At 37.9% G+C, this 144,179-nt stretch overlaps 4 protein-coding genes, 1 long non-coding RNA gene and 1 other non-coding gene across 9 annotated transcripts; 2 read left to right on the top strand and 4 right to left on the bottom strand.

The window, feature by feature from the left end:
* Positions 1-14,048: 14,048 nt before the first annotated feature.
* TTC33 (tetratricopeptide repeat domain 33) lies at positions 14,049-59,617 on the bottom strand. 2 transcript variants are annotated; one of them, XM_037798897.1, is made up of 5 exons: positions 59,484-59,617; positions 55,338-55,559; positions 21,562-21,643; positions 20,016-20,147; positions 14,049-16,088 (listed from the first exon to the last, which is right to left on the bottom strand). In XM_037798897.1, the coding sequence occupies exons 2-5, from the start codon at positions 55,556-55,558 to the stop codon at positions 15,735-15,737; spliced, it is 789 nt and encodes a 262-aa protein (XP_037654825.1). In that variant the 5' UTR covers position 55,559; positions 59,484-59,617; the 3' UTR covers positions 14,049-15,734. The 2 variants fall into 2 exon arrangements, with proteins under 2 accessions (XP_037654825.1, XP_037654824.1); XM_037798896.1 differs by lacking the exon at positions 59,484-59,617 and adding an exon at positions 59,253-59,436.
* LOC119505956 lies at positions 59,500-74,108 on the top strand. The gene is made up of 3 exons (XR_005210913.1): positions 59,500-59,825; positions 65,685-65,734; positions 73,773-74,108. It is a non-coding gene; the product is annotated as an uncharacterized LOC119505956 (long non-coding RNA).
* PRKAA1 (protein kinase AMP-activated catalytic subunit alpha 1) lies at positions 62,424-97,057 on the bottom strand. Of its 3 annotated transcripts, XM_037798895.1 has the most exons (10): positions 96,916-97,014; positions 95,565-95,688; positions 81,996-82,137; positions 80,153-80,246; positions 76,490-76,634; positions 75,173-75,260; positions 73,201-73,425; positions 66,672-67,158; positions 66,436-66,562; positions 62,424-65,864 (listed from the first exon to the last, which is right to left on the bottom strand). In XM_037798895.1, the coding sequence occupies exons 4-10, from the start codon at positions 80,210-80,212 to the stop codon at positions 65,620-65,622; spliced, it is 1,377 nt and encodes a 458-aa protein (XP_037654823.1). In that variant the 5' UTR covers positions 80,213-80,246; positions 81,996-82,137; positions 95,565-95,688; positions 96,916-97,014; the 3' UTR covers positions 62,424-65,619. The 3 variants fall into 3 exon arrangements, with proteins under 3 accessions (XP_037654823.1, XP_037654822.1, XP_037654821.1); XM_037798894.1 differs by lacking the exon at positions 95,565-95,688 and having other exon boundaries at positions 96,916-97,057; XM_037798893.1 differs by lacking the exon at positions 95,565-95,688 and having other exon boundaries at positions 96,901-97,057.
* Positions 97,058-101,568: 4,511 nt separating this feature from the next.
* RPL37 (ribosomal protein L37) lies at positions 101,569-103,852 on the bottom strand. The gene is made up of 4 exons (XM_037799021.1): positions 103,716-103,852; positions 102,952-103,087; positions 102,664-102,748; positions 101,569-101,685 (listed from the first exon to the last, which is right to left on the bottom strand). Exons 1-4 carry the CDS (start codon positions 103,716-103,718, stop codon positions 101,616-101,618), a joined length of 294 nt encoding a protein of 97 aa, XP_037654949.1. The 5' UTR covers positions 103,719-103,852; the 3' UTR covers positions 101,569-101,615.
* On the bottom strand, positions 101,762-101,841 carry LOC119506625. The gene has a single exon (XR_005211037.1). It is a non-coding gene; the product is annotated as a small nucleolar RNA SNORD72 (small nucleolar RNA).
* A 15,060-nt stretch (positions 103,853-118,912) lies between the features above and the next one.
* Positions 118,913-140,152, top strand: CARD6 (caspase recruitment domain family member 6). Its single transcript, XM_037799457.1, has 3 exons — positions 118,913-119,399; positions 120,587-121,147; positions 137,113-140,152. Exons 1-3 carry the CDS (start codon positions 119,114-119,116, stop codon positions 139,434-139,436), a joined length of 3,171 nt encoding a protein of 1,056 aa, XP_037655385.1. The 5' UTR covers positions 118,913-119,113; the 3' UTR covers positions 139,437-140,152.
* The last annotated feature ends 4,027 nt before the right edge of the window (positions 140,153-144,179 follow it).

The following is a 144,179-nucleotide window of genomic DNA, read 5'->3' on the forward strand; positions in this document are numbered from 1 at the left end:
TCTAAATTCTGAGAGGCTGGGCTCTGATACACCTGGTCATCCCCTGGAACTTCAGGTGTATGTGTGACACCTGAGACTCAGAGCCAGAGTTCTGCAGCTATGAAAGTCAGTATTACCCCTACAACAACTGTTAAAAAGCTGAAAAAGAGGTCAGACATTAATTAAAGATATCAGTGAATCTGATCTGGTTAGAAATAAGGCAAATCAGACTAAAGGGTAAAGGACAATATTGACAGTGTTTGAAAACTTCAACTTGTGTGTGAGACCAAAGGAAGAGATGTTTATTTGGTGCAAAATTTATATTTTCTGTAGCACATTGTATAATTTAACTTGTATGGTCAGTTTATTTGAATACCATAACTACACGGAACCTTGAATATAGAGAGATATCTTGGTTTGTACAAGTTAATGTGGATGCCCTGATTTATCCCAGAGTTATTTGGGCAGAGAATTAAAAAATATATATATTTGCAACCCCTCCTTGATGGAGTGGGGGAAAATGTGGAAATATTAAACTTCTCCACCTGGGGAATTCTGGATATTCTCTCAAGCATTGGGGACTACAAATTTAACAGGCTAAGCCCTTGATCTTGGGGCTTGCCCTTATGAAACATATTCCTGTGAAGGAGAAGCTAAGCCTACCTATAATTTTGCCAAATATTCACCCCCAGGGAACCTCTTTTTTGCTTAGATATGGCCTCTCTTGCTAAGCCAACTTTTCTGGTTAACTCACTGCCTTTCCCCCTATGTGGGATATGACTTCCAAGTGCATAAGTCTCCCTGGCAACATGGGACATAACTTCCAGGGATGAGCCTGGCCCTGGTATCATGGGATTGAGGAAGTCTTCATGGACCAAAAGGGGGAAGAGAAATGAAACAAAATAGAGTTTCAGTGGCTGAGAGATTTCAAGTAGAATGGCCACTGTTAAACACACAGGCAGCTACAATGTTGGACAAAATGTGGAGAAAACGGAACTTTACTGCTGGTGATAATGTAAAACGGGCAGCCACTGTGGAAAACAGTTTGGCAATTCCTCAGGAAGATAAGTATAGAGTTGCCTTACAACCTGGCAATACTGCTACTGGGGATATACCCAGAAGATCTGAAAGCAGGGATGCAAATAGACATTTGCACATTGATGTTCATAGCAGTATTATTCACAATTGCCAAAAGATGAAAATAACCCAAAATCCATCAACAGATGAATGGATAAATAAAATGTGGCATATACATATGATGGAATATTATTCAGCAATAAGAAGGAATAAAGTCCTAAATCACACAACAACATGGATGAAGCTTGAGGACATTATGTTAAGTGAAATAAGTCAGAAACAAAAGGACAAATATTGTATGACCTCACTGATATGAACTAATTATAATATGTAAACTCATAGACATAAAATATAGAATATAGGTTACCAGGATGTGCTGGTTTGTATAGATTATGTCCCACAGAAAAAAACATGTCCTTTGATGCAATCTTTGGGGGGCAGTAAATTAATTTTTTGATTAGGGTGTGACCTTTTGATTGGATGTTTTCATGGTGATGTGACTCAGTCAACTATGGACAAGACCTTTGATTGGATAATTTCCATGGAGGTGTTACCGCACCCATTCAAGGTGGGTCTTAATTGTATCACTGGAGTCCTATAAAAGTGTTCACAGACAGAAGGAGCTGCTGCAGCCTACAGAAACATTTTGAAGACAGCCATTGAAAGCTGACACTGACATTTTGGAGAATGCCATTTTGAAACGCAACCTGGGAGCAAGCAGATGCCAGCCATGTGCCCTCCCAACTAACAGAGGTTTTCCAGACACTGTTGGCCTTCCTTTGGTGAAGGTACCCAATGCCTTACACTGGACACTTCATGGTCTTAAGACTATGAATTTGTAACCAAATAAACTCCCTTTATAAAAGCCAATCCATTTCTGGTATTTTGCGTAATGGCAGCATTAGCAAACCGGAACACAGGATGTAGAATGAGGCTAAAGAATGGGAAGCAGTTGCTTAATATGTGCAGAATGTTTAACTAGGTTGAACTTGCATTTGAAAATGGATGGAGGTTGGAGGTGACAGTAGGACATTATTGTGAGAATAATTAACAGTACGGAATGGTGTGTGAATGTGGTAGAAAGGGGAAGTTTAGACTTATCTATGTCACCTGAAGGAAAGTTAGAGGTTAAAACGTGGGAATGTAAAACAAAGTGAATCTTGTGGTGGACAATGGCTCTGATTAACCGTACGAATATGAAAACCTTATTTCATGAAACATAGAAAAATATATGACACTATTACAAGGAGTTAATAATAGAGGGATTTTGGGGGGAAATGTACCTATTGCAAACTATGTACTATAGTTAACAGTAATATCTTAATATTCTTTCATCAACAGTAACAAATGTACAACATCAATACTATGGGTCAATAATATGGGAGACATAAGGTGTATGGGAGATTTGGGTTTTCTGTCTTATATTTTTTTTTATCTTCTGGAGTAATGAAAATGGTCTAAAATTGATGCACAACTATGTGATGATACTGTGAGCCACTGATTGTATACTTCATATGGTTTGGTGTGTGAATACATATCAATAAAACTGCATTAAAAATAGTGCCGAGACAACCAGTATCTATATCCTAATAATGAAATTTAGCAATTGTTTCTTAGATATGACACAAAAAGCACAGGCAACAAACCTGCACCAATGACCAATTGATTTTTGACAAGGCTGTCAAGCCTACTCAATTGGGAAAGAATAGTCTCTTCAAAAAATGGTGCTTGTGGAACTGTAATACATAACACTCTTTGAAATCTGCTAACTACTTGCTAAATTGTACTTTGAAAGTTATCACTGTTCTGTTTATATGTTATATTTCACAATAAAAAATGTAAAAAGAAATGGTGCTGGGAGAACTGGATATCCATATCAAAAGAATGAAAGAGGATCCCTATTCACATCATATACAAAAATTAACTCAAAATTGGTCAAAAACCTAAATATAAGACCCAGGCCTATAAAACTCCTAGAAGAAAATATAGAGAAGCATATTCAGGATCTTGTATTAGGCAATGGTTTCTTAGACTTTACTCCCAAAACATAAAAAATGAGAGGAAAAAACAGATAAATGGGGCCTCCCCAAATTAAAAACATCTGTGCTTCAAAGGACTTTGTCACAAAGGTGAAATGACAACCTACTCCATGGGAGAAAATATTTGGAAACCATGTATCTGATAAAGGCTTAATACCAGAATATATAAAGAAATTCTACAACTCAACAATAAAAACACAAACAACCCAATTGAAAAATGGGCAAAAGACTTGAATGGACATTTTTCCAAAGAGGACATACAAATGGCTAAAAAGCACATGAATGAATGCACAACTATATGACGATACTGTGAACAATTCATTGTACATTGTGGATGATTGTGTGGTATGTGAATATATCTCAGTAAAATTGCAGGGAAAAAATAACAAAGGATACAAGTGCTGGAGAATATGTGGAGAGAGGGATGTACCTATTCACTGTTGGTGGGAAGCAGAATGATGCAGCCCATCTGGAGGGCAGTATGGTGGTTCCACAAGAAGCTAAAATATGTGGTTGCCATAAGGTCCTGCAACCCCATTATGGAAGAACTGAGAGCAGGGATATGAATGGACATTTGCCCACTAGTGTTTATGGTAGCAGTATTCACAATTTGCAAAGGATGGAGGTGGCCATCCATCATCAGTGTTACATCCACTGATGAACAGAATGGTGAGCTATGGTATTTGCATACAATGGAATACTGAACGACTGCAAGAAGGAATGAACTTGTGAGGCATGCAGCTAGGTGAATGGACCTTGAAGGCAGTGTTTTGGGTGAAGTAAGTCAGAAATGAAAAGACAAGCATAATGCCTCACTAATATGGGCTAACTATAACATGCAAACACTGGGAATTCAATCTAAGAGCATAGGTTACCTGGGGAGGGCTTATAGTAAAAGTTAGGGACTGTAAGCTCTTAAAGCAGTCACATCTATTCCTGAGTTGTAATGGTTATCTCTAAATTCTGATATGCTGAGCTCTTTCTGTATAACCTGGTCAGTCTCTGGAACTTTGGGTATCTTTGTGACACCTGAGATTCAGAGCTACGCTTTGGCAGCTATGAATGTCAGTATTACCATAACTACATGGAACTTTGAATAGGGAGTGATCTGGTTGGTTTGTATAGGTTAGTGTGAAGCCCTGACATATCTCAAAGTAATCTGGGCAAAGAATAAAGATGTTTTTGCAAAGCCCCCTTGAGGGACTGGGGGAAAATGTGGAAATATTAAACTTCTCCACCTGGGGAAATCCTGATACTCTCACAAGAATTGGGGACTACCAGTTTAATTGGCCAAGCCCTTGATCTTGGGCCTTACCCTTATGAAGCTTGTTCCTATAAAGGAGAAGCTAAGCCTACTTACAATTGTTCCTAAGGGTCACCACCAGAGAACTACTTTTGTTGTTCAGATGTGGCCTCTCTATCTAAGCCAACTCTGCAGGCAAACTCAGTGCTGTCCCCACTACATGGGGTATGACTCCCAGGCATGGAAATCTCCCTGGCTACTTGGGACATGATGCTTGAGGATGAGCCTGGACACAGCATTCTGGGATTGAGAAGACCTTCTTGACCAAAAAGGGGAAGAGAGCTGAAACAAACTAAAGTTTCAGTGGCTAAGAGATCTCAAATGGAGTCAAGAGGTTATTCTGGAGATCGTTCTTATATGTTACATAGATACGCCTTTTTGGTTTTTAGTTATTAGAATAGCTAGATGGGAATACCTGAACTGCTGTTAACTGCAATCCAGGATGGTTGGTTCAGAGTCAACTTAGAAAGACTTCTGATTCAAGGAAATGAAAAGAAATTATTGATCATTTTCTCACTGCTGAAAAAGGCTGTAGAACAAACTTTTGACATCATTATGTAATACTTAGCTTTCAAACTGAAAAGGCTATATTGTTCAGTTATAATCGTGAAAACTCTAGCTTTCTCAGACAAAGATTTAAAAAATTTTCATTATTGCTTTGCCATACATCAATTTTAAAGCTCTTCATATTTATACCATTGCCATAAGGTTTTGTGCATAGGCCCCAACTGCAGTAGATCTGGGTTCTGTGATCTATACCTCACATGACTTCTTGATGTTTATGTAGCATTTGTTAGCATGTTTAAGAGAAGTACTCTATAATCTAAAGAGCCTATTTCCTAGAAACTAATACATGATAAATTCTCAAATTACCAGACATGGTCTGGATGTGCCATGTTCCGGCTAATGAGTGTGTATGCCATACAATTTTCAAGCAAGAATAATACATTCAGTGATGTTTCTGCAAGGAAGATATATAAATGACCAAAAACACTTGAAAAGATGCTCAACATCATTAGCCATCAGGGAAATGCAAATCAAAATCATGAGATACCATCTCACACCCACTAGAATAGTTACTATTAAAAGAAAAACAGAAAATTACAAATGTTGACATGTGTTCTTGTTTGCTAATGCTGCTGGAATGCAAAACACCAGAAATGGATTGGCTTTTATAAAAGGGGGTTTATTTGGTTACACAGTTACAGTCTTAAGGCCATAAAGTGTCCAAGGTAACATAACAATCGGGTACCTTCACTGGAGGATGGCCAATGTCATCTGGAAAACCTCTGTTAAGGCATGTGGCTGGCATCTGCTCCAAGTTCTGGTTTCAAAATGGCTTTCTCCCAGCTTGTTCCTCTCTAGGCTAAAGCTCCTCTTCAAAATGTCACTCTCAGCTGCTCTTGGGGCATTTGTCGTCTCTTAGCTTCTCCGGAGCAAGGGTCAGCTTTCAACAGCCATCTTCAAACTGTCTCTCATCTGTAGCTCCTCTCACAGCTCCTGTGCATTCTTCAAAGTGTCCCTCTTGGCTGTAGCAAGCATGCCCCTTCTGTCTGAGCTTATATAGTGCTCCAGAAAACTAAACAAGGCCCATGCTGAATGGGTGGGGCCACACCTCCATGGAAATTATCCAATCAGAGTTATCACCTACAGTTGGGTGGGTCACATCTCCATGGGCACTGAACCAATAGGTTCCAACCCAATCCACACTAATCCATCTGTCCCCACAAGAATGCATTAAAGAATATGGCTTTTTCTGGGGGACATAAATATACAAACCAGCACAACAAGGGTATGGAGAAATAGGAACACTCATTCATTGCTGTTGGGAATATATGTCAAAGCCATACAGCTTGGCAGTTCCTCAGAAAATTAAGTATAGAATTATCATATGATTCTGACAATCCCACTGCTAGGTATATACCCAGAAGAATTGAAAACAGGGACTCAAACATATGTGCGCACCAATGTTCATAGCGCCATTATTCAGAATTGCCAAAAGATGAAAGCAACCCAAGTGTCCATCAACCAATGCATGGATAAATAAAATGTGGTATATAAATAAAATGGAATATCATTCAGCTGTAAAAAGGAATAAAGTCCTAATTCATGCAAAAACATGGATGAACCTTGAAGACATCATGTTGAACGAAATGTGCCAGACACAAACTAACAAATATATGATCTCACTGCTCCACCTCAACTCAACCCAAAGACAAAAGAACACACAAGGCAAAAAGTTACCCATGAGTTTTAATTAGGGACTTATGTAGAGGAGGATTTTTCCCAATAGCAACTGGTTGGGAAATGAAGTCAATGACCCACACAAACAAAAGGAAAAGGAGTGCTTTATACAGCTCAGCAGAGCCTCATAAGACTGGTTACAAAGAAGCCTCAGCTGAGTCTCCTGAAATTTGATTACCACAATGATTAGGCTCAATGGCCTTCAATGGCTGTGCTCTGGTCATGTGGTCCACTGCCTGCTCAAGGCTCCACCCTTTACCCTAAAGGAGGGGGTTTCCAACACCTGGGCTGCTACAGTCCACCTCACACAGCAGTTTGCATTGTTAACCTAGGACAAAGATTGTATCTATATTCCACAATAACAGTATAAGAGATAACAGAACATTAGGAGCCCTCACACACAGAGATAACAGCTTCACAAAGTGATGCCACCGTGGCCAAGAAAGGGAAATAAACCATTCTATTGATAATTGATAAGAGCTATGATTTCATGCTTAAATGAGAAGATTCTCTTCCAGATTTTCCAATATGTTGAATTCTGTCAGGCCAGCAGGGTATTTCACACAGTCCAATTCACAGGGGTCACAGTCCAAGGCAGGCCAGTGGCACCCAATAATGGCAGTTCAGCATTGAGATTTATTGTGCACGTAGATTACTGCATAGGCATATTGCAGAAAGGTATTTGCTATGATGGTAAGAGCAAAAAGAAAGATGTTTATGGGGAACTATCAGAAGCAAATCCGGTTTTTCTAATAGAATAGAAGCTAAATTTCCATTAGTAGACAGAAGAGTTCCTGAAAAGGGGGTATTATGAAGGGGTTTCAAATACCATATTTTTCCTCCCTGAATTTGCAGGGAACTTTCTGGGGTTACATCCATTGTTAACCTAGGCATAATGAGTGTGCACAAAGTCATACATATAGTTCCCTGGGGTATCGGTGGTCCTGGTTTATGACATAAATAACCTTTGGCATTTTTGTATAAACTATGGTTTAATACTCAAATTTTGAACAACTCCAATTACCCCATGGGCTTAGGATACCCAATTAACATGGCTCCACTGGCCAGAACCAAGGCCATTCAACCTTGTTTTCCCAAATTTCTAGGATTTGTGGCATAGGCAATAGCAAGTTATTTTCATTATCTCATCGTAGTTGTAGTGTGGCTGGTCCCTTTACCTGTATTTGCATGGCTTGCATAGGTTCAATCATTGCTAATTCAACAGGAGCAAAAGCAGCTGCTTGGGGCTGCAGAGATTGCTTATCTTTTAACTTCTCTTTTAACTGCTCTTTTAAAAGCCCATTAATCCTTTCAATTAACCCACTGCTGTGGGGTTGTAAGATAAATGAAATGTCCATAAGATCTCATGTTCAGTAGCCCAGTCTTGGGTTAGTTGTCTAGTAAAGGGGATCCCTCTATCACTGTCCACATGTGTGGGAACCCTGAGAAGGGCACTTAGCTATTCTAGGCTATGTATTGTAGTTCTTTGGTTAGCTTTCCCTACTAGAAGGCCAGCAACAGTTCAGTGGCTGTATCTACAGATGTAAAAGAATACTTTGCACCTTCAGATAAGGGAAGGGGCCCAATATAATCTACCTGCCACCCAGTGACTGGAATCTGCTTGCAGCTGATATGTCTGAATTAATGAGATGCATCCTTGGGCATTGTGGTGAACAGGAGGGGCAGGCATCTATGACTTCTTTCCATTGTTGTCTGTTGGTGGGCAGCTGGAGTTGCTGTGCCCATCTCCATAGAGCCTGGTACTCTCAGTGTCCTGTCTTTCTATGCAACCATTCATCAGCCTCATGTGATGTTGGCTCTAGGCTATGAATTTTGCTAAAACTTCTGCTTCAATATTGCCAGGTAAAAAAATCAGTGTTAAGGGCAGAGACATGAAACATGGTTACCTTTTGCTTGTGACAGTCAGTCCAGATGTCCTCCCACATTTCTTTTCCCCATAAGGAACTAACAACAGTCCATTGCTTTTCTTCCATGTGGCCATCTATACCGTCAGGCCCCACTACACTTCCCAATTGTCAATACAAATAGTTAACATATCTCCAGGTGCATGAAAATAACCATCCATACAGCCCTTAATTCAGCCCATTGGCTGCTTTTCATTGTCCCAATTTCACACCATATATTGTCAATACTAGGTTGCACAGCTACTGCTATCGGGGTGACAGGCTGCCCGTGTGCTGATCCATCAGTATAGCAAGCAGAATCAGGTATTCCGCCACATCCATCAATGTGGCCACAGAAATAGCCACCTCAGGAGGATCAGCAGGGAGGGGCAAAAGTTTTTCCACATAAGAAACTGGTCTTAGATATCATGCATCTCTGTGCTTTAAGGACTGTTGTTGAAAATGCTTTACTGTAGCAGATAAGTGTTCCATTTCTTTAATGTGTTCATTTGTGCACTGCCAGAATGAGGCTTGATGTCAGTGTTCCATATCCACCCCTGTATGGGGATGGCTTTTCTTAATTTCACAGGGCATTTGTGAGTTAGTCCTTCAACTTGCAGTAATGCACTGTAGGCAGCACACAGTTGTTTTTCTAAGGGACTGTACCACAGTTCGGCTCCTTTCCAGAGCTGAGACCAAAAACCAATGGGAACTCATTTTGCCTGCTGCCTTTGCCAAAACCCCCACCCAAAGCCAGTATCAGTACTGACCATGTCTAATTCTTAAGGCACATGTTGGTCCACCCCCCATAAAGACTGAACCTGTACAATGGTCCATTTGGCTTTTTCAAAAGCAGCCTGCTGTGGTACATTCCATTCCCATGCTTTTCCTTTTCTAACCAGGAAATACAAAGGTTTTATAATCTGCACTAAATGGGGGTATAAATGGTTTCCAGTAACCCCAACAAGCCAAGGAAAGCCATGAGCTGTGTAGGATTATGTGGAATGCAGTAATTTTGCACTTTATCAATGACAGCAGAAAGAATAGTCTTAATCTTATGTTCCAGTTTGAATATATTGTGTCCCCCAAAGGCCATTATCTTTGATGTAATCTTGTGTGGGCAGACGTTATCAGTGTTGATTAGAGTGTAATTCTTTGAGTGTTTCTTTGGAATGCGTCCCACCCAGCTGTGGGTGATGACTCTGATTGGCTAATTTCCATGGAAGTGTTGCTCCACCCATTTGGGGTGGGTCTAAGTTGATCAGTGGAGCCATATAAATGAGCTGACATAATAGAAGAAACTCAGTGCAGCTGTGAGTGATGTTTTGAAGAGGAGCAAGCTTGCTAAAGAGGAACGTCCTGGGAGAAAGCCATTTTGAAACCAGAACTTTGGAGCAGACGCCAGCCACATGCCTTCCCAGCTAACAGAGGTTTTCCAGATACCATTGGCCATCCTCCAGTGAAGGTACCCAATTACTGATGCATTACCTTGGACACTTTATGGCCTTAAGATAGTAACTGTGTAGCCAAATAAATCCCCTTTTTATAAAAGCCAATCCATCTCTGGTGTTTTGCATTCTGCAGCATTAGCAAACTAGAACATCTTACCTGACCAAACAACACCCAAGAAATTGACAGAGCATCCGGACCCTTATAATTTGTCCCAGTTTACAGCCCATCCTCAGCTCTCAAGGTGGGCCACTATGGTCTTAGTGGCAGTTTCCAATTCTGCAAGAGTTACTTGTTAACATAACATCATCAATATATAATGAAAGAAAGTGACCTCTGCCAGAGGTCTCCACATTTTTAAAATTTTGAGCTACCAGACCATGGCAAATAGTGGGACTATGAAGATATCCTTGTTGTAGCATGATAAATGTCCACTGTTGTCCTTCCTATGTGAAGGTGAACACAGGCTGGCTGGAGGGATCTAAAGAAATGCTAAAAAAAGGCATTAGCAAGATCCAACACAAAATGAAATTGGCCTAATTGAGCACTTGTGTCCTGTAACAAAGTAGCTATGTACAGCTGCATACAAAGGAAGAGTTACTTTATTAAGTTCTCTATAATTAGTAGTCATCCACCAGGCACCATCAGGCTTTTTGACTGGCCAAACTGGGCTATTAAATGGGCTGTGAGTGGGGATTATAATGCCCACTCTTTCCAATTCTTTAATGGTGGCAGTGATCTCTTGATGTCCCCCTCTAACTTATATTGACACACTGCCACCATGCATCTGGGGGAGGGTATCTTTACTGGTGACCACTTAGCATGTCCTCTTTGTTCAGTTTTGACCACCTGGCACTGAAATGTAATTCACTAGTTTGCAAAATGATATTTTGCAAAATATCAATTCCCAATATATATTCTGAAATAGATATGAACAGTGTATACCTTTGAGGTGGTAATCAGCCAATCTGCATTAGTATTTGTTGTTGTGTTGCTTTAATACTTTGGCATCCATATCTGGCAATGGTTAGCCTAGGGCCCCCAATTTTCATCTGTTTCCCATGTATTATGGTGCATTCTGCTCTGGTATACTAAATTAAGGCAAAAACTCCATGTTCATTAGTGGGGGACCAAAAGATAGTAAATTCTACATGTGGCCTCCAATCCCAGTGTCCCCATATACTGTTCTTATTTGAGGACCTTGACCTACCCCCTATGCTTGGGGGAAGAAGGCCTACCAAACCTCCCTGGCTAGGGGGTTATCGGCCCTAGCCAAGGTATCGGCCAGGTCTTTCAGCCAGAATCCATGTCCTTTAGTGACCTGACTTCAAGCTTAATAAACTTCTGCTCCTTGGGCAACTTGCTCTACTGTTTAACTAATACTGCATTTGGCTACCCATCAATATCCTCAACATTAGCTCCAGCAGCTATTAGATCTCTCCACATTTGTTTATGTGACACCCAGTTTGGACCATCATGTCCCCTCAGGACATGATTTATAGCTCTGACTCCAACTCCCCTTTGCCTTAGGCAATCTGTCTCTCCCAGGTGTGCAATCATTTGGGCAGCCTGTGAGATAAGCTGTCCTATAAATGGGTTGAGAATGGGCACCAAAGTCCCATACCGCTGATTGGGAGCAGTATGTAGAATTATCTCATTAATTCCTGTGGTGTAAGTTACATTATCCAGTCCAATGGCACCTGGTGTATAAAACACATGCTTCATCCCTAGCCCCCTCAATACATCTTGGAGTTCATCAATGGTATTCCAATAGGGTGTTTGATGGTTGCAAATCCCCTTTATTGGGCCATGCCTCCCTACACTGGAATATGTCAATTAAGTAGTGAATTTGTTTCCATTTTAGGGGCTAACAAATATATGCATTGATGCAGAGAAGGATGGGTGGTGAAAGAGGACAGTCTACTCATCTCATGCCCTAAGAGCAGTACACTGTCTGCACCAGTATCCCACAATCACAGTAGCCAATTTGATAAAAGTTCTTTAGGTTTTTGCCTATACTGAGTCTCAATTTCTTGAAATTCATAAGTGGTAAAACCTCACATTGTAACATGTATTCCCTGCTCAATGGGTGCAGCTGGGGCTGCAGCCACATCAATGGCATCATCCCCATCAAACTCGGGGCCCAATTGGGTGGGGACATGCTCTGACTTCATCTTACATTGGACCAGAGACCAAACAAATTTACACCCTTCATCCTCCTTCTCCCTGTCAGACTGGGAATCCTCATTTGAAAAATCCACTGGGCCCCAAATTTCAGGATCCCAATCAGGGAAGTTAGAGTATGTCTTATTGAACCTTAGGTAACTTCCTCCCCCTTACCCTAGCTTGATGACATGCTAATGAGTCAAAATTTTCATCTACTCAGCATAGTCTCTCATTTAAAGCATCTTTCAACTCTGCTTGGGCATCCAACAACTTAAGTTCCTCTTCCAGGCAGCGAACTGCTGCTTTAGCCATCAAGGTCTCTTCCATAGCTAATCGCACAGCCTCCAAAAGCGGCCAGGTACAGCTGTTGTCAGAATCTAGAATATAGGTTACCAGAGGATGGGATGAATGTAGGAAATGGGGAGTTAAGGCTTAGAATGTATGGAGCTTCTATTTGGGACAATGGGAAAGTTTTGGTAATGGATGGTGGTAATGGTAGCACAACACTGTGAATTTAATTAATGGCATGGAATGATATATTTGAATGTGGTTAAAAGCAGAAATTGTAGGTTGTATATGTTACTAGAATAACTTTTTTTTAAAAAAATCCATGGAACTGCACAACACCAATAGTGAACCCTAAATTAAACCATGGAGTAAAGTTAATAGTACAATTATTAAAATGTGCTTTCATCAATTTAACAAATGTACCATACCAATGCAAGGTGAATGTATAATAAACATCTTTAATTATATGACTACTGTGAACATCAATTATCTTTCAGATTCATTAGTATTTGTTATTAGTTAATAAGCTCACTAAAATTTGTGTATCAGTATTTGCATCTTTGTAAGGTAATGGATGTATTTCTTCATGCATAGAAGTGTTAGCTAAGCATCTTTTGGGATGTGGATATGAGCTGCTTTCTCCCTCCATAATTTATTCTTCTTACTCCTACATTCTATGTCTAAACCACCTTATGCCTACATTATATCTGGATACTGAAGATGGCTTAATAATGTCATGGTGGTTTGAAACTGTATGGACCCCAGGAAAACATGTTCTTAAATTTAATCCATTCTTAATTTAATCAATGGGTTCCTGTAAAGCCATTGTAAGTAGGACCTTTTGGTGAAGTTACTTCTGTTAAAGTGTGTCCCACCTCAATCAGGATAGGTCCTAGTCCTTTATAAGAGAATGAAATTCAGACACAGAGAGAAAGTCACAGGAAGAAGCTGAAATCCACAAAACGTGGAAGAGAAGGAAGAGACTGGGAGATGCTGCCATGTGCTTTGCCATGTGCTAGAGGAACCAAGGCCCACTGGCAGTCAGCCCGCATAGTACCACAGTCTTTGGGGAGAAAGCATCACCTTGATGCTGATGTGATTTGGACACTTTCCTGGCCTCAAAACCTTGAGCAAATAAATTCCCATTGTTTAAGCAGAACAATTTCATAGTATATACTTGAGCAGCCTAGGAAATAAGAACAAATAGTAATAAAGACGAAATCCTAGGTTTTTTAACAGACTCTAGTGGCTACATGGTACTTCATTCTGGGTCTTGCTTCTTTTGTGGTTGAGGAATAGCACCTAGGACAAAAATGATCCCCAAATGACAACTATCTGTCCTGAAATATCAAGAGTACTGCTTTTTTACTTTCAGACAAGGAAAAGATTATGAAGCAATTCTCACTCTCTCTTAAAATCTGAAGAAATAGAGGTTGATATCTGCAAACTAATTCACATTCTTCATATAAATGAGGACTTAATGTGCTAGGCTCCATGCAATGTACTTTACATACATTATTTTCATATAAGAAAGAAATTAAGTTAATCAATCTACTTTTTCAAAAACTTTACACAAAAATAATAGAAAAATCTTCAAAATGGAGGAAGAAAACATTTATTCACAAATTACACAATAAACACACATCCATTACTCAAAACAACATTATCAAATGTTGGAAGCTCACTTTTCTAGAAACTCAACTATCTTCTTTGAGAATATTCCTTATTAAGCTAAATAAAATAGATGTAGTGTTTACTTTTTTGGTCTGAAACTCTAAAACTGATCTCTCTAACCAGAGTTAACATTCTAATTAACGTCAGAGAAAAATACAACACTTTTCAAGGCAAGTGCTGTCTTTTCCAACTCTGAAAAAAAAGAGAAAAGCATTTCATTAAAACAAAATTTAAAATAGTCTTCTCATAAAAATGCAGACCACCACTGACACACTCCAACAGGGCTAGGTAAAATCCTTAACATAAATTAGCTTACTTTTATCTCTAGCAAGAATAAAATTAATTTTATACCATTAATATCTTCCTGAGTCAGAAGGGTGTCTAATAGTTCTATATAATTATACTGCAATATATATAATGCAAAAATAATAATTCATAGTAGTAACGACAACATTGATTTGTGAATGTGATTGTGGTTGTTTGATTTCCTTATCTTTCTCTACTCATGGGATTGTACTATAAATCACATTTTAGTTTTTATGTATTTCGTGCCTAAGTTATTCATCCATAAGCAAGCTAATAATAACATCCCTACTTGTTATATTTTTAGAAAGATATAATTTACCTACTTAAAATTGTAAATATTTCTCATTTCATTAAGAAGTTCCAAAAGGTAGCTAGAAAAGGAATTCCAAACCATCAGTTGTCAAGTTACAGAAGATAAATTATTTTCAGGGATTTTAAGCTTTTAAAAAGTAAGGAAAAGAAAATATTCCTTTGACTAGGAAAATGTAGCAGTACAATTTATTATGATGTATCTGTAAAAGCCATTCATTAAAATGCACATTTAAAAAATGATTCACTTGTGGTTAAGGACTAACCTACCTACGGTAATAATTTTAAAAATAAAACCATCATTGTGACATTTATCAGTACTTCACACATCTAACAAATACTGAAGGAGGGAACTACCATTGTTACAATAACTTTTTGAAAGCCAAAAACACAAGCATAGATCAGAATTAAGAGAAATTTCACAAAATGTTCAGAATGTTCACATTTGCATGCATTTTTGGCTGAACTTTCAGAGATTTCACATATAACAAAATGAAAACTTTGAATCAAAATGAATATTAAAAACATTCAAGCCTCATGACAGACTTACTCTAATGAAGCAAGAAAAATAGAATGAATAGTAACAGCAGTACATTTCTAGGAGAGAAAGCAATCACATATTTCCTTTATCATAAAACAGAAGTCAATGAGTCAACATTTTAATAACAATGGCCATGACAGTATTTACTATCCAAGAATTCGCTTTTCAAGTTGTGTCTTTAAAATGTATCCATTCATATATTTGGATTAAATTAAATTGATAAATCAAAAACATTTTGCTGAGACTTCTAATCTTAAGTATAAACCATAACTTATCAAAGCATAGCCCAAACATTACAATACTGCTACCATTTAGTTTTTCTATGCCTCATCCAAGAACTTATCTTACAAACAGGATTTTTGCCGTTTCTCCAGAATAAATGTCCCTATGTCTAAAACTTTAAATGATGATAATCAAAAAGACAGAGTCAAATAATTCATGCTACGTATACTCCTTCATCGGGCTTTGATAAAGACAGAGCAATCAGGTGTTGCAGCACCATCTTCCTTCTCAGTTACAGTCTCTACAGTCCCAGAAGCAGACACAATGACCATTGTTTTATTTGCTGAAGCTGTCTTCTGTTTTTCAGCAATAGCTGCACAAACAGCAACAATTTCATCACTTTCAAAGTCATAGTCAGGAATGGACTTTGGTGAGAAATCTGTTACTTCTGCTGATGCTTCACTCTTTTTAATCTGCTGTGCTACTTTCTGCTGCTCCTGGAGCGTTCTTGCCCAAGAAAGGTCTTCTTTCCATATTTCAGGGTTCATTGGATAGATGTGAAGGGCTACTTGGAAACTTCGAATTGCCTGAGAAAAAGGTCAAAAATTTTGTTGTTTTTTTTTTAAATCAGCATATTTAATAGAATCCATAATATCTATATTTTTTTATTGTATTAGAATGTAAGGACAGAAGCAAGGGCTTTGTCCTAACTACTGGATGATGATTATGGAGAAAATAAAAAAACACATACATATAGAAGTATGTGTGAAAGAATGAGACTAACAAACTGCTCATGGATTGAAAGTCCTTAAAACAGAAGGACTGGTATTAGGGTTTGAGACAGCAAATACATTGTTAGCAAATATATAAATCTGGGTATTTCCTAGGCTAAACAATGATCAGAAGGGTACCAAGAATGAATATATTTGAATCCCAGAGTGTAGATAAAAGTAATGCTAACATTTATTGAGTGCTTTGTTCCAAGCGCTGTTCTATAAGATTTATGTATATTAACTCATCAACCTCACAAAAGTCCTATGAAAAAGGTAATGTTAATAGTATTATTCTTATTTTACAGAAACACAGAGAGGTTACTTGCCTAAAGTAATATAGCTAGGGTCCTAAAACAGATGAGAAATCTGGTAGATTATGTAGAATCCTAGAAGTAATATTTACCTGATGATCTTATGTTCAGGAAGTAAGTAGACTCAGAGAGAACAACACACAGATCTAGTTTATTGGTTATCCCCTGGGGGCAGTTTTGTCCCCAAAGGACAGAGCTGGGATTCAAATTTAAGCAGTCTGGCTACAGAGTCCATGCTCTTATCCACTAGGTTATGCAGCGTCAAGCTTGGGACTATCAACATCTTGGGTCCAATAATTTTTTATTTTGGGGGGCGGTCATGTTCATTATAGAATGTTCAGCAACATCCCTGGCCTATAACCACTAGATGTCAATAATGGCACCCCGGTAGTGAAGACCAAAAATGTCTCCAGATATTACCAAATGTCCTTTAGACACAGGGTATTGTGTCTAAAATTTTCTTAATATTCCAAAGAAAAATGGTTCTAGGAATATGAAAAAATGTGAAGAAGCCCCCAAACCTTACAAAACATTAAAAGGGAATTTTATTTATATTTACTAAAATTTTTAAACTGTTTTATTGAGATATAATTTACAAACCACAATCTCCTTTCCCCAATCTCCTTTCCTTTCTACTTTCTTCTCCAGGATAAACCTTACATATTCCTTTTTCAGCTTAACTATTTCCTCCTACAGAATCATTAACTCTCAGATGCTTTCTTCTATAGCTTTACTTATTTTGCCATGCTTCCTTTCTCTGAAATCACATTTCCATGAAGTCTTCAGTATATACATATATATCCTATAATTATTTTCCAACATACCTGCCCAAACTCTGCATAAAATCTAAAGAATTATTAATAAAGATATACCCAACTACTATCTTAATTTATAGCCCATTCTATGAATCTACCAATTTTCTTATATTTTGGCCATATGCACACATAGTAAGAACTGTTCAATGTTAGAAGTTTTAGCCTACTTTCAATATATTTTTCATAGTGTCTCTTCATTATGCCATTTGAGTCAAGTAATTCTTTCTGACCATTCACATCTCTCAAGATAACTTAACTCCACATAAAACTGACCAAATTTAGATTTTTTTCAAGTACAGCTCTAAAAATTAACTTAAAGCTGGTAAAAATAACACTTTTAATTCCTCCAGTAATTTCATAATATAAATAGGCAGAATTATATTAGAAGAAAATAAAACAATAATTTAACAATTGGTACTCTTATTCAAAAACTTAAAAGATTTAATAACTTTACTTTTATTGGTTGTTTCAAAGTATCTCTGTTGGCTCATCTGCAGAATTTTCTTTACTAAGAGGATAAGCTTGCTAAACATTACATCCTAAAGATTTTTTTTTTTCCATTACCATAGATATCATAAGCAAGAGAGACAACAATTTGTAAGTTTTTCATAATAAAACAGACATAGAAAAAAAGTATTAAATGGCAGTTCTTTTTTCTGTTAATTTGTTAGAAAATGAAATTCTTTGAATTCCTTTTTTCCAACTCAGGTAAGAGTTAAGTCTTCAGGTAAAAAAAGAAGAGAAGAGAGATGACCATGCTAAATGTGAAAGAAAAGAACATGGTCTTTGGTTAAACACGGTTCTGTCACTGTGAATTTCATTTCAGATTATCACTTATAAGTTATTCTACTCCAAATATTTTACCACCAAAATTGCCGATTTATTATTTCTAAGAATTTGACAACTTCTTTGTAAAAAGAAATAATGATGTATTTACAAGAGCACTGTGCCAGTTTGAAACTGTTATGGATCCCAGAAAAGCCATGATCTTTTTAATCCAATCTTGTTGGGTGGAAACTTCTGATTGAGTGTTTCCATGGAGATATGACTCACCCAACTGTGGGTGAGACCTCTGATGAAATTATTTCCATGGAGATGTGACCCCACACTTTCAGTGTGGGTCTTAATTAGATCACTAGAGTCCTTTAAGAGAGCTCACAGAAACAAGGAGCTCAGAGAAGCTGAGAGAGACATTTTGGAGAGAAGCTAAGATATGTAATCCAGAGTTTGTCCCTGGGAGAAGCTAAAAGCTGACACAGACCCAGATGCTTGGAGACAGTGGGAGATGCTGACAGAAGGATGTTTGGAGATGATATGCTAAGAGATGAAGCTCAGAGTTTGCCCCAGACAAGCTGAGAGAGGACTCCCAGATGCTTAGAAAGAAAATTCCCAGGATAACCAAACAGAGAGTTGAGAGAAGCTAAAAGAGACAGACCCAGAGACATTCTGTAGAAAGCCATTTTGAAACGCAACCCAGAAGCAAAGGACCAGCAGACACCAACCATGTGCCTTCCCAACTGACAGAGGTGTTCTGGATGCCATCAGCCTTTCTTCAGTGAAGATATCTTCTTGTTGATGCCTTAGTTTGGACACTTTTATGGCCTTAGAACTGTAAATTTGTAACCTAATAAATTCCCTTTATAAAAGCAATCCATTTCTGGTATTTTACATAATGGCAGCATTAGCAAACCTAAGCAAGTACCAAAAAAATAAGTCATCCACAAATTATTAAAGCCATTGTTAGTAGAGCTGAATTAAGGTTTCCTAGCAGTTTTAGCCTTTAAGGAAACATTCTTGTTTCTTTTGTTTTTAACTGTAAAAGGCCAATAAAATCACGAAAATTTTTAGTTTATTTACTGACAAAGACGGAATTTCGCACTACTGTATGAGATTTGCAAACCCTTTTAAGAAAGCTAAATTTTGTTAGCTGTTGGGTACATGTTGCTCTGACAAAACAAACAAACACAAAAACAAAGATAAGACAATTCTCAACAGTTAATTCTCACCTTATTTAGCCCTTCCTACTCACAAGGTATATTACAGATAAGTTAAAAGGAACAATAAATGCCAGTTTAGTCAGCTTTACACAATGAGTATTTCATTTTCATAAACTTCTATCCTTTCTCCTTTTTGTCCCCACACTAAGCCTACCAACTTTTCAGTCTAAATATTTATCACCATTACCCTCCTATATTCTACTTTCTACCCTCCCCTACATAATCTATTAGTGGTCTTGTCTCCACAGTGATACTAATATATTCACTTTATAATACAATGTATTTCACGTTCCAACGAACTAGCCTGAAAGTTACATAGTTTCTATTTAAATAAGATGCACCAAATACCAATGTTTTATATTAAGTGAAACTTTTAAAAAAATGTCTGTGATGCTAAATACCTGAAAAATCTTCTGACTCTGATACAATTAGTGTTTAAAATGGAAAAAGATGTTCAGTGACATCTTTGAACCATGTTACGGATTAATACCTTTAGGAAGTAATTTATTACTTATTTTTGGCATATATTTGATAAACAGATATTTAATTTTTAATTCATTTGGTCACAAATAAATCAAAATAAGCTTAAAATTTCAGCATCATAATAACCTATTTTACCAAGACTATTTCTCCTAGTCCAAGCTGAGCACGTCCCAAAGTTTGCCAAGATTCCCATGAATGTGGATTTCTCTGGACAGCCATTTCCGCTGCATGCACCGCTGGGAACATTTCATGAAGAGACATTAGGACCTGCAGCCAAAGTGAAGAAAAAAATCTGTCAGCATTATTCATAAACTAGTAAACTACTGATAGATAACTATACATTAAAAAAAAACACTTTAATTTTTTAAGATATATTTTAAATCTAGTTAAACCTAGCATTTCAGTGGTTTTTACACATCTTCCATTGAAGGTCAGGAATTATATTCTTCTTTTATTCCTGAAATAACTATGAAAATATAAACTTATTTCCTCTCCACTGACTAAACCGTATGTCCAGCTGGCTAAAACTAGTTCACCATATTTTAGCCATGGTGGCTCAAAGCTATCTGAACTCCCAATTTCACTTGCAGTTCTTCTACTTGCAATGTGGTTTTCAGGGAATCCTAGGTCCTGCTGTTAAACTAGGTAAGTTGAAATTCGTTCAATCAGCCATCCTGTCCCTAGTGCACATCTTCCTGCTATAGAGATCATTTACACACTCCATAGGCTTCCCCACCACAGTCAGGTTCTTCAAACCCATGCAAACCAGAAAATCAGGGATCTCCAGAGCACTCTATGGAAAAGGGCTGGATTTTATTGGGATCATTTGTTCTCCAGATTTGTGACACAACCATCATCAGAGTCCAAATTAAACAATTCATTTCATATAGAATGCACAAATTCTGCCTTTAACATATACATACTCAAGATTGAAAATTAACAATTTATTCAAATGAAGGTCCTCATAGCACTTCATTAGTGGACATGATTTATTTGGGTTTTCCCTGGATAAACTAAGATCAAAGCTGATAAAGGGTGTGGTCCATATTTGAGATCACCATCTGAAAGGTTTTTGTTAGCAGTCCTGATCAAGGCTGAAATGCAACTATTTTATGTCAAAATATGCTCTGTTTGAGATTTTAAAAATCTTTTAGATAACCTAATCTAAGTGCTCAGAGATTTTCTTTACGGCCTTTCCCACAAAATATTAGAAATACAGTTTTAAAGTATGAAGGTTATTTTTTAGACTATTTAATAAATTGAGTCTATTCTGACCTTTGTTAAGGACTAGGCCATTTTTAGAGAGATGTGATCAACAGGAACCCAATACATCCTCATCTTAAAGAAAACAGAGTTATTGCCAAGTCCATCACAATTAATTTCAAAGAAAAGCAGATTCTTTTCATTTATTTAAGAGATGACCCAGTGACTTTTTAAAAGATATCCATCTGCTCATATCTTACCAGAGGTAGGCTGAAATAAGATAACTTAATTGTGAAAGCAAATGAATTTCTACTTTTATGCATAAGGCAGAGACATAAATAACATGCTGAAATGTTTTCCCCAAATAAATTGTATTTGAAAAAGAAAATGGGAGGAAATGTTATTTTGGTTCATCATTGCTTATCAAACAAACACAGTATAATTTCATAAAGAAAGTGAAATTCTTCATAACCATTACCTGTGATTTCATCTCATACAATGTAGCATCATTTGGGGTTAACTGAAGCGCTTCATCCCACTTCTGAATTGCCTCCCGATATCTGTGGTTGTTAAAGTTACATTAATAACATATTTTCAATAAGTCCTTGAGAGGACACAATCAAATTTAAAAATCAGGTACTGGGAATAATTGTTTATTAATAAATATCTCTACTCAGGAACTGATTATAATGATGTTACAAAATATGAAAAATTAAGAGATGAAGGAAAAGGATGGCAAAAGAGAAAACATCAAAAAAATAAACAAAAGAGGTCCTGCAAATCCCTCCCCATGAATGCTTTTTCTAGATTGAGACATCACCACGAGAATTTCTTTCTTTTTTCCAAAACCCCTCCCCATGAATACTTTTTCTAGACTGAGACATCACTGCAAGAATTTCTTTTTTTTTTTTTCCATCAACCTCAATGCATGCACGTTATCATTTATCTTAGGTTTACTATAAAGGGTTTGAAAAGGAATTCACAATCCAGTTGCAAGCAAGTGCTCTTCTGTGACAATCCAGCTGAAACGGACGACAATTTAAGAAGTTGCCAGCTAATTTTCTAAAGATTCTTCAATTTTAAGTTTCTGGGTTTTTTTGTTCTTTGTTTTTTTTTAACTATTATCACTATTAATACTAGGTAAGTTTATAAGAAACAGGTCATGTGAAGGATAAAACAGTATGAATATGGTGATTTCCACTATTACCTTTTCATTGATGTTCTTCTAGACAGGCATTTCTTTTAAGTGCCCAAGACATACAATGAACTAACCTCTCCACCTGGATATCCCACAGATGCCTCAAACTCAATATGCTCAAAACTGAACTCAGCATGTTCCATGCCAAATTTGCAGAAGCACAGCAAGTACTCTTTCTTTTAAAAAAGTAAAATAAAATTAAGGAATGTCTAAGTCCTATGTATTATCCAAAGCAGAAATCTCTACAACATCCTTCACAAGTGGTTGACCCATGCATACTTGAATATTTCTAGGAGGAGAAAGTTCTAATTATTAGAACATTCTTCATTATACAGAACTAAAACTTTCCATCTTGTACCTTTCTCCCAGCGCTACCAGTTCTGCTTCTAGGGCTAAACAAAAGATATCGGGAGCTTACAAAGAGGAAAATACACATGTGCAAATGCTTGAGCCTTGCCTCAGTCCCATTAAAACAGAATCTCCTGGGGTAGGGACCAAGCATTTCTATTTTTAGAAAGCTACCCAGATAATGCTGAGAAACCAGGGCTATGAACCGCTGATAATATCTTTCATAGTATATTAAGCCCCTGCATATGCTATCTTCTCTTGAATCACTCTGGTAACCTGTTTTCCAGACCCTACATTTCTTCTGAATATGTTCTTGTGCATAATTCCTACTTAATATGTGAGGATCTAAATCAAACATAACCAAAATGTGGGCTGATTGATATACACAGAATATTATCTAACTGGGGAGGACAGAATTAAAGAAATAACAGCAGATTTAGTGGAAACAACAAATTTAAAGAACATAAAAAAGTACTTTCTCTCCCTGTTTTCACCTTCCTACTGAGTTCTAATACTAGTAACTAATACAAATAGTCCCATTTCCAGGGTCTCATGCTATCTTGGCAAAGGGTAAATGGGGTATAGCCACTTTAGAGTATGTATGCCACAGCGCCAACTGCATGGCTAAAGTGAGGTTAAGGGCTTAAAAAGATGGAAGTGTGCTACAAAGCCTGCCTTAACTGCCAGTACAGGCTGTGGGTGGTTGGGTTATGTTTGTAGTAACAGACCATGCATAGCTATAAGGTGAAGATTCACACTACAAAGTCTGGCAGACTTTGTTTCCAGGCAAACCACACTTGTGTATGTTAATATCATCTTCCCTAACAGAAGCCCCAGCTATAACTCGGAAGATGATTGAAGATAACTGCTTCAACACTGTGTTTAACTCAGGGTGAAAAACTACTCAAACTTTAGAAACTACCTTCCAACGGTGTGTAAACAGAGTGATCATCTTACTCATCATTACTCATGCTATTGCATTATTCACCTCATTTTTATGGTGTGTTACCACGATGCAGTGCATTTGCCCTGGCCCTGCCTGTGTCAGCACTGTTCTTATAAAGTCACAGATCAAATCTCTTAGAGCCTCACTAACTGATAACTATTCCTCTATCAAGGGTTTTGCGAAATCCAAACGTGTGTCCAGAGTTATAATCCCCAAAGGGGCGGACATGTAGTCATTTAAGTGTTGATTTCTCTCACTGACTGCTGTCTGTCAGGGCTCTTCCTTCCATTTGAGTCAGAACTCCTTTTGGAATATTCATGTATTATTCCGCTTTCCAAGCACCTGGGCTCTTCTAAAAGGTGTCAGGCTATGTCCATTATCCTGGCCTGCAGGCCTGAGTGGGTGGCATGCAATACTCCATTGGAACTCCATGCTGAGGAGGTGGGAGAACAGGCTGGCTAAATGACTGTGTCTAACTGTTAGCTGCTAGAATCTGAGGCTCCTTCAAAGTTACAGTAATCTTTGGATAATACATATGTTAATGTTTGTTTAGAACCTAACCCACTTCAAAATAAGCCATATGAAGTATCTTCTCAGGCACCATTAACATTCTCTATTTATGAATTTGAATTACTTTATTGAAATATTAACTATACAGAATTAATTAAGCAGCTGCCACCTTAGGGTCACCATTTATCAGATCTTACTACTTGGGTTCTTATGTCCACCCTTCAAGGGTCTCATTTTTACAGTCCTTCCTTTCCTAGTTCCCCCAGATAAAGTAGTCTTGCTTAAGCAAAAGTTACTTTTTACAAAGAGGAATGATAAAAGATGCAAGGACCCACCTGGTACTCGTTAGCAAAGGAGAAAGAAGATGAAAAGAAACCTACAGAGAAGAAATGAGAAACACTGAACTCTGTTGGTGGACTCAAGATATAAAAACCATAGCCTGGGGGGAGGAGAGTAAGGGAAGGAGAAGGAGGACAGGATCTGCAGATTCTAGTGGACCTCTTAATTCTTTCTTTGATCTATACTTGTATCCCTATTAAGGCAGCCTGAGACTGCAAATCTATTTTGGCAATTAAAATGGTGTTGACTTATACTGGGTACTAAATTCCTTTTTTTCCAACATTAAATATCCTTAAATTAGTTCTTCTTTGGATTTTGTATCTGAATCATATTTATAATATAAAACTCATTTTCTGAGTTTATAAATAGAAAGGCACACCACACAATACACATGCACACACAAATTGAAGCCACTTATAATATTACCACCCAAAGATGAAATCCGTAATTAACATACTTAAAAATTATTGTATAGGGAGAACCTAAGATGGCGGCTAGGTGAGACAGGGCAAAAAAACACCTCCATGAAAAATACTAGATAAAAACCAGAAGGTGACCCAGAGTACTAGTTTCAGCGATGTGCCAGCTAGACGAGGTCTGCTAGAACTACAGGGGCTGTACACTTGGTGAAACCAGGAGTTTGCATTCTGAAACGAGTGAGTAGGCCGGCTGGAAGACCCGCAGCCGTGCTGCGGTGTGGGGAAGCCGGGGATTGGCATTTGGAGACAGACTGGTTGTTTTTTTAAAAAAAAAAAAGAAGGGAAAAACCCAGGAGCGGCTGCAGTTGCAACGGTGGGAACCACGCAGTGAAACACGGCAGGAGCAGGCTGAGCCGGCCTCTTGGTGTCTGCCGTGGAGGACAGACCGCTGCTGATTCCCTTAGGGCCAGGGGAGCAGAGGGGAGAGCTGGAGGAGAAAGACACCCCGTGGCTTGCAGCTGGCTCCCCGGAAGGCTGGATAAACTCCTGTCCGGGGCTGTGCCCACAGCCCAGAGCCACACCAGTTGTCCCGGAGCTGGGAAGGAGGAACTGTGCAAGGAGTTCTGCACAGCCAGGTGGCCCGGGGCTTCCCTTGAGGGACGGTGCACACTTGTGACACAGCACAGCCTTCCCTCAGCAGAGGTCCTGGAAGATCACAGCTGAGAAAGGGGGCCCGCTCGGAAAACCCAGGGACGCTACGCTAAGTCTGGTGCTTTGTGGGTCAGCGAGACAGAGGGTCTGGGGCGGAACTGAAATGAAGGCTTAGACTCTTGCAGTGGCCTTGAATCTCCAGGAACACCTGGGGGGTTTGAATATCAAAGCTGCCCTGACTCCCTGGCCACCCAGACACATGCCCCACATTCAGGGCGGACGGCTCCAGCAACACACCGAAACTGAGTTCACCAACTGAACCCCACAAGAATCATTTCCCCACACACCACAAGGACAAAGTTGAGGAGAACTGACTTGAGGGGTACAGAGACTCGCAGACGCCATCTGCTGGTTAGTTAGAGAAAGTGTATGCCACCAACTTGTATTTCTGAAAAATTAAACTGGTATTTTTTTTTACAACTTGAAAGAACCCTATCAAGCAAAGCAAATACCAAGAGGCCAAAAACAGCAGAAAACCTTACAGCATATGATAAAACCAGATGATATGGAGAACCCAATTCCAAACACCCAAATCAAAATATCAGAAGAGACACAGTACGTGGCACAATTAATCAAAAGAACTACAATCGAGGAATGAAAACATGGCAAAGGATATAAAGGACATGAAGAAGACCATGGCACAGGATATAAGGGACATAAAGACCCTAGAGACTAGCTGCCCAGAAGTTCTGGACCATGAAGTGCTTATGCCGGAGTAGTCAGGAGGGGGCAGGGGTCTTGTTTTGAAAGCATGTGGCAGGGAAAGCTACTGACGACAGTTCATGAGAAGACAGGCTGCGCACTGAATGAGCGAGTCATACAGCTAGTTTTCTGAAACTACCTTAATCACTTTTCAAACCCTGGCATTCAATCATCTCTGAGCCCGCAAAGAAGCACTCAAGGACTCCTGCAAATGAACTTCATTTTGAAATGTGAACAAGATTGTAAGAATTTTAAAATTACTTAATAAGCTCTACTACTGCTAACTATTTTGGAAGCAGAAGCTTTTGTTTACTTCCCTGTTTCTATGAATAACAGAAGAGGGAAAAATATAGCACTATGATATCCATTTTCATAATGACAGTGTTCTATCATCACACACACAAAAAAAGAAGACCCTAGAAGAGCATAAAGAAGACACTGCAAGAGTAAATGAAAAAATAGAAGATTTTATGGATATTAAAGAAACTGTTGGCCAAGTTAAAAAGACTCTGGATACTCATAATATAAGATTAGAGGAAACTGAACAACGACTCAGTGTCCTAGAAGTCCACAGAACAGAAAATGAAAGAACAAAAGAAAGAATGGAGAAAAAAATCGAAAAAATCAGAATGGATCTCAGGGACACGATAGATAAAATAAAACGTCCAAACTTAAGACTCACTGGTGTCCCAGAAGGGGAAGAGAAAGGGAAAGGTCTAGAAAGAATATTCAAAGAAATTGTTGGGGAAAACTTCCCAAACCTTCTACACAATATAAATACACAAAGCATAAATGCCCAGCAAACTCCAAATAGAATAAATCCAAATAAACCCACTCCGAGACATATTCTGATCAGACTCTCAAATACTGAAGAGAAGGAGCAAGTTCTGAAAGCAGCAAGAGAAATGCAATTCACCACATACAAAGGAAACAACATAAAACTAAGTTGTGACTACTCAGCGGCCACCATGGAGGCAAAAAGGCAGTGGCATGACATATTTAAAATTCTGAGAGAGAAAAATTTCCAACCAAGAATACTTTATGCAGCAAAACTCTCCTTCAAATTTGAGGGAGAGCTTAAATTTTTCACAAAGAAATGCTGAGAGATTTTGCCAATAAAAGACCAGCCCTACTTCAGATACTAAAGGGAGCTCTACTGACAGAGAAACAAAGAAAGGAGAAAGAGATACAGAGAATTTTAACAGACATATATAGAACCTTACACCCCAAATCACCAGGACACTCATCTTTCTCTACTGATCATGGATCTTTCTCCAGAAGGGACCATAAGCTGGGACATAAAGCAAGCCTCAATAAAAAAAAAAAAAAGAATATATTCAAAGCACATTCTCTGACCACAATGAAATACAAATAGAAGTCAATAATTTTTGAATTGTAACTCCACTATTTACTTCCTACATGATAAAAAATACACAAACTCTAATGACAAATCAGTGGTTTTGAACTCAATGTAAAATATGTAATTTTTGACAAGAACTATATAAAGGTGGGGGAATGGAGGAGTATAGGAACATAGTTTATGTGTCCTATTGAAGTTAAGTTGGTATCAAAGAAAAACAAGATTGTTATGGATTTAAGAGGTTTATTTTAAGCCCCACAGTAAACACAAAGAAATTATCAGAGAATATGACCATAGAGATGAAAAGTAGAGTGTGGGTTAAGAGAAATGGGGAAAGGGGCAATGGGGAGTTAAGAAATGAGTGTAGGGTTGCTGTTTGAAGTGAAGGGAAAATTCTAGTAATGGATGGTGGGAAAGACATAGCATTACAACATTCTAAATGTGATTAATCCCACTAATGGAATGCTAGGGAGGGGGTGGAATGGGAAGATTTAGGCTGTATATATGTTTCCACAACTGAGAAGAAAAAAAACAAACGACAGTCTAAATAGATGACAACTGAATGCCAAGGATGACCCTGGATGGGATCTGAGGATGGAGGACAGGAGGCTCAAAGGGACGCAGTTGAGACATAAGGGAAAGAAAAAAAAAAAAAGGAAATATAGAATGTAAGCTTTGTTTCAATGTTGAATCTCTTAGCTGCGTTTAATGGGAGTGCATAAAAGAATGTTTTTGTTCATGGGAATTGTGTATGTGCATTATAGTGTTTGTTCAAGGATGTGTGCAGCTAGTGCTCATATGTTCAGAAGACAGCGCAATAGATGATGGATGATAGATAGGGAGGGAGGGAGGGAGGGAAAGAAATGGTGTGACAGCATGTTAAAGTTGGTGGATTGGGGTATCGGGGGAGGGGCATCAGGGTATGCTGGAGTTCTGTGTATGGGGTTTGTATTGTTTTTGCAACTGTTCCTATAACTTCAAATTTATTTCAAAATAAAATAAAATAAAATAAAAAAATTATTGTATATTCTTCCAAGTATTTTTATGTACTGTACATCACACATACAAACATGCACAAACACATGCACGAAACATTTTTCCATGTCATTAAATATTTCTTTCTATGATGTAATGCTTAAAGGCTAAATACTACTATTCCAATGCATGGTCATAGCAAAACTTACTCAATGGATCCACTATTAAACAGTAAAAATTACCCTTGGGTTGCAAACTGTTAATCATGGTGGTGAGAGGATAGTATATGGGAACTGTGTATTTTCTGCATGATTTTTTATGTAAGCAGAGGTGATACAAGTATGCATTTTCTAAGTATCTTTTGTTAAAATTCATATGAAATATTGTGGGTATTTTTGGAATAGCCAAACCTCTTCTCCTGAGTAGTACACATTTTGGGGAGGAGGGAGAACTTCTCTATGCCAGTATGTTTATAATGAGGAAAAATTAACCACTGTCCTTGTGTTCATCATTTGGTTTTACTTTGCTGTGTACATAGTGTATATAATGGACAAACATGTCCTAATTCACATCTAGTCTTCTAGATGTTAAAGAGGTTATCAGTGTGGGACAAAAATGGAGTTAGTAAACAAATACACTGTACATTTTGTGTTAAAATTCCTAGGAAAGATTGTCTTCTGAAATTTTGAGCATTGTAGCCCACAAGTTTGGTGGCGAAGGGATAAAAGGGAAATGTCTAAACCAGAATGTTCCTATTTGGAAGACACTTTCAGATTGTATCCTTTCTTATGTGTTTGTTTTATTCAATGTTACTGCGTGTATCATGAACAAATGTAAATCCTCATTTGAAATATCTAGTCTTTCGAGATGCTTAGAAGCATACAACATATGTTAAAAATAGAGGATGTAAAATAACACTTTTTTTTTTCTGTTAATACACAGTAATTTCTTGGAGCAATATGCCGACAAGGCTGTGGTGGGGGCAGGGAAGGAACTGCAGAGGGAAGGGTTCTTTGTCCATGAGTTGTTAGACAAGTTCAGATTGTTTGACCATTGTTCTATATAGGCATTTTATTTATTGCTGTGTATTAAAGGACAAGTGCTAATGTCCAAAGTATATTAAAAATAGAGGCAGTAAAATAATCTCTATATAATTGTCTTTGTGTTAGTTTAAAGGAAGGACTGTCTTCTGGGACTGATCTTTGTTAATACACCTCTTGGAGCCAGACGTATTTCTATACTTAGTCATTCAAATGGTGGAAGAGGAAGAAGAGGAAGGGCAAAGGGAAAGGCTCTTTGCTAGTATCACTATATCCAGAAGACAGTTTTAGTTTATAACCATAGTTCTATGTGCACTTTTTGTAAAATATGTGTTTATTGCAGAGACGTTTCATTCTTTATTTCACAACATCTAAGCTTTTCATATATCTTGAGGTGACAATGTAAGATAAAAAGTAGAGCTAGTGAATTAACAAATTTATAAATATCTTTTTGTTAGATTAATAGAAAAGAAGTATCTTGGACATGGAATTGCTAAACCACCACTGAGCAGTAGGCATCAGAACTTCCTCCTTAAGCTGGCTGCAGAGGTACTGTATGTGTACATCTCTTAGCTGTACCATAGAAAAACACTGTTAAGTAATTCAATGGAAACATACCTTCTTTCTAATATTTCAATATAGTACTGATAATGAGTTCTCTTAGATGCGTTATACTTATTGGACTTTTGCTTTGTTTCATTTTAAATTTATCATTAAGGGAATGCAGTATTTGTAACTCTTCCAATATCTACAGAGGCCTGTTGCCATTTTGTTTTTTATGAAAGTTTTGTCCCCAAAAAAGGCAGGAATACATTTTTTTTCCTGATTGAGTTGGTGTCATGCATTGTTGGTTATCACAATACTCATGGCTCCAAAGCTTTTAATTGGTAAATATTCATGAAAAAGCGTGATATATTCTGTGTGATCTCTATCACATAAAAATGTTACATTCAATTGTGTGTATACACGTAAAGGACCTAGAAGGATATATCAAACTGTAAACTAGGCTGGTGTTTCTGGATGATGACTTCTGGGTTCTTTGCTTCTTGTGTTTTTCAGCTTTCTATATTGCACAATTAACTTAAAAGTCTGAAAAAAAATGTCATTTTAAAAACAAACAAAAAAGGAATGAGGTACTGATACATATTACAACACCGATGAACCCTGAAAACATCGTAAGTGGAAAAAGCTAGCTACAAATAATCACATATAGTCTATTTCATTTATATGAAAATGTACAGAATAGGCAAATCTATAGAGCAGAAAACAGATTAGAGAATACCTAAGGCAGGGGTATTTTGGGGGAGTGAGGAAAAGGAAGTGACTGCAAATAAGTACAGGGTTTCTTTTGGGGGGAGATGAAAGAGTTCTGGAAATAGATAGCGGGGATGGTTGTACAACTCTGTAAATATACTAAAAATCAGTGAATGTATACTTTAAAAATGGGTAATATGGTACGTAAATTATAGCTCAATAGAACTGTGCTATATATATTTATACACACACACATACATATATCTACACACACACACACATATTTACATGTTTGCTGGTTTGTATATATTATGTCCCCCAGAAAAAGCCATATTCTTTAATGCAATCTGTGGGGGCAGACGTATTAGTGTGGATTAGGTTGGAACCTACTGGTTCAGCATTTCCATGGAGGTGTGGCCACGCCCATTCAGCGTGGGCCTTAATTAGTTTACCAGAGCTTTATATAAGCTCAGACATAAGGAGCTCACTGCTGCAGAGCTGAGAGACACATTTTGAAGACGGCTGTTGGAAGCTGACACTGACATTTTGGAGAACGCCATTTTGAAATGCAAACTGGGAGCAAGCAGACGCCAGCCACGCGCCTTCCCAGCTAACAGAGGTTTTTGGACGCCACTGGCCACCCTTCAGTGAAGTTACCCTGTGTTGATGCCTTACCTTGGACACTTTATGGCCTCAAGACTGTAACTTTGTAACCAAATAAACCCTCTTTATAAAAGCAAATCCATTTCTGGTATTTTGCATAACTGGCAGCATTAGCAAACCAGAACAGATTTTGGTACCAAAGAAGTGGGGTGCTGCTGAGCTTGCAAATACCAAACATGTTGGAACATGTTTTAAATGGATAAGGGGAAGATTCTGGAAGAATTGTGAGGAGTTTGATAAAAAAGGCCTAGACTGCTTTGAAGAGACTGTTGGTGGAAATACGGCCTCTAAGATACTTCCGATGAGGCCTTAGGCAGAAATGATGAATGCTTTGTTGCGAACTGGAAGAAAGGGGATCCTTGTTTTAAAGTGGCAGAGAATTTGGTAAAATTGAGTCCTGGTGTCAGATGGAAGGAAGAATTTGAGAGCAATGAGCTAGGATACTTGGCTGATGAGATTTCAAAACTAAAAGTTGTGGACATAGCATGGCTTCTCCTTGCAGCTTATAGTAAAATGCGAGCAGAGAGAGATACACTTAGAACTGAACTCTTGGGTTCAAAGAAACCAGAAACTGATGGTTTGGAAAATTCCGGTCTTCCAGGGGGTGGAAACTCAGAAGTAACACCCCACATGAGGATTTAACCAAACATGGAACCTGACCGCCATTTCAGTACATGCCAGGATTAGAGATGGAGTTATCCAGAAAGGATTTGTGGAAAGTCATATTGTCTGACGGCTTTGACCCCTATGTGCTTCATGCGAAGCCAACAGAATTTGTGCGAGATTTTTATAGACAGAGCTGCTGCTGATCTGGACTGGAGGAGACAGACAAGGAACAAATTGAAGGAAAACTTTTTTCAAAGACAGAGCCATGGAGATTGAGGTCTGGAGTCAAGAAGTCTTGGGCAGGGAGAACGGAGCAGTCCACAAACATGGAAAGGGTGAGTCTGCCCCGGATGTTGAGGGCAGGCATTCCGCCTCGATGTTCAGGAAGAGTGTTGCCACCCCAGGCCTCAGAGAGGACGGAGCACATTTCCCGGGGATTGCGGAGAGCCTGGCCACCACCCCACTGTTCAGAGAGGGGAGAGCCTTTGCCCCAGAGAGGCAGAGTCCAGGTGGCACCCTGATGTTTGAGAAAGGTGGAGCTGAGAAGAAGGTGTTCTCCCCAGTGTGTGAATATTTTGGAGCACTCACCCCAGCATTTGGAGAGAAAAGGGCTGCCACGAAAGGGTTCGACTCCCTCTCTCTCAAGCCCCAGGGATACAACGCCATTCTGTGAATGACTCTCAGACTTTAAAATCTAATGGTGTTTGCCCTGTGGGTTTTAGGAACTGTTTTGGTCCCTTAAGCCCTGTTTTCCTTTCAGTTTCTCCATATGGCAGTGGAATGTTTATCCTATGACTGTCCCTCCTTTGTATGTTGGAAGCAGATAACTTTTTCTAAGTTTCACAGGTCCACAGTCAGAGGGGAATTTTGCTTTTGGACAGACCATGCTTATAACTGATTGTGATGGGATCTTGTACTTACCTATAGTTACTGAAATGATTTAAGTTTTTGTGATACTGTGATGGGATGAATCTATTTTGTATTTGGAAAGAATATGTTTTTCTGGGGTCTAGGGGATGGAACGTGCTGGTTTATATATATTATGTCACCCAGAAAAAGCCATATTCTTTAATGCAATCTGTGGGGGCAGACGTATTAGTGTGGATTAGGTTGGAACCTATTGGTTCAGCATTTCCATGGAGGTGTGGCCACGCCCATTCAGCATGGGCCTTGATTAGTTTACTAGAGCCTTATATAAGGTCAGACATAAGGAGCTCACTGCTGTAGCTGAGAGACACATTTTGAAGACGGCTGTTGGAAACTGACACTGACATTTTGGAGAATGCCATTTTGAAAAGCAAACTGGGAGCAAGCAGACGCCAGCCATGTGCCTTCCCAGCTAACAGAGGTTTTTGGATGCCATCAGCCACCCTTCAGTGAAGTTACCCTGTGTTGATACTTTCCTTTGGACACTTCATGGCCTTAAGGCTGTAACATTGTAACCAAATAAACCCCCTTTATAAAAGCAAATCCATTTCTGGTATTTTGCATAACCAGCAGCATTAGGAAACCGTAACAACATGCCAAATAAATTATTCCCACTGGAGGCTGATAGCCCATCAATTAATTATGCTAGAAAATTATACATAAAAAGAAAAAAATCATGCATTATTACGCCTCTCCTACATGAATGAATTTCAGAGCAAAGAGCTGATGAGGGAAATTTCTTCTTTATAGGGGAAAAAAAAAGCAGCTAATAAATGCAGAATTTTTTAAAAATCACCATTTCGTAACCCCTTATGAAATAATGGATCTAGGCAATGATCATCAGTGAAAGCTAAAACCATTAGGGAAAAGGTTAATGGGAAACTTTATAATGGAAAGATAAGCCTGATACTACCTGAACCCTATGACTAATCTTAACCTCACTAAAAGGGGCAAACAGATATTATATGCATCATGATGTTACGCAACAGGAAGCAAGCAGCATTATCTATAAATATTCTAGCAAAAAAAAATTTGAACATGAATATAATCAAGCCTCTAGACCTAACTTCCAGACTATAGAAAATACAAGAAAGAGGAGTAAGCTAAATGGCCCAGAAGAAAACAATCAGGCAAATTCAGAGTGTGGGACATACTACAAAACAACTTGCCTGGTCAACTCTTTAACTCTATGCCATAGAAAGACTTTTAAATGGTGAGAAGAATATTTTAGTGTTCTAAATTAAAGGTCTACAAACATTTTCTATAAAGGGTCAGATAGTAAACACTTTAGGCTTTCCCTGCCCTAAGTCACAATAGTCATCAATTATATCAATTGTCTTTTATAGCCCTCTAATTTAACCTTTTAACCCATTGTCACTACTACTACTTAGTATAGGTCTTCAGTCTTCCTTGCCTGGACTATCGAAGAATCAATTAATCAGTCTTCCTAAGACCAGTCTTGCCCCACTCCAATTCTTTTTCTGCTCTATCGCAGTTAAGATTTCTTTAAAACTCAATTTTAATAAGTTCATCTTACTGATTACATTATTTCAAAAGCCTCTGGTTACCTTCAGGACATTGAAGTTCAGGCTCTTTAAATTTAGTAAGGCATTCAATGGACTGGCCATGGACTCTGCTACAAGTTTTTATTCTGGTTAGATATTTCTTTTACCTGATATTGTACCCTATGGTCCTTCCAGTTCTACTGAACCATTTTCAGTTCTCCAAGGGGACAAATTTTCTCTGACCTCCTCTTAGCTAGGTACATGCAGGTCTCTCTGGCTGGAACCATCCTCCAAGTGTTCCACCCATTCTCCAAGTGTTTCTCAAAAGTCTTTCAAGTCTTTCCAGACTACTCTGATGCCATCTCCTACCCCAAATCTTCTCAAACTCTTTAATTCTTCCACTCCCCATTTAGTTAAGTGACCTCCTTTTATATCATCTAATGTACTCTTTATCATAGCACTCTTCATGTCAACAGCTTGCCTAGGTGCCTCATTCCACCAAAGCTGCTTAGCTAGTATCAACCTTTGTGGCATCAATTTTTAACATAGGCACTCAATAAATGTTCAGTGTGTAAGAAAAAAAGTAAGAAATTATTATACTAAGCTAATTTGGGGAAGGAGGACAATATAAAACCGCAAATGTCAAATTAAGTTGAATATAATTTTATCTTTGCTGAATTGAGGGACTTTTAGATTTTAAACAGCTTTAGGTTAAATTTTAATTAAATGACTTGATTATTTAATTTTTGATAAAAAGAGAAGTTTTACACATTGAACTAAACTCAAGAACTTCATTCTAGATACTTAAGAAGGAGAAATTTCATAGTATTTTTCTCCAAGATAAATAAAATGTAGCTTACCACAAATGATTATCACCTTTCACTCATCTCATGATGAATTTCTATTTCAGTCCTTTTATTTATTTGTAACATGTAATTTTGTGTGCTTATATGGAAATATAAAAAAAAAATTTTTAAGCTATTCCCATACCATTACATTTATAGGAAATCTGTAGCTAATACTAAGATTCATCATTTGATTTCCTTATTAAAAACTATCAAGAATTTTAAGATAAAATAGCTTATATTGTGTTTTCTAATATCTGTAATAATTGCACGTAAAATAATGATAGAAATCACTTTTCTGGTTGGCTTAGTTTAGATTGTTACTAGAAGTGACTTTCCTTTGTTCAACATATAATATTTGAAATTTAATTTCTTGATCTTGTGGAGTTTTTAAATAGACATTCTTATTATACTGAAAGTAGTCTGAGATAGATCTAATTTAACTGACACTAATTTAATTTACAATGTAGTTATAGCAATTTCTAACTTTTAGACATTGACCAATTTCCTAAATTAAACAAAAAAAATCTGTAAATTATTTTGAGTTTCTCTGTAGGATGTGAAGCTGTAATCTGAAGAAAGCAAAGTAAATAATATACAATTAAAATGAGTACTCATTATAAGAAACCTAATTTTCTGGAGCTTAAGAATAAGCTCAGAAAGATAGGAAAAAGAAGCAAAAACAATGAAACAGAAAAAAAATATGTTTCCTAACTGCATATTTTCTCAAGACAGTAATATTTAGGGAAGGGGAACCGGATCAGTATCTTTTTAGTAGATGGAGAAAAAGATATAAATATAATTTAAAAGTAAATCCTAAATGGCTCAGTTTGTTTAAGGAGGTATCACTTACTGAAATTATGTAAACACAGGATTAGGTTAAGTCATAAAGTCCACTTTCAATAATAATTTAAACTATTTACTTCCACAAAAGAACAAACATGTTTAAAATTTACTAATTTATTATAGGTAAGAACAATTTGGGACAGACAAATTCACTCTGAAAGCAGTAAGAAGGAGCTCTGGATGTTGCAGAAGGTGTACACATACTAAGTAAAGATCATTTTCCAAAATATAAATTAAAACAATGTTGCCAACTTACAGCTAGTGAAGGAAATTTCTTAATTCTTCATGTGCTAAAAGCAATTACCCTGTTCTACTCCTTTTTATATTAGACAATGAATTTTCTGAAACAAGTTAAAAGTTACAATTCTAATATCCGAATTTCTACTTCAGATACAGGGATAATTTAAAATATTTGGCTACCTATATTATTGATTCATATAGCATGCATAAACATGTAAGAAAATCTAACTCACAGGAAATTAATTTCAATATCATGGAATAATTTGGGCCAAATGAAATATATTAAAAAAAATGGGTAGGGTTATCTTTTTCTTATTCCCTTGTTTTGGTCTGTTTGAAATATTTTTTTATTGTATTTTTTTTTAATTTTTTTTATATAGTTAATTAAAAAAAATAAATGGGTAGGGCTATAGCAAGTTGTCTTATCTTATTTTGATGATTAATATATGATTAAATCACAAACTATTTTTAAAAAGACCAAAGAATAAATAGGACCCCACATCTCATCTGGACGAATGAACCCAATCACTTGCTTCTTGTTTTGTCAGAGAAGCTTTCTCTGACCTCTTATCTAAATTATTCCAGTGTATACTGGTACACGGTACCCTATTATTTTTGTTGATACAACAAATTGAAACTTTCTATATATTTCTGTATTTGTTTAAACGAAAAGCTTTATGCAAACAGAACAACAGGCATTTTGTTCACTCAGGTGTATGCTGTAACTAACACAACACATTGCACCTAACACATACCAATTTCTGAAGGCATAGGGTGGACACAAGGAGTAGTATCCAATGTAAGCGGGATGAACTGGGGCAATACAGAACAGATCCCTGACCAGAATGGAGCTGCCACTGCCTAATCCAAAGTTTTCAATTCTACCATTAGAAATATAGTCTTAAAATTCCTAAAGTATTTCAGTATATTTGGAGAACCTAGCAATATAAATAAAGCACACTTTTGTCCTAAGAAATTAGACATTATCTGATAAAAGAGAATCAGTCATAGTGATCACTGAAGACTCTATAGTCTATGAGGTAAATGTAAAAATCCTAAATAACGTATTAAAAAATTAAGTCCAAAAGCCTATTAAAGTACAAAAGCCACATGACTATGTTGGGTACATTTCAGAAAAAATATTAGAAATCAGTCAATATGTAAAAGAAAATAGAGAAAAAAGTACATAATGCTAAACAATACTTAATATAATTCAACACCCATTCCTAATCTTAACTTTATAATTGAAAATATTCTATGTTCTCAACAAAAAATATATACATTCAATATCAGAGAAATTTAGTACTTTAGTGTTATTATCCACTAATATTACCTCTAAAACAGTAACTATGTCACCTAAAAAGAAAGTAGTTGTGCTTCTTTAGACATGTTGTGGGTGATTTCAAGCCTACTGCAAAACATTTCCAAATAGCTCTTATATAGACAAGTAGTTGTGCTTCTTTAGACATGTTGTGGGTGATTTCAAGCCTACTGTAAAACATTTCCAAATAGCTCTTATACAGACAAAGCATGAAAAACTTTGGAAAAATGGTATGTTCTCTCTTGTTTCTCTGGAAAATTAACTTATTCCTTCATAATAATCTTTCCATTCATAATTTTCTAACAAATGTAGTAGTGGCAAATTCTGACTTAGTAGCAAATGTATTTTCTACATCATTAGCCTATCTACCCAGTCTTTTTTCTTCTCCCTATTCATGCTTCTGATCTTCTCAGCTGGGTTTTTTCCGTCCCTACCCACATATCATGTCTTTGTTAGTGTGAGTCCCAAGAGCACATACACAAATATCTAGGATTCCTTTCCTCCTCCTTTTCACCTTTTCAAAGGCTCTCTCTTTCTCTCTGTGTCTCAAAGACCAAGCTAAAATCTTCTGTTCTTCATGACAACCTCCTCCAATGGCCCCGGCCCACTATCATGAGTACTATTTGACTGACCACCACATAGCAATTTATATATTTTTTAAGTATTTTATAATTAAAAAGCACTGTCAAAACAATTGTTTAACATACAATTATTTTCACAAAAAGTTAATTCACTCAGTGTTCATAAAATCCCTGTAAGATTTGTATTACTTGTTCTCATTTTACTAACAAGAAAACAAAGATTGAAACCAGTTATAGGACTAGTTGAAAGGCACATAGCAATTAACTGCAGAAGCCAAGATTTAAAGCTACCTCTTTAAACTACAAGACTAGTGCTTTCTCTACTACCCCCAGGCTTTCTCCTATTTAATTTTTCTCTAATTCCTCCATGTATATATATTTGTTTTTTTCTCTACTAATGCATTCAGGGACCAAAGAGTAGATAGATAGTAGGTACTAATATCACAGATTCTATCTATCTCATTTGTTCCTACCTTATCCAAAATAAGTCTTTGGAAAGCATGGAACACAAGAAAAGAGGGGACAGGAGCTAGCATGCTGATAATACATGAGAAAAAAATGAAATGAAGCAAAAACTAATTCTACCCTTAGACAAAAGTAGTAAACCCTTACTTCTTACTTTCTTCCATCTTACCAATCCAGAAATAGAAATAATGAGAAATATCAAGACTAGGGAAATGGGAATTATGAGTAGAAAGAACAAAGAGAGCAGAATCCTAGGTATAGCAGAGGAACCTTAAGACCCTGGCATGTTTGAGGTTTCAGGAGTCTTCAGGGCTTTTGAGGAAGGGACTAGAGGTCTTTGGTCTCCAGAGCAACGGTTGGCAGAGTAAAGGTGCACATAGAAAATATGTTAGGCTTTGGAGACCATATAGTTTCTGTCATAACTTCTCAACATTTCTACCGCTGGACATGAAAGCAGCCATAGACAATATATAAACAAATGGGAATGGCTATATCCCAATAAAACCTTAATTATGGATACTGAAATTTGAATTTCATACAATTTCCTTTTGTCATGAAATATTCTTCTTTTAATTTTTTTTCAATCATGTTAAAAACTGTTCCCAACCCACAGGACATATAAAACAGGTGGTGGGAGAGCTATAGTTAGCTGGCCCTTGGGCTAGAGAGGCAGGCTGGTGGTAAGAAGAAAAGAACTGCTCTAGGTTCTGGGAAGAGACTTTAGGTTTCCTATTAAGCTATTCAAGTTCAGTTTACCAGTATAGGAAAGGAGGCAAGAATTCAAAGTGGGGAGTGAGGGGAGTTCCTTAACGCTGAATTTATCATAATATTGACGTTATCAAGACCTAATTACAGATCAGAAAGGAAGTAATAGGACTACATGACTACTTTTAAAGTAATGGGATTTTTAATAAAATATACTGAATACTTGAGAAAATTTGCAAAATAAGAAAATATAATTACCTATCACCTTTCTACCTCAGGAGTTTGCAAACATCCTTAAAGGCCTAAGAGTAACTATTTTAGGCTTGTAGGTCATACAGTTTTCTGTGGCAACTACTCAACTAAATTCTACTTTGTAGCATAGCACAATAGCAGCCATATAAAATAACATACAGGAATGGGAGTAGTTGTAGTCCAGTAAAACTTTATTTATAAAAATAGGCTGTAATTTGCCAACTACTGCTATACTTCACCCAACCACTGTTAGAATTTTGTCATATTTGTCACATGTCCTTTTTACTTTCAGTCTTGTTTTCTTCCTAATTCAACCAGGGCAGTTATCACACTGTTGGGTTATTTACGGAAATTAATGGAGACACTTTAGAGACTTGGAGGCACTAGTGGCAGATCATCAGGGATATTACCACCTTGCAAGGCACAGGACAATTCTGTACAACTAAGAACTGTCCTGTCCAAAATGCCAAAAGCACTACTACTCAGAAAGACTGCTAAATTGAGTCTAGACATCTTACCCCATCTCCACCCACAGAAAGCTGCTTACCAACCTGAGCTTAACTTGTCTCAAAGGAAAAAATAAACTAAGAAGTCCAAGATGACACTGACCATCACTAGTCCTTATCTTCCCATTTCACTATGCAAGCATGCATATGTGCACACATACAAACATGCACACACATACAAACACACATACAGATTCAAGGGAAAAATGCCCTCTCCCCTCAATTGCATTGCTTCTATTTTTAAAACATAACCACTGCTGCCAGCAGAGGCATCTACAAATGAAGTGTGCTTTGTTGCCCACAGGTATAAGGTTTAAAGGAACAAGCGAGCTGTTTCCCTCTGGTTAAAGTGGAGCAAGAGCTTATCTATCGTCAGCTTACTGAATTCCCTGCCCCTTCCCATGTCTCTCTTTGGTTTACTTCTCCTGACCAAGGAATAAAGGGTGGCACTATCTAGTTCCTCCATTTTTGGATCATAGGAAACTTGGCACTTAACAAATCAATGGTCTTTCATAACTTCTAGAGCATATCTCTTAATTCAACTTCAGTTTGGAAAAGACTGAATAGATACAGCCCTATTGCAGCTGTTGTATAGGAAGTATTAAAAGATAAAAACTTGGTTTAAAGTCACCGTGGTTAATAAGTGACCAAATTCCGATTTGGGCAGCCTACAGACTACATCAAGAGCATGCAACTGAACTAGCAAGGGGAAGGAAGCAAAATGAGTAGTTTCAACGATTACACAAGGGAAGGGTGAGATAATACCCTATGCTGAGGTAAAGAACAGCTGGTGATCAAGCCAAATAAGGTAGATAGCATGCTCATAAATGTCAACGTGTTTAGCTACTTTGCTCCCAATTAGATTCCTAATTTACTATAACTTCAAATTTAATGAGCTAAATAAGTAACAGCTTATTTGTTGAATAAATATCTATTGTGCACTTACCCTGGACCAGGTAGTATTCCAGGTACTGAGAACACCACATTCAACAAGACATATAAGGTCCCTGCTATTTCTTTAGATCTTACATTCTAGAGTGTATGCTGAGGGCAAGAGAGCCGAGAGAGAAAGACAGCAAACAAATGTTAAAACATGGCAAGTGCCACAATAAAAAGCAAAAGAGGGATGTGATAGGAAGCGAACAGGTAGCTACTCAGAATGGTGGAGTATGGGGGGCTAGGAAAGGCTTCTCTAGGAAGGAGTTTGAGCTGAGTCCTGAATGACAAAAAATGGCCAGCCAATCAAAAATATGGAGAAAGTTCATTCCAAACAAAGAGAAGAGCTCAAGACAGGACCAAATGTTCCCTGTTTTGAGGAATGGAAAGAAGGCCAGCATAGCCATAGTAGATGGGTGAAAGGAGTGAGAAGTTGGAAGCCATTATCATATATGACCTAGTAGGCCATGGTCATGAGTTCGGATTTAACTGTATGTGTGATGGAGAATCCTTGGAATTTTTAAGCAAACAAGAGACATGAATTGATTTAAATTTTAAAAAGCTCAGTCAGGTTGAGGAGAGGAGAATGTACTGTAGGGGGTACAAGAATGAGCACAGGGAGACAAATTAGGAGATTGCCAGTATAATGGTTAGAATCGAATGATAGCAGTGAAAGCGAGGGGTGGGGGGTGGGAGGTAGGGATGACAGATTTAGAATATGTTTTAAAGGTAGAGTAGAATCAACTTGGATTGGATATGAGGAGCAAAACAAAGAAATGAATCAGGCATGATGTTTCAGCTTGGGTTATCTAGAAAACAGCCTGAGACCAAAGCTTACTGGCTAATTTGTTATTGGTGGGTATGATCCCAGGGGAGCAAAGGTGAAAAAAAGTGAGTTGGGAAGAAGACAGAAGAAATACAAGGGGTACATTAAGCTGGCTACAGCTCTGCAAACAAAGACAGATGACTGCTGGTCATATAGAACTACTTCAGAGAGACTATACGATCATTGTGTCTTAGAAACAGTCCATTGGGGGTTAGAAGGTGAAAGAATTTATCTGCAGGCTCCCTCCCATACCTGTCTCCCACCTATAATTCCCTCACACTTCTGAGTTCATTACCCAGTCCAATCTGTGCTCGTCCAATCTGGCTACTGTTGAGGTGTGATGGTCTTTCACTGTCAATAACCAGCATACATGAGGGCTTTTGGGTGTTTAACAACAGCAGCAGCAGCCAAGGCTTTGTGGCCACAAGAACAACAACCAGATACAGTCAGGTTGAAGATGTAATGAAAAAATAAAGGCATTCTACACTGAGTGCTTCTATTTTTCCATAGAATATGAGGCAAATCACTGTCATTAAATATATCGATTTTGACTGTCAGTAGTGTGTCACACCCGTATCACCCTCAAATTCACTCTGGTAGGATACTTTTCTAGGCAAGCCAAAATTCACGGTAAATTCTAATTATATTCCTGTTTCGCACATGTAAACACAGAGAAAAAAAATCAAACCATCTAGCTAAACAATCAAATATCCCCATCTAGTGGCTGAAACCTTAAAAGCTCACAGCATTAAAGTTGGGACCCACACTGTGACTCTTTTGAGAAAGTACATATTAGTTAGTAATAATTCTAGAAAAAGATGTTTGAACAAAATAACATAAAAAACTTTAACACACATGAAACATACGAACCACATATAAAATCCTAAATATAATACCTACAGTATATTTATTGAGAGTTCACTAGGTGTTAGGTGGCATTCTCAGCTCCTCCACATGGACTTGTTTTTTAATCCCCCAATAGCCTATAAGGTAGGTCTCCCCATTTTACCAATGAGGAAGCGGATGGAGAAGTTAACAACTTGCCCAAGGTTGATACAGACATAAATGACAGAGCTGGGATTTGAATACAGACAAACTGACTCCAAAATCCATGTTAATTTTCTTAATTCTGCCTTTTGATAAGCATATGTTTTAAATTTTGATCAACTGACCACATATATATAGGTCATTTCTATATCCTCTATTCTTTTCACTGATCTATCTGTCCATTCTTATACCAATAGTATAAATAAGCAGCATTCAAGAATGTGGCAAGTCTTGAAATAAAGCAATGTAAGTTCTCTAAGTATGTTTTGGCTAGTCTAGCTCCTTTGCATATTCATATAAATTTTAGAACAAGCTTGTCAATTTCTAAAATACAAGCCTGCTGAGATTTTGATTAAAATTGCATTGAACTTATGGCTCAATTTTGGGAAGAACTGACAACAATATTAAGTCTTCCAAGCTACAAACATCATGTATACCTCAGTTTACTTAGATCTTCTTATATTTCTTTCAGCAGTGTTTATAGTTTTCAGTGTAGAGTTCTTAAGCATATTTTGTAGACATTTTGTCCTGAAAATTTTGTATTTGGAGATGGTACTGTAAAATAGTAGTTGCTAAATTTCAATTTCCAATTGTTTCATTTTATCTCCACTATTGGCTTATAAGCTTATAAGCCTTTTATTTATTTATTTATTCATGGTTGCTCCCATTCAAATATTATTCACATATAATATTTCACATATAATGTAAGGCTCAACAGCAATATAATTCCATTTATCCCCTCCTGTTTTATTGTTCTTGTTGTCATACATTCTACTTCTTTATGCCATAAACCCCTAAATTGTTGCTATTTTTGAAATTCTTTTTAAAAAATTATAAAATTAAAAAAAAAACAGTCTTCATAGCTAATCAAATGTTTACCATTTCCAGCATGCTTCACTCTTTTGTTTAAATCCAAGTTTCTATCTGGTATCATTTTCCTTCTACCTGATGAACTTCTTTTAACATATCTTGAAATATAGGCCTACCAGCAACAAGTTATCTCAGAACCTATTTTGCCTTCATTTTTTTCTTGTCCTTTTTTTTTTATTAAGGTTTATTCACACACCATACAATCATCTAAAGTATACAATCCATTGATCACATTACCATTAATTAGAGTTGTTCATTCATCACCCCAATCTATTTTTTTTTTTAACATTTTCCTTGTACCACAAAAAGTGAAAGTAAGAATAAAAAGTTAGGAGTAAAAATTGAACACCAAAATTGCCCCCCCCCCCCAACCCTGCCCTATTTTTCCTTTAGTTTTTTTGCCCCTGTTTTTCTAATCATCCATCCATACACTGGATAAAGAGGAGTGTGAGCCACATGGCTTTCACAATCACATTGTCACCCCTTGTACGCTCCATTGTTAAACAACTGTCTTCAAGATTCAAGGCTACTGGGTTGTAGTTTGATAGTTTCAGGTATTTACTACTAGCTATTCCAATTCATTAAGACCTAAAAAGGGTTATCTATATTGTTGCCTTCATTTTTGAAGGATATTTTTGCTGTATACAGAATTCTCAGTTAACAGTTTTATCTTCTTTCATGGTTGATACATGGCCACATTTGCACCAAGGCTAAGCTTTCTGTGGACTATTCCCAGTCACTGAATGAGAAGAATACTAAGACAGGGCCATTTCTAGAAGATATGGAACAACTCTGGTGAACGACTCTGGCTTGAGAAGTACCCAAGATATTACCCCATCTTCTCTGGATTATGAGACAACCTAAGACACTTCCACCCAATCTTCCCTCCCTCTCTCCTTCACAATGCACAAACATGTATTGTGGCCTGCTGGCTTTGCAGACTTATTTGGTTCCCTCCCCATTTTCTCTCATATGAGTTTCCCCTAATCAAATCTTTGCATGTTTATTCTTTTTCTGGCATCTGCTCTTCAAATGACCTAGACTAGCATAGCTATTACTCTCATTTAGTGTACTTTTAATTTCAAATATTGTTATTTTTCACCTCTAGAAGTTACATTTGTGTTTTTTAAATATTTTTTCCATTTCACTCATTAGATGCATGATTACATTTAAATCCAACATAGTTATAATAACATTGCAGTCATGTGCCATTTCAACCTTTTTGTCCACTACTTCCATCATCTATCTCATTTCTGATTCTGTTTTTTTTTTGTTTTTGTTTTTTTTTTACTAATTTATCAATATATAAACTGTAACTGGGTCACAGCTTTCTTCTTTCTGGCATATCTAGTAAGTTTTGATTGACTAGATTTTGAGGGGTTCTGTTCTGGCAGGGAGTTAAGTGAGCTGTATATCAATTAAGCCTTAAAAACCTGTTTTTAAGCTTCGCTAGGACAGGTCTAGAGTAGCTTCTCTCCACTGATAGTTCAGTCACTCTACTAAGGCAGAATTCCCTTGGCAATTATGAATGCCCCCGTTGATCACAAAAGACTCTCCACTCTGGGTGGCTGGAACTTGAACATCTCCCTGCTCTGTATGAACCCTAGGGATTTTTCGGTTTACAACTCTCCAGTCATTTTGCCTGGATTGTGGAACTTCCCCAACATGTATGTTGGCCTAATATTCACCAAACACTCAAGAGGATTCTGGAGCTCCTTCTCTGAGTAGCTCCCTCAGTTGTACAAGCACTATGTTGAAGAATACAAGAAAGAACAATATGGGTAACATGCAGTGAAAATCAGAGTGGTTTGAGATAAAGCTGATTTGGTAGGCAGAGACTGAGTTTTTGTGTTTTTTTTTTAATTTAATTTCAATATTCCTCCTCATCATTTTCAATCAAGTTTAACATTCCCTTAGCTATTTTTAAACCATTATTTCTATTTTAGTTTAGCTTAGAGTAGCCTAACTATACAATTCCACTAGATTCCTTTATTTTGTTTAGCTGTTTTCTAAAGCTGTGTATATATTACTCCAAAACAAATGCTAAAGGGCAAAAAACTTAATCCTCTCACAGTCTTCTGTATTCAAAATAATGCATCCAATCCAGCTGATTTTAATGAAATGACTCAATGTTTTGACATGCAGGCAGAAAAACAAGAGTTATTCTGTTTATCTACAAAGTTGATATCTAATTTCTACCACAAGACATTCAAAGGGAATCCCATGGCAATCACTGAATAGCTTTTCCCTTCTACACACTAGTGTGTGGTCTAGAGAAAAAAGGCAAAAACAACAAAGTTAATGAACTTTTAACAGGCATTTACAGGAATTTCTAAAGATGTTTTATGGATATTCTGAAAGTGATTTCATAAATATGGAAATTTTACAATTGGCTTTCTTCTAAGACAGAATGGCAATCTTGTAAAGTTCTACAAAAGAAAAATCTTTATGCCTAAAACATCACAAATGAAAATTCACAATCTAACCTAAGATTGCAGGCTGTTAATTGCCTTTGTTATTTATTTTCTACCCTCATTCCCAAATAAATTTAAGATACTAATATATTCTATTTTAAGCAGCAGTTCATGTTTTATATTAAAATGGAATAAAAGATTACTTCAGAATCAAAAATAAAAACAGAAGTAGAAACTAAACTGTTGGTTCATCAACTGTAAATAAGTGATGACAAACATGAGTAACACAGATTCTTATAATCTCCCTTAACAGTTTAAAAAATAAGAGAAAAAGAACAAAGTAAAAAAGCACGTCTTGCTCAGTATTACATTTTCTTTCCATTTCTCAAATTCTTTAATACAACATAGAAGACACCAGCCAAAGGCACACAATCCTGATTTTAGAGCTGCAGGATATTTTGTCCCAACCAAAGACTCAATTCTGATACTACCCATGTTGACAATGCCTATCTTCTAAAAATCATGTATTTAGTGTAAATAATAAATCAACACTACCCAAGCTGTCAAGGGTCATTGTCCTAATATATCTTCTTCACCATGGACAAAAGTTCTAAGATTTTTATAAAATACGGCTTTCAGCAAATATCAAACAGCAAACAGACATAGGCACAATGTCTTTCAAATGGATGCCCTAATTGGAGAGGGCAACCTAATACCCTTCCAATATGACACAATACAGTAAGTTTCCCAATATGATGCAATATAAAGTACAAGCATTATCTATGAAGTGCTCTTGCCAAAAATGTTTAATCAGAATCTAAATCAAACCTCTAGACCTAACTTTCACTTTACAAGAAAATACATGTGCTAGAGGAAAAAGTTAAATGACAACCATAAAGAAACAATCAGGGAGAACCTAAGATGAGGTGAGACAGGGCAAAAAAACACCTCCGTGAAAAATACTAGATAAAAACCAGAAGGTGAATGAGAATACCGGTTTCAGTGATGCACCAGATGGACAAGATCTGCTAGAACCACAGGGGCTGTACACTTGGTGAAACCAGGAGTCTGCATTCTGAAATGAATGAGTAAGCTGGCTGAAAGACCTGCAGCCATGCTGTGGTGTGGGGAAGCTGGGGGTTGGCATTTGGAGATGGACTGGTTCTTCTAAAAAAAAAAAAAAAAAAGGGAAAAACCCAGGAGCGGCTGCAGTTGCGACGGTGGGAACCGCACAGTGAAAAACAGCAGGAGTGGGCTGAGCCAGCCACTCGGTGTCTGGCGTGGAGGACAGACCACTGCAGATTCCTTCAGGGCCAGTGGAGCAGAGGGGAGAGCCGGAAGGAGAAAGAAACCCTGCGGCTTGCAGCTGGCTCACCAGTGGGCTGGAGACACTCCTGCCCGGGGCCATGCCCACAGCCCAGAGCCGCACCAGTTGTCCCGGAGCTGGGAAGGAGGAACTGTGTGTGTGTGGGGGGGGTTGGGACACCCCGTTCAGCCATCTTTGCATCAGGCTGAGAGCACAACTACACAGCCCGGTGGCCCAGGGCTTCCCTTGAGTGATGGCACGCATTTGTGATGTAGCACAGCATTCCCTCAGCAGAGGTTCTGGAAGATCACAGCTGAGAAAGGGGGCCCGCTTGGAAAACCCAGGGACGCTACGTCAATGCTGGTGATTTGTGGGTCAGCGACAGAGAGGGTCTGGGGCAGAACTCAAATGAAGCCTTAGACTCTTGCAGCGGCCTTGAATCTCTGGGAACACCTGGGAGGTTTGAATATTAAAGCTGCCCTGCCTCCCTGGCCACCCGGACACATGCCCCACATTCAGGGTGGACAGCTCCAGCAACACACCGAAACTCAGTTCACCAACTGAATCCCACAAGAATCATTTCCCCACACACCACAAGTTGAGGAGAACTGACTTGAGGGGTATAGGTGACTCGCAGAAGCCATCTGCTGGTTAGTTAGAGAAAGTGTATGCCACCAACTTGTATTTCTGAAAAATTAGATTGGTATTTTTTTTTTTACAACTTGAAAGAACCCTATCAAGCAAAGCAAATGCCAAGAGGACAAAAAAAACAGAAAATCTTAATGCATATGATAAAACCAGATGATATGGAGAACCTAATTCCAAACACCCAAATCAAAGTATCAGAAGAGACACAGTACTTGGCACAATTAATCAAAGAACTACAATCGAGGAATGAAAACATGGCAAAGGATATAAAGAACATGAAGAAGACCATGACACAAGATATAAGGGACATAAAGAAGACCCTAGAAGAGCATAAAGAAGACACTGCAAGAGTAAATAAAAAAATAGAAGATCTTATGGAAATAAAAGAAACTGTTGGCCAAGTTAAAAAGACTCTGGATACTCATAATACAAGATTAGAGGAAGTTGAACAACGACTCAGTGTCCTAGAAGTCCACAGAACAGAAAATGAAAGAACAAAAGAAAGAATGGAGAAAAAAATTGAAAAAATTGAAAAAATCGAAAAGGATTTCAGGGATACGACAAATAAAATAAAACATCCAAATTTAAGACGCGTTGGTGTCCCAGAAGGGGAAGAGAAGGGGAAAGGTCTAGAAAGAGTTTTTAAAGAAATTGTTGGGGAAAACTTCCCAAACCTTCTACACAATATAAATACACAAAGCATAAATGCCCAGCAAACTCCAAATAGAATAAATCCAAATAAACCCACTCCGAGACATATTCTGATCAGACTCTCAAATACTGAAGAGAAGGAGCAAGTTCTGAAAGCAGCAAGAGAAAAGCAATTCACCACATACAAAGGAAACAGCATAAAACTAAGTTGTGACTACTCAGCGGCCACCATGGAGGCAAGAAGGCAGTGGCATGACATATTTAAAATTCTGAGAGAGAAAAATTTCCAACCAAGAATACTTTATGCAGCAAAACTCTCCTTCAAATTTGAGGGAGAGCTTAAATTTTTCACAGAAACAAATGCTGAGAGAGTTTGCCAATAAAAGACCAGCTCTACTTCAGGTACTAAAGGGAGCTCTACTGACAGAGAAACAAAGAAAGGAGAAAGAGATATAGAGGATTTTAACAGGCATATATAGAACCTTACATCCCAAATCACCAGGACACTTATCTTTCTCTACTGATCACAGATCTTTCTCCAGAATGGACCATATGCTGGGACATAAAACAAGCCTCAATAAATTAAAAAAAAAAAAAAAAAATTGACTATATTCAAAGCACATTCTCTGACCACAATGGAATACAAATAGAAGTCAATAATTTTTGAATTGTAACTCCACTATTTACTTCCTACATGATAAAAAATACACAAACTCTAATGACAAATCAGTAGTTTTGAACTCAACGTAAAATATGTAATTTTTGACAAGAACTATATAAAGGTGAGGGAATGGAGGAGTATAGGAACATAGTTTATGAGTCCTATTGATGTTAAGTTGGTATCAAAGAAAAACAAGATTGTTATGGATTTAAGAGGTTAATTCTAAGTCCCACAGTAAACACAAAGAAATTATCAGAGAATATGACCATAGAGACGAAAAGTAGAGTAGGGTTAAGAGAAATGGGGGAAGGGGCAATGAGGAGTTAAGAAATGAGTGTAGGGTTGCTGTTTGAGGTGAAGGGAAATTTCTAGTAATGGATGGTGGGAAAGAGATAGCATTACAACATTCTAAATGTGATTAATCCCACTAATGGAATGCTAGGGAGGGGGTGGAATGGGAAGATTTAGGTTGTATATATGTTTCCACAATTGAGGAAAAAAAAAAAGTCTAAATAGATGACAAATGAATGCCAAGGATGACCCTGGATGGGACCTGAGGATGGAGGAGGACAGCAGGCTCAAAGGGACACAGTTGAGACATAAGGGAAAAAAAAAAGAAAGGAAATATAGAATGTAAGCTTTGTATCAATGTTGAATCTCTTGTACTTCTTAGCTGCATTTAATGGGATTGCATAAAAGAATGTTCTTGTTCTTGGGAACTGTATATGTGAATTATGGTGTTTGTTCAAGGATGTGTGCAGCTAGCTCTCATATGTTCAGAAGACAGAGCAATAGATGATGGATGATAAGGAGGAAAAGAAATAGCGGTGTGACAGCATGTTGAGGTTGGTGGATTGGGGTATCGGGGGAGGGGGCTCAGGGTATGCTGGGGTTCTGTGTATGGGGTTTGTCTTGTTTTTGCAACTGTTCCTGTGACTTTGAATTTATTTCAAAATAAACAAAAGAAACAATCACATAGGAAATTGGTCTGAACTCTTCAAAAAGTCAATGTCATGAAGGAAAAAGGAGAGCCATTATAGATTAATAGACACTAAAGAGACATAATAACCAAATACAATGTATGAACTCCGTTTGGATCCTGGTTAGAAAACAAAAATGCTATAAAAGACATATGGACCTTGATGGTTGCTGATGTGCTCACAGACATAGGGGACTGGTGGTTTGATGGGCTGAGCCCTCCACCACGAGACTTGCCCTTGGCAAGACTGTGGCTGCAAAGAAGAGGCTGGGCCTGCCTATAATTGTGCCTAAAAGCCTCTTTGTTGCTCAGATGTGGCCCTCTCTCTAGCTAAGCCAACTTGGCAGGTGAAATCACTGCCCTTCCCCGATGTCAGATATGACACTCAGGGGTGTATATCTCCCTGGCAACGTGGAATATGACTCCTGGGGAGGAATCTAGACCCAGCATCATGGATGAGTAGAAAAATGGGAACAACAAAAAAAAGGCAGCCAGTGTTCTTTTTTGCTTTAATTGTTCTTTTTCACTTCAATTTTTATTCTTATTATTTTTTTGTGTGTGGTAATGAAAATGTTCAAAAATTAATTTTGGTGATAAATACATAACTATACAATGGTTTTGTGAACAACTGAATGTACACTTTGTATGACTGCATGTTATGTGAATATATCTCAATAAAATTGAATTAAAAAAAAGACATTTGGGGGAAAATTGGAAAAATCTACATACAGACTAGATATTAGATTATGGAATTACTGTTAAATTCCAAAGGTGTAGTAACAGTATTATGTTAGGTAAGAGACTATCCTTGTACTAAGGAGAAGCATTATGAATTAGAGGTGAGGTTTCAAAATGTCTCAACTCACTTTCAGGTGGATCAGAAGAAAAAATGTAAATATACAACCACGTGTGTGTGTGCCCATGTAAGAAGAGAGAGATAAAGCAAACATTAAAAATTTTTGAGTCTAGATAGAGGGAATACAGAGGTTGTACTACTCTTTTAATTTTACTGTACATTTGAAATTTTTCAAAGTAAAAAGTAAAAAAAAGTACTTTTCCACCTCTAGGTCATAAAGATATTCTTCCATATTTTCTTTTACTAACCATATAATTTTACTGTTCACATTTAGGCTTTTTATCCCTTTATGTCCATCTTTGCACATAGTACTAGTTAAGGATCCAGTTTAGTTTTCTCTATATAGTAACCCAGTTTTCCCAACACAAATCAACTAAACAATTCAATCTTTCCCCACTGATTTGTGGAAGAATGATTTTGACACCAGTGAAAGACATAAGCAGAGGAAAGAGAAAAGAAATGAGAAAGTACGAAAAAGAGGAAAAGAAAAAAAGAAAAGGCTTCATATTGAAGGAGTATATGAGTTTAGCTGAGGAAAGGATATGAGTAGTTAAAAGTATTATCAAATTCCTGTGTACCAAACCAAATTTCTGAAAGCATATAAAAAATAAATGATAAAAGAATAACTGATCACCTGTTTTAAAAAAAAAAAGCACGTGTCCTCAAAACCATTAGGGAGCGAAATAAGCCAGGCACAAAAAGAGAAATACTATATGCTACCACTAATGTGAACACTGGAAAATGTAAAATAAATGGTTTATAATGTAGAATGTAGGAGACTAGCGATAGATAGCAATTGGTGAAGGGGGAATGATAATCTAATAAGAACAGGTAAGTTATCGTGGGTAAATTTAACGTTCTGGGAATGCCCAAGAATGACTATGGTTTGTTAACTTCTCGTGGGTATGGTAGGAACAAGTTCAAAGAAATGTTGTTATCTTAGGTTATCTGACTTTCTTATTTCTTTGCTGGGTTATAATCTGTATATTTTCTTGGGGTAGAGTAGGAACATGTTGGAAGTAATGTAGTTATTTTAGATTAGGCGTCTTTTTCTTATTCCCTTGTTTTGCTTTGTTTGAAATGTACTTTTATTGTATGGTTTTGTAATTTTTTGATATAGCTAATAGTTAATTTAAAAAAAAAAAAAACAATGAAAAAAATATGCAGAGCCCCCCTGAGAAGCTGGGGGGAAATGCAGAAGTGTTGGACTTCCCCACCTGGATGGCTGCTGATGTGCTCACAAACATTGAGGACTGGCAGTTTGATGTGCCGAACCCTCTATCACGGGACTTGCTCTTGGGAAGCCTGTTGCCACGAAGGAGAGGCTAGGCATGCTTATAATTGTGTTTAAGAGTCTCCCCCTGAATGCCTCTTTGTTACTCAGATGTGGCCCTATCTCTCTAGCTAAGCCAACTTGAAAGGTGAAATCACTGCCCTCCCCCCTACGTGGGATCAGACACCCAGGGGAGTGAATCTCCCGGGCAACATGGAATATGACTCCCGGGGAGGAATGTAGACCTGGCATCGTGGGACGGAGAACATCTTCTTGACCAAAAGGGGGATGTGAAAGGAAATGAAATAAGCTTCAGTGGCAGAGAGATTCCAAAAGGAGCCGAGAGGTCACTCTGGTGGGCACTCTTACGCACACTTTAGACAACCCTTTTTAGGTTCTAAAGAATTGGGGTAGCTGGTGGTGGATACCTGAAACTATCAAACTACAACCCAGAACCCATGAATCTCGAAGACAGTTGTATAAAAATGTAGCTTATGAGGGGTGACAATGGGATTGGGAAAGCCATAAGGACCACACTTCACTTTGTCTAGTTTATGGATGGATGAGTAGAAAAATAGGGGAAGGAAACAAACAGACAAAGGTACCCAGTGTTCTTTTTTACTTCAATTGCTCTTTTTCACTCTAATTATTATTCTTGTTATTTTTGTGAGTGTGCTAATGAAGGTGTCAGGGATTGATTTGGGTGATGAATGTACCACTATGTAATGGTACTGTAAACAATCGAAAGTACGATTTGTTTTGTATGACTGCGTGGTATGTGAATATATCTCAATAAAATGAAGATTAAAAAATAATAATAATAAAAAATAAATAAATAAAGTGAATGCATTTATGGCATTAAAAAAAAAAAAAAAAAATATGCAGAGCCCCCCTGAGAAGCTGGGGGGAAATGCAGAAGTGTTGGACTTCCCCACCTGGATGGCTGCTGATGTGCTCACAAACATTGAGGACTGGCAGTTTGATGTGCCGAACCCTCTATCACGGGACTTGCTCTTGGGAAGCCTGTTGCCACGAAGGAGAGGCTAGGCATGCTTATAATTGTGTTTAAGAGTCTCCCCCTGAATGCCTCTTTGTTACTCAGATGTGGCCCTATCTCTCTAGCTAAGCCAACTTGGCAGGTGAAATCACTGCCCTCCCCTCTACATGGGATCTGACACCCAGGGGTGTAAATCTCCCTGGCAACGTGGAATATGACTCCCAGGGAGGAATCCAGACCCAGCATCGTGGGATGGAGAACATCTACTTGACCAAAAGGGTCAAGAAAATAGGGCTGGGGGCAGAATTTGGGTGTTCTGTTTTTACTCTTAACTTTTTATTCTTACTTTCACTTTTCTGGTACAAGGAAAATGTTAAAAAAAAAAATTTGATCGGGCTGATGAATGAACAACTTTATTATGGTAATGTGATCAATGGATTACATACTTTGGATGATTGTATGATATGTGAATAATCCTTAATTAAAAAAAAAAAAAAGATCATGGCTCAAGTCCTGAAACCCAGAGGTGATAGCCTCTTTAAGAACAAAAATCACATGCAGCCCCCTTCCCCATACTGTCAACACACCCTTTCAATAGGAACAAATTAGGGAGGTCACTGCCTAGAGACCCCTGAAGATGGAGAAAGAGATTAAGTAAGAGGAAAGGGTAGCAACAAACATGATAACATTTAACAAAGGTCTATGAATACTGAAACTTTATATAAATATATATTTTTTTAGATGTTGGGGTGTTGGAATAGCTGGAAGGAGGTAAACGACATGGTAGAACTATAACCTATAACATCCTTTGAAATTTGCTCTACAGCTACTTGTTGAATTGTGCTTTGAAAGTCTTTACTGTTCTGCATATACTCTATACTTCATAATAAGGAAAGAACTAAAACTGTGGAACTGTAACCCATAACAATATTTGAAATTACCTATATAACTGCTTTTTGAGCTACATATTGAAAGTTAACACCTTTCTGTATGTATGTTATAGTTTATAATAAAGGAAATAGCTGAAGCTGTGGTGGAACTGTGACCCATGACATTCTTTGAAATTTGCTCTTTACTTGTTAAATTCATACTTTGAAAGTTATCACTGTTATGTATATATGTTAAAGTTCACAATAAAAAATGCATTAAAAAAAAACCATTAGGAAAATGCTAATTTACCTGGAACCAATTTCCTGTACATAATATTAAAAGAAGAAACTTTCCAGAGATTAGACCATCTCCTACAAACCAATAAGTTAAACTGCATTTTAGTTAGCATTTATTCTTCTTCAGATAGAACAAAAATGATGGCAAAGCAAAAACATTATAAGCATTTTGAAGACCATTTCTCAAACCTTCATCTTCTATGGGAATTTTCAGATAACTTTAAAACTTATTTCTTTAATTTATCATACAGATCAGATTTTTAAAGCATGAATTGATGGAGGGCATATCTATTTATCTCATTAACGACAGTGAGTCAAAAAATATAAACTGTTCTACATAAGAAAATTATAAAATCATACCTTTTATTTTCAGCCAAATTGGCTCCCTCATCCTTCAACTGTTTGCTTTTCTCTGCACAGCCTTCAAGGAGAATTTCTTTCCTCCGTTTGATGGCATTAAGCCAGTTCCCTTCATCACTCTCAACTACATCCTTCTCATCAGCAGCTTCAGCTTCAAACTGCTGTGAAGTGACCTTTGAGACCTTCTCGCCAATTTTTCTCTTCCATCCAAAGGAAGCCATTCTGGAAAATTACAAAAAACCAGCTTTAAAATTCAAACTTGGCCCTTTATAGAAGCATTCCAACCAACAGATGAAAAAGGAATATAATAGTATTATACTATCAACATTTTTAACCCATAATTAAATAATGGATCTAAGGTAGTATCGCAGAGAAAGACAACTGAACACTACATACCTCCTGATGGAAATAATGACATCATCACTCTCAGAGTACTCTTGCCAAAATTTAATCTTGAAACAGATGCAGCTTCTACCAGTTTATAAGAAATACAGGACACAGAAAACCATGTTAAATAACACATCAGAGGCGCAGACAGCAAAATACAGAATGTAAGAAACTAAAGAAGAATAAAACTGATTTCTCCAAGAAATAAACTACCAAGAAAAAAAAAAGAGCGAGAGAGAGAAAGAGAAAGGTGGGGGTGTAACCCCTAGATGAAGAGAGACTTAAGAGACATACTAGCCAATTACAATGTATGGATCTTGTTTGGCTCCTGATTCAAACAAACCTTTGGGGAGAAAACATTTGTGAAATAATAGGGGAAATCTGAACACTGATTTGATATTCGACGACATTATGGAATTACTGCTATGTTTTCTTAGATGTGATAACAGTATTGTGACTGTGTTTAAAAAAGAATCCTTACTTTTTAGAAATATATACTGAACTATTTCACATGAAATTATATGCTATCTAGGAATGGTTTCAAAGTAATGAGGGGGAGTTGTGTAAAGAGGAACATACAGATGAAATAAGATTACCATGAATTGATCATTAATGAAGGTAGATAATGAGGATATAGGGCACCGTTGTACTTTTCTGTCTCCTTTCATATATGTTTGAAATTTTCAATAATAAAAAGTTTTTACATGTTTCAAACCTGGAAAATGACTTAATTCACAAAACTAGTAGGTGGATCAAAAAGATAACATGCTAAACTGCTTTGCAAATCTGCAAAGACATACACATGTAAGGGTAAAAAAGGAGGTAATTGATGAAACAAAGTTAAAGAAAAATCTGAAAGAATTCAACAAATATTTATTTAGAGAAGGGATTAACTAAGCGATCCAAGAACTCTTACTAATTTAACGGATGGGTTTAAAGATACTGGGAAACCCCTGAAATGATATGCAAATTTTGTATGCCTGTGTACATTCTAGGGAAGAGGATCAAACCTTTCATTCCATTCTTAAAAGAGTCTGTAGACCTAAAAGAGATTATGATCAACTGATTGATCAACTAGAGGGATAGAGAGAAATAATGAACCAGAGGTCTTCTCGAAACTTCAAAGAATGGGCATTGTGAGAATCAGAAAAGGAGAGAAATGGAGACAGTAAATTCCAACGTCTTCATCTCTGATGCATGTGGCTGAAGTATAAGTAATCACTAGAAGGAAGGGAGACAAAAAAAAGTTAAGCTGGCTGTGAAGTCATTCCATGGAAAGACCCAATATAATGGCCTAACTTAGAGGGGTAAGAAAATTATAGATCATGAGCCTAAGTTCTTAATGAATATGAGGAAGTGTCAATAAATTATAACAAGAAATGTACAGCCTGATATAGGTGAACCACATGCTCTCCACAGGAGTGGGGAATTTTAGGAAAGCCAGGAGAAGTAATGGATTGGAAGCTATACAAAGGAATTAGGACAATGCCAAACCCTCTTCCCAGAGCCAACATAATTTGGGAGAATACATTTCCTATGTTTGAAGACAACTGCCAGCATCCTAGGGGAATAACCCAAGAAACTGCAGAATATGGAAATGTGTTATTATGGAACAGAATTCCAGAGGAACAGAATGAGGAGAATGGTGAGAAAATGGATCATTAGGAAAGTCTCACAAGATATGGGATAAGACAAGATAATAAAGTATGGCTTTTATGACTGTCCCTACAAGTGACAGGAATAAGAAGATTAATTTTTCTGGCTTCAAGTTTCCAAACAGAAGCTTGTTTCTATATCATTGAGCTGAGGCACCAGGTAGTGCGGGAACTCTATTAACACTATCAGATGGCAATTTGATGTGTTTCCTGAAGGCAAATTACATTCTAAATCACTGGCAAGGTCTGTAAATTATTGGAGGAAGAGGATAGGATGGGGAGGAAAAGAAAAAGGTGGAGTCATAGCCACATGTTATTTTTTAAAAATCAATACATTATTCAGACTCCAACTACACTCCTCCATCCTGCAACTCAAACCACTGTTATAAATTCTGAGGTCAGGTATAGGTTAAGCCTCCAAGTGGTGGTTTTAAAACTTGTATGAAAAAGTCACACACACTGATGCCACAGGTGTTTATGTCATTCTCCCCAACAAGTCCCTTGAGATCTAGAGAACAGAGGTTATTGAAGTCAGAACAAAACAAGTTTCTAGGGGTATAAAAGGCCTGATGACACTAGCCATGGCAAGTCTCTCTTTAAAGAGAAGGACAAGACAGAAAAGGAGATAATACTGACAGTATAGATGAGTGCAATGGTGGAGGGAAAGAAAAGTGAAGAGTTTCATGTCCCATAGCTTCACATTTCTTAGGTAAGTACAACAGTCATCTGCTCCATGTAAAGGGAAAAGAAACGGATCTGAGCACTTGAGAAGAATGGAAAAGATCTGAAATAGTCAGTGTGGAAAACAAGAAAAGCAACAATAAGGAATGAGTAAAGGTACTGAACAGTATCAGGGACCCACTGAGGCTAAAAAGCATGGATCTGTTACCAAGATCATTAGTACAGTTTTAGACTTTCTTCTAAATTGATAGGAAACCAAAAGTATAGGATAATTGTTATAGGAGAGTAAACAATGGCTGCTACGACATCAGTGAAGGGACACTTGAAGCTTCCTGGAGGCCCTAGGTTTTGAAGAATAAAAATTAGCCATACTTCAGGAGTCCTAAAGAAAGGGAGCAACATATGTAGAAACACATTCTGCCTTGGAAAATTTAACATTACAAGCTGAATCAGATATTTTAAACAACACCTGAGGGTTTATTATTATTCTAAAGCTATCTGAACATGAAATTAAAACTTCTTATAAAGGAGGCTTTCCTGAATCTATAGCTCAATGTACAAGGCACCAATATCCTAGGAAGCCTTTACATTTTTTTTCGCCAGTATAAGAAATCATGAGTAAATCATAATAATATGAGTTTCTTGGTAAATTTATGAAATCACAAATTCAACATTTTAACGGAACTGTATTTAATGAATACCAAAGACATTCTAAACAACGACATTGTATTCTGAATTCTTTAACTGGTGCAATGCTCCGTACAGCGCTAATAACTGCTGACTGCTTGACATTTTACCCAGGCATAAACCAAAGAATGGTTGTCTACACTTGCATCCAAGGATGCAGCACCCAAGTCGAGAAACCAGTTGGCGATCACGATCAAGAAATCACAAAAGCAGCCCTTGCTGGCACAGGGATGTATTTGGAGGTAAGGAATACTCGAAACGATTTATCCTTATATGTCAAAGCAAGAGAGAAACCAGTACTAGCGACTTCCCCCTCAACGGGCCACAAAAACAAAATTGTGGGAAGTTCAAAATAAAAGCGGCCCTGGATGTCGCCCGCGTGTTACTAGACCCGTCCTCAGCCCCCAGAAACCTTTAACGCGGAGTAGGAAGCAAGCTCGGTTCCTCGGTGCAACGAGCGGAAGGAAAGATGAACCTCCAGACTCGCTTGTCCCTGAAGACCAACCTTAGTGTCCCGACTCTGCCACACAGGAGTGGGTCACAAGTCCGACCAATGAAGCTTCTTTCTCCCCTAACCAGACTACCGACTCGCCTCGTTTTCCTCCCCTTCCTCCGGTTTCCTCCGCGGCCCAGGTAGCCCCAGTTACCTGAGGACTACTCCCTAAGCCCCGTGTTTACATTCTGTTGCCCTTTGACCACCGGAAGCGGAAATTATCTTTCCCGGCTCTCTACTTGCCTGCTTAGGTGTCTGGTCTCCTACAAACCAGGGTTGGCTGACTCGAGGCGTCCGAACCGCCGAGGCTGACAAGGGAGCCCCAACTCGCAGGGTCTTTCATCCGCTAATCTTTTCCCCGGGACCACAGATCCCGGAAGACTCTATACCCGCTCCAAGCGCATTACCCTCTGGGATTTGTAGTCGGAGCCACCCCGTCAGGGGGCGCCCTCTATCTGCGGCAGTGAGCGTTCAGCCTCCCCGGCCTCCGCAAAGCGGGAGCGCGGGAAAATGCGGCTTGTGCGAGCAGCCGTGCGCGCGGACAGAGGTAACCCCAGCTGCAGAGGTTGCCCATACAGGCACCAGGTAAAGCAAACAAGGCGCGGGAAATAGATTTTGAGGGGGGCTCAGAGGATTAAGACATGATCCTGGGCAAAAGGAGTTTACAGCCTACCTGATGAGGCCTACCAGACGCAGAGGACAGAGAGGGATTGAAAACGGGTTCGGGTGGCGAGGTCAGGGAGGGCTTTGGCTGAACTGTAGGAATTAACGAACAAAGTCAACACAGAAAAGAGAGCTGTGGCCTGAAATAGCTGTGGTTCATGTCTTGAAAATTAAAAAGTGGGCCTAACACAGATAAATGTTTCAGAAATTGAAAAACTAAATTGTTAGTTATCCATGTAGCTATCTTGTGCCAAGGAAGACCATTTTTTGTAGACCAGGATTTCTCAACCTGGGCACAGTTGAAGTTTGGAGCTGGATCATTCTTTGTTGTGGGGGGCTATGCATTGTAGGGTGTTTAGCAGCTTCCCTGCTAACCCCTAGATTCCAGTAGCATCTCCCTCTCCCCAGTTGTGACAACCAAAAATGTCTCCAGACATTGCCAAAAGTCCCTGGAGACAAAACCCGCCAGTTGAGAACCACTGATGTAGACCCATGATTTTCTAAGTATGATCCTCAGACCCCCAAGGGTCGCCAAAAACCTTTCAGGAGTCCTCAAAGTCAAAATTGTTTTCATACTAATATAAAAACGTTATTTGCCTTTTTCACAATGTAGGCATTTGACTGATAGTGCAGAAGCACTGATGGGTAAAACTGACATCTCAGCAGAATCAAAGCAGTGACACTACACTAGTGGTGAACTAGTAGTCCTTGTAACCATTACAACACACGGTAAAAAAAAAAAATTATAATAATAAAAAGCAGTTTGCTTAAGAATTTCCTTGATGAAACAGTAAATATTATTTCATTAAAATGACCCTTGAGTACCTTTTAATATTCTAGGTGACAATATGGGAAGTACTCATAAAGCGCTTCTGCATACTGAAATATGTCTCAAGGAAAAGCACTTGTGAGGTGGCATTATAAAGTAAAGTAGGCACTTTCTTCTTGGAACATAAGTTTAGAATGATCGACAAGCTGGTTATTCAGACTTGGGTATTTCACAGAACTTTTCTTGAAAATAAGTGAAAGGAACCTATTACTTCAGGAAAAACAGTTGATAGTGTTTGTTGCCAATGATAAAATTCAAGCTTTTGAGCAAAATTAGGATTTTGGAGAATTTGTATTCTCCATCTTGATCTTGACAGCTTCCCAATACTTCCAGACTTTTCTGTTGAAATCAGTGGAGATATTATCAGATGTGATTTTTATTTATATTGTTTAAGACACCAACATTTGTTAGAAGTGCATAAGTGAACCAATATTTTCAAACTGATCAATGCGTAATTGTAACCAACCTCTGAGATGGCCTTCAAGGATCCCTACATCTGGTATTGACACCTTTGTGTACTTTTTTCCCTGCATGGTACTGGGATTGGTCTGTTATCCATAGAATAGGGAAGAAGTGATATTCTGTTATTTCTAAGATTAGTTATAATAGACACTAAGGTGGTGGCAATGTTTCTTAATCTGTGAAGAGGCTCACATAGCCATGTTCACTGTAAACTTGAAACTGAAAATTTATTGAGCTTAATACTTAGTATTTGTGCACTTTTCTGTATTCATTAATACCTCTATGAAAGTCTTTGAAAAATATCTATCTCCCCGACAAGACACTCAGAGCAGGATTTATGTCTTACTTATGTTCACATTCGTAGTGCTTGGTTCATAATAGCAATTTGAAGGGATATAGTTTATAGAGTGAATAATTAAATGGTGCTTGAAGCTCTGCCCCCTTTTTAGGGATCTTTCCCAAAGTTTTCAAATAACTTAACCTTGATCCACTCTGCTCTGATAAGGCTACCTCCCAAAAAGTTTTTTACACTTTACCCACCACTTACCTACTTACTTTGACCGGTCTATGATCTTGATGCCCCTATTGATATATTTAGTATTGTTTCCTATGCTGCTTTTTTATGGACAACATGATCTAAGTTGCTAGTAATCCACTAAACTTATCATAGTTAACATTTATTGGCATTTATAATGTGCCCAGCACTTAGAACAGTTCACTAAGTATTAGCTATTATAGTGAATGTGATTTTTCAAACATGAGAATTTCTTGTACAATTTTATCCAGTCAGGGTAAATATTTAAGTCCCCTAAAAGAACAACCTTTTGTTCTGTTCATAACACTCTTTAGTATTGTTTTCTTTTGTTATAATCATCAAGCTATTTTAAAGATTTAGAATGTCAACAATCTGTAAGCTTTGCTTAACAGTGCCATATGGGATATAAGATTTACTACTAATAATGAAATCTGATCAAATCTAGTGTTAGCAGCCAGGGGATAAATGGTAGCTGCTTTGGCTTTTATTGTATATGTCTTAATATTTTAAGACAATTTATTTCTAGATGAAAAAAAAACTCACTAATTTGAGACCAAAATCACAATATGAGTGTTAAATTTAGTCAAGTACTATAGTTAATACCTAAGTACCATTAAAAATAATGTGCAGATATTCAGACATAAACATTTTTTCATTTAGTTTTCCCAGAGATTAAAAAAGTAAACACATTGTAACAGATGAAAAGTGATGTTTTTATTATACCATCTTTCCAAATCAAGGTATTTGAAATTGCAGACGTAAATATACTCTGGTCTAATCATACATGAACACTTCTCAAAAATTTTGCACCACAAAGATTGATTTCTACCCTCTACCAATTTTTGGTATGCTGTATGTGGAATGTCATTCCTCTGTCAAGAGAACCCAAAATGAAAATGAGATTTCTGTTGTGGTGTGGGGCTGGGGGTTGAGGAGGGAGTTAAGGGGAAAGATTTAAACAGCAAACACTTTTTCTTTCTTCCAAAGGTGCCTGTCAGAGCATAGATGCATGGAGTTCTACATCTAGTCACAAACCACCAAGCATTAATTCAAATTAATTGTGAATAGTATCACTACAAGGTCAAAAAGGGCAGTGAATGGGAGGGGTACTTTTTGTATAAAATCATCTAAAATTCTAAGAAACTACAAAAGCATCTCAGAAAAATAATTAAAGTAAAAACAATGTTTATTTCAGTGAAATTATATTAAATTAGATGATATATTAAGCTCCCATATCCCCCAATCTGGTAGAAAATTTCCTCTCAGTGAGAATTCATTTATTTTAATGGCAAAATTTGTACTCATCAGTAAAATCTGTTATATTTAAAACTTTGTATACAGTACATTTCTGGCAAAAACCTTATACATCTTTCAGCTGTTAAGACAAAGTAAAAATATGGTTGCATAAAATCCCAAAAAATATAAATTGCTGAAAAGATATTTAAAAAAAGATTAAAAATCATTTGCATTGATTACCCTTACATCTTCAATATTATAAGAATTTGCAAACTATAACAAATTTGTGAAAATTCTGGTGCATCATTGACATACATAAGGAAAAGTTGTCATTTCAAATATCCCAGCTTAAAAAAGAACTTACTGCAATACTCTGTGCTTTTATTATACTATTTGAACAAGTGCAATATTGAAGTTTCAAAATAAAACTCAGTAACTAAAAGAAATCACAATAACTTATAAAAGAAGCAAAGTTTACATTTTAACAAATTAACAATTTTTAGAAGGTCCTGTTTAATTGGTTCCTCCTTAGTTCCCTGTCCCCACAGCAGAAACGTTATAGACATTAAGACTTCTTACTTCTATAAACAAGTCTCTTACTAAAAATACAGTCTTCTGTTCTTAACATCAGGAACATAATGCTGCATTTAGAGAGCCTAAGCAAAATCACTATCCCCAAAACAGAGGGCCACATACATTATAAATACAATTTTGAACTCACATTTAAATGGAACTTCTATTTTATGTACAACTTCCAAATTCTAATTTGAATAGAACAAGCCTTGTCCAAAAAGAAGCAAGGTTTTTCTCTTGAATTCAGTGCATGTTTCTAGGGGTGCTGGAGCCGAATCTACAGCTACATTTGTATAACCATTTATACAAACTATCACAACATTTGAGTACGTTATCATCTGATGACATAGGTGCTCAATAAATTTACCAAAAGCAATTCTAAAATAAAAAGATTTTTAAAATACAGAAAGAGCGAGCTCTGTGACAAAGGAAAATGGTTACTACTGAAAAAAATTTCTTAAAGTTAAAAATAATATAAAGCAAATATGGATGACACTTTTTAAATTTTTTATTAGCATACACCTGATATTAGTTTTATCTGGGGTGACTTTAAATCTTCATTTACACCTATTATGTGATGCTATTATTAAGAGTGAGAAAAAGAATATATAACCAGAGGTCTCAGGAAGGCTAAGCATCTTTAGGCAGTTCCCATCATACTAATTTTTTAAAAAGTAACTAAAATCCAAAATGGTACCATTTAGAAGAACTAACCAATTTGTTAGATATTTTATCAGAATAATAATAATAATAAGTCTTATCTGACTAAAGAGACATAATAAACAAATGCAATGTATAAACCTTAATTGGATCCTGGTTCAAAATAACCAACTTTAAAAGAAATTTGAAAGACAACTGGGAAAATCTGGATATGAATTGAGTATTAGATATTATGGAATTATTAAATTTATAATAGTATTATTGTTTTCTAGGAAAATGTCCTTATTTTTAGGAGATACATGAAGTACTCAGGGGTGACAAATATGTCTGCAATATCCAAATGGCTCAGGAAAAAAAAAAAGCACATATATACACACATATATACACATAACCATCTATATATATATACACATATATAGATATAAAGATAAATCAAATATGGCAAAATTCTAACAATTGATGAATCGAATTGTAAAGTGCATGTGATCACTCTACTGGTTTTCCAGTTTTTCTGTTTTTAAAAAATTCATAATAATATTTGGTGAAAAAAGTCATATCCAAGCATTTAAACAGTTGGTAAAAGATGTTCTTTCTATGCTCTGTGTCAGTTTAAAAGATACTTAATCAAATGATTAGAAATTCTTGCATACATTCCATACTGACTGACATCACTTAGTGGAGTGATTTGTGAAACTGAAAAAAAATAGCATGATTTATTTACAGTATATGCAACTCAAGTCTTATGACAAAGAGCAATTTATGTACAGAACATTGTGGGACATATTATAAGATTAAACTTAGTGCCAAGAGTATCTGAACACACTATTTCTGTGTGTTTTTGGACTTGCCAAGCTAAAGAAAAAAATTTTTAATTGTGTTTAATATCTTAGATACCACTTACTAAATACTATAGAATAGTAAAAGAGGAATATGGAAAGGTTATCCAGTCTGTTACTACTGTTGGAAGATACCTGCTATTTAAACAGTTAAGGACCCAGAAAACAAAATCACCTATAAAGGTTTCTGGGGATTCTAGGCAAATCTTTATTGAATTAATTTATGAAGCAAATGTTTAACATATCAGCGTGTAATAATATATGAAGGCCTTTATGGTAAATGAAGGTTCTACAAAGCTCTGTGAATATTAATATAAAGTAGCTAAATCAAGTGAGCCTGAGAGACATATAATTCATTCTGTATATTATACTATATGCCTACTGAACAATGAACAACAAAATGATCCTAATTCATTTTTGCACATTAGGCTTTTAACTATTAATCATGTTCCAGTCCTTGTGCAAATTGCATTCCAAAAGGCCAATTCTCAGTTATAATTATGTATAACTTGATTATAAATGGAAGCATTTGGCTATGATTTATTCATGCTTATTGCTATTGAAGAAATAAGCAAAGTTTTACATTTACTGTGCAAGAATTTTAATTAGATTTGCACACATCTCAAAAAATTCTATTGTGTGACTTCCAGGTCTTGGAGTTAAGTCAACAGGAGAAGAGTCAAGGGAGGTTACAGATGAGGTAAGAGAAACTTCCGAGGATTTTCCTTGAGCTTCAGCATCTGAGTCATTCCTTTGGCAAGATCGATAGTTGCTCACTGATCCTGATCTCTGTGGAGTAGCAGTCCCTGATTTGGCCTCAGTAATTTCATCTGGGTAAAAAAGAATCTCAATTTTATTATAATCCTCTACCCCCTATATATATATATATATATATATATATATATATATATTTTTTTTTTTTTTTTTTTTTGCCAGTGTTGAAGTTGCTTCTTAAATGAGATTACTGACCAGCTATCAAAAGCATGCTTATTTTGCATACCTTCTAAAACAGAGGCAATGGGCCTGTGTTAAACCACGTGCCTTTTTTACATACAGCAAGTATTCTCATGCTGGCTAATCAAGCTTAGCTACAGTATGTAGCTACTCATCAGTCTTTTGCAATTCAACATTACAAATCTAGTAAACCAACAACTTGGGACTTAATAAACATCATTCTCTGGCAATAAAAATTAATCCCTTTATATTAGAATCATAGACTGAGGCAAGTGAAATTTGGAAGGAATCCCAGAGATCATTTCATCCAACCCTTCATTTTATTGTTAAGATAAACCTAGAGAAGTCAAACAACTTGCCCAATGTTACAAACAAAGAGAGGTAACAGAGCCCAATTAAGTAACAAGATCTAATATATTATCTTCACTGTTTGTATGACATACATACCATCAATACTACGGAAATCCAGTAAGTAAGTTCTACTATCCACTTGATATAACTGTAGACTCATTTTGGAGTATGTGCTTGTCACAGGATTCTTCCTTCGAACACGCAAATAATACGGGTTTACAACCTAGCATATGGTATGGACAAAAACAAAGTCAAAAGCTATTTTCATATAAAATATTTTGTATATGACAGGTTTTCTAAATGTGCTTCATAATCAGAATGCTCTGTCTTACCTTCCATTCGTAATCCAGTTGTTTAATTGCTCTACAAACTTCTGCCATGATATCATTTGGTCGACTTTGACTTCTAATTCCCAAATGCCATTTTGCTTTCCTTACACCTTGATGTTTGGATTTCTGTGGATTTAATTCATCAAGGGTATGGCGTGCCCTTGGTGTTTCAGCAACCAAGAATGGTACTCTTTCGGGATGGGGCCGAGTCAAATGGTGATCATCCAGAAAAGAATCAGGTGGGCTTGTTGCCAAGTAGAAATCTTTGGCTTCATTCATTATTCTCCTGTTATCTATTATAAGGTGATAGGCAACTGCCAAAGGGTCCTGGTGATTTCTGTTATAAAGGCAGCTGAGAACTTCCTCTTCTGAACATTCAAATTTTTCACATACTTCTTTTAAGGCTTCATCATCAATCATGGTTGAACTATATGATGGATCCTCAGGAAAGAGATACTTTGGAAGGTCCTGTTTAAACCATTCATGTTCCCTGAGAGAAAATGGCAGGGAAGGGATAAGGATTTTGAGTAGAGCTAAGACTGAAAGTAACAGTTTGAAGAATTTACGATATGAATTCATTTATATTTATATCCACACTGTATGAATTATCATTTTTTTTTTAATACCAAGATTTTTTCTACTCAGTCTCACACTTCATTGAACAGACTGGGGGAAATGTTCCAGCCTCACTCTGATTTTTAGAGGGAGAAAGCATTGATAGGGCCATGGAAAAAGAAATCTCCTACACTTTAAATAAAAAATTTCAGAACAAATGACAATTACAAAGAACAGCCTATTACCAGCTCAGAAACAGAACAGGTAAGAACATTTTAAGCCGACATATTGCATGGCTTCCATATAATACTCTCTTGATATAATGGTTAGTGAAAAAATAAGCAGAATATAAGAACAACTCAAAAACAGGCTATAACGACCATTCATTGAGTGCTTACCATGTGCTAGATTTTAGGCTAAACATTTTATATACATTATCTCACTTCATTCTCAAAATAACTGAAAATAATATCCCCTTGTTTTACATGAAAGAACTGAGGTTCAAACAGATCAAGGAACTTGTATAAGGTCTCAAATTCAGTAAGTGGCAGAGCTAAGATTGCAACCCAGTTGTATGTTACCATGCTCTGAATAATTACCTGTACCAATTCCCGTAATCATGAATATAAAAGATCACATTTGATCTCAACTCTATCAAAAATTATGCTAAGGCTAAAAAAAATCTATAAAGGAAAACACCCAAAAGAACAATGGTTATCTTCCAGGTGGTAGGATTAAAAATAATTTTTATTCTCTGTTTTCTTTTTTGGTGCTAAGTATTTTCCAATTGTTACATGTAACACTTCTAACTGGAAAAATATATAAAACAAAAGCAAAAACATCTCTCTTAAGATATTTTAAAATTATAAATTTTATATAGAGAACAAAAAAACAATAGAGAGGATAAATATCACCAAAAGTTGGTACTTTGAGAAGATCAACAAGATTGACAAGCCCCTAGCTAGAATGACAAAATCAAAAAGAGAGAAGACCCATATAAACAAAATAATGAATGAAAAAGGTGACATAACTGCAGATCCTGAAGAAATTTAAAAAATTATAAGAGGATACTATGAACAACTGTATGGCAACAAACTGGATAATGTAGAGGAAATGGACAATTTCCTGGAAACATATGAACAACCTAGACTGACCAGAGAAGAAATAGAAGACCTCAATCAACCCATCACAAGCAAAGAGATCCAATCAGTCATCAAAAATCTTCCCACAAATAAATGCCCAGGGCCAGATGGCTTCACAGGGGAATTCTACCAAACTTTCCAGAAAGAACTGACACCAATCTTACTCAAACTCTTTCAAAACATTGAAGAAAATGGAACACTACCTAACTCATTTTATGAAGCTAACATCAATCTAATACCAAAACCAGGCAAAGATGCTACAAAAAAGGAAAACTACCGGCCAATCTCCCTAATGAATATAGATGCAAAAATCCTCAACAAAATACTTGCAAATCAAATCCAAAGACACATTAAAAAAATCATACACCATGACCAAGTGGGGTTCATTCCAGGCATGCAAGGATGGTTCAACATAAGAAAAACAATCAATGTATTACAACACATTAAAAATTCGAAAGGGAAAAATCAAATGATCATCTCAGTAGATGCTGAAAAAGCATTTGACAAAATCCAACATCCGTTTTTGATAAAAACACTTCAAAAGGTAGGAATTGAAGGAAACTTCCTTAACATGATAAAGAGCGTATATGAAAAACCCACAGCCAGCATAGTACTCAATGGTGAGAGACTGAAAGCCTTCCCTCTAAGATCAGGAACAAGACAAGGATGCCCGCTATCACCACTGTTATTAACATTGTGCTGGAAGTGCTAGCCAGGGCAATCCGGCAAGACAAAGAAATAAAAGGCATCCAAATTGGAAAAGAAGAAGTAAAACTGTCATTGTTTGCAGATGATATGATCTTGTATCTGGAAAACCCTGAGAAATCAACGATACAGCTACTAGAGCTAATAAACAAATTTAGCAAAGTAGCGGGATACAAGGTTAATGCACATAAGTCAGTAATGTTTCTATATGCTAGAAATGAACAAACTGAAGAGACACTCAAGAAAAAGATACCATTTTCAATAGCAACTAAAAAAATCAAGTACCTAGGAATAAACTTAACCAAAGATGTAAAAGACCTATACAAAGAAAACTACATAACTCTACTAAAAGAAATAGAAGGGGACCTTAAAAGATGGAAAAATATTCCATGTTCATGGATAGGAAAGCTAAATGTCATTAAGATGTCAATTCTACCCAAACTCATCTACAGGTTCAATGCAATCCCAATCAAAATTCCAACAACCTACTTTGCAGACTTGGAAAAGCTAGTTATCAAATTTATTTGAAAAGGGAAGATGCCTCGAATTGCTAAAGACACTCTAAAAAAGAAAAACGAAGTGGGAGGACTTACACTCCCTGACTTTGAAGCTTATTACAAAGCCACAGTTGTCAAAACAGCATGGTACTGGCACAAAGATAGACATATAGATCAATGGAATTGAATTGAGAATTCAGAGATAGACCCTCAGATCTATGGCTGACTGATCTTTGATAAGGCCCCCAAAGTCACTGAACTGAGTCATAATGGTGTTTTCAACAAATGGGGCTGGGAGAGTTGGATATCCATATCCAAAAGAATGAAAGAGGACCCCTACCTCACACCCTACACAAAAATTAACTCAAAATGGATGAAAGATCTCAATATAAAAGAAAGTACCATAAAACTCCTAGAAGATAATGTAGGAAAACATCTTCAAGACCTTGTATTAGGCGGCCACTTCCTAGACTTTACACCCAAAGCACAAGCAACAAAAGAAAAAAATAGATAAATGGGAACTCCTCAAGCTTAGAAGTTTTTGTACCTCAAAGGAATTTCTCAAAAAGGTAAAGAGGCAGCCAACTCAACAGGAAAAAATTTTTGGAAACCATGTATCTGACAAAAGACTGGTATCTTGTATATATAAAGAAATCCTACAACTCAATGACAAGAGTACAGACACCCCAATTATAAAATGGGCAAAAGATATGAAAAGACAGTTCTCTGAAGAGGAAATACAAATGGCCAAGAAACACATGAAAAAATGTTCAGTTTCACTAGCTATTAGAGAGATGCAAATTAAGACCACAATGAGATACCATCTAACACCGGTTAGAGTGGCTGCCATTAAACAAACAGGAAACTACAAATGCTGGAGGGGATGTGGAGAAATTGGGACTCTTATTCATTGTTGGTGGGACTGTATAATGGTTCAGCCACTCTGGAAGTCAGTCTGGCAGTTCCTTAGAAAACTAGATATAAAGTTACCATTCGATCCAGCGACTGCACTTCTCGGTATATACCTGGAAGATCGGAAAGCAGTGACACGAACAAGTATCTGCACGCCAATGTTCATAGCAGCATTATTCACAATTGCCACGAGATAGAAACAACCCAAATGTCCTTCAACAGATGAGTGGATAAATAAAATGTGGTATATACACACGATGGAATACTACACGGCAGTAAGAAGGAACGATCTCGTGAAACATATGACAACATGGATGACCCTTGAAGACATAATGCTGAGCGAAATAAGCCAGGCACAAAAAGAGAAATATTATATGCTACCACTAATGTGAACTTTGAAAAATGTAAAACAAATGGTTTATAATGTAGAATGTAGGGGAACTAGCAATAGAGAGCAATTAAGGAAGGGGGAACAATAATCCAAGAACAGATAAGCTATTTAACGTTCTGGGGATGCCCAGGAATGACTATGGTCTGTTAATTTCTGATGGATATAGTAGGAACAAGTTCACAGAAATGTTGCTATATTAGGTAACTTTCTTGGGGTAAAGTAGGAACAGGTTGGAAGTAAAGCAGTTATCTTAGGTTAGTTGTCTTTTTCTTACTCCCTGGTTATGGTCTCTTTGAAATGTTCTTTTATATGTCTTTTTTTTTTTTTTAATTTTTTTTCATACAGTTGATTTAAAAAAGAAAAAAAAGTTAAAAAAAAAAAAAAAGGAAAAAAATATGTAGCGCCCCCTTGAGGAGCCCGTGGAGAATGCAGGGGTATTGACCTACCCCACCTCGATGGTTGCTAACATGACCACAGACATAGGGGACTGGTGGTTTGATGGGCTGAGCCCTCTACCATAGGTTTTACCCTTGGGAAGACGGTTGCTGTAAAGGAGAGGGTAGGCCTCCCTTTAATTGTGCCTAAGAGCCTCCTCCCGAATGCCTCTTTGTTGCTCAGATGTGGCTCTCTCTCCCTAGCTAAGCCAACTTGAAAGGTGAAATCACTGCCCTCCCCCCTACGTGGGATCAGACACCCAGGGGAGTGAATCTCCCTGGCAACATGGAATATGACTCCCAGGGAGGAATGTAGACCTGGCATCATGGGACGGAGAACATCTTCTTGACCAAAAGGGGGATGTGAAAGGAAATGAAATAAGCTTCAGTGGCAGAGAGACTCCAAAAGGAGCCGAGAGGTCACTCTGGTGGGCACTCTTACGCATAATTTAGACAACCCTTTTTAGGTTCTAAAGAATTGGGGTAGCTGGTGGTGGATACCTGAAACTATCAAACTACAACCCAGAACCCATGAATCTCGAAGACAATTGTATAAAAATGTAGCTTATGAGGGGTGACAATGGGATTGGGAAAGCCATAAGGACCACACTCCCCTTTGTCTAGTTTATGGATGGATGAGTAGAAAAATAGGGGAAGGAAACAAACAAACAGACAGACAAAGGTACCCAGTGTTCTTTTTTACTTCAATTGCTCTTTTTCACTTTAATTATTATTCTTGTTATTTTTGTGTGTGTGCTAATGAAGGTGTCAGGGATTGATTTAGGTGATGAATGTACAACTATGTAATGGTACTGTGAACAATGGAATGTATGATTTGTTTTGTGTGACTGCGTGGTATGTGAATATATCTCAATAAAATGAAGACTAAAAAAATAAGTAAATAAAATTATAAATTTTAAAGAATGTTATGACTTATCCCTTGGGTTGTAAAATTATGACTTGCCATTCATGGTACCTTTTTTAGCACTAGTCACAAGCTCATGGAATAAATGGAAAGGAATCAAGCTTCAAGTTCCAAGCATAATCTTTCCTTCTTCATTACTCTTATGCCTTCTTATTTACTACTGTATCAGATTTCCTTCTTCAATCTCCCCCATCCCTAAGAAGTATGTGGCCTAGCCATTAGAAGAGCAAAACAAATTTCCATAGAAAAGAAGAAAGAAAAAAGTGGTGGTGGAAGAAATAAAGCTTGGAATGAGTTTTTTTAAGTTTTCATCAGAAATGGCTCATTAAGAAGTAGATTTGCCATAATCTCTTCTGCCTTATTTAAACTACTAGGCAGTATTATTAACAGTTTTTTACCTACAGAGCAGCTATTTCATATGTAATTCAATCTACACTACTAGAAAAAACGTCACTGATTAATATTTTTCTCATTCCTTGAAGTGAACAGAAGGAAAACATACAATAATTCACGAGATCAGAACTCAAATAGCAACACAAATTTACTAAAAAGTATTAATCATAAAAAGATTATATTAAAGTCAAATATGAAGCACACAATAGAAAATCCTAAAGAACCTCATAAAATTTAACACCCCACCAGGGTCCTTTTTTAAATTTTTCATTAGCTGTTTTCAATTTAAAAAGTGATATAATATTCATTTTAACAATTTCAAAACAAATAAAAATGTATGAATAAAAAGTGAAATCCCTCTCCCCTATCAATCATCTTACTTCTCTAAGGTAAACAGTTTAGTGTATATTCTTCCAGGCATTTTTTAATGTCAAAATAATATAAATAAATGTTTATAAACTGTAATTTTGTAACATAAAAACAGAATTACACTGTATATACTGTTCTACAACTTTTTTTTCACTCTACTTGTATCACAGATAATATTAGATCTGAAAACCTCTAAATTGCTTTATTACCTGATATCTCTGATTGTGGCCCTCTTCATGGGATCCACCTGCAGCATATGTTTCAAAAGGCTAATCACAGAAGGATTTAAATACTGCGGGGTATAAAAGATCCCATCACATATCTTCTTAAAAAGAGTTGGCACATGATCGTCATCAAATGGAAGGGTTCCACATAATAACGCATAGAGAATAACCCCACTGCTCCATATATCTACCTCTGGACCTGCATATAATCTGTAACAGGAGATACCATTTGTATTAAATAATCATTAGTAACTCACGATTCAATCAGTCAAAAATTTCAAATATGGATACTTCATGAAGAATTAGAAAATGATTTCTATAGCTATAAATAAAGATCCTAATTTTCTATTATAAAATGACAAATACATTATAAAAGATAATAGAAATTCATTCATTTTATCTTCAAAAACAAAAGTCAAGAACTTTTACAAGTTACAGACCATATCTAAAATTCTATTCCTACTACCTTACTACAGCCCTCAAGGGATCCAACCAATAAGCGAAACTTTCAACAAACATCATTACTCAATTTAAAACTATTGTTTTTTTGGTTACAGAGGAGAGACTACATGATCTTTCATCAACTGCAAATGTTCTTTAGTGATGGATTCTGATTACACTCTTCTCAACCAAGGATCCCCTACCGAGGTAATAGGAGCCTGAAGCTGTGGAAGGAAGCCAAGCTAACTGGTTCACAGAAGATTTAAACTCCCATTTGCTGTATACTATAGCCAACTGACTTAACTAGTGACAGGCTAGCTACTTAGACCACCCATTCATATCCTGGCTTCAGGGAAAGGATTTCTGTAATAAAGTAAACTGTTTGATCAATAAATGCTCTTTTGAAAGGAAAATTCTTCAATAAAACTGGGAAAATTGGATTCCAGTAATCACCACTGTATATATGCATAATCATTTCTATTTATTTATTTAATTAATACTAAGTGCAGTATCCAGGTTCTGAATTGTTTTCTTCCAGAAAGAATTAAGATAGACAACACAAATGAAATAATAATAATAATAATAAAAAGAATTTGGAGCATTAAGGTAATACAAAAATATAACAACGAAGCTTGATAAAACTAAAATTAGGTACTCCTGCCTTATTCATAGACATGCCTTTACACAAATACCATTTCTTTGAGCAGGCTAAGCAAGCAAGCTTGTGAAAATACTCTGCCTCGGGGCTTCGCAAAATCAAAGAAAATACTACAATATTTCTGCATTCTGAATTAATCAAGGTGTGATATATTCAAATGAAGAAACATGGTTTGGATGCAGAGTTATTAAAATTTAATTATAAAAAAAGTTAATTATAAAAGCTAGTAAGTGAACTTAAGCCTCTCTGTTTTCAATTTCATTGGTACAGTAAAGAAGTTATCTTTTAAACATATTAAATTCCCCTGTCTTCTAAACTATTCAGAAAGCTGTACAGTACAAATCTTCTCATGTTCTCAGTGATGGTGGTTACTAAACTGAGAGGTTAGAATCCTTGTAATCTTGCACTCTTTAGAAGATTTAAAGAATGAAGATTCAGCATAGTGAAGTATGAAGATTTTATAAATACTTCAATCCGATTTCCAAGACACCTTATCATAAAGCCCGAAGTTACTACAAAATGCCATCTACCTGAAAAATTAAAGCTATACATTACATCTTTAATTCTTCACTGAAGTAAATGGTGAGTCATTTCTTCCACAAGGGAAAAAATGGAAGTACTCTCATTTAACTATTTTACTGTAATATTGACTAGCAAATCAACATTCTCCTCTATAAATGAAGTCATTAACCCCTATTCACTTATTTTATTCTTAGAACACTTTCCGGTAAGAAAAGAATGCACCCTAAATTTCTTTCCTTTCACCAAGAATTTAATATGACACTACAGACTGATAAAATCTAGGAGGAAAAGACAATTATAAAAATGTAATGTATGGCAGGGAATGTCAAATACTACCTTCCTGAAATTACTTCTGGTGCAGCATAGTTGGGTGAGCCACAACTTGTTCTTAAAAATTCACCATCTGACATCATGTTTGAAAGACCTGGAAGTGCACAAAATCAGCTACTCAAGATTTCCCAAGGATAAAAATAAAAACCAAAACCCCATTAAACCAAACAGTGAGTTTGCATGAAAGCAATAAATCATTTTGTTCTTTACTGCAAAAAAATCCTATAGTCTTCACTAGTCCCAAATATTCTGCCATTATGCCCTAAAATTTGTAAACTATTTCAATTTAAAGTTAATCCATTGCTGAACATTACTGAGTAAATATTAAGCTATTGGTTATTTTGTTTACTAGAATAAACTTAGCATGTTTAAGTGTTATTAATACAGAAATTACTAGGAAAGTCTGTAACAGATTAATAGAAGGATTAAAATTCAAAGTTTCTATTAACTCTATTCTGATTCTTTAAAAACACACACACACAACAATTTTGTAACTTAAAATTCCCACAGAGTTTAATTCCAAAAAAAAAACCTCTGCTCCACCAAAAGAAATTTTTGCTCCTTCAAAAGTGCACTCTTAAAAATAACCACAACAATTAAGAACTAAGAAATAAAGAAGTCAAATAATTTAACTAGACACATAAAAGCAGGAGCTCAGAGGTAGTACTGTTTAGTGAGACTCAGATTAAAATATACACATATTCAAAACTGAGAGAATATTTTTAAGAATATCCACTGACTTGAGCTCAAGTCAGCTAAAAGAAGAGAGTTGCAAAGATTCATTTTTCTCTTAGGTTTAATCATGTAAGTGGCAATATATATAAGAAGGAAAGGAAAAATAAGTTCATTTTTGACAATCAAAACCATCTTCCTCAACCTGAAATTATGCTTTTTCTATCACTTAAAATATTTTACTGTAATTTTTTTTTTTTTTTTTTTTGGTGATTTTGTTCATTTAATTTACCTCTGGCTTTCAAAGTTTTGAATAATTCCATTGTAGTCACTTTCCTCTTGCTCCATACTTGACCAAAAGAACATATGGAAATAGGGTTGCTACCTTTTTCCTTCACAAATAGTAGTCTCTTTCTCTTTTCAAATGATCTCTTAGCTGCCAACTTAAACTGTTAACCTATTGTCACAAAATCCATATTTTTTTTATAAGACATAAAGCTAAAGAAAGAGAATTCCTTAGCTATTCTCCTTTTTGTATGCTCATAAGCAAAATGGTGAAGATATACTATAACATAAAAGTAAAAATTATCTGAATAATGCTACTCATGTTGGTAAACATAATGAATATGTGAAAATAAAAAATGTCCTTACCAAAATCAGCTATCTTTGCATTCATGTGTGCATCAAGCAGGACATTTTCAGGTTTCAAATCTCTATGGACCACCATATGCCTGTGACAGTAATCCACACCAGAAAGGATTTGTTGGAACAGACGACGGCTTTCTTTTTCATCCAGCTAAGAACAGTAGAGAGGTATCTTAAAGGAGTGACTTTCAAAAAAAAAATTCTCCTATCTATAATCCTCCAATGTATAAAATTGTCAAAATGTATGAAACCTTCTTAAATGAACCTCACTCAAGAAACACTTTTGAAATGAGGAAGAGATACATGTAGCACAAAATGGAAATGCTAGGAGGCTCCTGGTACCCAAATCAGTAACTTAGCTTTCTAGTATTTTCCTATGACACCATTATTATAGCTTGCTTTCCTCTGTATCTTATGAGCTATTTCAAATAGCTTCCATTTCTACTTGAAACTTAGCCTGTTTTCTCCTGTAAATTGGAATTATTTAATCTTTCATTCCTTTAACAAATATTTATTGAACACCTTCAATGTGCCATGCACTGCACTCATGACATAGCAATGAGTAAAACAAAGGCCCAAACCTAGTTGATGAAATAGTCAATAAACAAATATATAATACCAAGAGGTGAGAATGCTTTGAAGAAAAATAAAGCAAAATAAAGGCACAGAGAATGGTGTGTGGTGGGGGGGTACTATATGAGGAAGTAACATTCATGCATTGTTAATAAATTAGGAGCAACCATGCTATAATTAGTCTTGAAATAACATATATTTTAATAAAAGAAAAACCTACTTCATTTACTTAATAAAGTATAAAAGCATTTGTTTTTAGTATGCTTATGGAAAAAACTGCATCTTATGTTACAACTACATTTTTCTAAATAGTCTTTAAAAACTTCTCTTTATATTTATATTTTCCTATTTTATAATTTTTTCCATAAATGATAATGATAACTATTACTTGGACATGCCTGCTTTCAAAGAAGTCACATTTAATAAATAAGCTATTAATCCTCCAGGCAAGGGACTCTAATATGCAATATTCTAACACGGCTCACTAATTAGCATTCTAAAACCAGACTTCTATATCTTAAATGACATGGATAATCTGGGAGAAAAGACAAACTAGTAATTTCTTTTAAAAGAAAAATTAAAACTACTAAAGTACTATGATATTTCCTTGCTCTAGAGAAAATACTAATACTTTAGCAATCCAACACCTTTATTTCTAGAAGAAATATAAGTTCATTTTTTAATACAACTTTATATCAAATATATTACACAGGGAAAAAGAAATATCCATTCCAAATATGAAAGAGTAGGAGAAAACTTAATTGACAACAAAATGTAAGAGGTAAAATAACTAGAAAGGATACAGAAATGAATATTATACTATCATAAGAAAGAATAAAGGTGACTACAATTTAAAAAATAGTACAATTATTTAAAAAAAAAAAAGTGTTATCATCAATTGTAACAAATGTTCCAGACCAGTGCAGGTATTGGTGGTGGGGTGGTGTACAGGAACCTGTGTTTTATTCATACTGCTTTGTAGACTCACAATTTCTCAAAAAAAAAACAAAAAACAAAAAAAAAACCGGCCCTGTTCACAGCAACCCCCTCCCAAAACAACAACAAAAACAATAAAAAACAGAGTACAAAGAATGAATGAGGGGACATCTATTAGGAAAGATTAGAGAAGCCAAAGAATATTTCTGGTAAAACATTGCAGGTTAAGCATACATCTTTTGTCTCCACTTCTTAAAACATCACTAAAATGCCATTAGTAGTAAACAGTATATAAAGCTAGAAAGCGCAAGAGAAGAGACAGCAGTAATCAGGAGAAATCACCAAGCCGAACAGTAGATGAACAGTGATAAATGACTCAGTCAACTAGAGAAAGCTGAAACCTAAGCCTATAGGGTTGGAAGCCTGTAAGAAATAAATTCATCCACACAAGGAATTATGGAAAGGCTCAGAAATTGGAAGCATTGGAAACTTCTGAAGGTAGATGTGAGAGGTGGGCCTGAGAACAAGATGGTTGAAAGTAAAAGCAATTAAACTCACCCCTACTGGGAAATAAGACCCATAGTTTATGCTTTTGTAAGACTAAACCAGCTCTGTTCTCAAGTACACCAAGGCAGGGACGGAGCACCATGTGGAAAACATGGGAATCAGGTGAGAGTCAGCATATGAATTAGTGAGACTTGCAGCCCACTTCTCAACCCAGCTCTCAGAACACTGGCTGCTAACCTAATACCCTCCAGGAAACTGGAAGGTTTCTTCTGGAGCAACTGTTTTACCCAAGAAAAATAATTACTGACATTTTATGTGTTCTAATAAAATAGACAGGTCCCTCCCTATTCAACCTATGGGAAAGCCCACAATTAGTAAGGCCCTCCCACATTTAGTATCTCACTCTTGAATATGAACAGACAACCAAGAATCACTGGATTATCTGAAGAAAGGCCATACACAAAAGACAAAGACCAATAAAAATGAACAGAAAAAAGGAGGCACAGAAGGTACAGAAACAATGTGGGATACAGAAGAAAACTTTAAAAAAGTAAACTAATTATCCTCAGAAACAAGATTATTATATCATGGAGCAAAAAGCAGCCTAATTAAAGAAAAGAAAATTTCAGAAAACAAGAAAGATCTTTGAAATAGAAAATATGACAGCTGAAATTTTAATTTCAGGTAAAATAAATTTCCCACAATGTAAAACAGAATGACCAAGAAATAAAAACTGGAAAAAAGAAAAGATAAGAAAACATATCAGTTCAACTTGTGCCTGTTTCCATTTTTCTAAGAAGAACTATTGGGGCAGGGAAGAGATGGAAGAAGGGGAATACCTACAGTTGAAATGAACCATGTTCAGAAACTTGTTAAAAATCAAAATTAACTTGGTTAATGGGTATGATTTGGATGAAAGTAAAACAGATATGCTATAGAGAACAAACAAATGACTGAGTATTGTAAGAACTTTAGATTGGGAGTGACAAAAATTGCCTTCTATGTGCTAGATGGGGCTCTTCCAGAAAGGGGCTTTTGCATGTGCTATAACTTGCCTGTGGGAAAAGGGATGAAGGGGATTGGTGTTCAGTTTTCATATCTGTAACTTAAAGTACTGTTCAAAAAGTCTTCTAAAGTTCCTTCCAGATCTACATTCTTTAAGTCTAATTCCCACCTCCTTCATGGAGCCTGTTTTTACTACTCCAGGTACATCAGATTTCTGAAACCAAAAATGAATGCAATTTAAATGTGGCTAGTGTTCTCTAGCAAGGCGTAGATCTTTAAGTATTTAACAATATACTTTGTAAGGATTAAATATATACAAACATTAAAAATATTTGTATCCCCTAAAAGCATAAGTTTGAGGATCATGATTTCTGGGGTCTCAATCCAACGTTGTCATTGGTAAGTTATGTGACCTAGAGCAAACAAATAAATTATGAGTCTCAGTTTCCACATCTGTGTAAGTGGACTAAAGAAGATAACCTTTAAGGTCCTTTCTAGTTCTAAACAGACTATGGTTCTAAACAAAAATGATTAAGGGAATGGAATTATTAAATAGATCTACTAACAAAATTGCTTTCTGACATTTTGGTGCCAAAAGGGATGAGGGAAATTACAATACATATACAGGATTAAATCAGAACTGCTTACCCTTCCATTTTTACAGATATAATCAAATAGCTCTCCTCCTGAGACATATTCCATCACCATGAAAATATCAGATGGTGTACTGATGACCTGGTACCTGGTGAGAAAAAACATTATCTACCGATATTAAAACATTCATTCATTCAATAAATATTTACTAAGTTCTTATAATGTAGCAGGCACTGTGCTAGGAGCTGGGAAAACAGCAAAGAACAAAACAAATTCTCTGCCCTAATGGAGTTCATGTTTCAGAAACCAGGAAACAGATACTAAATATATAAGCAATATATCAGGTGGTAGAATGTACTATAAAGAGACTAAAGCAAACTAGGAATGTTTTATACAAGGTAATCAAAGAAGGCTTCTCTGATAAATTAACATTTGAGCAGAACCTGAAAGAAGGGAGCAAACTATGCCTTTATCTAGGAGGAAGGTGAACCAGGCAGAGGCAAAAGCAAGTGCAAAGGCCCCCAGGGGAAAGCCTGCCTGGAATATTCAAGAAATGGTAAGGCGGCTAGGGCAGAATGAGCTGGGAGAGAGGAAAAGGATGTAGAGTCAAAGAGCTAACTGGAGACCACAGAACAGAGCACCTTACAGGCCATGATGAGGCTTTGGCTTTTATTCTAAGTGAGATGAAAAGCTATTGATGGCATTTAGCAGAGTAGTCATGTGATCTGACATATTAAAAGTATACTGATGGCAATGGTGTGAGAAGTTGACTGCAGACAGAAAAGGTGGAAGCAGCAAGCTACTGCAGTGGTCCACAAGAGAGATGATGGTGGCTCAGACTAAAGATGAAGATGAAGGAAGTGAGAAACAGATCCTGGATATATTTTGAAGGAAAGACATGGAATGGATGGTGGGAAGTAAGAGAAAGAGGATTGATCTTGGGAAGACTCAGTTTGGGAGGGTAACACAATTCAACTTTGCCCATGTTAAGTTTGAAATGCCCCATGTACATCCAGATGAAGATGTTAAGTAGTCAGTGCACATACAAGTCTGGAGTATAGCAAAGAGGTATATGAGGCAGGAGATTTACATTTAGGATGCATCAGCATATGGATGGTATTTAAAACCATGGTACCTCAACAAATAAGAAACCGTGTCAGTGAAACAAATGTTAAGTCAGCCCATTTAGTTCAAAAGCTTAAGCAGCTGATGGTGATGGTGGCACAACACTGTGAATGTAATTAACACCACTGAATTACTTTTCTGAATGTGGTTAAAAGGGGAAATTTTAGGTTGTATATACAGTACACTACTAAAATAAAAATTAAAAAAAAAAAAAGTCTAAGCAGCTTTCATTTGATGCCTGCATAATAAAGTAGGAGCTGAGAGCAGCAAATAACTTATCTGTAGACCTAACAACTGGCAACTGTAAATTAGCAGTAAGATTACTGCCCTTCTGAAATATTGGGTTCCTAAAATTTTATTATTTGTTTTATCAGGTATAAGCAACATGGGAGAAAACTCTTTCTTCTGCTCTGTTTCTAGTGAGGGCTAAATGATATCATGTGGAAATTTGGAGGTAGAGTTTTTACTAGCAAATCATTGTTGATTCTACAGCAATAGGAGCACTGAACATTATCTATCGAAGGGTATCTGTCCAGAAGACAGAAGTAAATGAGAAGGATAACAGCTGATAAGCTCAAGGGCAAAACATGAACATAAGGCTTAAGTCACCAAGAACAGGGTTGGAAAAATACATGAACAGGAAGAAACTTCTCAAAACCTTCAGCAAATAGAAAGGAGAAATGTTAGTTATCTTTCCTAACTGTCAGATTAAGAAGGTTAACAGAAGTGATGAAAAGATCATTTGACCACATTTAATATAATCAGAGCTTACAGTTTAATTATATGAGGGTGCCTGAAAAGCTTGAGGTTCTGAATTTCTCTGCGGATTTTTCCTACCACATCAAGGCTTCGAATCTTCTGTCGATTGAGTATTTTCACAGCAACTTTATGCCCAGTCAATTCATGTTTGCCAACTGTAGAAATAATATTTAATAATTAGTACCAGGCTTGATTAATAACACATTTAAACCTATTCCAAGAGTAATAATCATAGTTCTCAGAAAATACTTCAACAAATTTAAGTTCCTTTCTCTTCTGCCCAAATAGCTCTGAGTGTTTAAATGCTTAAGAGTGATTAAGTGAGCGAATACATAAGAAACTGGTAACAGTAGATTCCTCCAAAATGAAAAGCTAGAAGGCAAAAAGTGAGAGACTTTTTGTTGTATACTTTTGTAACTTTTAAATTTTTTAGTTTATTTTTTAAGCTACTATATATACAAACTGAGCTTTTTTTCTATGAATTTTAACACATGTAGAGATTTGTGTAACAACCGCCATAATCAGGATACAGAACAGTTCCATCATTCCCCAAAATTCCCTCATGCTAAAGACACCCTTCCATCATCCATAACGCCCTGAACCTTTTAAATTTTGGATGGGCACGTGATTTCTATTTTTTTAATGAAGCTAAAACAAGAAAAAATTAAGTAATTTGTGTTTCAATTTTGAATGCTATACCCAAAAAACAGTCAATGGTGACAGAACTTAGACATTTTCAAAGAGACAAAGTCTCAAAAGTTTAGCTTCCATGCACTCTTTCTCAAGAACTACTGGAGAATATGTATTCATATTTTTTATTGTTTCCAAGCTGAAAACCCAACTTGATATTTTAAATTTCTTATGTTTGAAACATTATTTGAAACAAGGAACCACTGTCATTAATCTGAAAAGACTTTTCTGCTTGATCTGAGGTCTGGGATGGAGTTGAGTCTGACCATCCTTTAAAAACTTCAGAAGGTTGAGAACCACCACAGGTTTTTAAGCAGGAGCAAAACAAGATAAATATTTCCCCCCCAAAGAATAAAGACCTCTTGCTTGTTCCTCACTTAATATGTGCTCTTCACAATTTAACAGTAAAAAGCATAGCATTTTAAAACTGGAGAGAACCTTACATTTCATGTGTCCAGTGGTTTTCAACAATTCAACACTTTTTTCACACCAGGCTGACCAAAACAATGAGTGATGAGCTATTCTGCCCACTGACACACACTGCAATTTAGAGGGATAGAACAGGGGACAGTGGCTTCTCATTATTTTTGGTACTTTAAAAATTTTTTTAGCACTTACTACTTTGCTAAAATAGACTTAATAATATTAATTCTAAGGTTGGGTTATACAAGTAATTCACAATAACAGAACAAAGATTGTTAAATAAGATTCAAAGGCAGTGTTTAAATCAGAGCCCTAACTCCCAATCCTTTTCAGAGAATATAATTTACCCACCCAAATTCACCTTCCACTTTGAACAGTTCCTTTCTTCACCTTCATAATACCTCTACGATACAAATATTTCTACCAAATGTGCAAATGCAAGATAGTCTATTCTAACCCAAAGGATGCTCATAGAATCATAAAATTAAAATACTATTTTTTAACTACCACCATGAAAGAGGAATCTCTAAATTTTCTTATGACTACAATTAACCTAGCTCAAAGAATCTCAAAATCATGGCCAAGCAGTCTAATGTATTCCTGAATTGTAATGGCTACTCCAAACTTGAAGATGCTGATCCCTTAGCGTGTAACCTGATGGGTTGGTCTCTGGAACACTGGGTATCTGTGTGACACCTGAAACTCAGAGCTAGAGCTCAGTAGATATGAATGTCAGTATTAGCGCATACAGCAACTGTTAAAAAAAAAGCTGAAAAAGAGCCCAGACTTCAATTAGTGATTTGAATGAAGCAGATCTGGTTAAGACTAGGCCAAACCGGGCCAAAGGGTAAAGGTCGAAACTGACTGCGTTTTAAAACTTGAACTTCCATGTGAGACCAAGGGAAGAGATGTCTATTTGGTGCAGGATCTATGTTTTCTAAACAGTATAACTCTACAGTCAGTTTGTTCAAACAGCACAATTACATGGAACTTTGAATGGGAAGTGAGATATGGTAGGTTTGTATAGGTTAGAGTGAAACAGTGACACATCCCGAAGTAATTTGTGCAGAGAATAAAAATATATTTGCAGGGCTACCCTGAGGAACTGGGGGAAAATGTGGAAGAGTTGGACTTCCTCACCTGAACTGATGCTGACGTTGTCACAAACATTGAGGACTGGGGGTCTGATGTGCCGAGCCCTCTATCATGGGACTTGCCCTTATGAAGCTCATTACTGCCAGGGAGAAACTAGACTTGCATATAATTGTGCCTAAGAGTCTCCCCGAGTACCTCTTTGTTGCTCAGATGTGGCCCTCTCTCTGTCTCCAAGCCACCTCGGCAGGCGAACTCACTGCCCTCCCCTCTACATGGGATCTGACTCCCAGGGGTGTAAATCTCCCTGGCAACACAGGATATGACTCCTGGGGATGAATCTGGACCCAGCATCGTGGGAAATTGAGAATATCTTCTTGACCAAAAGGGGGATGTGAAATGAAACGAAATAAAGTTTCAGTGGCTGAGAGATTTCAAATGGAGTTGAAAGGTCACTCTGGTGGACATTCTTATGCACTATATAGATAACACCTCTTAGGTTTTAATGTATTGGAATAGCTAGAAGTAAATACCTGAAACTATCAAACTCCAACCCAGTAGTCTGGACTCTTGAAGATGACTGTATAACAATGTAGCTTACAAGGGGTGACAGCATGATTGTGATAACCTCATGGAGCACACTGCCTTTATCTAGTGTATGGATGGATGAGTAGAAAAATGGGGACAAAAACTGAGTGAAAAATAGGGTGGTATGGGGGGATTTTTTTTACTTTTATTTTTTATTCTTATTCTGATTCTTTCTGATGTAAGGAAAATGTTCAAAAATGGATTGGGGTGATGAATGCATGACTGTATGATGGTACTGTGAACAGCTGATTGTACACCATGGATGACTGTATGGTATGTGAATATATTTCAATAAAACTAAATTTAATTGAAAAAAAAAACATGGCTAAGAAGTTATACAAGTGTCCAAAAAGATGGCAGAGTAACAGAATATACCCGATAAACTTCCATCAAGATCCCCTTAAAATATATGTAAAATCAATGGGAAAAGAAATAAAGCACATTCTAATTTCTGGTAAGGGTTTCTCCAATCTCCAGTAACTGCTCTGTGACTAGAGCAGCCAATTTACTGAGAAACCCTGATTCAGGAATTATCTTCTTCCAGAGAGCTGTTCTGCTGATACCTAAGGAAGTACTATTTCATCTGTCACTATCCCCCAAATCTCCACGCCCTAGTTTAGTGGGAACCTTCTTCCATTAGCTGCACAAATGAAAAAGAACTAGGAAATAGTCACAGTACTGGATAATGCTGGCAAGCTCAGCCTTGAGAGAATAATTAAACAGAGTCCATTTGGGCCCAAACTCCAAATCGTCACAAATCAGTCTCCACTCATACCATTCCCTACTCAACTAAGTTAGCACCATTTAACTTTAAAAAACAGCTGGGACTTATTTGAACCTCTGGACATACATACTATCATTACGAAGTGGCATAGGAGATTCAAGGCATTCTCTCAAACTTATTCATTCAGTAAAATGTACTGAGCATCTACTGTATGCCAGGTACTCTGCCAGGGAAAACAGTACTGACCAAAAGCAATTTAAGTCCTGACTTCCTCACCTTTGAAGATTACCAAGATAACAGTAAGGTAACAGTAAGGTAAGAAAGTTTTACAAGAAAAAAGAGTAAAAGAAACAAAAAGAATAGACATTAAATTCACCTAAGAAATGCATGAATATTCTAGGAAAAAAGATTCACTATTTTCAGGGTGATTAGAGACTAGAGAAATTATGAGCCAAGAGCAGAGCAAGTTAAATTTTACAACACAACAATTAAAGTCATTTAGAAAGCAATAAATTGCAGCAGGAATGCAGCAAAATCTCATGGAACAAACCAAAAGATGAGGAGGTAATTAGCAAGGATAGGAAGGAAGGTGATAGCCAAGGAATAGGGAATCAGATGTAATTTACCTCATGAGTAAAGAAGAGCAGAGTATTATTTGACATGTGAAGAACAGAAGTTGCTCTGAAAAGGCAGTAGCATAAGCAGAACCAAATCAACAATCAAAGCATAACTCAGAAGTTTTTTCTAATAAACACCTCACCAAATTATGAATTAATTATAAGTATAGAGGTATAACTTCTTCCCTTTTCAAATAGAAGAAATCACAAAATTATGAATATACAAACATTCAAACAAAACTTGAGTTCAGTGGTGAGGAGGTGGAAGGTGTCATGACAACAACTGTAGAGATTCACATCAGTACATGTGTGCACACACACACATACACAGACAATTAAGAACTTAAGAATTCATTAAGAACTAAATAAACAGGCAAAGTACACGATAAGCTGTTTTTTGTTTTTTTTTTTTTGATGGACAATTAGCACACTCATTCCTTTTTTTATTGCTGGGTAAACTGATAGAACATTTTACAAAAACATAATAGCCAATGCCCTAGAAGAGCATTAAGGATATTTCTTTCTTTTTTCTTTTTTTTTAAACCTGTAGTTCCCTTCCTCAGAATTTAACTTAGAATTAGATAGATGAAAAAGTGTATGTTTATTACAGTGTATTATTAGTAAGAACAAGACCGCAAATAACATAAATGACCAATTTCACAGAACAGTTTAATACACTTTTATTCCAATGTAACAGACTATTACAGGAAGACTATGAAAAATGTTCGTATAAAATGAAAAGAGAAAAAAAAAGTTATGTATGCCTTCAACATTTTCCAAGTACACAAAAAATATTTACATGAAAATGATAATATGCCAAAATGAAAAGTTGTTCTACAGTGAATAAACTGAATTTTTTTTTATTTTATTTGCTATTTTATAATCTTTTCAGTTAAAAAAATTACAGAAAGGAAAAGAAACAGTGCTGGTGTTAACAGATTAGCCATTTTGGGGAGTAGGAATGAATACCCAATTCCACTTCCATTTGAAAAGGCATTTTGTGTACAAATCATAGAGTCTGAAGTCATCTGGGTTTTGTTCCTGTTTGAAGGTACTTACAAGATATGTGACTTGGGCAAGTTAATTAACTTCAACTTCCTATTTATTCATCTGTAAAAATAGGATTACCACATAGTCTACAAGGCTGATTGTAAGGAACACATGAAATAGTGTTTGTAAAGCACTTTCCATAGTGCCCAGCATATAGTAAGTGCCCAGTAAATAAATGGTAGCTATAACTATTGCTCCCACAGCTGTCCCTCATCCCTATCTAGTTGACCCTGAATGATCTTGTTTAATCCCTCAATAGCCAGTTTCACCTCTGCTCTTTAGTTTGTCCCCTTTATCCACTTAGATTCAGTAACATGCTTTTATCCAGGCACATAGTTAGTGCTAAATAAATAACAGCTATAATCTTTATGCATCTAGCTCCCATCCCCATATGCTTCAGTCGCACAAACCTGCCCCCCTCCTTTTAATCCTGAGATTTCTAGCTTCCAAAGATCAACCCATTTCCTAACTTTTATTAATTTTCAACAAATTACTGCTAGTCATATATACACATAGTCATTATCAATAATTTTACCTACTACCTAAGAATTATAATATCATTTCTTGGGTCGTAAGGAAGCACAGGGGGTGGGGGTGGGGTTTAAATCAAACAAGCATTTCTTAAATACCATTTTTTACAATATAAATCTAGTTGATTTATAATGTATAATTAAGTATACAACTATTAAAAAGATAATATTCATGGCATACTCACTTTGTATCCAAACATACTAACTCTTTCACCAATGCTGGAAGATTGATATTATCAGCAACATTTTACAGGAAATGGAGGCACAGAGAGGTTAATTAACTTGCCCAAGTTTACACAGCTGTAAAAAAATTTGGCAAAGCCAAAATTTGAACCCAGATCTGGCTCTAACATCTATGCTTTTTCGAAAAATGGTAAATGAAATGGGATAAATTTTTCTAAAAGGTAATCCTCAAAAAGACATTATATAGTTAAATAACACAACATAAACATCTTTTTAATAAAACATAAATAGAAGTTGAACATATCAAAGGAATCCTTAATTTATGTTCTTCAAGTTTAGAAAGTAATAGACTGAATTCCCCTGTACTTATTTATAAGAATTATTCTTAAAATGCATCCATTCATTTAAGAAATATTTACTGAGCATCTGCACCTATTGTACCTATTGTAAGACAGGAAATGCTGCTACATACTTTTTCCTATACCAGAACAAGAATCCAGTCTACTAAAAACCTGCCTCATATCAATTTCAATATCTTAAGACAAGGTATGAAGAATACATTTTATTAATACACCCTATCAAACCAATGTAAATAAGTTACTCAAAAATTAAAGCATTATATGAGAGAAATGAAAAACATAAAACTATCTGCAAGTATTATGAAATATAATGGCAAGTTTATCAGTTTGTAATTGAATTTTCTAAAATATGATATTCACCATTAAAATTAACAATCTTTGAGAAAAGGTTTTCTAAACTGTATGTTTTAGTTTCCCAGCTGCTATAACAAATACCATACAATGGGTTGGCTGGAATTTTTGGCTGACAGTTTTGAGGCTAGAAGTCCAAAATCAAGGCATCAGCAAGGCAATGCTTTCTCCCAGGAGACTATGCTGTTCTGAGGCTGGCTGTCGGTGATCCTTGGTCTTTGGCTTTTCTGTCACATGGCAATACGCATAGTGACGTCCTCTCCTTTTTATTCTGGATTCCATTGACTTCTGCTGCTTGCTTCTCATGGCTTTCTCTCTCTGGCCTTCTCTATAAGGCCTCTATAATAGGCTTAAGACTCATCCTGGTTTGCCACACCTTAACTAAAATAGTATCTTCAAAAAGATCTACTGACAATGGGTTTACACCCACAGGAATGGATTAAGATTATGAACCTATTTTTCTGGGGTACATGACTCCAGCCCACCAACCACACTGTACTACACATGCCCATGATTTCATATTTTTCCCCCCAAAGATCAAAACTCACATCTGCTGACTCACAGTCCAGAGCTCTTTTAACCATTCAGGCACTATGCTGTGCCCCAGCAGGCACTGTTGTTTGGGCCCACAGACCCCACCAGGGCCAGCTGCAGATCTCCAGGAGGAATGCACAGTTTAAGGCACACCCACCCTGGGAAAATGGAGCACATCCACCACAGTCCTTCCTATGGGCATCAAAGCATCCCCACACCAACTTTAAGAACCTGGGCCACAGCCTTCCCAGATGTAGGTTGGCCTGCCTTGCCACACACAGCCTTCCCTGTGATGCCCACTTCAACCTTCTGTTCAGCCTGCCCACACCTCCATCTCCTAGGCTGAGCACACACAGTTTGAGTGGGCCAGAGCGTTGTTTCTTACATGGAACACACTGTATGTACATGACAACTGGGAACCAAGCAAATGTTAAAATATGTATGAGCATTAGTTATCCCGTGCCCTCACAGTATTGTCTGTGGGAGTTAATTTAGCTGGGCAGGATTTCTTGCTCCTGTGCCTTCTAAGTTCTTACATCTGCTTTTTGAAGTTGTGCCTCATCTTTCACAACCTATCACTTCTTCTAGTCCTCTCCTTCGTGTTCCATTCTGGGAATTCTAATTTCCTTTGAGATAGAAATATCATAAAACTAAGATTATTAGAAAAGAGCTTCAAAGTATGTGCTACAAAACTCTAGGACTAGAGAGTCTACACAGAAAAAGATGTCATAGTGAAATAAATCTGGAAAGAGATGCATATTCTCTCTTTTGGAGACTCACTACACATATTAACGCTGTAAAGGCTCTGAGAAGTCCTACAGTAAAGAAATCTGTTAAATTTTGTTTAACCTGGTATTTTCCAGTCTTAATTGGGTACAAGTTTTTCTCTCTGAGGTTTTCAAATAAGATCCCAACACTGATGATTCTAAAATACTTTCTCTTTCAGAGTTGGCAACATCCTTTCAATTTACCCATTCTTCCCCTATTCTTTCCCTCCTTCCTTCATCCCAGCAAAATCTTGGTGATTTAAGGTTATCGTATCATAATCTATTACATGCTCCTTACTTAGAGAAATAGAAATATTTACCTTGAACCCAATTAGGAACATAAGTCAATATTAAAATTTCAATAGCATTAAACTTTAAAAATATAGTGTCTTCAAAAGGATAAATATTGTATCATTTCACTTGTATGAAATATTTAAGAGTAAGCAAATTCATAGAGACAGAGAGTAGATTAGAAGTTGTGGTTTGGGGGTGGGGTAATTGCTTACTGGGTACAGTTTATGTTTGGAGTGATGAAAAAGTTTTGGTGATGCCTGGTGGTGGTAGTAACACAATATTGTGAATGTAGTTAATATCATTATATTGTATACATGGTTAAAATGGGAAATTTGTCATCTATACTGAACACAATAAGGTATGTTTCTTACAGCTTAAGAAACACACATGATCACAGTTGAGCCTCAAAATAAACCTATGATATGGGTATTATTATCTTATTTTACAGATAAAGAAGCTGAAGCTCTCAGAGATTATGTAATTTGTTGAGTACAGCTACTAAATGATGAGTCTGGGACACATCTTCTGCCTCCAGGTCATTTGACCTGGACCCTCTACCCAGCCATCACTATGCAGTGGGAGGGGAAAACAAGGCTCAGAACAATATCAGAACCTGAATAGTTTTCTAAAAAAATCTAAAGATTCTCCTCTATTGACTAAACTTAGTTACAGCCAAATGAATTGCTGCCCCATAGTTAAATCAATTAATGTAGTAAATGGACTTTGTTAGACATATGCACTACTAAAGGATTTTTTCCCTCTTTCAAAGCTTAAAACTTTAATCTTCAGACTGTCATAGTTTTACAACAGTGTTAAAATGTTGCTTTTGAACTAAATAGGAAAATCAGTATTTCAGCAATGGAAGACTTGCAAGTCACCCACAGCAAAGGTTGCCAGCTTTCACAATGTCTCTCTCACAAGAACAGTGGATTAGTCAACTATATATTAGCTAACAATCCAGTTATACGTATCTAAAAGGCACTTTGTCTAACTGTAGACTATTGTTAACAAACGCTCTTCTAATCAGATATCCAAGCTTGGAGTGAAACATCGTACTTTGAAAGGGGGGATTTTAAATAGGATAGAGATGCCATAGAGACAGAAGTATTTTAAAGATATTCTAATCACCTAGTCATTTCATTCCCCTTCTAAAATTAAAGACTAAAAACTCCACTTCTAAAAGTAATAGGGAAATAACTTAATCCTGGAGTGGGGTAAAACAAATGGTTTATAATGTAGAATGTAGGGGAACTAGCAATAGAGAGCAATTAAGGAAGGGGGAACAATAATCCAAGAACAGATAAGCTATCATGGGTAAATTTAACGTTCTGGGAATGCCCAGGAATGACTATGGTCTGTCAATTTCTGATGAGTATAGTAGGAACAAGTCCACAGAAATGTTGCTATATTAGGTAACTTTCTTGGGGTAGTGTAGGAACATGTTGGAAGTAAAGTAGTTATCTTAGATTAGTTGTCTTTTTCTTATTCCCTTGTTATGGTCTCTTTGAAATGTTCTTTTATTGCATGTTTTTTTTTAATTATTATTTTTATTATTTTTTATTTTTTTATTTTTCATACAGTTGATTTAAAAAAAAAAAAAAGTTAAAAAAAACAAGGAAAAAAATATGTAGAGCCCCCTTGAGGAGCCTGTGGAGAATGCAGGGGTATTGGCCTACCCCACCTCGATGGTTGCTAACATGACCACAGACATAGGGGACTGGTGGTTTGATGGGTTGAGCCCTCTACCACAGGATTTACCCTTGGGAAGACTGTTGCTGCAAAGGAGAGGCTAGGCCTCCCTATGGTTGTGCCTAAGAGCCTCCTCCCGAATGCCCTCTCTCTCTAGCTAAGTCAACTTGAAAGGTGAAATCACTGCCCTCCCCCCTACGTGGGATCAGACACCAAGGGGAGTGAATCTCCTGGGCAATGTGGAATATGACTCCCGGGTAGGAATGTAGACCCGGCATCGTGGGATGGAGAACATCTTCTTGACCAAAAGGGGGATGAGAAAGGAAATGAAATAAGTTTCAGAGGCAGAGAGATTCCAAAAGGAGCCGAGAGGTCACTCTGGTGGGCACTCTTACGCACAATTTAGAAAACCCTTTTTAGGTTCTAAAGAATTGGGGTATCTGGTGGTAGATACCTGAAACTATCAAACTACAACCCAGAACCCATGAATCTCGAAGACAATTGTATAAAAATGTAGCTTATGAGGGGTGACAATGGGATTGGGAAAGCCATAAGGACCACACTCCACTTTGTCTAGTTTATGGATGGATGAGTAGAAAAATAGGGGAAGGAAACAAACAAACAAACAGACAAAGGCACCCAGTGTTCTTTTTTACTTTAATTGCTCTCTTTCACTTTAATTATTATTCTTGTTATTTTTGTGTGTGTTCTAATGAAGGTGTCAGGGATTGATTTAGGTGATGAATGTACAACTATTTAATGGTACTGTGAACAATCGAATGTACGATTTGTTTTGTATGACTGCATGGTATATGAATATATCTCAATAAAATGAAGATTTAAAAAAAAAGGTGGAAATTTGAGAAAGTTACCTTTTTTTTTTTTTTTAACAACATTTCAGACACACAAAAAGGGGGGGGGGGGTATTGCAAATACCTGTGTGCCACCACCAGCTTAAGTAATAAAACATCACAGATACAACTGAAGCACGTATGACTCCACCCAGATTCCCTTCTCCTTCTCTCCCTTTAAGTAACCACTATCCTGAATTTGTTTATCCTTCCCACATATATTTGTTTACTGCATATGTATGAATCCATAAACAATAAGTAACATTTTTCTTATTTTATTTTTGCAATTTTATTATTTCATACATTCTTTTTAATATGCAATACCTGCACTACACAGACACTTCAAAAGTACCAAAGGATATTTATACAGTGAAATGTCCCCCTGCTACCTAGTTTCCCTCCTCTAAGCAACTAATATAACTGGATTGTTGTGTTTCTCTAAAGAGACACTCTATACATATAGAAGCAGTTACTCTTAGATACATATTTGCAAATAGTTACAAATGGTATCATACTATACACACTATTTTACTACTTCCTTTTTCCTCTTAAAAATATTTTCTACTACCCCCTTTTTCCTCTTAAAAATACATCTTGGGAACTGCTCCCTAAATTACATAAAGTTCCTCACTTTTTTGTTTTCCTTAATGTTTGCAAGGTATTCCATGTATGGATCAACCATAAATTAACTACAGTCTAGTCTGTGGGGTTTACAAACAATATGGTAATGAATCTATTATTTCACACGTAAGTATATTTATAAGATAAATTTCTGTAAGTTGAATTGCTGGATTAATTTAAATACTGTCACACTCTACACAGGTGGTTCCAATCTATATGCCCACCAGCAATGTATGAACATTTTTGTATTTTTTAAAATTTACACAAATGGTAGCATATGATACATATTTTTCTACAACTTGCTTTTGAGGTCTAACCTTATATTCCTGAGATTCATACATAGCAATATATTTGTAGATTTAGTTCATATATAGGTTTTGTAATTAAAGGAAATTTTAAATAATTCCCACTGTGTTTCATTCACAAAGAGAACACTTATTTATACGTTCCTGAAATTGCAGTTTTATGTAGAAATATTCTTCAGCTTAACAAACAGATTACTTGTATCAACAACTCATTTGCCAAAGGCACACCCATTCTATTAAAGAGAACCTCTTCTTTGGGAGAGCTAAAAATAAAAACTGTCATTTTAATTTACTGCAAACAATAACATGACTCTTTCTTCAGCATGCTTTTTTGATTGCTCTGGGGATGAAGGGGAGAAGATTAGACATGACTATATCACAAGTGAGTGGAGTCTAACATCTTGACAACCAGAAGAAAAAAAAGCACTTTGGAAATAATGAAGATAATTCAGGCATAATCCCAATCACCCTCAAAATGCTACCATTAAACTTCCCTCTCAAAATGCTACCATTAAGTAATGAAAATGTTCAAAAATTGACTGTGGTGATGACTGCACAACTATATGACAGTACTGTAAACATCTGATTGTATGCTTTGGCTGACTGTATGGTATATGAATATATCTCATTAAAATTGTAACAATGACAACAACAACAAAATGCTACCATTAGATTACCAAAATGCTACCATTAGGTTTTTGTTTTTGTTTTTGTTTTTGCTTGTAACAGAAAACAAAATAATCTATAGATTTTCTTTCCCAAAAATATTTCCTGCAAGTGTAGAATATCATATTGGGGTTTTTGGGGTTTGTTGTTTTTTTTTTTTTTTTTTTGCCTTTTAATATGACATCTATTAGATTTCTCTTCAATGTTAAATTTACCAATGTTTATAACTAATTTTAAAAGCTCTATCTACTCCAAACAGTCTCCTTGAAATAAATGGCTAAACCTATTATTCATAAGAATTTTCATCAAATTAAGGCTGGCATAAATTACTAATGTCACCATCATGGTGGCAATTTTTGCCTGCTCAACAGACATCCATGTTCCCCTTTCTCTATCCTACCCTGCTGTTATCCCAGTACCCAATATCCCAGTATCCCAGATGTTCCTCTGACACATATCCAAGAGTGGGCCATATTCCTACCAGAATAATATCATTCCCCTTGCAAATGCCTACCTAGGAACACAAGACTAAGCCAATAGCAATCGGTATCCCTAGCCAGAGGGACTGGATAAGCCAATGAGACTCACTCAAGGTACACTAGACTTTTTTGCTCTGGAGAGATGTTCTTGGCTAGGCTGAGGTGGATTTTCTCTTACTTATGACAAAAAGCATCCTGTTTAACAACCTAAATATGCACTGGTTGAGGACTGTGACCAACATCAACTAATACATTATGAACAAATGTACCCTTATTCAAAAAACCTCTGATTTTATGACCAATACTGGTATTTTTATATTTGGGGAGGTTGTTGATTTTGACAGAGTATGATACTTCGAGGGAGAAGTAAGTCTAAGGGACAGCAGAGTAAATAAAGAATCCATGTCACAGCCGTATCACAGATCAAATCCAGAAAATGAAAAATCTCTTCTTGGCTTCCTGTCTGCCATTCCAAAAGCCACATAGCAAGTAAGAAAATGAGACCTGACTCAGATTCAGGTCTGTATCAGGGGAATGAAGAGCACCCTAATCCAAGCAGAATTCTGGGAGGGCTAAGGGCATCTCTGTGGGGCATTAATGAGTATTTCTTACAAATAATAGTAACTAAAGAGCAGTCTGTAATTGTTAAAATTAAAGAGACAGAGCCAAAATAATGACTTCGAGGCCACAGAAACATTACTAGCCTAATACAGACCCACCGTAATAACTGTTATTACCCTATTCTGGCATTTGTTTCTTACTTCCTTACATTGTTGGCCTTGATGATTTTCATAAGAAGTTTTAGGTAGTTGCTTCCCTGTATGCTATACAGCAATTTTCTGGTTCTGTGGCTCAGAAAGGGCAAGAGACAGAAGGGTTCTCCTCTTCCATCCCTAGATAAAATCAGAAAATGTTTATTTAGCTCTGAGAGAGCAAGGCTCATTTAGTTAATTCACTGTACAGACTTTCACAAACTTTTTTCTTTCAAGTCAAATATTTGCCAAGTGCTTAGTAAATATATGCAAGTCATAGTCGATTGTTTCTCCTAAACCAATGCATGAATTCTTTTTATCAGCTTCATACTTCCTTGATCTGTGTCCCTAATAACAAGGAAGAATTTTTCAAGACAAAAGTATTAATGCCCCATAAATTTTGCAATTACATCTGTGCCAGAATTACTGAACTGGAGAGCAAGATCGTTATTTCCAGAATATCGTGTTGAAACAAAAGCACTAAGAGACTCCCATTTTTCTTTTTTTAAAAAAAGCTCAATATGAGCATTCAATTGTTTATTAAAATATAAATATCCTGTGAAAATAAATGGAAACGAACTATATAAATGAACCAGTAACTATTGTCTGGAGGCAACATCTGCACCAACTATCAGGTTCAGCACCAGAGGAAGAGAAAATCCTGGTAATTCCGGAACACTGAAGGCAGGGAGTCTGCATTCAGAACGTAAACCATGCACTGCAAATACAGAACCCATTTAATTTCATTAACTGCTCCAAAGGAAATCAATGCTCGTCCTCAACCAGATGGATGTTTTTTTGTTTGTTTTTTAATTCTGCAGTCTACCCCCAAAGCAACCTCACTCTTTGGAGAACACATTCCACACTCGGGAATCAGCAGAGAAGGAGGTAAGTCGAGAGCCTCAAGAGGGCGGAAATATGGACAATGCCCAGCACTGCCCGGGAAGCGATGGGCTGGCGGTGAGCCAGAGGAGCACAACGCGGGGCGACAGGGAGGCTGCCTCCCTGGGGTTCCCGGACGAGGCACCCCGGCGTCCCTAACCAGCAGTGGGAGCGCGCCACGCAACTACCCGACTCCATACCTGGGAAAGTTCGCACCTCCGCCTCCCGGCCCCTCGCACCAACAAGACCCCTCCTGCCGCAACGCTGTGGCCACGGATACCGGTCCCCACCCCACCCCCACCGGCCTTGGGGGGCCGCGCCGCACTCCCGTGGCGGCCTCGGGCCCCGCTCTGGACAGAACCTAGACAGGGGCCGTCCAGCCTGAGAGGCGAGGAGCGCAAGAGGGCGGGGAAGGATGAAGAGGAGCCAAGAGCGAAGTCGGCCCGATCCCGGGTTGGGGCCGACACTTGCCCCTGGGGTTCTCACCCTTCACTTTGCCGAAGGTGCCGACCCCTAGCGTGTCCCCCAGGATGTAATGCCCGATCTTCACCCGCCCGTCGTGTTTCTGCTTCTCGGCTGTCGCCATCTTTCTCCAGGAACTGAGTCTGCGCATGGCGCCACGGGAGGGGGCGGAGGGGGCGGGAAGGGCCGCGCCGGGGGCGGGCGAGGAGGCGGGAGGGGATCCGCGGACCTGAGAAAACCGCCGCCCGCCCCTTCGCCGTAGCGGCCGTCGGGTGCAAACACTCCCCCTGGCGGGGCGGATGGTGGTCGCTGGGCGGGGGCACCGGTGCCCCTTTCCTTGCCCTGCATCATTACGGCCCCGGGCGCTTGCCCATCTGCGTGCGGGGTTGGGGGGGGGGGCACCCATCTAGAGCAAGAGAAGGGCTCCTTACCCCTTTGGTAGGGTCTCTTCTCGCTGTGGTCATTCCTGGTTCACGGGGGACCGCTCCCCGTGTGATTCCAAAGGGGTGGTGGGCACTGGGAATCTCGCTCGGATGATCCAAATGTGTGGTTTATGACTAGTGTAGCTTGAATTGAAACAGTAGGGGTAACCGCCCTGCCACTAAATTTCTAATCTTGATTTTTATCTTTCCCTCTTGGATGCATTATGAAAGCCGTGGGGAGTTTTCATTTGCACCTTTGATGTAGTTTGTCCCCACCGCTCTTTTTTATTTTTACTTTGCGGAAGTTGCTGTTGGGCAACTCAAGCAGGCGTTGCCAAGTTCCCCCCCTTACCCCTCCACCTCACCCCTCCCCACCCCACCGCCTCCCGAAGCTCTACCGAAATATCCTCCCTAAAGTAAGCTCTGCTGCTGGGAGCAGGTTGAAGATGTATGTGAATGGTGGGGGGAGGGGTTTGTTACCCAAACCTTTTGGCATATGGGTATTAATATTTTTAGATTATCAGTAAAATGCAAATTTCATTGGACTGAAAACAAGGTTTACAGTTTATGTACATATACCAGATCAATCCACTTGCAATAAGGAAGACTTAGTCTATTATCTACATGAATGGAATCATGCCATATGATAGGGGAAAGAAAGGGAGGGAGGGGAGGAAGGAAGGAAGGAGGGAATCAAAATTTAAGTGAGTTTCTTACTCAATGTTTCTCCTCTAACAGTGGGCAAAACCAAGTGTCTCATCCAAAACACGACTAATGCTCTCACTTTTGCCAGTGTCATAACATCTGGGCCTGTATCAGTAGGCAAAAGTTATTCTATTCATAAAAATAGTATTTTTAAAAGACTGAAAATGTTTTTCTTTTCAACGAAAGTCAGTTACTCAGTTCTCCTGGTTTACATATATTTTCTATTTATAAAATCAAAGTAACAGGCATTAAGCACTGCTTTCTACATAGAGTTTTGCAGAGAAAGCAAATGTCCCTGTCTTTGAGCTTAGATTTACACAAAATAGAGAACAGTTCCAACTAGACTTGCTCAGATAACCAAGTTCCTCCTGTATTATGGACTGCCCGTATATTGAAGGGCCAAAAAGTTAAGAAACCGTTGATTACTGAGATATTTGGGGAGTGAGCAACGGTTACTATTGTCACTTTTGTTCTCTAGCTTCTTTGGCTTTACCTGTTTGCCTTATGAGTTTCTACAGCTCAGGCCTTTGGGATCTCTGCAAATAGCTCTCTGGATTCTCTTAAGAATCAGTTTCTGCTTCTATGTTATTTCAGGCTGCAAATCTAATTAATAAAGATTCATTAAATGCCACTATTCACTCATAGGCATTGCTGGGGGAAGCAAAACCTAGAATCATAGGAAAAAGAATTGGACAGGAACTTAAAGGTTATCTTCTCCAGTCTCCTAAAATCCCTGTTTAAGCTGCTTTAGTTGCTGTTTTATTTTTTCTTATGTTGAGTTAAAAACTTGATTCCAATTAACATCTACCAGTTCCTGAGAAAGTAAATAATAAGCCTTCTTTCTTTATTCCTTAGCTTTTTCTCTTTCCTTGGTTCTTTCATGTGTGGTGTAACAAACCACACATCTGCATTACCTGAGCAGGATTTCCCTGTACTGCCAAAAATGTCACATTTTTTCCATCCTCTCTTCCTTTCATCCTCCTATTGATCTGTGCCGACATCTTCACCCCCTCCTTTTTCTTTTGTTCAGTTTTATTGAGATATTATTCACATACCATACAGTCATCTACAGTATACAATCAGTTGTTCACAGTACCATCATATAGTTGTGCATTCAATTTTTGAACATTTTCATTAATTAAAAAAATTAAAATTAAAATTAAAAAAAGAACTCCCAAAACATCCCATCCTCACCATTCCCCCCTATTATTCATTTAATTTTTGTCCCCATTTTTCTACTCATCTATCCATACACTGGTCAAAAAGAGTGTGAGCCACAAGGTTTTCACAATCACATGGTCACACCATGTAAGCTATGTCTTCAACATCCTCTCCTTTCTTGAAATGTTTGTTAACTGCCAGATATTGAGAATAGAAACAAAATGAAAAGTTTCTGGAGGAGTTCATGTTCTAAGATAGCAGTTCTCCATATTTTCCCCCCACCCAAGATAGATAGCGTTCACTTGCTCGACATTCTTTCAGGGTACAAGAATAGATAAGGCAGACTGTGGTTTACACCCAGTTTTCTGACCCATCAGTTGTAAATCTACCCATTTCTCAGCAAAGTATATTGGAATATAAGTGAGCAGGAGTAGCATTCTAGAGGTAGCCTTGAGTCCATTGTAGTTTAACTGGGATGAGGGTGGGAATAAATTGATTGTAAACTTAAGTATTCAGTTTTTATTAGCACAAATAAGATACAGTGTGTCTCAGCATTGATGAAGACATACCAGAATAACCCAATACCTTGGTGGAAAAACTCTGGTTGTGGAGGAGCTGAGTAATTGGTTGTCATCTGCTTCGTCTTTAGCCCTTCAGAGATTCTAAGAGAGGTGTGTCTAGTCTTAGTCTTTTCCTCTTAAGGCCATCATAGTGTTACTAGACCCTACACTCTCCAGGTGGGAATTCCAGAGGACTAAATGGGACAGAGTAGGGGCAAATTGAAAAAAGAATGACTTCAAGGGCAAAATCATAGAAGCAGAGGTCTAGACCTAAAGAGTGGGTCTTTCCCTATACTTGTAGGGGAAAGCCTTCTGCCCAGGTGCTTGGAAGTGTTGGGATTTACACTCCAACATTTGGGGAGAGTTCTGCCACCACCCCAATATTTGAAGAGGGTGGGGTTTACACCCCAGATTTGGAGCAGAACAAATCTCCAAGGCCTAGAACTGCTTCTGGCACATAAACTGTCCAAAAAAATGAAAAGGAGCCATAGAATATCTAGGTAACCTAGTGTCCCTTACTTGTCCTTCCCAATCTGACCTGAACTCGTGGCAAACTGGCTTTTTTCTTGATATTCCTTAGAGGGACGTGAAAAGACACATGGAAACTCTCACCATCACCTCATTATCTTGTTTAAATTGTCTTACCCCTCTAACTTATTACTGTCTAATGTAGATAGATCTCCAGTCCCAACTTCACACCTGAACTGCCACCCATTTTACCCAACTGCTTCCTATACACCTATACCTCCTTCTGGTGTCCCATGGGCATCATTAATGGAGCCCAACTTTAATATTCGTCCCCTCATTGCCTCCATTCTGTATTTCCTATCCCAGTGGACAGCATCATCTCATCACAGTCAGAAATCTAAGTCATCTAAGACCCTTGCCAACCTGGTAATAATAATTTTTTGAGGGAATGCTATGTTACACAAAGTGCTAGACATTTACCACCACCTTATGAGGTACATACAATTATCAAGAAGGAAATGACTTGGAAACTATTCTAAGTTCTTCATGTTCCTGCAGACTTCCCCTGCTACAGCCCCACTGCCACTACCTTAATCCATGTCCTCATGATTTTCACAGACTATTAAGAATTTATCAACTGGTTTCAACATCCAGACTCATCACTACCACACCAACACCTTCCACACTAAATCAACCTTGCTACATAATCATGCCACTTCCACGCTTGAAATTTTCAATGATTCATCACTGCCTTCAGACCCAAGCCCAAACTCTTCAGCATGGCACTCAAGACTCAGAATGATCTGATAACTGCTTAGTCCTCTACATTTTTCTCTTGCCAACTCCTCCCATTCTCTAGTTTCATGGGTGTTCTCTAACGGATTGTTAAGCTAGCTGTTCCATTGCTGCCAAAGCCACTCAACTCAATCCCTTTCTCACCAACATGCTGATTCCTTAGTCTTACCTGGCTTGTTTGAAACCTTGACCTCCTTTTACCCTTATACCTCCCGTAGTTAGAAATGTCTCCTTTTCAGCATGCCTCACAGCAACCTGTGCATTTATTCATCATAGCACTGTTTTATATAATTGCTCATCTATGTTTCAATTAGAGGTGAGCTCCCTGAAAAAACTCTCATTTACTCTAACATGTTACCATAGTGTTACGTAATTTTAACTCTTCACATCATGTTTGAAGGATTCTGCTTGTTCCTCATTCCCTTAAACGGTGTTACAATCCAGTGTGAAAGTTAATGATCCAAAACAGTCACTTAACAAATTTCATATTAAGTTATACCACCCCCCAAACCTACTGTAATTCAGATACTACAAACCTAATTGATTAAAATACCTTAAACGTCACATATTTTTAAAATCAGAACATTTATTGCACAACTAATCAGTGGAATCCTTAAGATGAACTGGATGCTGCAACAGCTGCCCTCTTGGGTTTAGGAGTTGTTCCTTCACGGAATCCATGCCTGTACCATGTTAAATACAAGAATAGTACATCAGAAAAGTCAATACACTTTAATGTTTGTTTAATATACTTTAATGAGCTTATCTCAGTTAAATGCTGAAATCAATATTTAATTCATATGTTCAGACATTTATTTTTACAACATCATTGATAAGCTGCTAGTATCATCTCCCTTCTGCTTTAAAATACCCATTTTAGGAATATACTTAACTGTGAGTACAATAAAAGGTCAACAGCATTATTTGGCTATACCAATCACTGGCCTAATATTTCTCCACTACTTGCTAAGAGATCCTAGGTATTTGAAATGGCTCCCCTATGAGGAGGGAGAAATCCTACTGACTTTTCTTCTGCCAAGGTAGCAATAAACATGGACAATGGCAGAGCTTTACCTTTTAACTATTCTCACTGAATTGAAGCACAGAAAGATTAAGAACAAAAAGAAAGGTCACCTCAGCACATAACACAACATACCTAAGGGTGTCTACAAAGCTCTAAACCACCTTGTGTGATCTTTCAAAATTAGCAACTCTGATATTTAATGGTTACGTTCTCAGTGTACTGCATGGGTTTGAGATTCTGCATTTCTAATATAGACCCCCCACTTTGAGTGACAAGATGCTAAAGTATCTTAAGCATTTTTCCTTCTATAAAAACACAATAGTAATTATGACAGCCCTCTATGTTTATGTAATTTATCCTACAAAACCAACTTATGTAGACTTTATTCCCATTTTATAGAAAAAAGGTTAAGCAGAGTTGCCCAAAGTCACAAACACTTCAGAGTAAACCAAGTAAGGGTGACTCAAGACCTCATCCACACACTTGTCTTTTCTGACAAATTTTGGTTATGAATTAAAGTGAGAAACGGTTGTTATTAATAAACATCATTTGCATGAGTCGAGTTCAAACTATGCTCGAGACATTTAACTCAACTCACATTATTGTTCAATGAAAGATTATGAAGCAAAAGCTGTACCTGAATCTGCGGTATACAATTTTTAGGTGCCTCATTCTACCAGTACCCGTGGTATTTCTTCTTTTAGCCTTGGCACTCCAGTTATCTAAAACACAAATTCAGGTAAGATTCCAAATTGTTTTTCCCACACATCTCATACATGTTGTTGGTCAAGATCGTTAAGAGGGCTTCATCAGGTTTTAAATCCACTTCACTGACATACCAAACACAGTCAGAACTCTGCAAACAAAAACTGTTGCTAACCTCAAGATTCATTGCCAACAATCGGCCTAAAAACATGCTACTTACACTTTCTCTTGCGCTTGGCAGGGTAGCCACATTTTCCACAAGTGGACTTCTGAAGGTGGTAGGCCTTAGAGCCACAGCGGCGGCACAATGTGTGCGTCTTATTGCGACGCTTTCCAAACGATGACGTCCCCTTTGTCTGCAAATTAAAGGGAATAAACAGTAAACAATTCTGCAATCTAGCAATTTCCATACATATCCTGATTTCAGGGAAAAGCAACTACTTATAAACTTTAAAAGATGAAGGGATGAAACTGGGGAGTGTCCAACTTTTAATAAATGTTAAATCGGGCATCACTACTGGCACTGCATTAGCCAAAGTCTTCCGCAGGAGTCACTGTATTCTGATATCTGCTATTTCATTTTGGAGAAAAAGGAAGACACAGTGAAAGACGAAAGAACATTATCTTTCCACCTACTCCAAAGCCAGTCACAGACAACGAATTCCTTTCTCTTACTCAAGAGTCAAACTCCCAAACCACGCTTCTTTCCCCAGATCCCATTCCAGGCCAGCCGAGTTGAATAGGCCCCCCAAAGGGCAGTCAGGAGCACAGGACGAAGAGCGGCTCCACCTCCACAAGCGCGGGCTGGTAACCCCGTTCCCAGCTAGGAGCCATTCCTCTGGCTCTTGAGTGTCCTAGCGTGTCCCCTTCCTACCCACCGGTTTCCCTTATCCGGGACCTTGTCGGCCCCTCTCGGACTGTAAGCAGAAGGGCACAGGGAACAAAGATGGAAAGCGATTCAAAAGGTGCCCGAAACCAACTCACCATCTCGTCTCTGCAGCCAAGACCAAAGAGGCCGGAAGAACAGGCACTTCCGGTAAATCGTGCTCAGAAGCTTCCGCCCAAAGGGGCACTTCCTGCGGAGCGCGGTGCGGCGCTCTCAAGCGTCCGGCGACACAGTGTGGGTGGAGTCAAGAGCAGACTACGGAGGCCAGGCGGGGCCAATCGGGTTTCAGCGCCTGGCGTGGGGACCTGGATTCTCAACTTGCTTAGGACTGATGGGCGTGGCTCCGCATGGGCTTGGCGCAGAACCACCTTTAGGAGGGTGTTCGGCTTTCCGCGCTGCTGAGTCAGATCTGCTGTGCTTCGCGGATTTAGGTTCTCGAGTCGCGTGGAAGAACCTGGCTCATGGGGATGGCCCAGCTCGGGAGTACCCCCGCCAACTTAGCGTCCTCGGCGTTATGTGTAGTGATCGGGATGGGAATGGAATTCTGACCGGGTAGAAACCACCTTTTCCAGGTTTTTCCTCACTCTGGATCCGGTAGCTTTGGGCTGATGCTGACCTTCGCGTCGTTAGGGGTAGGGAGACACCGACTGGTCCTCGAGGAACTGTAGCTCAGAATCTAAAGGGAAAAGCAAATAATGGTTTTCCTACGATGGTTATTTAGTGACAAATGGGTTGATCCCAAATTTAACTGTGCCAACGTGGCATATGTTCAATACAGTTTTCTGTACCCTCTCGTCAGGAAATCTGATTCCGCAGTTTTGGGTTGGGGCCTGAAAGTCTGTTTTTAAAAACCGCTTTCTAGACAGCCTTGAAATTGGTGGTCCACAGACCACTTCGATAAAGGCTAACATTTGTAACCTCTTATCCAAAAAAAGTCCCCATTCTCGCAAGCAGTACAAGAAATATTCAGATATTTAAGAGTTAATAGGGAAAACCGATCCCAAATAACCATATAATCTGCAAACTTTCTAAAGCAAGCTAAGAATTCTTGGCCTGTCTCATGCAAAATATTAGCTATCATCTAGGAATCAAGAGTTTTAATTTTGACAGGTTAGCAGTTGAGTAATGCCTAATAGTTGAATTTGTTCTAGGGCTGGGAATAGAAAGATGTACAGGACATAGTCCCTGTCCTCATGGATGTGGTTAATGGGTCAGAGAGGGAAGACTAAAATTCAAGGAAGACTTTCTGGACTAGAGGTTTTAGTTTCTCATTGCTTCTATATCAAATCACAAATTTAGTGGTTTAAAACAACCTAAATTTATTATCTTACAGTTTTGCTAGTCAGAAGTTGGAGATGGATCTACTAGGCAAAAAATTAAAGTGTTCTATCATGATTAGAGGCAAGTGCATTGATTCCAAACAAGGGCTGTGTTCCTTTCTGGAGCCTTTAGTGGAGAATCTGTTTTCTTTCCTTTTTTAGCAGCTAGAGGCTGCTACATTACTTGGCTTGTTGTCTTCTTCCATCTTCAAAGCCAGCAATAGTCTCTCACGTCACATCATTCTGACTCTTCTTTTCCGCGGTTTCCTTCTGTCCTTGTGATTACATTGATCCCACCAGGATAATTTCATTATCTTAAGGTCTTGTCCACTGCCCTGCAAACCTAATGTGTTCATAGGTCCTAGGGTTTAGGGTATGGTCATCCTTAGAGGTTGGGGATATTTCTGCCTACTACAGGTGCTGGGAGAAATGATACAACTGTAGCATGGGTAGGCTATGTGTCAACCACCAAAGAGGCAAACAGGTACTATATGAATCTCTTACTCCAGACCCTCGCAGAATTGTAGATATCAGAGACATTGGAGAACATGAAATCTTTTTCCTTTTCTTCCTAATATGAGATGGTTATTTCTAGCTTACTTGAAACTACATCATTTTTGCCCTGGCCGGGTAAGCCCTTGGCTCTCCAGTGGGCCATGAAGCCAGTTGAGAATATACAGGTTGCAGTATAATCCCAGATATAGATCAGGATTGAATCAACTTCTGAAACAGGTAGATGATGGAAGGCTTTTAGGCATTCACCCTATGACATTTTGCCTTTTGGCAGAGAATGATAGAAAGAGACTACATGAGTCCTTCATCCATGGTTCTGATACAATTCAAGTTTCTTCACCACCATTCCCTCGACATGCATTTTTTTTAATATAATAAATAAAATAAAATTACTGCTGGCTTTTTGCTTAAGAGTATCCCTTAACTATAAGCTTAAGCTTTTTGCTACTGTATGGTTGCTTTTGATTTGAAGGATGTATTTTCACATTAGCATCTCTTTGGCTGTATTTTTCATAATAGAAAACATCCTGGTCACATCTGCCTTCCACAAGCTCATTTCCCACTTGACTTTCAAAGCATGTGCTATGCAAATTTCATGTTTCCAAGGAACAGAAGGCCAGCTGTGTGTTTTGGCCAACAATCCCAGAACCTTCCCTGAATTTAAATTTCACCACTAAATTGCCCACCTCAAATAAATGGATTTCCTCCTTCCACACTTTGAAATTTCCTGGGACAGGATATGGTAGGTGTAATGTTAGGTTCATGTGTCAACTTGGTCAGGTGATGGTGCCCAGGTGTCTGGTGATGGTGCCCAGGTGTCTGGTCAAGCAAACACGGGCCTAACCATTACTGCAAGGACATTTTAAGGCTGATTTATTAACTCATCAGTCAGTTGATTGCATCTGTGGCTGATTACATCCACAATCAACTAAGGCAGTGTCTTCCACAATGAGAGAATCCAATCAGTTGGATTTAATCCAATCAGTTGAAGAGTTTTAAGGAAGAAGAGAGAAGTTTTGCTTCTTCATCTAACCAGCCTCTCCTGGGGAGTTCAGTGAAGACCTTCATTGGAGTTCCCAGCTCACAGCCTGCCCTATGGAATTTGGACTTGTGCACCTCCACACTTGGATGAAACACTTTTATAAATCTCATATTTACAGGTATCTCCTATTGGTTCTGTTTCCCTAGAGACTCCTGACTAATACAGTGGGAGAGGAGGGGATTTAGGATGTTGCAGTGGGGAGGAATTGGGTCTGGGAGGCCAATTATTAGAATGCATTACCAACCAACAAAAAAAGATTGGCAAACTTCTTGGAATTGCTAATTGTCAGATCCCAGAAAAAAAAGTCTAACATATAGAAGGAATGTCTAATCCAGGGGCCCTGCAGCTTATCTTATAGAAACCAGGTGCGCCATAAACTAAGGGTTAAAAGCTGTTCCAGCCACGGTGGCGCTTCAACCCCCAAAAAGCAGATGAAGCAAGGTCAGATATGTCCATAAGATGAGCAACCACAAGCATGCAAAAAGGCCTGCCCTCTCTAAATAGATAACACAGCTGCATTTCAAAGAAGGATAGTGTGTCAAAACCCTAGCAACCACTCAGCTCAGAAATTGATAGGCACTCACCCAATCAAGGCACAGGACACCACTCAGCAGACACCATTCCCAAATTCCCAACGTGGGTTTTCTTCCTTAAAAAATGTGGCCCCCAGAACGGGAGCCAGAGCAATTTTCTTTCTTTTCGCTGGCTCCCACCTGCTTTCCTCCTCTAATAAAACTTAAACTTTATACTTAAACTTTGACTCGCTGTGTTGTGTGGATCCTTGAATGACTCTGACCTAACACTAATCAAATTGTGGGCATTGTAGGATGGGCAGTTGTAGGATGCATCTCTTGAAAAGCATATTCTAGAGATTCATTAAAACTTGTAAATTAATTTTTTTAAATACAGTTCTATTGAGATGCATTCACACACCCTATAATCATCCACAGTGTGCAATCAGCTATTCACAGCATTATCGCATAGTTGTGCATTCATCACCAGAATCAACTTTTGAACATTTTTCTTCAAAAAATAAAAAAAATTAAATTAAAAGTAAAAAAGAACATCCAAAACATTCCATCCCCCATCCCACCCTATTTTTTGTTTAGTTTTCATTTAGTTTTTGTCCCCGTTTTCCTAGTCATCTGTCTATATACTGAACAAAGGGAGTGTGAGCCATGAGGTTTTCACAATCACACAGTCACATCCTATAAACATGGTTATGGAATTGTCTTCAAGAATCAAGGCTACTGGATTGCAGTTCGACAGTTTCAGGTATTTCCTTCTAGCTATTCCAATGCACTAAGAACTAAAAAGGGATATCTATATAGCACAAAGTGCAAGAATGCACTCTAGAGTGACCTCTCGACTCCATTTGAAATCTCTCAGCCACAGAAACTTTGTTTCATTTCACTTCCCTCTTTTGTTCAAGAAGATTTTCTCAATCCCATGATGCCATGTCCAGGCTCAACCCCAGAAGTCATTTCCCACGTTGCTAGGGAGATTTATACCCCTGGGAGTCAAATCCCACAAAGGAGAGAGGGCAGTGAGTTAACCTGCCGCATGGGCAGAGAGAGAGAGAGAGAGAGAGAGAGCGGACAACAAAGTGGTTCTCTGGGGGAGACTTTTAGGCACAATTATAAATAGGCTAAGTCTCTCCTTTGTAGTAACAAGCATGCCCCAGGATCTCAGTCTCATCCTACCAAACTGTCAGTCCTCAATGTTTGCAAGAACAGTAGAAACAACATTGGTGGGGAAGTCCAACATTTCCACATTCTTCTATAGTTCCCCAGGGGTCCCTGCAAATTATCCTCTTTTCTGCCCAAATTACTTTTGGAGGTATTGGAATTTCACACTAACCTGTACAAACCTACCAGATCTCACTTTCTATTCATGTAAAGTTCCATGTAATTATGGTGTTTGAATAAACTGACCGTAGAACTTAAATCATTTAGTGTGCTACAGAAAATACAGATCCTGCACCAAATAAATATAACTTCCCTTGGTTTCACACGGAAGTTGAAGTTTTAAAACACAGTCAATACCATCCTTTGCCCTTTAGTCTGATTTGCCTTAGGCCTAAACAGATCTGCTTTATTCTCTAATTGAAGTCTGAACTCTTTTTCAGCTTTTTTAACAGCTACTGTATGAGGTAATACTGACATTCATAGTTGCAAAGCTCTAGCTCTGAGTTTCAGGTGTCACACAGATACCCAAAGTTCCAGAGACCAACCTGGTTATACACAAACTCAGCATCTCAGAGTTTAGAGATAACCATTACAACTCAGGAATAGATGTGACTGCTGTAAGAGCTTACAATCTAGGGACCATTACAATAAGCATCTCCCTGCTAAACTGTGCTCTAAGATTCAATTCTCAGAGTTTATACATTATACTTGGTTCATATTAATGAGGCATTATAATGTTTGTCTTTTCGTTTCTGGTGTACTTCACTCAAATGCTGTCTTCAAGTTCCATTGACCTAGTTGTGTGTCTCACAGCTTCATTCCTTCTTGCAGCTGCTCAATATTTTATTGTATGCATATACCACAGGTCACCATTCTGTTCATGAGTTGATGTACCCTTAGGCCACCTCCGTCCATTGCAAATTGTGAATACTGCCACCATAAACACCAGTGTGCAAAAGTCCATTCGTGTCCCTGCTCTCAAATCTTCCAAGTATATATCCCATAATGAGGTTGCAGGATCTTATGGCACCCACATACTTAGCTTCTTGTGGAACGACCACACTATCCTCCAGATATGCTACTCCATTCTACTTCCCCACCAACAGTAAATAGGTACATCCTTCTCTCCCTGTTTTCTCCAGCACCTGTATCCCTCTGTTTATATTTTTCCCTGCAATTTTATAGATATTCACATATCATCCAGTCATCCACTGTGTACAATCGTTCACAGCATCATCATATAGTTGTGCTTTCATCACCACAATCAGCACTTGAACATACTCATTACTTCAAAAAAATTTTTTTAAGAATAATAAAAAAGATTTAAAAAATTAAAATACCATACAATACAATATAATAGTAAGGTCAGACAACATACACCACTACCATGAATCCATATCCCTCCCTTATATCCCCCCTCATAGACATTTGGTTTTGGTATATTGCATTTGTTACATTAAATGGAAGCATATTACAATGTTACTTTTAACCATAGACTCCAGTTTACTTTGATTATATTTTCTCCCAATACCATCCCTTATTCAACACCTTGCAAGGTTGACATTCATTTATTCTTCCACATGTAGCATTTTTATATTTGTACATTTAGTCACCATCACTGATCACTCTAGGTTTCAGTAAGTTATACAATCCCCATCTTTATCGTCAATCTTTCCTTCTGGTATCATACTTTCCCCCAGTGTGCCTCTTCCAGCTTTACTCACAGACATCTTTGTTCAGTGTACTTATAATATTGTGCTGCCATCACACAGAATCATGCTTTCCATTTCTGGATCTATACAGTCAATCCTGTTGAACATTCTATACTTCCTCAGCATCAAATGCCTGATCTCTACCCTCTTTCTATCTGTTGATAACCTGTGTTCTCAGCTTTTGACTCTCTAAGTTTGTTCATTAATGTTAGTTCATATTAGTGAGACCATACAGTATTTGTCCTTTTGTTTCTGGCTAACTTCACTCAACATAACCTCCTCAAGTTTCATCGAAATAATTATATGCTCTGTGACTTTATTCTGTCTTGCAGCTGCATAATATTCCATTATGTGTATATACTACAGTTTGTTTATCCACTCATCTGTTGATGGACATTTGGGCCGTTTCCATCTCTTGGCATTTGTGAATAATGCTGCAATAAACATTGGTTTACAAATGTCTGTTCATGTCTTAGCTTTCATTTCCTCTGAGCATATACCTAGTAATGGAATTGCTGGATCATATGGCAATTCTGTGCTTAGCTTCCTGAGGAACCACCACACTGCCTTCCAGAGTGGTTGCACCATTCTGCGTTCCCACCAACAGTGAATAAATGTGCCTCTTTCTCCACATCCTCTCAGGCACTTGTAATTTTGTTTTATTGATAATGGCCATTCTAGTAGGTGTGAGCCTAAAGTAATTTTTAATATCATATGAGGATTTTTTTTCTACCTCTGGACATCAGACAGAATGGTATTAACCTTATCCTTGGTTCCTAACACACTCTCAGCTTTGGTCCATGCATAGCCTGCTTTTCTTTATTAATTTAATTACTTAACTCTAATAATATAATAACTATCTATAAACCCATCCTCTAGCAATATCCTACACATAACTCCATGGTCTCCCTACTCCCCATCCCATCTCCTACCTCTCTCTCTTGAGGTAACCATCATTCTGAATTTCATATTCATTGTTTCCTTGTTTTCATTTTATATAGTTTTAATGACTCCATGTATACTTCTAAATTATATATATTTAAGTTATTTTCAAGGTTTGAAAAGGATGTCATGCTGTGTACAACCTTTTGATTTATGGTTTCCCTTAATATGGTCTTCCCTCTATATTGTTGTGGGTTACTGAAGTTCATTCTTTTTGAATACTGTATAACTATCCTATTGATAGTTAAATTCAGGTTTCTGCTGGTTTGAAACTGTTATGTACCCCAGGAAAGCCCATGTGTTCTTAATCCAGTCTTGTGGATTCAGATTTATTGTGGGTGGTAGCTTTTGATTAGATTGTTTACACAAAGATGTGACCCACCCAGTTGTGGGTGGGACTTTGATTAGATTCTTTCCATGGAGATGTGACCCCACCTGTTCAGGGTGGGTCTTAATTAAATCACTGGAATCCTTAAGAGAGCTGAGAGCCTATGCAGACCCAGATACTTGGAGACACGTGGAGATGCAGACAGAAAGACATTTGGAAATGCTAAGCTAAGAGATAAAGTCCAGAGTTTGCCTTGGAGAAGCTAGAGAGGACCCCCAGGTTCTTAGAGAGAAATGCTCTGGGAGAACGAGCAAAGATGCACAGAAGCTGAGGGAGAGAAGCTAAGAGAGAGAGCAGCCCAGAGTCATTTTGGAAAGAGCCATTTTGAAACCAGAACCTGGGAGCAAAGAACCTGCAGATGTCAGCCATATGCCTTCCCAGCTAAGAGAGGTCTTCCGGATGACATTGACCATCCTTCAGTGATAAACATAACATCCTTCATCTTGTTGATGCCTTAGTTTGGACACTTTTATGGCCTAAGAACTGTAAATTTGTAACCTAATAAATCCCATTTATAAAAGCCAATCAATTTCTGGGATTTTGCAAAACAGCAGCTCTAGCAAACTGGAACAAGGTTGTTTTCAAGTTCTTGTGAACTTTGTGACTGTAAATAAAGACTGACTAGATAGTTTTTTAAAAATCAAAGTAAAAAAAAGTCTGTTTATAAGAATGAAAAATGAAGACTATGACATGGGAATGTGGTTCTTATATAGGATACAAAACTATATATGGTGTGAAACGTGTGACATTTGTCGAAGAAAATGTTAATGATTGAATGATAGTCCTTGGGGATGGAATTATGGGCTATTTTTATTTTCCTCTTTATTCTTTCTTTTTCAAATTGTTTTCTTTTAGTCATCACCTAGTTGTGCAATCATTATCACTTTCAATTTTAAACCATTTCTATTGCTCCAAAAAGAAAAGAAATAACAGATGTAAAAAAGAAAACTCAAAACACTCCATACCACTTATCCCCCAACATTACTGGCCCCCCCTTCATTGGTGTGGTATACCTGTTACTGTTGAAGAAAGGATATTAAGATATTACTGTTAACTGTAGTTGGTACCTTGCAATAGGTATTTCCCCCCATATACCAATATATTATTAACTCTTTGTTCAAGGGTTTATTCTTTTTTTGTTATTTTCTTATCATCCAACAATGAACAAGCATCATTTTTTAAGCAGTTTTACTGAGATATAGTCATACACCATACAATCCATCCAAAATGTACAATTAGTGGCTTGCAATATAATCACAGAGTTGTGTTTTCATCACTGCAATCAATTTTAGAACATTTACTCCAAAAAGAAAAACCCTGTATCCCTTAAACCCCCTATTATTGACACTTATAATTAACGTGGTTCCTTTGTTACAACCAATGAAAGGATATTAAAATATTACTGTTACTTTGATGGATTATATGGTGTGTGAACATATCTCAATACAATTGCATTAAAAATGTAACTGTTAAATATAGTCCATAGTTTGCATATGTGCATTTCCCCCCATATACCACCCTATTGTTAACACCTTGCAATAGTGATTTACATATATATTTGCAATAGTGATATTCATCTAGCTCATGAAAGAACATATTTACATTTGTACTATTAATTACAATCATCATTGACAACAGGGTTCACTATGTTATACAGGCCCATGTTTTATCCTCTAGCTTTCCTGCTAGTGATATACATGACCCTAAACTTCCCCTTTCAACTACAATTGTACCCATAACTCAGGGCTGTTAATTACACTCACAATAATTTTCTACCATCACCTCTATCCATTTCCAAACATTTACCAACAACCTTATTAAAAATTCTGCAAAAATTAAATATTCAGCTCCCCATTCTCTTCTCTCATTCTGTCTTCTGGCAACCTATTTTCTAGACATTAACTCCATGAGTTTTCTCATTATATTTAGTTCATATTAGTGAGATGATACAATATTTGTCCTTTTGTGTCTGACTTATTTCACTCAACTTAATGTCTTCAAGGTTCATTCATGTTGCACGCATCAGGACTTATTCCTTTTTTTTTTTTTTTTTTTTTGGCTTAAGCAATGGGTATTTATTGGCTTATGGTTTCAGAGGCTGGAAGGCTGGTTTCTTCCCAGGGGTTGATAGTGTTCTGACTGGCCAGCAATCCTTGGGGTTCCTTGGCTTTCCCATCACATGGCAATGTCCATTCCTTTCTTGCTTCTGTGACTTCCCAGTTCTCTCTCTCTCTCTCTCTCTTTTTCTTACATTCTCAAGTTATCAATTGTTCAATCACTTTAAAAAATTTTACCAGTAATTCACATTCATTGTGGAGCAAAAAAATAGCAAAAAGGAAAGTCATCTATGTTATTTCTCAGATAATCACTGTTAATTTCTTCAGATCTTATAAAATATTTACATGTACCATGTATTTTGTATTGTAACCTTGTCATTAGCTATTTTTTTAAATTCATTTTTATTGAGATATATTCACATACAAAGCGTATGTTCACAGTATCATTATACAGTTGTGCATTCATCACCAAAATTAATTTTTAAACATTTTCATTACCACACACACAAAAATAATAAGAATTAAAATTAAAGTGAAAAAGAATAATTACAGTAAAAAAGAACACAGGGTGTCTCCTCCCCCCCCCCCCCATTTTTCTACTCATCCATTCATACATTGGACAAAGGGGAGTGTGGTCCACATGGCTTTCCCAATCACATTGTCATCCCTCATAAGCTAACATTTTTATACAATCATCTTCAAGATTCATGGGTTCTGGGTTGTAGTTTGATAGTTTCAGGTATCCACTGCTAGCTATTCCAATTCATTAGAACCTAAAAAGGGTTATCTATACCATGTGTAAGAGTGCCCACCAGAGTGACCTCTTGGCTCCTTTTGGAATCTCTCTGCCACTGAAGCTTATTTCATTTCCTTTCACATACACTTTTTGGTCAAGAAGATGTTCTCCATCCCACTTTGCTAGGTCTAGATTCCTCCCCGGGAGTCATATTTCACATTGCTAGGGAGATTTACTCCCCTGGGTGTCAGATCCCACATGGGGGGAGGGCAGTGATTTCACCTGCCAAGTTTGCCTAGTTATAGAGAGAGGGCCACATCTGAGCAACAAAGAAGCATTCAGGTGGAGGCTCTTAGGCACAATTATAGGCAGGCCTAGCCTCTCCTTTGCAGCAACAGTCTTGCCAAGGGCAAGTCTCGTGGTAGAGTGCTCAGCCCAACAGACCACCAAGGGCTTCATTCCTTCTTACAACTGAATAATATTCCATTCTATGTATATACCTGTGCTGGTTTGAAGCTGTTATATACCCCAGAAAAGGCCATGTTCTTTTCATCCATTCTTGTGGATGCAGACCTATTGTGGGTGAAACCTTTTGACTAGGTTGTTTCAATTGAGATGTGACCCACCCAATACAAGGTGAGTCTTAATCCTTTACTGGACCATTTTATGAGAGGATAAAAGGCAGAAACACCTATGGAGAGTTCAGAGAGAAATGCCCCGGAGATGCTAAGAGAGGATCCACAGATGCTCAGAGAGAAAGCCACTAGAATCAGAAGCTGAAAGCAATGGAACCCAGGAGCGGAGGACTGCAAGATGCCTGCCATATGCCTTCCCATGTGACAGAGGTGTCCCAGATGCCAGCAACCTTTCTTCAGAGTTCAGGTATCATCTTGTTGAAACCTTAATTGGGACATTTTCATGGACTTAGAACTGTACATTTGTAAACTAATAAATCCCTATTATAAAAGCCAATCCATTTCTTGTATATTACATTTTAGCTGCTTTAGCTAACTGAAACAATACAGCATTTTGTTTATCCATTCATGGATTGAAGGACACTGGGTTTCATCCATTTGGCAATTGTGAATAATGCCACTATGCACATTGGTGTGCAAATGTCTGTTTGTGTCCCTGCTTTCAGTTCTTCTGGTATATACGTACCTAGTAGTGGAACTGCCAGATTATATGGCAATTCTATACTTAGCCTCCTGAGGAACCACCCAAGTGTCTTCCAGAGCAGCTGTACCATTACATCTTACATCCCTACCAGTAACGAATAGTGTTCCTGTTTCTCCAGATCCTCTCCAACAGTTGTAGTTTTCTGTTTTTTTTCATTTTTTTTTTTTTAAATAGTGCCCATTCTAGTTGGTGTGAAATGATAGCCCATAGTGGTTTTGATTTGCATTTCCCTATTAGCTAGTGATGCTGAGCATCTTTTCATGTATTTCCTCTTTGGAAAAGTATCTAATCAAGTCTTTTGCCCATTTTAAAATTGGGTTGTTTTGTCTTTTTATTGTTGAGTAGTAGGATTTCTTTAAATATTCTGGAGATTAAACCCTTATCACATACTTGTTTTTCAAGTATTTTCTCCCATTGTGTAGGTTGCCTTTTCATCTTCTTGCCAAAGTCCTTTGAAGTACAAAAGTATTCAGTTTTGAAGAGGTCCCATTTATCTATTTTTTCTTTCATTGCTTGTGCTCTGTGTATAAAGTCTAAGAAGCCACTGTCTACCACAAGATATTGAAGATGCTTCTCTTCATTTAGGTCTTTGATCCATTTTGAGTTAGTTTTTGTATAAGCTGTGAGATGGGGGACTCTTTCATTCCTTTGCATATGGATATCTAGTTCTCCCAGCACCATTTCTTGAAGAGACCATTCTGTCCTAGTTGAGTGAACTTGACAGACTTATCAAAATTCAATTGGCCATAGATGTTGAGGGTCAATTTCTGAACTCTCAATGCAATTTCATTGATAAATATATCTATCTTTATGCCAGTACCATGCTGTTCCGACAACTGTAGCTTTGTAACATGTTTTAGGGTCAGGAAATATGACTCCTTCAACTTCTTTCTTATTTTTCAAGATGTTTTTGGGTGTTCAGGGCCCCATACCCTTCAAAATAATTTTGATAATTGACTTTTCCATTTCTGCAAAGTAGGGTGTTGGTGTTTTGATTGGGATTGTGTTGAATCTGTAAACCAATGTGGGTAGAATTGACATCTTAATAATATTTAGTCTTTCTATTCATGAATATGGAATGTCCTTCCATTTATTTAGGTTTTCTTTGATTTCTTTTAGCAATGTTTTGTAGTTTGTAGTTGAAACCATAGCTCCAAGCTGGGACCGAGCAATCTGAATTTCTTAATCAAAAGCCACAAACAGTGCTAGGCCATGTGTGCCAGTTTGAATGTATGTCCCCCAAAATGCCATTATCTTTGATGCAATCTTGTGTGAGCAGACCTATTAGTGTTGATTAGATCGTAATTCTTTGACTGAATGTTTCCATGGAGATGCACCCCACCCAACTGTAGGTGATAACTGTGATTAGATAATTTCCATGGAGGTGTGTCTCTGCCTGTCGGAAATAAAGCGGTACCTGTAAGGGAATAAATGCTCACTTGGTTCTGGAGGAGAAAATAATTTATTTACGATCTTGCAAGATAGGGCACACAGCCAAAAACATGTGGCGCAAGGGAGGAAGAAAATGGCGATTTTTTAATCTCCTATTCCTAATGCGCAAGTCCCTCCCCTGTTTCCCCATTGGCTGGGTACTACAGAGGTTACAGCCTATCTGAGAGAACTAACTAGCCTGTCTTTGAGATTTTAATTTGTACAGCCTATCCCAGAGAGCCAACTAGCTCATTATTGAGATTTTGAATTGAACAGCCTATCTGAGAGAGTTCATTGAGTTTAAATTCCCTGCTGAGAGTTCCCGCCTCTGATTTTACCCCGTATCTCTTCACATTCTAGTAACCATGGTTACTTTTCCATATAAGGAGCTGGCACAGATTCTCTCATTCTTCCCTTTACCACAGGGCTTGTTTAAGCTGGTCCTGCCTCCATTTTCCCTATTCCATGCTGTCTCTGTGTGAAAGCTAAACTTAACCCTTTCTTACACTGCCCATTCATCATGGGCCTTGATTAGCTTACTAGAGCACTATATAAGCTCAAACAGAAGGAGTGAGCTTGCCACAGCCAAGAGGGACACTTTGAAGAATGCACAGGATCTGAGCGAGGAGCTGCAGCTTACAGAGACATTTTGGAGACAGCCTTTGAAAGCAGACTTTTGCTCCGGAGAAGCTAAGAGAGGACAAATGCCCCCAAAGCAACTAAGAGTGACATTTTTGAGGAGCTGCAGCCTAGAGAGGAATGTCCTGGGAGAAAGCCATTTTGAAACCAGAACTCTGGAGCAGTCACCAGCCACGTGCTTTCCCAGCTAACAGAGGTTTTCTGGACGCCATTGGCCATCCTCCAGTGAAGGTACCTGATTGTTGATGACTTGCCTTGGACACTTTATGGCCTCAAGACTGTAACTATGTAACCAAATAAATCCCTTTTATAAAAGCCGATCCATTTCTGGTGTTTCTTGAAAAGGCAGCATTAGCAAACTGGAACACCATGCTATCCCCCTTTTCCTGGGGAAGAACCACCCTTCAGCAAACTGTTCCCGTAGCCCTAAGAAGGCACTGTGACTTTAAATCCCCCAGGCTTCCACCCCTTTTGGGGGAGGGGTTGAACAGATGCTGCCAGCAACTTTTGAACTGGGAGGGTTGAAACTATAGTTGCCTTCAGAGCCAGGTCAGTGTCCCAAATTTGCTTATCAAAAGCTGTGAATGGTATTCAGCCATGCTCCCCACCCTGTTCTTGGGGAAGACAACTTTTATTTCCAGTTGAGGACTGGATCTCAGGGTGTCCTGCCCTGAGAACTGGGGATGGGCACTGAACTCCATAGCCTGGAGAGTTTTACTCACAGCTCTTCACCACAGGTTATCAGTCTCTTCCTTCTGCTCTTCCCTGGATGTTGTACAGTGTTCTTCTGTTCTCAGAAGCCCCTGAACAGTTATTTCAGACAGTTCCTGGCTGTTTACTAGCTGTCCTGGAGGACGAACTGAGTCTTGAACCTCCCTACTCTGCCATCTTACCTGGAATCTTCTAAGCATTATTTTAACAGGGCAGGGTGAGGGTAAAACAAATGAAAAAATGTGGATATTAAACAGTAACATTTAAATGGAAAATGTAAATCCCTCTCTAATCATATCCTCAGAGGTAAACAGTGTTACAGTTTGGGTTCTTTCCTGATTTTTTCGTTTTAAATATAATGTATATCTCTATATACATATTATATGATTATACTATATACATATTAATTTTTTAAACAAAATTGAGATCTAGAACTTTTGCTTTTTTCCATAACAATATATCATGGATATAGTTACTTGTTAGTACATATAAATCTATGTCATCCTTTTTAACAGCTCTTTGTTGTTTCACTATTGATGTGTAGTAATTTATTTTACAAATCCCAATTGATGGACTTTTTGGTTACTTTCAATTTTCTGCTATCATAAACGACGCTACCATGCAGGTTCTTGCACCTACATATTTGGGCATTTGTCTAATTATTTCCTTAAGATTAATTTCCTAGAGATGGAATCTTTTTGCTGGATTGAAAGATTTGAATTTTTATTTTTGTCTATCAGTTTATTTATTTATTGCTGCATGTTCTCAGATCCTCCTCCAAAAAAAGGGTTAATCAGCTTACATTCTTATCATCACTATATAGAGCCCAGAGTCTAATGCATCCTGAATTTCCTTCCTGAAGTTCTGGAGAGGCTGCCTGGAGGAGGTGACCTGTGCGTCATCACGAGACTGGGTCAATTACCCAAAGAACAAATAATCTACAGGGAGCTGAGGACAGAAAGGGCTCAGGGTCGGGTTCCCCACTGGGCTTATTTGTATCAACACTGGGTATTGTTGACGTTTTAAATCGTTGCCAAGAATTACTCCTTGCTTTTTTATTTATTTATTTATTTTTAACATTTATTTATCTGTGAGAAAGCGTTTGCAATCCACTTCCTGGTCTACGTAAAGCAGGAACAATGGCTACCGACAACACCGTCCCTTCAGAGATTATAGCAAGAGAACGAAAAAAGTTGCTTGAAATCCTTGAGCAAGATCCTGATTCTATCTTAGACACACTGACCTCCCAAAGGGTGATTTCTGAGGAAGAGTTCGAGACTCTGGAGAATGTTGCAGATCCCCTGAAGAAAAGTCGAAAGCTTTTAATTTTGGTACGGCAAAAGGGAGAAGTGAGCTGTCACCATTTTCTGAAGTGTTTTATCAATACTTTTCCGGAGTCGTGTACTGTCTGGGGCTTAAGTTATGGTAGGTTGAATTTTTATACATTTTTGGGTGAGAGGGAAAGTGCAAATTTTCTGAAAAAAGAGACGTGTCACCTTTAATTTTTGTTTGTTTTTCTCCTGAAGATAATCTTCAGTGAAATATGATATAGAGGGAAAGTGTCTAAATTTAAAAATCAGGGAGCAATGTATTTTATTTGTTTAGTGGATTGATAATTTATTGTTCATATTATACCACAAACTTGCAGTGTTTTAGTACTAGCATAAACTACACATTATTGTGGCAGTGCATTGTGAAATACGGTTGAAACTAAAACTGTTAATAATGACATAGTCCTGGGTTTCTTTATCAAGTAAGTGAATTCACAGACCTTAATGGCCCCCAAACCACCTACTGCGTCTTTCACTTAGGATAGCGATTTGAAAATGCATAGATAGTGGATAATGATTTAATTTTCTCTGTGATAAGAATGCCAGTAGAACCCCGATTTTCTGGCAATTCAGCACTTCAAATGTTAAGCCTTAAATGTTCAAAGATAACCAGTGGTGGAAGGGATAGGGAATAATTCTGCAAGAATGAATTGTTTGGCACTTCTGTGGATTACCACTAGAGGCCGGTGTAACTCCTTTTCTAGGAATCAAAAAATATTCCGGTTTATTTTAAGAGAGGACATTAGAGAGGCAGGGACTGAATAAAGAGGTAAATATCGATGGTCCCTAATGTACACCAAGATGCACATACTTAGAAAAATGGTTTTATTGTTTCTGGGATTTACTATTCCAAATTAGAGTGATTTAGTTTCCAATTAGAAATTACTGGGATCAGTGCCTATTAGCAATGGCCCAGGAAGTCTGCATTTGTCATGAATCACAGTGTATCTACAAGTAAACACTGTTCATAGGGTTATACTTTCAGGTTCACTCCTTTACCCTTTGAGCCTGCTATGAAAGACTCAAACTTTGGGTGAGTTAAGGAATAGAAGGGAGTTTGGGGTGTGGGGAGTTGGGGGAGGAATCTAAATTTCTCAAGTGGGAGAAAGAAAGTCTGACAATTGATTTGTATGTAGGAGATGGTAGGTATTCCCATCCTTCATTGAAATGAAGAAGAGGGATGACACTTTGAGGTCTCAGAAACTCAATTTATAAAATTCCTTTTGTTAATTTGGAAAAAAAAACAAAAAACAAAAAATAAAACCCTTTTGTTCTTTTCAGAATTTTTAAAACATGGGAATGTAGACCCTCGTCAATCTATGGGGGTAAGCAAGAATTCAGAAGATGCTTTTTTCTCTGAAAATAAACAACCTGAGAATCCTGAGATCACAGTGTCCTTCAAAGAGAAGAGCCATTTGGATTTGGAAACCTCTGAATCTTCCAGGGACAAGAAAACTAGTGATGGGGAAACTGCTTTTTACTCACAGGAAAAGGATGAGAAGGAATACAACACATCAGAAGTCACGTTCTCACACTCAGTTGAGGAAGCTGAATATGAAATTCCAGCAACTCTTGTATATTTAAGGGACGGACAGAGATATGATGAGCCGGATGATTCTTTATACTTAGGAGAAGAAGAATATCTAGGATATGTTGAATACCCTGAAGATGCAGAAACCCCTGTGGAAGAGGAGAGTTATAATGATCCAGAGTATGGTGGATATGATGGTGAGGACTCTGAGTATCCAAAACCCACAGAGCTCTCTGGTGATGCACAGAGTTATGGGGATTCAGAAACCAGCATGCCATTGGAGGAGGAGGCAGAGGAGGAAAGTATGGAAGGTATGGAAATGATGCCAGCATTTCTTGTGTATGGTTTAGTTAAGCAACAACTTTTTTTCAGACTGCCTTAACATAATGGGGAGAAGGGATGAGAGAAGGCACCAGATGCCAGAAGAAAAGCAATTACTCAGAAATACCCAGAGGTGGGTATTGACAGGAAGGAGCACCCAGTACCTAGGAAATAGTGAGCAGTTTAGGCAAAAGTAAATATCATCAGCTTACAGGATCCTGCAGTGACCTTCCATCAAGCATAAAAGGAGTTGCTAATAATTAATTTTAGGTGTTGCCTCCTATTCCTGAGATTAAACCACTTTATTCATTTTAGTGCTAATGTAACCAGGGGATGATGAGAATTATGGAGCTAATCCTTCAAGTGGAACAGTCTGTAAAGAATTTGTAGTGAGTGGGTAAGCTCCTAAAATATTTTTACTAGGACTGATCCAGTCCACATATTGTCATCTTGATGAGGAAAGTTATATCAATATCTTGAATTTGACTGTTTCTAAATGAAAATTCAAAATATGAGAAATGTTTCATTTGGAGATACATTGTCTGGGAAAATAAACTTTACCAAGTTCTAAATAGAGAATGGAAGGTAGCTACTATCTCACTCATTCCAAGTCCTGTGGGCTCGTAGTCCATATTTCACTGGGTAGGAAAACAGTCATTTCCTCCTCATCACACCTCTTACCCCAACCTCATATACCTTTCTCGTATACACTGTTGCTTTTAGGCCCTAATCTTAAATTGTACTTAGTTATTTTAGTTGTTGAAGGGGGTTGAATTAATTAGTTCATTGCATAATATCATTATTGGCTTGCAAAAATCTCCTTTTGTTTGTTTATCTATCCTTTTCTTCTCCATTCCTCATTCCCATTCACCTTCCCCCATAGGTATTATTCTAGTATTATAATATGCTCTTGCACATTATTGTTTTGTTTTCATGATTTTTTTTTCAGCTATCAGTTGCTTATCTCCACAATAATGTTGCTTAACAAACCACCCCAAAATTCAGTCACTTAAAGCAATAAGCATTTGTTATTATTCATGTCCATGGTTGACTGGATAGTTCTTCTGATCTTCTCTGGGCTCACTGATGTATCTATAGTCAACTGCAGATTGGGTAGGGAGCTCTGCTGATATTGGCTGAGCTCTCTCACATGTGTGATCGCTGATTGACTATAGTCTTGTCTCTTATCTTCTAGCAGGCTAGTCTGGGCATATTCTCAGATGGGATGGGGCCAGTTCTTATGGATGGGAAGGGCAGAGGTATAAGAGAGAGACAATGGAAGTAGTCAAGACCTTGTGAGGCTTAAGCTCAGAACTATTATGCTGTCACTTCTGTCACATTCTCTTGGTAAAAGCAAGTTGCAAGGCAAACCCACATTTGAGATTTGGGGAAATAGTCTCTACCTCTTTCAAATTCACATTACAAATGGTACGGATATTGGGAAACCATTAATTGGAGCTATAATTGCAATCAGTTTAACACCTTAGCAAAACAGATCAAGAAAACTCTCAATAATAATATAGTTATGGTCTGCAATCCAGTTTTGATGGCTATTAATCTCCTTTAGTTGACTAGAGGCATGAGGCTCTCCCCATCTCTTTCCTTAATAATATTTGTCTATGCAGCTGGAAAATGAAAAAAAAAAAATACAAATTCCTCTGACTCAAAGGAGTAGGATCTTTATGCTTTTTGTCATGTTAAATTTCATGCCCCAAAAAGCCAGAGTCAAATTGATGTCTCTGAAAGATGTAAGATATTGCTTTGTGTGCCCTGTGTTCTGGAATGTTCACTTGTATAGAATCTGTCATTTGACTCCCTTCCCCGCCAGGTTGTAGTTGTGTTCAGCCAATGGAAGGAACCCATATATTTACAATTTCCTGTGCCCTTCATTTCTTCCTGAAGATCCAAGTTACCATTTGATGTCCTTTCCCATCAGCATAAAGAATTTATTTGTTATCTCTTGTAGTGCTGATCTGTTAGTGACAAATTCTCTTTGAGTTTGTTAATTGGAAATGGCTTTATATTGCCTTCATTCCAGAAGGACATTTTTGTTGGATATAGAATTCTATATTGGCAATTTTTTGCTTTCATCATTCTACGGATGCCATTCCTCTGTCTATTGGCTTCCATTTTTTCGTATGCTAGGTCATCAGTCATTGTATCATTGTTCCCCTGTAAGTATTCTGTCTTTTTTCTCTGGTGGTTTTCAAGATTTTTCTTAAAATCCTTTTGGCAATTTGGCTTTGATATGTCTAGTTTTGTTGTTGTTGTTTTATCCTCAGTGTTTGTAGAGCTTCCTCAAATCGGTAAATCTATTTATTTATTTTTACCAAATTTGGAAAATTTTCAGCCATTATTTATTCCAATATTTTTTGCTGCCTCATTTCCTCCCTCCTTTCTCCTTGACATTCCAATTACATGTATATAAGACCTCTTTTTGTTATTGTTTAAAGATTTCTGTGACTCTGTTCATTTCTTCTTGTTCTTTTCTCTGTTTTCCAGATTGGATCATTTTTATTGATTTATCTTTTTTTTTAAGTAAATTTTATTGAGTTATATTCACATACCATGCAGTCATACAAAGTATACATTTGGTTGTTCACAGTACTGTTATATCGATGTGCGTTCATCACCAAAATTAATTTTTGAACATTTTCATTACCACACACACAAAAATAAGAATAAGAATTAAAGTGAGAAAGAACAATTAAAGTAAAAAAGAACACTGGGTGCTTTTTTTTTTTTTTTTTTTTCTTTTTGCCCCTATTTTTCTACTCGTCCATCCGTACAATGGACAAAGGGGAGTGTGGTCCATATGGTTTTCCCTATCACATTTCACCCCTCATAAGCTACATCTCTATACAATCGTCTTCAGGATTCAAGGGTTCTGGGCTGTAGTTTGATAGTTTCAGGTATCCACTGCTAGCTATTCCAATTCATTAGAACCTAAAAAGGGTTATCTATACTATGTGTAAAAGTGCCCACCAGAGTGACCTCTTGCCTCCTTTTGGAATCTCTCTGCCACTGAAGCTTATTTCATTTCCTTTCACATCCCCCTTTTGGTCAAGAAGATGTTCTCCATCCCACTTTGCTGGGTCTAGATTCCTCCTTGGGAGTCATATTTCATATTGCTAGGAAGATTTACTCCCCTGGGTGTCAGATCCCACGTAGGGGGGAGGGCAGTGATTTCACCTGCTAAGTTGACTTAGCTAGAGAGAGAGGGCCACATCTGAGCAACAAAGAGGCATTCAGGAGGAGACTCTTAGGCACAATTAGAGGCAGGCCTAGCCTCTCCTTTGCAGCAAGTCTTGCCAAGGGCAAGTCCCATGGTAGAGGGCTCAGCCCATCAAACCACCAGTCCCCTATGTCTGGGAGCACATCAGCAACCATCTAGTGATCTATCTTTAAGTGTATCAACCCCTTCTTCTGTTATCTCCAATCTGCTAATAAGCCCATTGTGATGGTTGGGTTCATGTGTCAACTTGGCTACGTGGCCTAGCTGTCTGGTCAAGCGGGCATTGGCCTGACGATTGCTGTGAGGCTATTTGAGGCTGGTTGGTTTGTCGGATCATCAGTCAATTGACTGCAGCTGACTGATGACTCATCAAGGGGCGTGCTTCCACAGTGAGAGAATGCAATTGGCTGGATTTGGTCCGGGTGATCAGTTGGAGGCTTATAAGCCAGACGGTTAGAGAACCTTCACTTCTTCTTCAGCTGCTCAGTGAAGCTTTTCCTGGGGAGCTTGTCGAAGTTGCCAGTTCGTTTCCTGAGGAGTTCGTCAAAGTTGTCGGTTCGTTTCCTGAGGAGTTCTTTAAAGTTGCTGGTTCATTTCCTGAGGAGTTCGTCAAAGTTATCGGTTCGTTTCCTGAGGAGTTCAAAGTTGCCGGTTCGTTTCCTGAGGAGTTCGTCAAAGTTGTCGGTTCGTTTCCCGAGGAGTTCGTCAGACGTCTTCCTTGGAGTTGACAGCTTGTTGACGGCTCTGCAGAATTTGGACTCGTGCGCTCCCGCAGTTGCGTGAGTCACTTTTACAATTTGATAATAAGAGACATCTCTCATTGATTCTGTTTCCAAGGAGAACCCTAACTAATACAACTTGGTACCGAGAGTGGTTCTTGAGAAATGGAATCTTAAAATGGGCTTTTACAACTTGTTTTCTACTCTGATTAGATTCAGAGGCACTAATGACTCTATTTCCAATAATCAAGAGGGTACTAATAGTCCATGGCAGGAGTTGGCAAAGGAAATATGCAAAATAGCACCATTTGATTCTCCTAATTGTGCTCTAGTACGAAGCGAGGCTCTGGGTGACAGCGTTTTCGACACTTTCATGGAGTTTTGCAGTATTAAGAGGTATAATGATGTTGGCTGGCTGCTCTTAGATACTTTGGATGCAGTTGTAAGAGAAAGGGATGAGCTAAAGGCTTCAAATTCAAAACTTGAATGCTGTATGACAGATGTAAAGGGTTCCATCTGTGCCCTGAAAGAAAATCTTATTTCCTGTGCCCGCAGACTGGAGGTTTCTGAAAATCAGACGCAGTCTCTTATTGTGCGAGTAGCACATTTACAGCATAAACTAAAATCTCAACCTCTCAGGGTGTCTGCTGTTAAAGTAAAGGCATTGATTGGAAAAGAATGGGACCCAGAAACTTGGGATGGGAACATATGGATTGATAATAATGACAGTGAGGACATTGGAACCCTGGATTCTGCTGGGTCATTGTTAGATTTACCTGTAGAGGGCTGTCCTGGGGAAACAGCTTCTCTGCCTCCAGTCTGCCCTAAGGAGCCTGCCACGCAACTCCCACCTAAGGAGATTAACCCTTCAATGCCTGCTAATCTTGTAATCACCTCCCCTGAGGAAGCAGCCCTCACTCTTTTGTCTGGAGAGATTAATCCTGTTTTAAGAGATGAAAATGCAACAGAGTGCCCTGAGGTGAATGGCTTGAGAGATAATTCTAACTCTTTTCGTGATCCACCCCCACCACCAGTTTTTGCTTCAAGACCTGTAACTAGGCTCAAGTCCCAACAAGCCCCAAAGGGTGAGGTACAAAGTGTGACCCATGAGGAAGTACGCTATACTCCAAAAGAACTGTATGAGTTTTCCAACTTATACAGACAGAAACCAGGGGAATATGTGTGGGAATGGATACTGAGAGTGTGGGATAATGGTGGAAGGAATATAAGGTTGGATCAGGCTGAATTTACTGATACGGGCCCACTAAGCAGAGATTCTGCATTCAGTGTAGTAGCTCGAGGGGTTAGAAAGGGTGTTAACAGTTTGTTTGGGTGGCTGGCTGAAACATGGATCAAAAGGTGGCCGGCATTACCAGAGGTTGAAATGCCAGAACTGCCCTGTTATAATGTGGAGGAGGGGATTCAAAGGCTTAGAGAGATTGGAATGTTAGAGTGGATTTATCATGGAAAACCTGCTCACACAGCCCTGGAATGTCCAGAGGACACACCTTTTACCAGGACTGTAAGGAATAAATTTGTGAAACTAGCTCCATCATCCCTGAAGAGCTCTGTAGTCGCCCTTCTCTGTAGGTCAGATATTACTGTAGGAACTGCTGTCACTGAACTGGAATCCTTAAACACAATGGGGATAATCGGGTCCCGAGTCAGCAGAAGCCAAGTGGCTGCAGTTAATCGCCACAGACAAGGTGGACAGGGCTACCATAATGGAAAACAGGCTCAAAGCAGCAATCAAAATAATATGACTCGCAGAGACTTATGGCGTTGGCTAGTGGATCATGGAGTACCAAGTAGTAAAATAGATGGGCAATTGACTAAATTCTTGTTTGAACTATATAAGCAGAAGAATTCTAGGCCATGTGAACAAAAATCTCCCTTGAATTACAAAAACAGAGAGTCACGACCCCTTAATCAATTCCCAGACTTGAGACAGTTTACAGATCCAGAGCCTCTTGAATGAAGGGAAGGCTGGGTACCCTTGGAGAAGGACCCTGTCACACTGCCAAAAATTTACACTGTTAATCTTCCTCCCAGCCTTCCCCAGGGGGACCTACGGCCTTTTACCAGGGTGACTGTGCATTGAGGAAAAGGAAATGATCAGATATTTTGTGGATTATTAGACACTGGGTCAGAAGTGACATTAATTCCCGGAGACCCAAAACATCACTCTGGTCCACCAGTCAGAGTTGGGGCGTCTCTTAGTACTACCATGCCCCGTGATTCAAGTCAATGGAAAACTGCAACAACCCAATCCAGGCAGGACTACCAATGGCCAAGAAACTTCAGGAATGAAGGTTTGGGTCACCCCACCAGGCAAAGAACCACGGCCAGCTGAAGTGCTTGCTGAGGGTAAAGGGAACATGGAATGGGTAGTGGAAGAAGGTCGTGATAAATATGAACTACGGCCACGTGACCAGTTACAGAAATGAGGACTATGATGATATGAATATTTCCTCCTCGTTTTGTGATGATTATGTTTGTATTTGTCTGTGAAGAAAATATTTTTGCTTTCTTCTCTGTCTTATCCCCTTATCATATGGCATAAGCTGTAACGTTCATTTTGAAGATATGGTTTTAGGTGATGTGTACAACTGCCAAGTTGACAAGGGGTGGACTGTGATGGTTGGGTTCATGTGTCAACTTGGCTACGTGGCCTAGCTGTCTGGTCAAGCGGGCATTGGCCTGACAATTGCTGTGAGGCTATTTGAGGCTGGTTGGTTTGTCGGATCATCAGTCAATTGACTGCAGCTGACTGATGACTCATCAAGGGGCGTGCTTCCACAGTGAGAGAATGCAATTGGCTGGATTTGGTCCGGGTGATCAGTTGGAGGCTTATAAGCCGGACGGTTAGAGAAACTTCACTTCTTCTTCAGCTGCTCAGTGAAGCTTTTCCTGGGGAGCTCGTCGAAGTTGCCAGTTCATTTCCTGAGGAGTTCGTCAAAGTTGTCGGTTCGTTTCCTGAGGAGTTCTTCAAAGTTGCCGGTTCGTTTCCTGAGGAGTTCGTCAAAGTTGTCGGTTCGTTTCCCGAGGAGTTCGTCAGACGTCTTCCTTGGAGTTGACAGCTTGTTGACGGCTCTGCAGAATTTGGACTCGTGTGCTCCCGCAGTTGCGTGAGTCACTTTTACAATTTGATAATAAGAGACATCTCTCATTGATTCTGTTTCCAAGGAGAACCCTAACTAATACACCCATCTAGTGATTTTATAGATTTAGATATTGTGTTTTTTTAAATTACAGAATTTCCATTTTATCTTTTAATTACTTTCTATTTTTCTTCTGTGAATTCCTCTTTAGTCATTCATTATAGAATTATTTTCTTTGCCATTTTGAGAAAAGTTAAAATACCTGCTTTAAAATCCTTATATGCTAAATTCAACATCTGAGTTATCTTGGAGTCAGTCTCTATTAATTAAATACGAGTTATGTTCCAGTTTGCTAATGCTGCCACTATACAAAATACCAGAAATGGATTGGATTTTTTAAAGGGGGTTTATTTGGTTACACAGTTACAGTCTTAAGACCTTACTGTGTCCAAGGTAAGGCATCAACAGTCAGGTACCTTCACTGGAGAATGGCTATTGGCATCTGGAAAACTTCTGTTAGCTCAGAAGGCATGTGGATGGCATCTGCTTGCTCCCAGGTTGTGTTTCAAAATGGCGTGCTCCAAAATGTTGCTCTTGGGCATTTTGTCCTCTCTTAGCTGCAGCTCCTCTTCAAAATGTCACTCTCAGTTGCTCTCCAAAATGTCACTGTTAGCTGCTCTGAGGTCCTTTAGTCTGTGAATTCCTTTCTACAACTCCAGTGATCCAATTAACACCCACCCTGAATGGGCGGGGTTACAGCTCCATGGAAATTATCCAATCAAATGTTTCACTCACAGTTGATTGAGTCACATCTCCATGGAAACACTCAATGGATTCCAGTCTAATCAATATTAATATATCTGCCCCCACAAGATTGCATCAAAGAACATGGCATTTTGAGGGACATAATACATCCAAACCAGCACAAGTTACATTTCCTGTTTCTTCCTACTTCTGTTAACTTTGGCTTGTGTCCTAAACATTGAATATGATAGTTTGTAGAGACTATGGATACAGTTATAGTCCAAAGAATATTTATTTATTTTTGGTCTGTTTTAGTTTCTAATTAACCTGACTGGAGAAAAACTCAAAATTCAATCTTCTTTTCAGTGGGTGGCAGCTGAAATCTTTGTTTGTTTCTCTTTGTCTTAGCTGAGTTGTTTGCATGAATTTTTAAAAATAGTTTTATTGAGATATAATTCACATACCATACAACTCGTTCATTCAAATTACACAATTCAGTGGCTTTTCAAACATATTCACACGTCTTTGCAACAATCACCACAGTCAATTTTAGAACATTTTCATCATCCCAAAAAGAAACTCTTAAATCTTTAGCTATCATTCCCCAGCTTGTCTTTCCCTCCAGCCCTAAGCAACAACTAATATACTTTCTGTCTCTAAAGATTTCCCTAATCTGAACTTTCATATGAATGGAAGTGGAATTCATGGGTCACTCTATGTTTAATTGTTTGAGGAGCTGCCAAACTGTTTTCTAAAGCAGCTGCATTTTGCATTCCCACCAGCATTGTATGAGGATTCTGATTTCTCCACATCCTCACCAATATTTGTTATTATTTGACTTTTTGATTCTAGCCATTTTAGTGGGTGTGAAGTGGTATTTCACTATGGTTTTGATTTTCATTTCCCTGATATTAATTTTTTTTTTAATTAGAGCAGTTGTAGGTTTACAGAAACATCATGCAGGAGGCATAGAGTTTCCATAGTTTGCATGAAATTTTAAATTACAAAAATAGTATTATGTTCTAGATATTGTTGGTTTTTACTTTTTTTCATCTAGCTCTGTGTTTATAAGATATATCATTGTTGCTATTTGTACATTTGCTCTGTTGCTTAAATCATTCCATAGTTATTACCTTGTTTTTCCAGTTTGCTAATGCTGCCAGAATGCAAAACACCAGAAATGGATTGGCTTTTATAAAAGGGGTTTATTTGGTTATAATGTTACAGTCTTAAGGCCATAAAGTGCTCAAGGTAAGGCATTAACACAGGGTATCTTCACTGAAGGATGGCCGATGGAATCCAAAAACCTCTGTTAGCTGGGAAGGCACATGGCTGGCATCTGCTTGCTCCCAGGTTGCATTTCAAAATGGCATTCTTCAAACTGTCTTATCACCTTCCAACGGCAGTCTTCAAAATGTCTGTCTCAGCTACAGCAGTGAGCTCCTTATGACTGAGCTTATATGAGGCTCTAGTAAACTAATCAAAGCCTATGTTGAATGGGCGCGGCCACACCTCCGTGGAAATTATCCAGTCAGAGCTATCACGTACAGTTGGGTGGGTCACATGTCCATGGAAACAGTAGGTTCCAACCCAATCCACACTAATACGTCTGCCCCCACAAGATTGCACCAAAGAATATGGCTTTTTCTAGGGGACATAATATATACAAACCAGCACACTTGTCAACACTAGACATCTGGCCTGATTTCTATGCGAGAAGGAGCAGGGGAAGATTGTCCTAAAGCAAAGTAGGGTACAGGAAAGAGCAGAATTTCAAAGCTTCCTGGCAAATTATCCTCCTACTGCCTCCTCTGGGACCCCATCATTCTAGCATCCCCCTCACCTTCTTGCTCCAGCATGTACAGCAGTTCAAGCAGCATTTAGAGTACCTGAGGATTTTTCTTTTTCTTTTTCTTTTCTTTTCTTTTCTTTTTTCTTTTCTTTTCTTTCTTTCTTTCTTTTATTTTTTTACAGTCAGTGGTTCTTGGTATTGTCACATAGTTTTACATTCACCACCACAGTTAATTTGAGAACATTCTAATTTCTCCGAAAAAAAAGAAAAAAATCCCCTACTCTTTTATACTCCTCTGTTATCTACACTTAGCTTTGGCATAGTACCTTTGTTACAATTGATGAAAGAGTATTACAATATTACTGTTAACTATAGTCCTTAGTTTGCATTAATTATATTTTCCCCCATATACCACCCTATTATTTTTTAAATTCAATTTTATTGAGATATATCCACATACCATGCAGTCATACAAAGCGTACATTCAGTTGTTCACAGTACCATTATATAGTTGTGCATTCATCACCAAAATTAATTTTTGAACATTTTCATTACCACACACACAAAAGTAATAAGAATAAAAATTAAAGTGAAAAAGAATAATTAAAGTAAAAAAGAATACTGGGTGCCTTTTTTTTGCCCCCATTTTTCTACTCATCCATCCATACACTGGACAAAAGGGAGTGTGGTCCATATGGCTTTCCCAATCACATTGTCACCCCTCATAAGCTACATTTTTAAGCAATGATCTTCAAGATTCAAGGGTTCTGACCACCCTATTATTAACTCTTTGTAATAGTGACATACATTTGTTCTAGTTCATGTAAGAACTTTCTTCTATGTGTACAATTAACCACAGTCATGGTTCACAATATGTTTCAATATGTTATACAGTCCCATGTTTTATCATATACATATATATATATTTATATATATATATATCCTAGACTATGTCCTTCCAGTGACATATTCTATCCTAGACTTCCCCTTGCAACCATACTCACACTCAGCACTGTTAATTATACTCACAGTATTGTGCTACCACCCCATTCATCATTTCTGAACATTTACAATCAACTTTATTAAACATTCTGTACACCTTAAGTATCATTTGCCCATTCTCTACCCTCTTCCTATCTCCTAGTAATCTATACTCTAGATTATAACTCCCAGAGTTTGCTCGTTATAATTCTTTCATATTAGTGAGACCATACAATATTTGTCCTTTTGTGTCTGGCCCATCCACTCAATATAATGTCCTCAAGGCTCATCCATGCCATTGCAGGCCTCAGAATTTCACTCACTGGAGGATTTTTTTAAATTCAGTTTTATTGAGATATATTCACATATACCATACAGTCATCCAAAGTGTACAATCAGTTGTTCACAATACCATTATATAGTTGTTCATTCATTACCACAATCAATTTTTGAACATATTCATTACTGCAGAAAAAAAAAAAGGCTAAGAATAAAAATTAAAGTAGAAAGAACATCCAGATCATCCCACCCTCCCCATCCCTCCCTACTATTCATTTACTTTTTGTTCCCATTTTCCTATTCATCTGTTCATACACTGGATAAAGGGAGTAGGAGCCACACAGTTTTCACAATCACACAGTCACACAATGTAAGCTATATAGTTATACAATCATCTTCAAGAATCAAGGCTACTGGGTTGCAGTTCAACAGCTTCAGGCATTTCCTTCTAGCTATTCCAGTACATTAAAGACCGAAAAGGGATATCTATATAACGTATGAGAATAACCTCCAGAATGTCCTCTTGACTCCATTTGAAATCTCTCAGCCACTGAAACTTTAGTTTGTTTCATTTCTCTTCCCCCTTTTGGTCAAGAAAGCTTTCTCAATCCCATGATGCTGGGTCCAGGTTCATCCCCAGGAGTCATGTCCCACATTGCCAGGGAGATTTATACCACTGGGAGTCATGTCCCATGTAGTGGCAAGGGCAGCGAGTCTACCCACTGAGTTGGCTTAGAGAGAGGCCACATCTGAACAACAAAAGAGGTTTTCTGGAGTTGACTCTTAGGCACAACTACAAGTAGGCTTAGACTCCCTTTTGCAGTAACAAGCTTTGTAAGGGCAAGCTCCAAGATCAAGGGGTCAGCCTTCAACATTGGTAGTCCCCAATGCTTGTAAGAATATGAGTAATTCCCCAAGTGGGGATGTCTAATATTTCCACAGTTTTTTTCCAGGCCCTCAAGGGAATTTTGCAAATGTATTTTTGTTCTCTGCCCAAATTACTCTGGGATGTATCAGAGTTTCACACTAACCTGTACAAACCAACCAGATCTCACTCCCTATTCAATGTTCCATGTAATTATGGTGTTTGAATAAATTGACCTTACAAATTAAATTCTACTGTTTGCCACAGAAAATATACATTGTGCACTGAATAAACTTATTTTCCTTTGGTCTCACACAGGAGTTGAAGTTTTAAAACACCATCAGTATCTTCCTTTACCCTTTAGTCTGATTCACCTCAGTCCTAACCAAGTTCATTTCATTCATAACTCTAATTGAACTCTGATCTATTCCTTGGCCTCTCCAACATTTGCAGTATGGGTAATGCTGACATTCATAGCTGCTGAACTCTGGCTCTGAGTCTCAGGTGTCATGTCCAAATACACAAAGTTCCAAGGACCAACCAGGTTGTACACAAGAGCTCAGCATCTCAGAATTTAAAAATAAATAGCCCTTACAACTCAGGAATAGATGTAACTGCTGTAACAGCTTACAATCGAGGAACGTTTACCATAAGCCTTCGCCTGATGACCTTTGCTCTCAGATTCAATTCTTAGTTTGCTCATTATAGTTAGTCCATATTGGTGAGGCATTATAATGTTTGTCTTTTCATTTCTGGTGTATTTCACTCATCACAAGGTCCATTCACCTAGTTGCATACCTCACAACTTCATTCCTTCTCGTAGTTGCTCAATATCCCATTGTATGTCATCAAGGTCCATTCACATACTTGCATACCTCACAACTTCATCTCCTTCTCGTAGTTGCTCAATATCCCATTGTATGTATACACCACAGTTCACCATTCAGTTCATCATTCACTGTAACCCTAGGCCACCTCCATCCATTGTGAATTGTGAATACTGCCACCACAAACCCCACTGTGCACCCACCATGGCCTGCCACAAGGATGGGAGGTAGGCACTGGGCACCCCAGCAAGTTCACTGTGTGTCACTGTAATAAAAATTTGCTGGCTTCCAGTGGTGCTCTGGTTTCTGCTGGCCAGCAAGTCCTGGGTTTGTTTTAGAGCCCTGCTTAAACAGTCGGATCTTTGGTATTTCTTAGTAAAAACAGGGCTGAGTTTCTGTACAAGCTGTGTAGACCAGCTCCTGTGGTCCTAAGAAAGGGTCTGGAGCAAAGGAATTTTTTAAAAAGTGTTCCAATTCCCTTGCACCTTCCAGACTTTCCAGAATATGGTGCTGTTTGGTAACTTAATCATCCTCAAAGGCTGCTTTGCTTCTGAGCACAGGCTGCTACTACATAGGTAAACTGAAACTGTGGGATTCCTATGCCCTCACTTTACAGGCCAAAATCTGGCTTGATGTAGGGCTCCACCTGTGGCAAAGTACTCCCTTCAGTGGCCCAGTACTCCAGCCATCCCGGAGGCAAGGAAATAGCCACCAGCTGCTGCTTCCTTCAAGGGTGGGGAAAGGGCTTTCAAATCCAGGGCTGGAAACAGTCTCTGTCCATGTTTTCTCAGTCTCTTTGTCCCTCACTGACCTAGGCCTTGAAATGTCCTCCCCTGTTCCCTGGGTCTTCAAACAGTGGGGCTATGTCTCACTGCTGTGTTCCTGGTGAGAGGGGTCCTGAATGCTGATTCTGTGCCTTTCCCACACTCAGATTGAGTGAGGGGGATGGGAGCAGACTGGCTGGTCTGGGATAAAGATTCCTACCTGATATTTCTTCTCTTTCTTCAATTTGGCATTTTGCAGGGTCCTTCTCCAGTCTATATTCTCCTCCAGAGTTTCAAAGAATTCAGAATTGTTCTATTTATCATTGAATTTCTGGAGGGAAGTTTTCAGTAGCTGATTACATTGCCATGTTGATGACGTCACTCCCCAAGGATTTCTTATAGTTACTTTTGTTAATTCCTGGAATCTATGCTTCTCTCTCACTTTTATAATTTCTTCTAGGTTACGTTTAGAGGGGGATTGTTCCAGTTTACTAAAGCTGCCAAAATGCAATATACCAGAAATGGATTGGCTTTTACAATGGGGGTTTATTAATTCACAAATGTACAGTTCTAAGGCCATGAAAATGTCCTAATTAAGGCATTACAAGGTACATACCTTCTCTGAGGAACGGCTGATGGCATCTGGGGTTGCTCTGTCACATGGGAAGGCATATAACTGGCTCTGCTGAACCTTCTTTCCTGGGTTTAGCTTCTGGTTTCTGTAGCTTTCTCCAAGACTCTCTGGACTTCTGTCTTAGCTCCTGTGTGTCCTTGCTTGCTTCTCCCAGGGGCAAACTCTGGATTACATATCTTAGCTTCTCTCCAAAATGTCTCTCTCAGCTTCTCTAAGCAACTGAGTCTGTGTTGGCTCTGTGCTCTTTCTCTCTCCCTGAGCTCTCTTAAGGTCTCCAGTAAACTAATTAAGACCCACCTTGAATGGGTGGGGTCACACCTCCATGGAAATAATCTAATCAAAAGGTCCCAACCACAATTGGGCAGGTCACATCTCCACGGAGACAACCTAATCAAAAGATTCCATCCACAATAGGTCTGTCCCCACAAGAGTGGGTTAAAAGAACATAGTCTTTTATGGGGTATACAACAGATTGAAGCCAGCACAGGGATCCAAGCACCTCATGCTAGTTTGCCGTCAGTCAGGAGCGAAAATCCATTCTCATCTTTATTCTATACTAAGCACAACCCAAGACATGACTAGAAGATATTTTGGAAAATGGGGGAAGATCAGGAGAACTTAGGGGCAGCATGGAAATTCTGAGAAAACTTTCATGAAAATCAAATCTTCAGTTTCTCCAAACTTTACTAAGAGGTAAATTTTAAAAAGATTTCAGTATTAACCTAGAGAATTCCTTACATGTGTAAAAAAAAAAAAAAAAAAAAACACTAACAAAGTCTTTCATTGCTGCATCCAAATATTAACAACAACAAAAAAAGGAAATCCTGAAAGACTTAAATGATCATTAATAGAGAATGGTTAAATAAATAATGGTCCATCCAAACCATGGAATACTATGCAATGGCTAAAATGCATTGGGTAGATCAATCTATTTACTCTACTATCTATCTATACATACCAACTTGGAAGAGTTTGCCAGAAATACCATTAAATGAAAAGAGGTTGAAGAATCATTTGTTTAGGATAATATCATTTATGTAAAAAAAAATAGTGCCCATTAAACAAAACTATTTCTATTCATGAATGTATATGTAATCACTTGCTTAGAAAAAGGATTAGAAGCAAGCATACATATCTCTTAGAAGGGAAGTGGAATGGCAGGGTGGTGACAGGAGATTTTTACTTTATTAGTATTGTTTGATCTTTTTGCAATGAGAATGCCAATACCCTATTTAATTTTAAAAGTCAGTGTTGTAGTTTGCTAATGCTGCCAGGATGCAAAACACCAGAAATGGATGGCTTTTATAAAGGAGGTTTATTTGGTTACACAGTTACAGTCTTAAGGCCATAAAGTGTCCAAGGTAACAAATCAGCAATTGGGTATCTTCACTGGAGGATGGCCAGTGGTGTCTGGAAAACCTCTGTTAGCTGGGAAGGCACATGGCTGGTGTCTGCTCCAAAGTTCTGATTTCAAAGTGGCTTTCTCCCAGGATGCTCCTCTCTAGGCTGTAAGTTCCTCAAAAATGTTTCTCACTTACTCTTGGGATATTTGTACTCTCTTAGCTTCTCCAGAGCAAGAGTCTGCTTTCAACGGCTATCTTCAAACTGTCTCTCATCTGCAGCTACTCTCTCAGCTTCTGTGCATTCTTCAAAGTGTCCCTCTTGGCTGTAGTGCCTCTTCAAAATGTCACTCTCAGCTGCACTGAGTTCCTTCTGTTTGTCAGCTCATTTATATGGCTCCACTGATCAAAGCCCACCCTGAATGGGTGGGGCCACGCCTCCATGGAAATTATCTCATCAGTGTTATCACCTACAGTTGGGTGGAGCACATTTCCATGCAAACAACCTAATCCAAAGGTTCCAACTTAATCTCCACTAATATGTCTGCCCCACAAGATTGCATCAAAGAATATGGCTTTTTCTGGGGGACATAATACATTCAAACCAGCACAGTCAGCAAGGAAAGCTTAGATTGTGAATGTGGCATTCACTGTGTATCTTTTCTCCTACAGAAAAAAAAAAAAGGTGTTTGAAGATGTCCTGTCATGCTTGAACATGGATAGGAGCAGAAAGCTTCTGCCTGAATTTGTTCAACAATTCTCCATAGACCATGGATATAAGTGGACACCTGAGACTCCAGGAGACTTAGCCTGGAATTTCCTGATGAAAGTTCAAGCACTGGACGTGACAGCCAGAGAGTCAGTCCTCAGGCCAAGGGTTCCAGCTGAAGATAGCAAAGAGGAATTGCTGACTGGAATGGAGAATTTGGAACTTGAAGACATACAGACCATTAATCCCCTTGATGTCCTTTGTGCCTCCATGCTGTGTTCAGACAGCTCTTTGCAATGCAAAGTCATGTCAAACATGTTTCAGTGCCAGTTTGCTCTTCCCCTGCTACTGCCAGATGCAGAAAACAACAAAAGCATCTTGATGCTGGGGGCCATGAAGGACATTGTTAAGAAACAGTCAACACAGTCCTCAGGAGTCCCTGCAGGGGATACAGAAAACTTTCTGACTCTCATGAAGATGCCTGTCATCTCTTTTGTGCGTCTAGGATGCTGTAGCTTCTCCAAGTCCAGAATTCTCAACACACTGCTCTGCCCTGCCCAACTGAAGTCACACAAAATCTTTCTCCATCAGGATTCGCCTAGTTTGGTTCTTCCCCGGCAAATCTCTGATGGCTTGGTTGAGATAACCTGGTGTTTTCCTGATACTGATTGTCTAAAGGAAAGCTCTAGTTTTTTTCAAAAGCCTGTTGCAGTGGCCAACCTTCGTGGAGACTTAGAAAGCTTCTGGACACAGTTTGGTTTTTTGATGGAAATTTCCTCAGCTGTATTTTTTTTTACTGACTACCTAGGTGAGAAGGAATGGAAACTGCTAATGTTTTTAGGAGAAACTGCCACTGAAAGATGCTACTTTGTCCTCAATCCCCAGGCCAGAGAGAGTGAAGAGTCTCAGATTTTCCAGAGGATCTTGAACTTGAAGCCATCACAGCTCCTGTTTTTGGAGGGGGAGGAAGCTGAGCATAGAGGGGAGAACATGGAGGGCCTTCGAGCTGCCCTCCAGGAAGTGATGTGCTCTTCACTCAAATGTGTGTCTGTGGAGGACATGGCCTTCCTGGCCAGGGAGTTGGGGATCCAGGTAGACAAGGACTATGAGAATGCTGAGGGAATTCAAATTTCACCTAGGGAAAAAATGGCTGAAACAGCTGAGTATGTGGGACAACAAGGACAGAGTCAGCCAAAAGGATCATCTGAAAGCCTTCCTCAGATACCCTTCAGAGAGGCTGGGGTCAACCAGACTCCTCAGAATTTCCACCCCACCCCAATGTTCATGTCTTATCCACAGAACTCCTGGCCTTTACTGACCAGAATTGGAGATAACTTTAACCAGGTTTCCTCAAACCCACCCTGGGTTATGGGCTCCCATTTTTGGTCAAAGCAGAGGTCTAGGTGGTTCCACTCTTCGGGTTTTCAGAGTAAAAGGGTCCATAGTGGACATAAAAATTTTGGTTTTCAATATTTCCAACCCCAGAGATTTTATTCCAGTGAAAGATTCATGAAATTTGCAAGAACTGCTCGGGGACGTCACTGGAATGGAACACTTGGGAGACCACCAAGACCCATTTTTCAGCATGTATGGGCCTGGCCAGAGAAATCACAAACTATGGGAGCTCCTGAAAGGTCTGGGTTAGTGGTCTCCCAGGTAGGTCACTTCCATTCCCTGGGCTCACAGCCAGCAGGAGCAGTTGGGAAGCCACAGCCAGGACAAGCCTGTGCCATGGGAACACAGCCAACTGAAGCAACTGGAAAGTATATGAGGACGACATCACATATAAAAGAGCGCCACCATCAAGCCTTTCAGCCAACAGCCATAGGAAAGCCCATAAGATATGCCTCCCCACAAGGGCCCCGGCTGAAAACACACGGTGGGCCTTTGAATCCAGCTTTCCAAATAGGACCCTGTCCCATGTCCAAAAGCAAACTTTTACCCAGCTCTCAACATAAATCCAGTTGCCCCAATCCTTCTCAGGTCAAGCACTCTGAGCCTAAACGCTCCCAACCTGTTCAATCTCAACCCAAGCCTACTCAAACAAAACCCACTCAGCCCCAACCATCCCAACTTAAACCCTCCCAGTCCAAACCCACTGAGCCCAAGCCCTCCCAGTCCCGATCCTCTCATCCTAAACCCTCCCAGTCCGAATCCACTCAGCCTAAGCCCTCCCAGTCTATGCCTTCTCAGCCCAGATCCTCTCAATGTAAACCATCCCAGAGCAGACCTTCACCGGCCAAGGCATGTTACCCAAGAGCAGGGCCTAAGAGGGGAGGGAAGCATTAAAGTTCTTACTCCTCCAGGGACCCATATAATGTATCCTTTACCCACGGCATTCCTATCACATAGTAACCTAGAGTTTCCTAATGGTAAAAGACTACAGTCATTAGCATGACACAAAAAGATATCCACACTCTAGTTGAATATCATTAAAATATCTTTAAGAGTTTTGCCCCTAAATGAGAGGAAAAATATTGAAAGAATTAAAAATAGAATTAAGCAGTAAATAAATTAATTGAATCCAACCTTGAGGTATTAGGTAATGTATAATGGAATCCAGGGACTGTGGGCTATAAGGTAACCCCAGCTGGAGGATAGATTTGGGGTTTCTAATGGCACAGTGATTATAAAATAGGGCTCGGATTGCCTCAGTGTTGCAAGAAAAATTGCCTTATATGTATTTTCTGCCCTAGACGCACCCTGGTAAAAACATTCTGGTCTAATGTCAGCCTGCTAAGCCAATAAGCCTGTTTATTTGGCATGGTTCAATCAACTTGCTTATTCTAGTAACCCCAACTTGCTTGGATGATAAAACTCCTTCACTGGACTTTTGCATATAAAAATAATGAACTACCCCATTGTCTGGGTAGCAACACACAAGATGGAATTTAACAAATAATTATGAATACCAAAGCTCTATGTAATTTTCTTTTTCCTAGTTGCTAGGGTATTAGAATAGCTAGAAGGAAAGAATTGAAATGGTGGAACTCTACTAACCCATAGCATCCTTTGAAATTTGTTCTATAGCTACTTGTTAAGTTGTAATTTGAAAGCTATCACCTTTCTGTATATATGTTATATTTCAGAATAAGGAAATAAATGAAACTATACTATATAAATACTATATGGTATTATAACTATATGGTATTATAACTCATAACAACTTTGGAAATTTCCTATTTAACTACTTGTTAAAATCATACTTTGAAAGTTATTATCTTTTTGTATATATGTTATATTTCACAGTTTGGAAATAACTGAGACTATGGAACTGTAGCCCATAATCTTTAAAATTTGCTTTCTAACTACTTGTTAAATTGCAACTGGAAAGTTATTACTTCTATGTGTATATGTTATTTTCTACAATAAAAAAATAAAAATAATGAACTAAAAGTCTAAAATTAATTATTTTGTCTTGACTTTAGAGTTATTCTAAAATAGTTTAACAGAATTTAAGAGTCACCAAAATTTTAACTTTATTAAATTCATTATTGTTCTAAGCATTTGGTTAATATTCTGCTAATTAGAAGCATTAAGTAAAATGAATATCTTAAATTTGGAAATACCATTTAAAATACTTCAGTGAAATTTAATTAACTAAGTTTGTAAATGACACCAAATATTAATAACAGGCCCCTTTCAAAGTGGATGGCTAGGCCTGGGGCAAGATGGCAGCATAGAGAGCAGTGGAAGCTAAGTAGTCCCCCTGGAACAACTACCCAAAACCAGAAACAACTAGTAAATAATCCAGAATAACTGGGGGGGGGGACAAACGAGACCATCCACTCATCATACACCAACTTGCATTGGGAGGAATGCCCAAGATCACAGCATAAAATCTGTAAGTAAAACCTGCAGATCCAAGTCACGAGACCCCCTCCCCCATAGCCCGAGCTGCAAAGCTTCATGGTGCCAGAGAGAAGCTCTCTCCCAGCAGGCGAATATAGCTCAGCTGAGCTCCAACTGGGGTTTTAAGTAGTGCGTGTGAACTGCTCACTACAGGTACGAATCCCCAAAAAACAGACAGAGGCTTTGGGTGCCGACTGACCTTGGAGAACCGGAGGAGCACCTTGGACTAGGTCTGAAGGGGACTATCTGTTTCTTTTTCTGCTCAGTGGAGAAAGCCCCAGTCATTTTCAGTTTCCAGGGCTGTGACTCAGAGAAGGGTGGAGACAGCACAAGCAGAGAGAGAGACCATTGAAATGCTAATAACCTCCCCCTAGGGTGTTTGTCTTCTCTAAGAGGAAAGGGGTGGGGCCCTTTCCATTCAGAACTAGACCCCAGAGCCTGGGGGAACACAGCCATACCTCCTCACACAAGTCAAGAATTATAGGCTAACAGGCATCACCTGCTGGGCAGAAAAGCACAGTGACCTGAGGCATCACAGGGTGGAGCAATTTTCTAAGACATACCCTCAGAGAAACCAGATACTGAATATTTCTTCCCTCTGGGACCTGAGCCTGTTCTGGTCTGGGAAAACCTGATTTGGATAACCAAGGAAACCATGCCTAGACAACAGAAAATTACAACCTTCACTAAGAAAAACAAAGTTATGGCCCAGTCAAAGGAACAAACGTACACTTCAACTGAGATACAGGAATTTAAACAACTAATGCCAAATCAATTCAAAAAGTTTAGAGAAGATATTGCAAAAGAGAGAGAGGCTGTAAAGAAAATACTGGGCATATATAAGGCAGAAATCGAAAGTTCAAAAAAAACTAGTAGAATCTATGGAAATGAAAGGCATAACACAAGAGGTGAAAGACACAATGGAAACATACAACAGCAGATCTCAAGAGGCAGAAGAAAACACTCAGGAACTGGAGAACAAAACACCTGAAAGCCTACACGCAAAGGAGCAGATGGAGAAAAGAATGAAAAAATATGAGCAACGTCTCCGGGAACTCAAGGATGAAACAAAGTACAATAATGTACGTATCATTGGTGTCCCAGAAGGAGAAGAGAAGGGAAAGGGGGCAGAAGCAATAATAGAGGAAATAATTAATGAAAATTTCCCATCTCTTATGAAAGACATAAAATTACAGATCCAAGAAGCGCAGCGTACTCCAAACAGAAGAGATCTGAATAGGCCTATGCCAAGACACTTAATAATCAGATTATCAAATGTCAAAGACAAAGAGAGAATCCTGAAAGCAGCAAGAGAAAAGTGATCCATTACATACAAAGGAAGCTTAAGACTATGCGGATCTCTCAGCAGAAACCATGGCGGCAAGAAGGAAGTGGTGTGATATATTTAAGATACTGAAAGAGAAAAACCGCCAACCAAGAATCCTATATCCAGCAAAGCTGTCCTTCAAATATGAGGGAGAGCTCAAAATATTTTCTGACAAACAGACAATGAGAGACTTTGTGAACAAGACACCTGCCCTACAGGAAATACTAAAGGGAGCACTACAGAGTGATAGAAGACAGGAGTGCATGGTTTGGAACACAGTTTTGGGAGATGGTAGCACAACAATGTAAGTACATTGAACAAAGATAACTATGAATACGATTGAGAGAGGAAGGTTGGGAGCATGTGAGACACCAGAAGAAAGGAGGAAAGATAAAGACAGGGACTTGTGATAAAATGTACAAATACGTTCTTCTATGAGGGAGAACAAGCAAATGTCAACCTTGCAAGGTGTTAAAATGGGGAGGCATTGGGGAAGGGATGCAATCAGCATAAACTAGAGACTGTAATTAATAAAAAAAAAAGTGGATGCTAAAAGCCACTAGATTTATAAATAAGATAATAAAATGTGTAAATCGAATTTAAGAGCCACAGTTTTTGAATTTATAACTTTAATAAAATTAATATTCATTTTACACACTAAAATAACCCTGAGTATTTTTTTTCTGGGCAAAAAAAAATATTTTCAAGAACACACAAAGTCATATTGACAAATGTATAAGAAATGGTCATTGGAAGGAATGATTATAATTAATACTACAGTGGGTATCCTTCATTTGTTTGCTCATGTAGTAAACAATATTGAATGTTTAGAGGTTGCTAAATGTCTTTAAAGTTTTTTGTAAGGATGAGGAAAGAATTAGAGGACTATGCACGTGAATTTTTATCTTCATCTTTGGGCAGGAGAAAAAGCATAACTAATTCATAGCTACAAAATTTTTTGTGTAAACATGGAGTTCCTCACCTGAAAATAATCTTTTTTTTTTTTCCTTTCACAGCACCATCACATAGCTGTGCATTTATCACCACAGTCAACTTTCGAACACCTTCACCACTCCAAAAAGAATGAAAACAAGAATAAAAAATAAAAGTAAAAAAGAACCCCCAAATCACTGCTCCTCCTCTGTCCCACCCCGTTCTTCATTCAGTCTTTGTCCCTACTTTATGTGCTCATTCTTTTCTTTATTTTTTTAATTTTTTTAATTTTTTTATTTTTTATCTTCATTTTATTGATATATATTCACATACCATGCAGTCATACAAAACAAATCGTACATTCGATTGTTCACAGTACCATTACATAGTTGTACATTCACCACCTAAATCAATCCCTGACACCTTCATTAGCACACACACACAAATAACAAGAATAATAATTAAAGTGAAAAAGAGCAATTGAAGTAAAAAAGAACACTGGGTACCTTTGTCTGTTTGTTTCCTTCCCCTATTTTTGTACTCATCCATCCATAAACTAGACAAAGTGGAGTGTGGTCCTTATGGCTTTCCCAATCCCATTGTCACCCCTCATAAGCTACATTTTTATACAACCGTCTTCGAGATCCATGGGTTCTGGGTTGTAGTTTGATAGTTTCAGGCATCCACCACCAGCTACCCCAATTCTTTAGAACCTAAAAAGGGTTGTCTAAAGTGTGCGTAAGAGTGCCCACCAGAGTGACCTCTCGGCTCCTTTTGGAATCTCTCTGCCACTGAAGCTTATTTCATTTCCTTTCACATCCCCCTTTTGGTCAAGAAGATGTTCTCCGTCCCACGATGCCGGGTCTACATTCCTCCCCAGGAGTCATATTCCACATTGCCAGGGACATTCACTCCCCTGG

The sequence above is a fragment of the Choloepus didactylus genome, chromosome 11 (genome assembly GCF_015220235.1).
Source record: "Choloepus didactylus isolate mChoDid1 chromosome 11, mChoDid1.pri, whole genome shotgun sequence".
NCBI lineage: Eukaryota > Metazoa > Chordata > Mammalia > Pilosa > Megalonychidae > Choloepus > Choloepus didactylus.

Coding starts and splice junctions, on each gene's coding strand:
- TTC33 (XM_037798897.1), bottom strand. CDS start 55,558: ATGGCTTCCTTTGGATGGAAGAGAAAAATTGGCGAGAAGGTCTCAAAG. Junction 21,644..55,337: donor AATTTGGCTGAAAATAAAAG/GTATGATTTTAT, acceptor TAACAACCACAG/ATATCGGGAGGCAATTCAGA. Junction 16,089..20,015: donor GACTAGGAGAAATAGTCTTG/GTAAAATAGGTT, acceptor CCTTTTTCTCAG/GCAATTCGAAGTTTCCAAGT.
- PRKAA1 (XM_037798893.1), bottom strand. CDS start 97,042: ATGCGCAGACTCAGTTCCTGGAGAAAGATGGCGACAGCCGAGAAGCAG. Junction 80,247..81,995: donor CACCCTCATATAATTAAACT/GTAAGCTCTGAT, acceptor TTTTCTCACCAG/GTACCAGGTCATCAGTACAC. Junction 67,159..73,200: donor GCCACAATCAGAGATATCAG/GTAATAAAGCAA, acceptor ATTTTCTCTCAG/GGAACATGAATGGTTTAAAC.
- RPL37 (XM_037799021.1), bottom strand. Junction 102,749..102,951: donor TGCCAAGCGCAAGAGAAAGT/GTAAGTAGCATG, acceptor TTTGTGTTTTAG/ATAACTGGAGTGCCAAGGCT. Junction 101,686..102,663: donor ATTGTATACCGCAGATTCAG/GTACAGCTTTTG, acceptor AACATGGTACAG/GCATGGATTCCGTGAAGGAA.
- CARD6 (XM_037799457.1), top strand. CDS start 119,114: ATGGCTACCGACAACACCGTCCCTTCAGAGATTATAGCAAGAGAACGA. Junction 119,400..120,586: donor TGTCTGGGGCTTAAGTTATG/GTAGGTTGAATT, acceptor TGTTCTTTTCAG/AATTTTTAAAACATGGGAAT. Junction 121,148..137,112: donor AGAGGAGGAAAGTATGGAAG/GTATGGAAATGA, acceptor TCTCCTACAGAA/AAAAAAAAAAGGTGTTTGAA.